This window comes from Microtus pennsylvanicus, chromosome 8, assembly GCF_037038515.1.
Source record: "Microtus pennsylvanicus isolate mMicPen1 chromosome 8, mMicPen1.hap1, whole genome shotgun sequence".
Taxonomy (NCBI): Eukaryota; Metazoa; Chordata; class Mammalia; order Rodentia; family Cricetidae; genus Microtus; species Microtus pennsylvanicus.
In genome coordinates this window covers 75,955,911-76,100,089 of record NC_134586.1, presented here as the reverse complement: position 1 = coordinate 76,100,089, position 144,179 = coordinate 75,955,911, and the positions used below count along the sequence as shown (strand labels likewise).

At 39.4% G+C, this 144,179-nt stretch overlaps 2 protein-coding genes and 1 pseudogene across 3 annotated transcripts; all 3 read left to right on the top strand.

Annotated features, from left to right (window-relative positions):
- The first annotated feature begins 7,481 nt into the window (after positions 1-7,481).
- On the top strand, positions 7,482-20,488 carry LOC142856437 (uncharacterized). Of its 2 annotated transcripts, none has more exons than XM_075983895.1 (4): positions 7,482-7,583; positions 15,824-15,950; positions 16,143-16,203; positions 17,324-20,488. In XM_075983895.1, exons 1-4 carry the CDS (start codon positions 7,581-7,583, stop codon positions 18,453-18,455), a joined length of 1,323 nt encoding a protein of 440 aa, XP_075840010.1. In that variant the 5' UTR covers positions 7,482-7,580; the 3' UTR covers positions 18,456-20,488. The 2 variants fall into 2 exon arrangements, with proteins under 2 accessions (XP_075840010.1, XP_075840008.1); XM_075983893.1 differs by having other exon boundaries at positions 7,490-7,583; positions 15,101-15,950.
- Positions 20,489-45,962: 25,474 nt separating this feature from the next.
- Positions 45,963-128,723, top strand: LOC142856433 (uncharacterized). The gene is given in 6 exon segments (XM_075983890.1): positions 45,963-46,035; positions 124,283-124,409; positions 124,607-124,667; positions 125,563-126,880; positions 126,882-126,923; positions 126,925-128,723. Coding segments are annotated over 6 exon segments (1,755 nt in total). The 5' UTR covers positions 45,963-46,032; the 3' UTR covers positions 127,129-128,723.
- On the top strand, positions 70,081-73,885 carry LOC142855716 (uncharacterized; annotated as a pseudogene).
- Positions 128,724-144,179: the final 15,456 nt, after the last annotated feature.

Below are 144,179 nucleotides of genomic sequence, written 5' to 3'. Positions count from 1 at the left end.
CCCATATATTTGTTTATGCTTTTTTCAACAGAGATACAATGCAAATGATCTTTTGTAGTTCCAGGCCAGTTAAAGATTAAAGCTGGTTTTATAGTTAGAGCCTGGCTCTCTCTTTCTCTAAATCCAAGCATGCTTATTAAAGTAAAACCCAGAATCTCTGACTCATGTCTGATGAGCCACCTAAAATGGGAGAGTAAAAAAATAAGTATTTAATCCTTTTGCATTATACTAACTCTTTTTCAGCTATCTTATGGTATAAGATTTATGATATATATACTTATACATATATATGTATATATAATAATCATTTTGTCATGATATTAATGATAATATAGAGTACTAATATTAAATACTATTTCATTTACCTCCTGTACATGATTTCAGATATGATTCTCTATCAGTTCTTCAGTGAACCATGAGCACATCTAACAGCGACTTCTGGAGTCTACAAACTGAACAGGCAGAAGGGTTTTCATAGGCTCCTTAGGCATAGAGCTTTCCCAGGGAGAAGTTTATCTTCTCAGGGATTGATTAGTTTTCCATTCTCAGGGATTGGTTAGTTTAGTTGGTCAAGGTCAGGGATGACTCTGATTTCAGGACAAAACTGTTTTTCTGTCACTGATCGTTTTTAGAGTTGTGGCTCTAATCTTAGCGCCACAGAATATTTCTTTCACCAGTTCTGCTTCTAGGGACAATGGATGTTTCTTTGGCCCTGGTGTGAGAGTCAGTGTGTTTCTTGGGTCTTGGGTTAAGGGATAAAATTTTTCTTTCCCTGGCTCAGGTCTCAGATCCAAGATGAATTTCTTTCACTGGATCTGGGTCAGGGTGCTTATGGGTTGATGTTTTTTGTTTGTTTGTTTGTTTGTTTTGCTTTGTTTTGGGTGGCTTTTTTAGCCTATAGTGGTCATGATCAAAAGTGAATTTGATAACTGAACATGCTTAGGACTACAAAAACTCCACATGAATATGTCCAGACTCCCTAAGTAAAATACCCATGTTTCTATTGTTTAGGAAAAGTGTTGTTTTGGAAATCTCTGTCATGCTTTCCTTTCCTGCTTTAGATAAGAAATTTTTATGGTTTCTTCTGTCTTGATACTTGTGATGGCTGTTTGTGATAGTCAAACTTGCTACCTCCATAATTATCTAAACCCAAAGAGTTATGTACACCTGTGAGGAATATTTCTTAAAGGTTTTGAAATTAAAAACCCATCTTTAATCTAGATCATTTTAGGTGATGAGATCCACCTTTAGCTTCTTGGTTGCAGTGCACACCTTTAACCCCAAGACTCAGGACGTAGGCAGAGGCGGTCAGGTTTCACAAGTTTAGGTTCAGCCTGCTCTACAGAACACATTCCAGGGCTACATAGAGCAACCCTGTCTTGGAAACAGGCAAAAGTAAATCAAACAAAGATTAAGATCCAGTTTTAATCTGGATTAAACCTTCTGGTTTTAGATGACATATATAAAAGATATTGAAGGAAGAAGCTCTCCATTTTGGCCTGCTTGTGTTATCTTTGGCTACGAAGTTCATTCCTTCCCTGCTTCTTTGAAATTTTGGTATATATGGAAGACCAGCTGAGATAACTTGCCTAATGGACTGAACAACTACTGGACTCTTTAAGTTTCCATTTGTAGGCAGCTATTGTTGGACTACTTAGACCACAGTTTGCAAATAATTCTAATAAATCCACTTTCTACATACATAGAGACTCATTTGACCAGTCATGTTCATGTAGACAACCAGTGAACAAAGCAGTTGGCTTTTTTGATTGTTTGTTTGTTTTTTTAACCTGATCACTGAGGAAGATTTTCTGGCTAACAGTAGTGCTCATAAACACATTCTTCCCAGCCTAATTATTCTCTAACTATTCAAGTTTCCATGAAGACTACACTTTTTACTAATGTTCATTTGCCAACTCTTTGCTCTGAATTTCAGGAATAAAACTCATAAAGAATGGAATCCTGTCTTCTGAGTGGAGAAAGACCTATAATCTTTTTTTAGAAACATCAAAAATGATAAACATGAATTCCTAAAATATACTTAAGGTCCTAAACAAAAATGTTAATGTAAAAGGGCCATGCCAATCTCTCCCAACACTTCTTGTAAAATCAGTGTCTAAATAGCTCATATCCTTTTCTATTCGGTGTTCTGCCTATCAACTAAGCATTCATACAGTAGGAAGCTTCTCAGGTTCTTTCCAAATGCTGAGCATTATAATGTGATTTCACATCTTTCCTCAAATTAAACTTTTCTCCACATATTCCACACGGATAGAAATGAACATCCATATGCTGCTCCAGTTGTTCATTATTTGGGAATATCTCAAAGCAGACCTGGTATTTAGTCTCACCAGCAGATAAATGGGAAATCATACGCCATAAATGGTCAGGTTTACAGAAGTTTCCTTGATCACATAATGGAACCTGGTAAAGATATCGGTGGAAATGAGAAGAAAGCACGAGATGCAAATGAACCCATGTGGGAGTTTATTCAGAGGGGTTGTACTCAACGGGACTGAGAAAACAGTGTGGAAGGAAAAAGAGAGTAAAAATGGTGTGTCCAGATTTTAAAGGCTTCCTAGCACATGCGCACGAGGGGAAAGACGTGGCTACATCAGAGGTTGATGACGGGCCGGGCTATGCCTTGCACCTAAGTACAGGAGCTTTTGCATCAGATGCTGATGACACAGATGGCGGGCAACCCACGCATGCGCACACAGGGGGTACGTGCGCTGGCTTTAGAACCCAGAAGCACAGCCTTACTGGTGGCTAAAAGAATTACACCTTGGGGCTGGAGAGATAGCTCAGTGGTTAAGAGCATTGCCTGCTCTTCCAAAGGTCCTGAGTTCAATTCCCGGCAACCACATGGTGGCTCACAACCATCTGTAATGGGGTCTGGTGCCCTCTTCTGACCTGCAGACATACACACAGACAGAATATTGTGTACATAATAAATAAATAAATATTTAAAAAAAAAAAAAGAATTACACCTGGCCATGCCTTTGTGCATGTCATTTTGTAGATACGACTGCCACTCTTTTAGAAACTTGCCATATATCTGACACACAAACTGCTTTTCCTTTGTATGAACAATATAGTGTTCTCTCAAATGACAGCACTGGAAATCCTTTTCTACACAGATTTCAAAAATAATTTCATCTGTGATCTCTTTCATTTTCTTCCATGGTGGCACTCTTAAACATATCCTGGTCTAGGCAGCTAGACATATGCTTAACTACTAAATTTTCAGTTTCAAAACACTGGCCACAATAGGGACACCAAAATAGACAAGCAGAATATTCAAATAACACTTTTTCTGGATACTGTTTATTTGGCAACGATTGTGCCTGATTTGTCTAGCATTTCAAACATGTCTCTTATCTCAGACTGCTCATCATGGTTCTCGTCCATGTCCATCTTCTCGTTGGCATTTCCTAGCTGATTTATTGTCAGTTCCTGAGGTTCTCCACATCTCTGAGCATGTTCCTGAAACTCTTTGTGAGAGACCCTCACACCTTATTTTCAAAGGGACGAGAATTTCCTAGCAAAAGGTTTTAAAATTAGAAACACAGACTAGCAGTACTCCCCCCGCCCCAACCTGGGAGATTCCAAGCACAAGGTATTTAGCCCAGCCAGCCAGCCACCTGGTGATAAACAGAGAGAAAGCCAACTTAGCAGGATGGGAGGGAGCAGAAAACCCTGCATCCATGCCAAAAGCCACTTCCAAAAGCTTTTTTTGTAGATTGCACCTTTTAAAAACTAACCCCACAAAGGCATTTTTAACTTCTCTCTCTCTACCTTGTTGTTTCAGGGTAGTGAAGAGGAAGTTGCTGCTCAATTAGTAATTGCCTGTACCTGCTTGTACTTGCAATAAAAGAGTTAAATCTTGCAATTTGTAGTCCTGTCCTCTGGGGGTGGGGGACATACTCAAGGCACAACAGTTTGCCCTTGACAAGTATTTGTCCACATTTACCACATGCACAGGTATTTTCGATGCGCTTGGCTAACTAATGAGATGACAGGTCCTCCTCAGTTATTGGGAGTCCACACAACTCACAACAGGTATTGTCAGCATCCTCTTGTCCAGAAATGCTTAGTGGTGGTGGTGTGTGTGGAGGGTCTCATACCTTCTAAACCACTTCTCTCATCCATACTTACAGGCTTTAGGGTTTTCCTACCACTGTTTTTAATGCCAACATCTGCCTCAATGTAGTATTGATAAAACACCTCTTCAGTTTTATCTTCTAACTCATTGTCTGTGGATTCATTGCCGTCTTTGTCAGCAACTTTAATGATGTTGAAGTCTTTCATCTCATCTGTAGGAATATCTTCCGGCTCCACCTTGATAACAATTCGGTTCACCTCGGTGGCTCTACTTTTGTCTTCACCACCCGCCATTCCAGACTCCACTGTGCCTTTTCTGCTTCGAGTGGTCGAAGCTGAATCACCAGGCGCCTGGCTGGCGTCTTCTCTGTATTTGTTTGTGCAGAAAATGTTTTGGAAGAATCCTTTCTGCTCACCTTCCTAGACCTGGCTGGAGGCAGGAAGGACCTTGGACTTCCCACAGGGCAGGGAACCCTGATTGTTCTTAGGACTGGAGAGGAAGAGGGAGGGGGAGGAGGAAGGGAAATGGGAGGAGAGGAGCAGGTGGCAATTTTTAATGAAAAAAATAAAATAAAGAATCCTTTCACCAATTTCTGCTTTGGTGTTACTATCTTTGCCATCTCTAATATCTACTATATGGTGATAAGCTCTCGTGGTGCTTTGATATGAATGTGTTAGTGCAGCCCAACCCATGCTCATCTAGTAACTTTTTTTTTTTTTTCGAGACAGGGTTTCTCCGTAGCTTTTGGTTCCTGTTCTGGGACTAGCTCTTGTAGAAAAGGCTGGCTTCGAACTCACAGAGATTCGCCTGCCTCTGCCATTCGAGTGCTGGGATTAAAGGTGTACACCATTACCGCCTGGCTATCTAGTAACTTTTCACAGATGAAGCTAATTCCACAACTATCACAGGTAAAACTCCGCCCAAAGTGTCATAACACACATTCTTTTGGAGTAGATAATTTGGACACAGAACTTTTTTTTTTTTACACACATCAAATATTGGCTCAGAAAATTAGCTAACTGTAAAGATTCTTAGTTGGGCTCTCTATTATGTGGTGTATTCACCATCGAACTGGGTTCTTCACACCACCTGCTCGCTGCAGTGCCATGGTGTCTTCATACAGCCTCACTCCAAAGATCATCTTGCTGTTCTGCTTGCTTGAAGCAAAAGACGAACACTTTGAACTAGAATAGTCTGCGTCCAGTATATCTTCTAAGCAGTCAGGCACGTTGTACAGCTGTAGGTAGTTCATTGCCACTTTGAACTGCACGAAACTGGAAGGAGCAATCATAATCTTTCCTGAATACAGAAACTGCAAAATGAGACCAAAACCCTCAGCGCTTATTTTCATGTTGCTGAGATTCAGCTGTGCATTATTATAATGATGGTTCATGAAGAACATTCTAAAATAGGAGCTAAAGACAGCTCAGACCGCTTTGTGAGCCTGGAAGTAAATGATGTCCGTAGAAAACCCCATTCTCTCTGGTTGCTGAGCTGCTGAAGGACATAGCTGCTGTGGATGGGCTTCGCCATCTTCTAGTAATCAGACCTGCTCCTGATGCATCCATGAGGCACCACTGGAGGCGAAAAGCACGTTCTTTTCCGGACTCGGTGGTGAAAGAAAAAAAAAAACACAAAAATCCGTATCCACAGAAAAGTTGCCAAACCCCGAGACCTACCATTTTTGACCGGAACGAAAAGCCCGTGTGCTAATGAGAGGGGGTGGGAAAGAGAAAAGCTGGAATCCGCGCAACCCAGGCGCCTCCGCCCTCAGGGAACACCTCCAAGTCTCCAGCCTCAGGCCCTGGGAGGCTGCCCTTCCACCGACCCCAGCAGCAGCTGGAAGTTAGCGAAGCACTCTCTAGGCCGGTCATTCAAGTGCAGCCTCCCGCCTCGACCTCCCCTCCCCCAGCCCAAAATAAAATAAAGGGAAAAATATTTGGGAAGTCGTCAGGAGAGGGAATTCGTCCCAGATCTGGGAATGACGCGTGCACTGGACTGACCGCCCGCATCTAGCAGGCGGCCGGCTCAGCAGCCCCAGCCACAAAATTCTCGCCGGGCACATTCCGCGCTCCGGCTTCCCGGCTTCCCGGCGACCCGGCCCTGGTCAAAGTTGCGCAACTCGCCGCCACGACTGGCAGCTGCTCAGCGGGCTCGGTGGGACAAACGGCTGCGGGGGTTTCCAGGAGTTTCGGGCGGCGGGGCCCCGGGGCGAGCGGGCGGGCAGCTGGAGGCGAGGGGTCGCGGGCTGCTGCACTGAGACACTCCGGCTGTGGCAGGGACGGCGCTGCAACAAATGACTTCCACAGCTGCACAACCGTGCCTGACGCAGGGCACTGAGCCTCCCCGCTTGCATGGCGACTCCAGGTCTGCCCACCTGTTCGCCTCAGCGACCACCAGCCTTCCCCTCTCTCTCCCCGCCCACCCACTCCGCCACTGGAGGCTAGGGCTCCCGCGGTCGCCTGTTGGTGACAAGTTTCTGTGTGGGGGTTGAGGAGGCTGGCACAGCCCTCAGCCGAGCTGAGGCCCAGGCGGCGGCTGCAGCAGCACTCTCGCCCCTCTCCCCTGAGTCGCCTAGGCCCTCCTCCTGTTTGCACAGCTGGACGCCACTGGGATCCTCCCGACTCCCCAGAGTTGGATGCTGCTCGCCCCTCGCCCAGATATCAGACCCCTGCCCCGCAGGGCTCCGCAGTTGGACCCGCCCCCGGGCTCCACCCTGTACGCTCTGGGGACGCTGACACCCTCATCTGGTCCCCTTGAGCTCTTTTGCTCCGGGTCGCCCGTTCCCGGCGCCTCCTAGCTCTGGCCTTTGGCCTGTGACCTGAGTTACTTCCCCCACTGTGCCCCGCCAGGCCCTGCTACTGCCTTGGCTCCCGCCGCGCGCAACACCTGCCCTGCGAGAGCTGGTTTCTACTTTTCTTTCCTGATTTCCTGAGGTACATGTGACAACCAGGAAGAAAAAGCACCTTTACTTCATTTTACCTCAGCATGAAACTACAGAACAAATATTCCTTTTTGTATCCTTAAATCTCTTCTGGAAAACACACTCGACAAGGAATTACGCTATTCACAAAGTTTAGAGGGCTGTGCAAGAAGGTTACCCACCTATCGTCCAGGAGGAAAGAAGGAGAAGTGCCTATAGGAAGATAGTAGGATCTGCTATTGGATCCAATGGCAAATGCTATTGAAATACATATCTCTGCTAATCTAGAAAAGGTCTTTGCCTGGTTTGTAAAGCAGTGTCAGATAACTTTAGGTTGAGTCATTAAGAACAAGCTAACCCAATGGGAGGTGCACTTGTCACTCAGGTATCATTAGCCAATCAGACCCTCCAGGTGACCTGCCAATCAGAAGTGGTGGAGGGCGCTTCCGGTTTCCGGGTTCCAGCTTGGCAGTGAAGTGGAAGTGGAGTTAGTTTTGTGTGCTGTTCAACTAAAACTGCGTGGAGCGCGTGGGAAAGCAAGGAAACCGCGGCATGGTGAGTGAGGGACTGTTGTCCCTGGACTGGGAGGAGCAGACGGTGAGGTGCGGGAACCAGTGAGGTGGTTCCTCTCCAGTTCTGCTTGAGAAACTGCAGCCAGATTCCCCATCCTTTCAAGTTCATTGCGGTGCCTGCAACTCCCTGAATAGGGCAGGCCCCTGAATAACTTGGCACTGTGGGCTGAATCTGCTCAGAGCAGATTCAGAATCTTCTCAAAGGGAAGGAATATTAATTCTAGAACTGTTGTTGGGAGCAGAGAGCTGTGTGGAGAAACCTCTTTCTAGGCAACATCAGAATGCTTTTAGTGCGTTCATGGAAAGCAGGTTGCCAAACTCATGGAGGTCTAGTTTCTCTAGTATCTTCTAGAAGTTCAGCACTGTGCATTTCACCTTTATGTGTGAGATCCATTAACTGTTAATTTTGTGGAGGTTGTAAAAGCATCCATATGTTGGGTAGCCTTCCACTTCCACGCCTTGATGTAGAAGAGTGGAATTGATAATATAAAGGATTTACAAATGCTTAGAAAATATTGTCTCAAAAAGTAGAATTTAACTTAGGGGAGACTACCTCTAAAACCCTCAAAATATATGTGTATGCTGATCAGATATGTTAATGATTAGGATGCTAGGATGCACATTTGTTCAACAGGATTTTTTAGACTTTTGGCTCCAAACCTTTACAATGAAGCCTTCCCTGGTTTACAACCAAGTAGTAGGTCCATCTGCATACCAAAGAACAGGCCTATAACAAGCTGCTCATGGGGGCATAACAGGGTCACAACCAACATTAAGGCCTGGTGGGCCATTGAAGTTTCTTTCTTTTTTTTTTTGCAGGGGGAGAGGGGGGAGCATAGTTCTGCCTGATGGGCAATATGACATGAGGTGACATCTATTTGAAAAACAAAACCCTGCTGTGTTAAGGACTGGCCTGATCAACTAAGGCTTTTTTTTTTTTTTATTTAGGCCCTAGAGCAGAGAGGAGGGATATTTTTGGGAGAGACAGTAACAGCCTGGAGCCTAGGCTTTGGGAGCTTTCCTAGGGTCTGATGTATTGACAGTTGAACATAGCTCCTTTGGTAATTGCTTGGGGTTAGGGCCTTTGTGGAAGAGTTGCCTTGGATCCTGAGAACCCCTCAGAGCTATGGTTGTCAATCCCAAGGCCCTTTTAGTTTTAGTAATGATCACATAAGACCCCATGTTTCCCTTGTGTAGAATTATTTGATTAGCCTCCCCTTGAATTTGTACTACTGTATGAGGGTTTCAGCTGACTTCATTGAAGTCTTTCATTTCCTTCCATTACCCCCCCCCCCAAGTTAGATACAAGATTCTATTCTTCTTAAGAAACTAACTTGGCATGGAACTTAGCATGTGCAAGAAATCCCCACCCTAGCTTTTATCTTTTCATTTTCTTTCCTTTTTTTTTTTGGTTTTTGGTTTTTCGAGACAGAGTTTCTCTGTAGCTTTGGAACATGTCCTGGAACTAGCTATTGTAGACCATGCTGGCTTCGAACTCCCAGAGATCTGCCTGCCTTGCCTCCAGATTGCTGGGATTAAAGGCTTGTGCTTCCACTGCTCGCTTCTCTACCTTCTACTTATCCTATCTTCCTCATCCCCTGTGACCTTCACCACGGGATCCTATCACCATTTCATGCCACTGGTGTACTTAAAGTGTTCTGGGAATATCTTTGCTGTCTAACCCTCCTGTCTGCCTGAGTGGCTAGACCTACAAATTGCTTATCTCTTTTGAAGTGTTCAAAGTCTACATGGAACATGAACCCAAAAGTCACGTAAGGATGACAGCACATGTGGAATGTAAAATCTGTCTAAGTTGGTTCCTCTATGAGTTTCAGGCAGAGATGGATGTGTACCATCATTAGAGAGATTTTTCTTTGTTAATCCCCTTTGTGTAATTTGGTTTCCATCCTGTTGGAGAACTGTGTTTGAGACAAGCTCTCTTAGGCTGACTTGGGTGGCCTTGATTCCAGTCTGTTGCACTCAAGAGAATGGCCTTGTTGTCCTCTATATTTCACCTTCAAAATTCTTAAATTGCATCACTGTACCATCTATCTCAGTTTTAAAATAATCTGTTTGAGTCATTTAGTCAGCTCTGCAGTGCAGTCACAGGAAAAGGATCCACAAATGGAACATTGCTGCTGTCTTCTGACCAAAATAGGAGGAAAAAATTATTCTGTACATTTCAGGGCAAATAGGGTAGGCAACCAGTTCCTGAAGTCACCATTATGATAAAGGACTTGATTGTGGTCAGGGAGTGTTTCTGTAATTTCCCAGCATGTTTTAATTCATATCATGTGAATGAACACAGATCAGTGTGGGTGTACAGTTTGGGAAGGTTATCTTAAGCCAATGAATACAGAAGGTGTAATTAAGCAGAGATCCTATGCAGATATTTTAGTCCTGCTTGACACAGTTATGTGAGCTCAGAGGTTTGAGGAACAGTCTATTGATTTTAACTCTATGTGTCAGCTTACAGATCTCAGCAGACAATATAGATGTATGGGCCAAATCAGTCTATCTCTTATTAATGACTTTCCCTCTACTAGGGAAAGTCCTACTGTTTTTCAAAGTCAGTATACCTATGCTTTTTAATCTTAAAAGTACAATTTTCTTATCATTTTAAAAATCACTTTTGGGTATCAAGTTTTAAATGTTTTCTTTAAGTGCATTACTGCCCTCATCTCTATTTTCTCCAATGTTTCTTGATCATTAATATCTTCAATCCTTTTCTTTAATTGATGATGATTATTCATTTCTATGTAAAGCAATGTCTTCTATAGCTTAGGTTTGCCTCATGTAATTAAGAATTGCTTTGAACACCTTACCTTGCCTTTTCTGCACAGTACTGGGAAAGACAGTTCTACACACTCCTTCCAGACTAGGCCTTCACTAGCCATTGAGCAGGCAAATTAGACCAATTCATAGGTGACCTTCAGTCTCTCTGTGTTTTGGAGGGGACTTATATATGAAGAGGGACATGTGCTCTAATTGAATCATTGAAATATTTGAAGCTGGTCCAGTAAGAGTGTAGAAATGGGGAGGAAGGAAGGAGGATGAGAGCTTTCCTACTTCACCAGTAGTTGAGATTAACAATGTGAGATTAGGTAGTCAATTTGAGATGCTTCATAAATGTCCTGATTTGCCATTTCTTATGGTTTACAGACAAAGGCAATCAAAAATCTGTTTAAAGGACTGACATGATCATGAAACCAATTGCTATAATTATAGTAGTTAAACCAAAGTAGAAGATCTGGGCAAAAAGTCTATTGCCTCAATCCATCTCCTGTTCTTTGTGTCTACTATGCTGTGGCTGAAACTAGTCAGCCAGCTTCCTTTTTGTGCTATCATGCCTTCTCCACCATTATATATTATAACACTAAATCATAAACGATTTAGAAGTAGTTGCTATTTAATGCTAATGTGCCACATCCACGGCTGTCTCACCTGTGTGACAAAATGCCTCTCAGGTGGTGGCCATCTCAAAATGAGGGGCTCGTGCTTCCTGGAGCTTGGCCCCCAGCGGTTCCCTGGCTGTCTGCTCAAGTTGTGGTGCCTGATTAGCCTCAATGACCTCGTTCACTTTGTTCCTGGCGATGGTTTCTTGCATTGGCTCTGCTATCTTTTCTTCTGTTCTACTTTTCTCTTGACAAAAACTTAATCTGTTCAAGGAACCAGGAAACATTCCCAATGGCTCCTTGAATACGGCGGAACTGATGAGTCAGTTCCCTCCCTTGATTCAGGCCATTAATATTATGATTAAGACTCTGACTCTGCTCTCTGGGGGAATTTATGGATACCCTAGAACAGAAAGAGCTCATGATAGGAGATTTGATAGAAGATGGGTGAATTATGAAGGAAAATGTATGGAATGGCATGATTTACCATTTATGGAGAGGCTAGCCAGAATGAGAAACCCCTGGTGCATTTTAGATAGGAAAGAAAGGCAGGCTATTCTTGATAACATGAAGCCAGCCATTCAATATTGGAGCAAACCCTGGGGTTTGCTAGAACTTCAAGCACTGTAGAAGGAGCTGCGGGCAGGCCTGCTTTTCATCCCACCCAGCTCGCACATGGTTAGCTTTAACACCCAAAATAATTACACAGAAACTGTATTCTTTTAACCACTGCCTGGCCCATTAGCTCTAGCCTCTTACTGGCTAACTCTCACACCTTGATTAATCCATTTCTAATAATCTGTGTAGCACCACGAAGTGGTGTCTTAATGGGAAAGATTCAGCATGTCTGACCTGGCGGCTGGCTCCATCGCGTCTGTCTCCCTTCCCTTCTTCCCAGCATTCTGTTCTGTCTACTCCACCTACCTAATTTTCTGTCCTATCAAATGGCCAAGGCAGTTTCTTTATTAACCAATGAAAGTAGAAGGCCCACTTACATCAAAGCACTATATTGAAGAGCTATGAAGGGAGTTGACAGCCTTGTCTTGTTCCTGATTTTAGTGGAATGTCTTTGAGTTTCTCTCCAATTAATTTGATGTTAGCTATCGGCTTGCTGTATATTGCTTTTATTATATTTAGGTATGAACCTTGTGTCCCTAATCTCTCCAAGACCTTTATCATAAAGGGGTGTTGAATTTTGTCAAATGCTTTTTCAGCATCTGTTGAAATGATCTTATTGTTTTCTCTGTCAGTTTATTTATATGATGGATTACATTGATAGGTTTTCATATGTTGAACCAGCCCTGCATCTCTGGGATGAAGTTTACTTGATCATAATGTATAATTTTTTGGATGTGTTCTTGGATTCAGTTTGTCAGTATTTTATTGAGAATTTTTGTGTCAATGTTCATGAGTGAGATTGGTCTGTAATTCTCTTTCTTGGTTGAGTCTTTGTGTGGTTTTGGTATCAGGGTAACTGAAGCTTCATAAAAGGAGTTTGGCAATGACTCTTCTGTTTCTGTTTTGTGAAACACATTAAGGAGTATAGGTATTAGCTCTTCTTGGAAGTTCTGGTAGAATTCTGCATTAAAACCATCTGGTCCTGAGCTTGTTTTGGTAGGGAGGTTTTTGTTGACGGCTTCTAATTCCTCTAGACTTACAGGTCTATTTAAATTGTTCAGCTGCTCTTGATTTAATTTTTGTATGTGGTACTTATCTAAAAAAAATGTCCATTTCATTCACATTTTCCAATTTTGTGGCATACAGACATTTGTAGTAAGATCTAATGATTCTATGAATTTCCTCTGTGTCTGTGGTTATGACCCCCTTTTCATTTTTGATCTTGTTAATTTGCGTGTTCTCTCTCTGGCAGTTGATTAGTTTGGATAGGGGCTTGTCAATCTTGTTGATTTTCTCCAAGAACCAACTTTTTGTTTCGTTGATTCTTTGGATTGTTTTCTGTGTTTCTACTTTGTTGATTTCAGCTCCCAGTTTAATTATTTCCAGTCTTCTACTGTTCCTGGGTGAGTCTGCTTCTTTTTTTTCTAGAGCTTTCAGGTGTGCTGTTAAGTCTCTAATGTGAGCTTTCTCCATTTTCCTTATGTGGGCACTTAGTGCTATGAACTTTCCTCTTAGCACTGATTTCGTAGTGTCCCATAGGTGTGGGAATGTTGTGTCTTTATTTTCGTTGAATTCAAGGAAGACTTAATTTCTTTCTTTATTTCTTCCTTGACCCAGGGTTGCCTCAGTAGTTGACTGTTTAGTTTCCTTGAGTGTGTATGCTTTCTGGGGGTAGAATTGTTGTTGAATTCTAACTTTATTCCATGGTGATCCGATAGTACACAGGTTGTTACTGCAGTTTCTTTGTATCTGTGGATGGTTGCTTTGTTACTGATTATATGATCAATTTTTGAGATGATTCTATGAGATGCTGAGAAGAAGCTATATTCTTTTCTGTTTGGGTGGACGTTCTATAGATGTCTGTTAAGTCTTTTGGGTTCATTACATCTGTTAGTTCTCTTATTTCTCTGTTAAGTTTCTGTCTGTTCTACCTGTTCATTTGTGAGAGAGGAGTGTGGAAATCTCCTACTATTAGAGTGTAGGGTTTGATGTATGCTTTGAGTTCTGGTAATGTTTCTTTTACATATGTGGGTGCTTTTATATTAGGGGCATAGATATTCAAGTTTGAGACTTCCTCTTAATGAATTGTTCCTGTTATGAGTATAAAGTGTCCTTCTCCAGCTCTTCTGATTGTTTCTAGTTTGAAATCAATTTTGTTAGATATTACTATAGCCACACCCGCTTGTTTCTTTGGTCCATTTGATTAGAAAACCTTTTCCCAACCCTTTACTCTGAATAGATGTCTGTCTTTGAGGTTGAGGTGTGTTTCTTGTAAACAGCAGAGTGTTGGATCCTGTTTTCGCATCCATTTTCTTAACCTGTGCCTTTTTATAGGTGAGTCGAATCCATTGATATTAAGTGATCATAATCACTAGTGGTTGTTAACTCCTGTTATTTTTTTTCTGGTTGTAGTGTTTGTGTGTTTCCCTTCTTTGAGTTGTGCTGCTGGAGGATTGTCAGATGCTTGTGTTATTAACAGTATTGTTGGCTTCCTTGGTTTGTGGTTTTCCTTCTAGTATTTTCTGTAAGGCTGGGTTTGTGGCTACATATTGTTTAAATCTGTTTTTGTCTTGGAATATCTTGTTTTCTCCATCGATGGTGAATGCAAGTTTTGCTGGGTGTAGTAGTCTGGGCTTACATCCATGGTCTCTTAGTGTCTGCAGCACATCTATCCAAGACCTGCTGTCTTTCATGGTTTCCATTAAGAAGTCAGGTGTAATTTTGATAGGTTTCCTTTATATGTTATTTGACCTCTTTCCCATGCAGCTCTTAATATTCTTTATTTATTCTGTATGTTTTGTGTTTTGATTATTATATGGCTAGGGGATTTTTTTGATCCAGTCTGTTTTGTGTTCTGTATGCTTCTTGTACCTTCATAGGAATATCCTTCTTTAGGTTGGGAAAGGTTTCTTCCATAATTTTGTTGAATATATTTTCTGGGCCTTTGAGCTGTAATTCTTCTCCTTCTTCTACCCATATTTTTCTTAGGTTTGGTCTTTTCATGGTGTCCCAGATTTCCTGGATGTTTTGTTAAGAATTTGTTGGATTTGCTGTTTTCTTTGTTTATTTCCTCTATAGTATCTTCAGCGTCTGAGATTCTTTCTTCTATCTCTTGTATTTTGTTGGTTATACTTGTCTCTGTAGTTCGTGTTCCTTTACCTGTATTTTCCATATTCAGCCTTCCCTTGTTTTGTGTTTTCTTCATTACCTCCATTTCATTTTTCAAGTCTTGATTTGTTTCCATTACCTGTTCGATTGATTTTTCTTGGTTTTCTGGGGGATCTTTGAGAAATTTATTCATTTCTTTTCCCATTTTGTTTGTGTTCTTCGTTTTTTTAAAGTAGTTTTTCACGTCCTGTGTAAGGTCTTCTATTATTTTCATAATGTTACGTTAAAAGTCAATTTCTTCTAATCCTTCTGGAATAGGGTGTTCAAGTTTTCTTGTTACGTGATCCCTGGATTCTGGTATTGTCATGTTGCCTTTCAGGTTGTTGGAGGAATTATTGCATGGCGCATGCCCATCTCTTCCTTCAAATGCAGCCAGGAGAGTTGGCAGCTCTGTCCAATTTTTGCTGTGACTGACTCTCTGGGTGGATCTCCTCAGTGCAGGAGCAGGAACTGTTCCAGGGATAAGGACCTCACAGACAATAGGGCAGGCTCAGGGGAGGCAGGGTCATGTGGAACAAAGAAGCCCCTGCAGCAAGAGCTGGAGGGGCCCTGTGCTCCGTTCCAGGATTGTCCACTCTGGGATGGCACACACTCACCAGTCTGGATGGATTTCCTCAGCACAAGAACAGAAACCCTTGGAATTCCAAGGAACCTGCAGACAAAAGGGTGAACTTGAGGGGGGGGCAGGGTCAAAGGCATAAGCCAATGCACACAGCTTGCCCATCTTATCTTTTTGTTTTTTGTAAGTTGGAATTAATTTTTCATACAGTTTCTCTCGTGTACTCTGTGTTGTTGATCTATTTATTTGTCTGTGTTTTATAATAAAATTTTTGCAAGGTGATACTCCATTCAAAGGGTATAGAAATGATAAAGGTGAACCTTTTATTCAGTTTCCTTTTAATGTTACTTAGTAATTCAATTTTGTCCTTGTTATGGAATTATTGTAGACGGTGCTAGAACCTTATAACTGTAGTGTCAGTGAATCATGTACAATATTGTCAGTATTGTGCTTTCTTTTGTATACATGTATGGGATATTTAAGAATGCAATTACCTATGATGATGTGCATGTTGACTTCACTTGGGAAGAATGGACTTTGCTGGAACCTTCCCAGAAGAATCTCTACAAAGATGTGATGCTAGAGACCTACAGGAACCTCCTTATTATTGGTAAGCCAAAATTTTCCCTCAGAATTTAAAATAAGGGGAAAACTATTATTTAATTATTGATGGTCTTCTCTAATTTAATTGATAAAGAAGAAGAATTGAGTGAATAAATCAAGCAGGGTTTGAGGTTCATTAAAGATAGTAACTAAAATTTTGTACAATTTTCAATAGTAATTTTTTGGAATTATATTTTAGGATACAGTTGGGAAGACCATACTATTGAACAACATTGTCATCTTTCTACATGGCATGAAAGGTAACTTACCTGTGAAAACTGATACAAATGTGCTTCTGAAGAAATTGTATTTTGTTCTGGAAGTTTTTATCAAAAGCAATAGTGTAAATAGGAACACTTTAAAGTATATCACTGATTATTTAATTCTCACAAGTCTATAAACTGTAATTTCAGGTAGGTGAATTACATGTGCATGGCATTCTTTAAGAAAGAAGTCAAGGAAATAATTTCTTAGCTGATATCACCATTTTAATGGCAGCAGTAAGAGAGCTATGCAGTCAAACTGTCAATGCATTTATTTAATTTCACTCATATTACAAAAGTTATAGATATTGCAGAGGTGATAAGTATATATTTAGGTCTTGCTAATATACAAATAATTCATAACTAATATACTTGTTGGGACTGTGCTAAATTTAGTGAGGGGGTAATTAGAATCAAGGATCAAGGGTCACTTACGGAGAAGCCTTAATCTCTGTGAATACAGAAAGTCATACTGTGTGAATTCAATATGGAAGTCTTTTATTATTCTTTTACTTAGTATATCATATGTCACTCCAAAATCAAGTCATCTGAGCATACATATATGTAATGACAAAACACAATTCTTTCTCAGAACAATTAGAAGATACATAGCAATTCCCATGTTTAGTATATTTGTTGAGTTTGATTTCAAGTATACAAGTAATTTTTTTTCCAGTTTTATCATTAATACATCAGCAAATGCACATTACAGAAAAGCTACATCAGTACTAAGACTTTGTAAATACTTTTGTTCATCCTAGGTCACATAGCAAATGTCATATCACTCACAGAATAGGAAACTTTATAAATGTAGTAAGCATGGTAAAACTCTGAGTTTTTCCAGTTCTCCTCATATATTTGCATAATCATGTATATAAAAAAAGGTTCTGTAAATATGAACCATGTAAAAAAGGATCTTATCATCAGAGATATCCTAAAAAATGCAAAACAACACCTAATGAAGGGGAACAACAGGAGTGTAAACACAGTAATAAAACCATAAGATCTAATTCTTGTTTACAATTGGACCAAATTGTAAAATTAATCCATACAGATATAAACATTCAATAGTATATTGAATGTAATAATGCTTTTACATGTTCTATTATACTTGCAGGAAGGAAACAAGTAACAGTGGAGAAAAACCGTCTTTATCTACTCAGTGTCTTAAAGCCCTTCCTTATGACAGTCATCTTCAAAGGCATGAAAGAACAAATTCTAGCGAGAAACACTATGAATGTAATCAGTGTGGTAAAGCCTTTGTACGTCTCAGTCACCTTCAAATGCATAAAAGAACACATACTGGAAAGAAACGATATGGATGTAATGAATGTGATAAAGCCTTTTCACGTATCAGTGATCTTCAAAGGCATATAATAAGGCATACTGAAGAGAAACGCTATGAATGTAATCTGTGTGGTAAAGCCTTTGCATATCACAGTCATCTTCAAAGGCATAAAAGATCCCATACTGGAGAGAAACCCTATGAATGTAATCAGTGTGGTAAAGCCTTTCCATTCCAATGTAATCTCCGAATACACGAAAGAATGCATACTGGAGAAAAACCCTATGAATGTAATCAGTGTGGTAAAGCCTTTATATATGACAGTGTTTTTAAAAGGCATAAAAGAACCCATACCGGAGAGAAACCCTATGAATGTAATCAGTGTGGTAAAGGCTTTGCATGTATCAGTGATCTTCAACAGCATAAAATAAGACATACTGGAGAGAAACCCTATGAATGTAATCAGTGTGGTAAAGCCTTTGTATGTATCGTTGATCTTCAAAGGCATATAAGAACACATACTGGAGAGAAACCTTATGAATGCAATCAGTGTGGAAAAGCCTTTGCATATCACAGTTATCTTCACATGCATAAAAGAACACATACTGGAGAAAAACCATATGAATGTAATCAGTGTGGTAAAGCCTTTGCATATCACAGTTATCTTCACATGCATAAAAGAACACATACTGGAGAGAAGCCTTATGAATGTAATCAGTGTGGTAAAGCCTTTGCATGGCACAGTGGGCTCAAAATACATGAAAGAACGCATACTGGAGAAAAACCATATGAATGTAATCAGTGTGGTAAAGCCTTTGCATGTCACCGTGCGATCAAAATACATCTAAGAACACATACTGGAGAAAAGCCATATGAATGTAATCAGTGTGGTAAAGCCTTTGCACGTCACAGTAATCTTTACGTTCATAAAAGAACACATACTGGAGAGAAACCCTATGAGTGAAATCAGTGTGGTAAAGCCTTTGCAAGTCAAGGTTATCTTCACATTCATAAAAGAACATATCCTGGAGAGAAACCCTATGAATGTAGTCAGTGTGGTAAAATTTTTGTTTGTCAAAATAGTCTCTGAACACATGAAAGAAACCATACTGGAGTGAAATCCTATGAATATAATCAATGTGGTAAAGCCTTTTTCCCATGACAGTACTCTTCAACAGCATAAAAGGACACATACTTTTATAAGTGTGGTAAAGGATGATATCACAGTCATCTTCAAGGCATTAAAGAACACATACTGGAGTAAAAACCCTACGAATGTATGTGTTAACTTTTGCTCATGTGGAGGCCTGAAAATGATAGCATGTTTCCAAGTTGAACAAAGGTCAGAGAGTTGGGACTTTCCTCTAGTTCCTTCATGATTATTGTGCTTTTACCTCAAACAAATGCTCCACCTAGATATAGTTCCAGGAGTTTTGCTCTCTCAAGATTATTGTCAACAGGTGTCTCTAATTGCCAGATCTTCTACTCTGGGAATAGAAAAGTAGATCAGTTCCTGCCTCAAACAAAAGTCTAAGGATTCAAATTAGTTCCAGTTCCCACTATGTAGATAACTTCGGATTCCATGGAGGGAGTGGTTTGCCTACAGAATGTTTTGGTCTAAGGTGTAAGTGTGACTTGTTTCGTTCTAGCAACAGAATTTTTAACTATGGATGTAGACTGCAAATGTCAATTGTATGTTCATTTCCTTGTATCATGTTAATGCAGTCTTTTGTCTTACTCCTAACTTTGGGGTCAAGGTTATTTTAAGCAGTTGGAAATTAAATGAAGGTGAATTTTCAGGACTCACTGGTATTCCCTCCCAATACTATTCTATGTGTTTCTCCATTTTATTCTTTTCATTTGAATCTTCATATTCTCTAATATATTTCTAGTACCCATGCCGTTACTCTGAAGAGAGGGTTTTGTTGTTATTGTTGTTGAGGATGGTCCCAGACAGCTCATCACAGTCTACTTCAAAAGATAAATGAAAATACACTGGAAAGAAAGTATATGAATTCATTCAGTATGGTAAAGCTTTTGCATGTAAAAAGTCTTCAGTGTCATGAGATAAAATCATACTACAGATAAACCCTGTAAATGTAGTCAGTGTGCCAAAGTTTTACACTTTATAAAGGAGTGAAACTTTTTGTATGTAATTAATCCGTTAAAGCATTTGCATATTACAATAGTCTTTGACTATCTGAAAAAGATACTGAGGTCTTCTTATTATAAATTACCTGTTAAAATTTTTATCCAGCACACATATAATCAGTTACAGAAGAGTATTAATTTTGTAGAAAAGGCCTGACAGTGTCAAAAAGGGTTCAAATATTATGATATCCTTTTTTATATTGTATGTACCCACATACTCACGGAACAAATGAACATATGAAGCCCTATGTGTAGAGTAAAAGGGCCAGACAAAGAAGCACACCCTGAAACTGAATCCAGAACCAGTGAAAAACACAAAATTTGACTGCCCCAAACCTGGGCCTAATGAGACACACCCACACACCTAAACCAGAGCCAAATAAACAGGCTTAGTCACTGTATCCAGAGCCAGTGAAAGAAACACCCTGACCCTGAAATCAAACCCAAAATGTGAATAGGGGCCATTGGAAAAAATACACAGTGACCCTAAAACCAGATCCAAAGTAACACTCTGCCCTTGACCAACTGATCACAAATCAACTAATCCCTGAGTTCAAAGCCAACCAATTCCAGAGCCCAAAATCCATTAAGTCTCAACTTTTAAAACTCAGGGATTGAAATCTGATGACTTCCCACCCTGAAAACCTTCTACCTGGAAAATCTCTGTTCGTATATAAGCCCTGTGCCCAATCAATTGGCAAGATCTCTTTTCTACCCTGGCAGAGGCAGCCAGTTTTCTAGATTAACCACCTTTAAATAAATCTTTTGAATGAGTATTGGGTTAAGACCTTTCACTTGAGCAATGATAAACTCCTTAGTTGTTTGGAGTAGAGAAGCAGTGGACAACTCTGCTGGTAACTCCCTTAAAGGAACAAAGCACTACCATTTTGTGGGAGACTGCTATATTTTTGCAGCAGTTTCCCCCTTAAGTGAAGAAGCCAGGTGGTAGTGGCACATGCATTTAATCCCAGCACTCAGGAAAGAGGCAGGCACATCTCTGTGAGTTAAAGGCCAGCCTGGTCTACAAAAGCTTGTTCCAGGACAGGCTCCAAAAATTACAGAGAAACACTGTCTCGAAAAACCAAAGGGAAAAAAAAAAAAACTAAAACCAAACAAACAAAACAAGTGAAGCCTAGAAATAACAATTGGTTTGGGACTGAGATGAAATAGACAACTTTGCTAGGAAACTCTCTAGTGGAACAGAACAGAGAAGCACTGGACAATTCTGCTGGGAACCTCCCGAAGGGGAGTGGATCAGAGCAGCAATGAATATCTCTGCTGGGAAACTCTCTTGGCAGATTGAAACCAGGCCCAGCTGTAAAGGCTCTCTTTTGGTGAGAAGAGGAATTACTGCACCCTGTGGAGGGAGCGTTCCCCACTGGAACAGATTCAGATATAGCCTGACACTGAGGATACTTTCCCCGCACATCTGTAGGGGATACATTCTCTAAACAGCTATAGGCATAGCCTGACTTCTGGTAGTACAGGAGGTATCTTTTTCTTCAGCATCCTATGTAACCAGGATGCCTTTCCTCAAGAACTTCATTTATAGCTGGAATTCCATCATTCAGGGTGTCTTTCTCTTCAAAGCTGCATGTACCCAGGATTTCTTCATTTCCCAGGTGTAGGTATAGCCTTCGTTCCAACATTCAGTGTACTTTTCTCTTTAGAGCTGTAGCTATCCTTCCTTCTATAGCTTCATGCATAGCCTGACAGTCAGCACACCTTTCTACTCAAAGCTGTATGTATCCAGCATACTTTCCCTTCACAGCTGTAGGTATGTCTTGACTTCTGATAGTAAGGATACCATTTTCTTCAGAAACCTAGGTATTCAGGATAACTTCCATCAATAGCTTTAGTTTCAGACTGACTTCGAACAGTCAGGGTACCTTTTGGTGTACAGGATGTCTTCCATCTATATCTTTAGGTATAACCTGATTTTTCAATAGTCAAAGTACCTTTCCTCTCACAGCTGTAGATGCCTTCTGTTCACTACTGTAGATATAACCTGACTCCCGACACTCAAGGGTTCATTCCCTCCAGAGCTGTAACACTTAAAGTATGAGTGTAAACAATCATGTAACCCTTTTAGATTTTTTTTTTTTAATTTTTTTATTGATAAAAGGAGGATAAAGAAAGGAAAAAAAAAACAAATTTCCACCTCCTCCCACCAGCCTCCCATTTCCCTCCCCCTCCTCCCACTCTTCTCCCCCTCCTCCCACTCTTCTCCCCCTCCTCCCACCCCTCTCCCCTTCCCCCCACTCCTCTCCCCCTCCCTTTCCAGTCCAAAGAGCTGTCAGGGTTCCCTGCCCTGTGGTACGTCCTAGGTCCTCCCCCCTCCATCCATATCTAGGAAGGTGAACATCCAGACTGGCTAGGCTCCCACCAAGCCAGCACATTGCATAGGATCAAAACCGCGTGCCATTGTCCTTGGCGTCTCATCAGCCCTCATTGTTCGCCATGTTCCGAGAGTCCAGTTTTATCCCATGCTTTTTCTGGTAACAGTCCAGCTGGCCTTGGTGAGCTCGCAGTAGATCATCTCCACTGTCTCAGTGGGTGGGTGCACTCCTCGTGGTCCCGACATCTTTGCTCATGTTCTCACTCCTTCTGCTCCTCATTGGGACCTTGGGAGCTCAGTCCAGTGCTCCAGTGTGGGTCTCTGTCTCTATCTCCATCCATCGCCAGATGCAAGTTCTAGGATGGTATGCAATATATTCGTCAGTATTGCTCTAGGGTAGGGTCATTTCAGGTTCCCTATCCTCAGCTGCCCAGGGAACTAACTGGGGACCTCAGCTTGGGCACCTGGGAGCCCCTCTAGGGTCAAGTCTCCTGCCCACCCTAAAGTGGGTCCCTTAACTAAGAATTGTGGTTCCGTGCTCCCCTATCCAACCTTCCTTTATCCCGATCCTCCTGTTTCCCCAAGTCCACCCTCCTTCCCTTCTACCTTTTCTCTCCCCATCTCCCCTAACCCCCATCCCACCCCACCCCCAAGATCCCACTTTTCCCCCCGGCAATTTTGTCTACTTCCCTTATCCAAGAGGATAACTATATGTTTTTCCTTGGGTTCACCTTCTTACTTAGCTTCTTTAGATTCGCCTATTGTAGACTCCGTGAACCCTATTTATGGCTAGAAACCAATTATGAGTGAGTACATCCCATGTTCGTCTTTTTGGGCCTGGGATACCTCACTCAGGATAGTGTTTTCTATTTCCATCCATTTGCATGCAAAATTCGAGAAGTCATTGTTTTTTACCGCAGCGTAGTACTCTAGTGTGTATATATTCCATACTTTCTTCATCCATTCTTCCATTGAAGGGCATCTAGGTTGTTTCCAGGTTCTGGCTATTACAAATAATACTGCTATGAACATAGTTGAACAAATGCTTTTGACATGTGATAGAGCATCTCTTGGGTAAATTCCCAAGAGTGGTATTGCTGGGTCCAGGGGTAGGTTGATCCCGAATTTCCGGAGAAACCGAAACACTGACTTCCACAGTGGTTGCACAAGATTGCATTCCCACCAGCAATGGATGAGGGTACCCCTTCCTCCACAGCCTCTCCAGCAAAGGCTATCCTTGGTGTTTTTGACTTTAGCCAATCTTACAGGTGTAAGATGATATCTCAAAGTTGTTTTGATTTGCATTTCCCTGATCGCTAAGGAGGTTGAGCATGACCTTAAGTGTCTTTTGGTCATTTGAACTTCTTCTGTTGAGAATTCTCTGTTCAGTTCAGCGCCCCATTTTTTAATTGGGTTAATTAGCATTTTAAAGTCTAGTTTCTTGAGTTCTCTATATATTTTGGAGATCAGACCTTTGTCTGTTGCGGGGTTGGTGAAGATCTTCTCCCAGTCAGTAGGTTGCCTTTGTGTCTTAGTGACAGTGTCCTTTGCTTTACAGAAGCTTCTCAGTTTTAGTAGGTCCCATTTATTCAATGTTGCCCTTAATGTCTGTGCTTCTGGGGTTATACCTAAGAAGCGATCGCCTGTGCCCATCTGTTGTAGGGTATTGCCCACTTTCTCTTCTATCAGGTTCAGTGTTTTCGGGCTGATATTGAGGTCTTTAATCCATTTGGACTTGAGTTTTGTGCACGGTGATAGATATGGGTCTATTTTCATTCTTCTACAGGTTGACATCCAGTTGTGCCAGCACCATTTGTTGAAGATGCTTTCTTTCTTCCAATGTAAACTTTTAGCTCCTTTATCGAAAATGAGGTGTTCATAGGTTTGTGGGATAAAGTCCGGGTCTTCTATACGATTCCATTGGTCGACTTCTCTGTTTTTATGCCAGTACCACCCTGTTTTCATTACTGTAGCTCTGTAATAGAGTTTGAAGTCAGGGATGGTAATGCCTCCAGAAGATCCTTTATTGTATAGGATTGTTTTGGCTATCCTGGGTTTTTTGTTTTTCCATATAAAGTTGATTATTGTCCTCTCCAGATCTGTGAAGAATTTTGATGGGATCTTGATGGGGATTGCATTGAATCTATAAATTGCCTTTGGTAGAATTGCCATTTTTACTATGTTGATCCTCCCAATCCAAGAGCAAGGGATGTCCATCCATTTTTTGGTATCCTCTTCAATTTCTTTCTTCAATGCCTTAAAGTTCTTGTCAAATAGATCTTTCACTTCCTTGGTTAGATTTACCCCAAGATATTTTATGCTGTTTGTGGCTATCGTGAATGGAGAAGCTTCTCTGATTTCCCTCTCTGCTTCCATATCCTTTGAGTATAGGAGGGCGACTGATTTTTTGGAGTTGATCTTGTATCCTGCCACATTACTAAAGCTGTTTATCAGCTGTAAAAGTTCTTTGGTGGAATTTTGGGGGTCGCTTATGTACACTATCATATCATCTGCGAATAACGAAAGTTTAACTTCTTCATTTCCAATTCGAATCCCCTTGATCCCATTATGCTGTCTTATTGCTATTGCTAGAACTTCCAGCACTATATTGAAGAGGTATGGTGAAAGTGGGCAGCCTTGTCGTGTTCCTGAGTTAAGCGGGATGGCTTTGAGTTTCTCTCCATTTAATTTGATGTTAGCTGTCGGCTTGCTGTATATAGCTTTTATTATATTTAGGTATGACCCTTGTATCCCTAATCTCTCCAAGACTTTTAACATAAATGGGTGTTGAATTTTGTCAAATGCTTTTTCAGCATCTAATGAAATGATCATATGGTTTTTTTCTTTCAGTTTATTTATATGATGGATTACATTGATAGATTTTCGTATGTTGAACCAGCCCTGCATCTCAGGAATGAAGCCTACTTGATCATAATGGATAATTTTTCGGATGTGTTCTTGGATTCGGTTTGCCAGTATTTTGTTGAGGATTTTTGCGTCGATATTCATGAGTGAGATCGGCCTGTAATTCTCTTTCCTGGTTGAGTCTTTGTGTGGTTTTGGTATCAGAGTAACTGTAGCTTCATAAAAGGAATTTGGTAATGACCCTTCTGTTTCTATATTGTGGAATACATTGAGGAGTATAGGTATTAGGTCTTCTTGGAAGTTCTGGTAGAATTCCGCATTGAAACCATCTGGCCCTGGGCTTTTTTTGGTAGGGAGGTTTTTGATAACAGCTTCTAGTTCTTCGCGACTGACAGGTCTGTTTAGCTTGTTCACCTGGTCCTGATTTAATTTTGGTAAATCGTATTTATCTAAGAAAGTGTCCATTTCTTTTACATTTTCCAGTTTAGTGGCATACAAGCTTTTGTAGTAAGATCTAATGACTCTCTGAATTTCCTCTGTGTTTGTGGTTATGTCCCCCTTTTCATTTCTGATCTTATTAATTTGCAAATTTTCTCTCTGCCGTTTGATTAGTTTGGATAGGGGTTTGTCAATCTTGTTGATTTTTTCCAGGAACCAGCTTCTTGATTCATTGATTCTTTGGATTGTTTTTTGTGTTTCTATTTTGTTGATTTCAGCCCTCAGTTTGATTATTTCCAGTCTTCTACTCCTCCTAGGTGAGTCTGCTTCTTTTTTTTTCTAGAGCTTTCAGGTGGGCTGTTAAGTCTCCAATATGTGCTTTCTCTGTTTTCTTTAAGTGGGCACTTAGTGCTATGAACTTTCCTCTCAGGACTGCTTTCATAGTGTCCCATAAGTTCGAGTATGTTGTTTCTTTATTTTCATTGAATTCAAGGAAGACTTTAATTTCTTTCTTTATTTCCTCCTTAATCCAGGTATGGTTCAGTAGTTGACTGTTCAGTTTCCATGAGTTTGTAGGCTTTCTGGGGGTAGCATTGTTGTTGAATTCTAACTTTAATCCATGGTGGTCTGATAAGACACAGGTGGTTAGTAATATTTTTTTGTAGCTGTGTAAGTTAGCTTTGTTACCAAGTATGTGGTCAATTTTCGAGAAGGATCCATGAGCTGCAGAGAAAAAGGTATATTCTTTCCTATTTGGGTGGAATATTCTATAGATGTCTGTTAAGTCCATTTGCTTCATTACCTCCATTAATTCTCTAATTTCTCTGTTAGGTTTCTGTCTGATTGACCTGTCCATTGGTGAAAGAGGAGTGTTGAAGTCTCCTACTATTAGTGTGTGCGGTTTGATGGCTGCCTTGAATTTTAGCAATGTTTCTTTTACATACGTGGGTGCTTTTATATTAGGGGCATAGATATTCAGGATTGAGATTTCTTCCTGATGAATTTTTCCTGTTATGAGTATAAAATGTCCCTCTCCATCTCTTTTGATTGATTTAAGTTTGAAGTCAACTTTGTTAGAAATTAGTATGGCCACACCTGCTTGTTTCTTAGGTCCATTTGCTTGATAAGCCTTTTCCCAGCCCTTTACTCTGAGTAGGTGCCTGTCTTTGTGGTTGAGGTGTGTTTCTTGTAGACAGCAGAATGTTGGGTCCTGTTTTCGTATCCAGTCTCTTAGCCTGTGCCTTTTTATAGGTGAGTTGAGTCCATTGACATTAAGTGATATTAATGACCAGTGGTTGTTAACTCCGGTCACTTTTTAAGTAGTAGGGTTTGTGTGTTTCCCTTCTTTGAGTTGCGCTGGTGAAGGGTCTCTAGATGTCTGAGTTATTGAGGTCTTTGTTGGACTCCTTGGTTAGTGATTTTCCTTCTATTATTTTCTGTAAGGCTGGATTTGTGGCTACGTATTGCTTAAATTTGTTTTTATCCTGGAAAATTTTGTTTTCTCCATTTATGGTGAACGAAAGCTTGGCTGGATATAGTAGTCTGGGCTTGCATCCATGGTCTCTTAGTTTTTGCAGTACATCTATCCAGGACCTTCTGGCTTTCATGGTTTCCATAGAGAAGTCAGGTGTAAGTCTGATAGGTTTACCTTTATAAGTAAGTTGGCCTTTTTCCTTTGCGGCTCTTAATATTCTTTCTTTATTCTGTATATTTTGTGTTTTGATTATTATATGACGAGGGGATGTTTTTTTTTGATCCAGCCTATTTGGGGTTCTGTATGCCTCTTGAACCTTCATAGGTACATCCTTCTTCAGGTTGGGAAAGTTTTCTTCTATAATTTTGTTAAGTATATTTTCTGGACCGTTGAGCTGCACTTCTTCTCCTTCTTCTACTCCAATTATTCTTAGGTTTGGTCTTTTTATTGTGTCCCATATTTCCTGAATGTTTTGTGATGAGAGTTTGTTGGACTTGCTGTTTTCTTTGATCAGTGCGTTTATTTTCTCTATGTTATCCTCAGACTCTGAGATTCTTTCTTCTATCTCTTGTATTCTGCTGGTTATGCTTGTTTCTGTAGTCTCTATTCGTTTACCTAGATTTTCCATGTCCAGCCGGCCCTCTGTTTGTGTTTTCTTCTTTGCCTCCATTTCATTTTTCAAATCATGAACTGTTTCCATTATCTGCTTGATTGTTTTTCCTTGCTTTCCTAGGGTATCATTCACTGATTTACTCAATTCCTCGAACTTTCTGTTATACTTCTCATCCATTTCTATAAGGGCATTTTTTATATGCTGTTTAAGGGTGTCAATCACTGTCATGAAGTCAGTTTTTTCTCCTTCTTCATGATTAAGGTGTTCATGTCCTCCTGTTGTGAGGTCGCTGGCTTCTGGTGGTTTCGTGTTGTTCTTCAGATTGTTGGGTGAATTCTTGCATTGGCGTCTCCCCATCTCTTCCTTCCAATATTCTCCTATGGATCTTCTTTTACAGGATCAGGTCTTCTTGCCAACTGATGTACCTTCCAAGTGATGTCACTCCCCCGTGCTGTTTCTCCTGGAGTCCAGTTCCGATCTCCTTGCTGCTTGGTTAGCTTCCAAACAAAGGCCCACCCTGCTTGCTGCAGGCAGGTTATGGAGACAAAGGAGCTACCACCTTCCCCTTTGCACTCACCTTCGGGTTCAGTCCCAGCGCCCAGGCAGGCTGAACAGGGAGGCACTCTGCTCCAAGAAGGGAGGGATGGAGGGAGACAGGGGGTAGGGGGATCTGGATGTAAGCTGGATGGGATAGGAAGAGAGAGGAGGTACCGGGCAGTGTAGCCCTGTAGGTTGATCAGGAAGTGTAGGTGGGCTGTTCCCGGGTGCCGCAGCACTCACTCACCACAATGATGTCTCACTAGGTGCCCTGATCGAAACTCCGTGCTGCTTGGTTCGCTCGCAGACAAAGGGCCCACCCTGCTTGCTGCAGGCGGGCTATGGGGACAAAGAAGCCCCCAAGCTCCCCTTTACCCTACGCTTGGGGTTAGGACCCAGCGCCCAAGCAGGCAGAGCAGGGAGGCTCTCTGCCACCAGGACAGGGAGGGGGAAGAGAAACAGAGGGTGGGGGGATCTGGATGTAAGCTGGATGGGATAGGAAGAGAGAGGAGGTACCGAGCAGTGTAGCCCTGTAGGTTGATCAGGAAGTGTAGGCGGGCTGTTCCCGGGTGCCACAGCACTCACTCACCACAATGATGTCTCACTAGGTGCCCTGATCGAAACTCCGTGCTGCTTGGTTCGCTCGCAGACAAAGGGCCCACCCTGCTTGCTGCAGGCGGGCTATGGGGACAAAGAAGCCCCCGAGCTCCCCTTTACCCTACGCTTGGGGTTAGGACCCAGCGTCCAAGCAGGCAGAGCAGGGAGGCTCTCTGCCACCAGGACAGGGAGGGGGAAGAGAAACAGAGGGTGGGGGGATCTGGATGTAAGCTGGATGGGATAGGAAGAGAGAGGAGGTACCGGGCAGTGTAGCCCTGTAGGTTGATCAGGAAGTGTAGGTGGGCTGTTCCCGGGTGCCGCAGCACTCACTCACCACAATGATGTCTCACTAGGTGCCCTGATGAAACTCCGTGCTGCTTGGTTCACTCGCAGACAAAGGGCCCACCCTGCTTGCTGCAGGCAGGCACAATGATGTCTCACTAGGTGCCCTGATCGAAACTCCGTGCTGCTTGGTTCGCTCGCAGACAAAGGGCCCACCCTGCTTGCTGCAGGCGGGCTATGGGGACAAAGAAGCCCCCCCCTTTTAGATTTTATACTTCTCTTCAATTCCATGAAATAACTAATTTAGGTATAAAAAAATGTATGGATTTGTTAGTTCCTTTTCTGTTTTTGTGATAATGTTTAGGCCCATTTATAAAAGAGTTTCATTTGGCCCTTGGTTTCAGAGGGATACAGGATCACCATGAAAGAGACATGGAAAAAGTTGTCAGACATGACTGCTAAAGCAGGAATCTAATATTCACATTGTTAGTCTGAAGCATTGAGCAGAGGGTATGAACTGAGAATGGTGTGTTGATATAAATTTTCAAATCTTATTCTTAGTGACATATTTTCTTCAGAGCAGCACCATTTCCTGAAACTTCACAAATGTTACTAGCAACTTAGAATTCATTACTCTGACTTCAAGTGTACATGCATGCTTGTTGCGGGAGCTCCTTCCGCTTTTTCAGCCAATAGCCGCTGAGATACCAGCCCATTGGAGCGTGGTCACTCTCCCTTTTAAAAAAAAAAAACTGCCACATCTCTCCGCTCTCTCTCTGACTTCCAGCTCTGCTTCCCGCGACTAGGCTCCTTTCCTGACTGCAGAGGGCTGTTGTCTGGGACGGTGACCTGCAAGTTTTTCCCCTTTAAATAAATGACCATTCTATTAATCATAATTCCAAACTGGTGTGGGATTGTTTGTGACTTACGCCTTCACATGCTTTCTGTTATACGAACCAATTCTTAGTGAAGCAATACTCTATAAGTAAGCTGTTAGGTGCCTCAATGCCTGTTCCACAGGAATGAATGTTTACAAGAGAAAAACTTTCATGAGTGAAAATCTATTGTTGAAAGAGTTGCTGTAATTGTAATTATGTGTTGTGTGTGTGTAACAGTTTCTGTAATTGTAAGCATGTGCTGTGTGTGTGTGTGTGTGTGTGTGTGTGTGTGTGTGTGTGTGTTACATGAATGTGCATGGTGGCTTCTGGGAACATTAGAACCTAGGATCTTTTGTAGCAGGAATTACAGATAGGTGTCAAAAATTGGATCTTGGTCCTGGAAATAAACATTTCTTTGTTTTTGTTTTGTGGTTTTTGTTTTTTGAGACAGGGTTTCTCTATAGCTTTGGAGCCTCTCCTGGAACTAGCTCTTTTAGACCAGGCTGGCTTTGAGCTCACAGAGATCTATCTTCTCTGCCTCCTGAGTGCTTCTGGTATTAAGGGTGTGTGTCACCACCACCTGGTGGAATGTACACTTCTTAACTTCTCCATTATTTTTCTAACTTTGTAAATATTTCAAAGTCTTTTTCTATCTACTTGACATCAGGAAATAGGGACAAAGTCATAAAAGAGACAAACCCTATTTAAATAGACCATTTGGTAAAGACTTTAGACATCACAGGTATCTTTATCTTTGAGAAAAAAAATGTTTCATTTATATTTCATCATAGACTTGGAGGAATTAAATTACCTTGTTCACTTAAGTCTAATGGTAGAGATATTGTGGTTTCTATTTTAAAACAGATACTGTAGTGTGCTACATGTGTGGCAAACCCGTTTAATTGTGGGCCCATATTTCGATATGGCACAAAAGCCATTAGCTCTGTCTGAGCTGCTCACTTAGCTCTACAGACAAACTATCTCTGCCTTAACAAAAGCCAGGATGTGCTGCTCCTAGCTTTCTTTTGTTAGAAATGTAGATCTCTTGAGGAGAGATGTTGACTGAAGCTGACAACTTAAGAGTTTAGATATTTGGTGCTTCCTTCCTTTTGTAATTTGGAGGATGTCTTATAGAGATGCTAATTCAGGGCCTACCTGACTGCCAGATGCAGCCTGGTTGCCTAGGCAACAGCCTTTGTGTGTGTTCCCGCTCAATTTGGTGTGGATATATAAGATGTTTGGAGAATAAAGGGGATTCTGGCTTTGTCCATGATGACGGTGTAAGCTGTGTCAGTTTTATTCCTCACGACTCCGTTCCATCCGGGTGAGGGAATCTGTGTTGGACCCACACGGGCTCCGACATTTAATGAAGTTTATTTTGTGGTCCTCTGTTCCTTCTGAGACATTTGTTTATTTTTATATCATGCTTATACTTAGTGATTCAAGTATCTCAGACAGTAGATTGATGTTCTATGGATATATACATATATATGTATGTATCCATGTGTATGCGTGTGTATAATGTGTGTGAGAGAGTGTTTATATATTTTTATACACACACACACACAAATTTGATGCTTTATTCTTTTCCCTCTCCCCATTAGTTAACCACTTGGTATTTCATTTTGAAGTACTGCCTTCTAAGGGAATTATCCAGAGATGCCAGGTTATGCCTGGTGTAGGAGTTCCTTCTGTTTGTGTGTTGCTTTCATTGGTTAATGGATAAAGAAACTGCCTTGGCCTAGTTGATAGGGTAGAACTTAGGTAGGTGGAGAAAACAGAACTGAATGCTAGGAGGAAGAGAGAAGCCATGGATCCTCTGCCTCAGACAGACACTGGTTAGAATCTTGCCGTTAAGCCACAGGCATGTGGTGATACACAGATTAATGGAAATGGGTTACATTGGATGCAAGTATCTTCACACCCGTTGTTCATTTGATGAGATCTATCCACAAATTTCTTCCCCAAATGTCTTTTCTCACCAATTTTCCAATCATGCTATTTCCAACTAACTGAACATCCTGTTAGTACATTGCTTACAGCCAATCAATCAGTGACTAGTTCCACAGTAGGCCATTTCTGCATCCAAACAAACTGTATGATGGTGTATACTGCCTGAAGTTCTGTGCACTGTAAAGATTTTCTTTCACCAGAGTCTTTCAGAATTTTCCCAGAAAGGGCTTCTTATGCTACAGCTGTCCACTTCTGAGTATTGGCTAAATAATGTACAGAACCAAGTACTAGTCTTCTTAAGTCGACCAATCATAAGGAACATCCTATGAGGCTATTAGTGCATGCTTGACAAGAGAAGGCAGTGTAACAGGAGGGAATACCAGACATTTGGACACTTCTACATTTAGCTTGTTTATGCCTTCAGGACCTGCTTGATCCTTATCTTTTATATATTGTATTAATATGGAGCAGCGGGCCACTTCCTGCCACCCAGCTCCCAGATAGTTTACACCCAAAATAATTAGATGGAAACTCTATTCATTTAAATACTGCCTGCCCCATTGGTTCTTAATGGCTAACTCTCACATCTTGATTCAATCCATTCCTAATAATCTATATGTTACCACGAGGTCATGGCTTACTGGGAAAGATTCAGCATGTCTGACCTGGCAGCTTCATGGCGGGCTGCTCTCTGCCTACCTTCTTTCTCCCAACATTCTGTTCTGTCTACTCCACCTATCTAAGCTGCTGCCCTATCAAAAGGCCAAGGAAGTCTCTTTATTTAACCAATGAAATCAACACATAGAAAGAAGAACTTCCTACACCAATATATCACTTCATTTGGATAGGAGATTGCTGCTGTGCATGTCCTAATTTATAACTTGGTGGGTCCAATAACACCCAGTTAATGATGGGCAGTTATGGTCACGTGGTGATGTGATGGCCCATTCATTGTCAAGTGCTCAGTTTCTCCAAGTGGATGGGATTAATGTTATATAGTTTCATGCTTGCCTGTATATATTTTTGAAAATGATTCTATGGGCATCAGTGGCAGACAACTGAAATTACTTTAAGAGTTACTGTATTATCCCTATTCTTCAATGCTCCTTTTCTTGTATAGTATTGTTTTCTTCTTTTCCAGTAAGTGTGTGTGTGTGTGCGCATGTGCATGCATGTGTGTAGACAACATAGCACATCATAGTGATCTTCCTGCTTCTTTTGTAGTGATATTTCATTTGTATTTTAGTAAATAAAGCTTGCTTGAAGATCTGAATGCAAAACATTTAGCCATACAGGGCATCCAGGTATGGCACACAACTTTAATCCCAGCAGCCACAGTAGTTAGCCATCAATGCTGGACAATGATTGTGTACATCTTTAATCCCAACACTAGAGAAGAATATAAGCAGAATAAAAAAGAACATGCTTTCTCTTTCAGTCTGAAGATTTCACAGAGGTAAATACTTCTAGTGGCTTGGCTGCTTTGTTTTTCTGATCTTTAGTTTGAGCCCCAGTATCTGGTTCTGGCTTTTTATTATTGGTGCTATAATTGGCACCCACTGTTTGAGGGCATGAATTCATGAAAAGACAATTGCCTCTGGCATTTTAGCCACCTGGCCAGGCCATGCAGGTAAGGAAATCTCCTAAGATCAAATTCTTGGAGAAGGAGATAATGCTATTATAGAAAAGCCAAATGTATATAATGATCAAACCCTGGATTTAAGTCATGCAGCAGCTTTGAATTCTTGGGACAGAATTGGAGAAATAGTAAGAAAAATTGAATCATAAATGACAGATTAATAGGGCCCAAAGAAGCCCTTAAGGATTTCTTACAAAAACTGACACAGTGATAAATAAAAGTGTAAGAAATTCAAAAGCCAGGCAAAGAAACAATTGAATCTCTGACTGTTGAAAAATGCCAGTTCCCTATGAAAAAAAATATAATTATGCCTTTAAAGGCAAGGTCAGCAGCTTTGGAGGAATGGAGTTGAGATACAATTAATATTGAATCTCATGACCATGATGTTGTATGAATAGGAGAATTGATATGCAGAGGTGTGAGAAAAAAAATATCAAATGTTATAACTGTGACAAACAAGGTTACCTTAAAAAGGGATTGGAGATGGCATTCCAAGAAACAATACGTTTTTCTAGGAATAACCCATTCAGAATGTCCCTCCTTTTTGGATAATGCAGAAGATGTGGTAAAGGCAGGCATTGGACTCAAGAATGTAGGTCAATGAGCAACCTTCAATGTAATTTGTCTTCAGGAAACTCTATGAGGGGCCTCTCACAAGCCCCTATGCCAAATGCGATTCAGTTTCAGTTGTGTCTGCCATTGTAAAGGAAAATCTTTCCCAGAGCAATTAAAGAACCTAATGATGATTGTAAGAAACCACCCTGCTCTGGATAATAGAACAGATATAGAAAAGAAAACACAAAGTTCAGGAGAAATCAGAAAGTAAGAATTTTGGCAAACTTTTATAAATAAATAAATAAAGATCAAAATTAAGATTACAAATGACCTCACCACTGAAGACCTGGTAGACATAGTTGCAGAGACAACAAAATTTTGAAAGATTTCTGTCATCAAATTAACCTCTTCAGGATGTAAATGTTCAGTTTTTAGGGATAGAAACTTTCATATAAAGCAGAATATGAAAGGGATTGAATGTATAAGATCAGAAAGACAGAGACAAGATTTAAAACCATTTGTGGCTACCATAGCAATAAATTGTCAAAACATAATTTGTTACAGCAATGGTGTACTCAGATTAACATTCCCCTAATTTTAGAAACAAATAATAAATTAACAACATAATTGTTTATGCAAAAATTATTACAAGATATTGTAAAAAACAGTCACCAACAATTCAGGAGGTACAAGAACAGGACACAACAGCTGCTTATATTTCAAAAGCACCAACAGCCGTACCTTTTAAAGAGTTGACAGAAAAACATCTCTGAGTTAAACAATCGCATTTGACATTAGAGAAAATGCAGGCATTAGAATAACTGGTACAGAAGCAACTAGATGTTCAACGTATTGAGGAATCAACCATTAGAATTCTATATTTGTTATAAAAAGAAATCTGGAAAATGAAGCATGTTAATGGATCCAAGACCTGTTAAAAACGTGATTCAGCCGTTTCCAGTATGTAATTATTTTGACTTCCCTGTTACCTAAAGAAAAGCCTCATATAATTATTGAATTAAAAAATTGTTTCTTCATTATAACTTAATAAGAAAAAGACAGAAAAATTTACCTTCATAGTGACAACTTATAGCAATTCTTAATGTGCTCAGAGGTATCATTTTAATATTATTGCATAAGGAATGTTCAATATTTTATAATTCAATCATTGAAAATGATTTTCTGAATCTATAGTTCACCATTTATTACAAGGATAAAATTTTACTATCTGATTCAAATGTAAATACTTTAGAAAGAATGTTTGAAGGAAGAAAATTTTGCCTTGATGGAGATTATAAATTACTCATAAAAAATTCAAAGAGGAGATTCTATTAATTATTTAGGATATAAAATGGGTTTATAAAAATTTAAACACAAAAAGTTTAAATTAGAACAGATCGATTGCAGATCCTTAATGCCTTCCAAAGATTGCTAAGAGACATTTCCCATATATGGCACACTACTGGAATAGGACTTGATTAGTTTAAACAGAACCTTAGATAGTGACATGGACTTAAATAGTGCCAGGGAATTCTATGCTGATACTAAGAGAAAATTAGCTATGATTGAAGAGAAATTGCAGAAGGCATATGTGTATCATGTGTATCTGTATCTATGGGTACCATGAAAACTGATAAAGATTTGATTTGAACAAGAGACATCTTTTAATTAGAAGAGATGATGGTTCATCAAACAGCATGCCTGTTTAATCTAAACAAACCTATAAAAATAACAAATGCTTTTCATTTGATCAGATATAAATTTGCAAAAGAGAATCTCACCCAAATTAGGGTTGGAGTAGGGTTTTATTTCAGTCTATTCAGGAGAATAAACCTACCAAGCTAAGGAATCTGAAAACCACTGTACAAATTACACAACCAAAGAAAAAGAACAAACAATCAAGAAAAGCTGTCTCAAGATAAAGAGTATATTTATTGCCTATTGGTCTTTCATATTGCCTAAGAGATAAAATTTCATAAAACTTCCCATATATTTGTTTATGCTTTTCTTAACAGACATACAATACAGATGATCTTTTGTAGTTCCACGACAGTTAAAGATTAAAGCTGGTTTTATAGTTAGAGCCTGGCTCTCTTTCTCTAAATCCAAGCATGCTTATTAAAGTAAAATTCAGAATTGCTGTCTCATGTCAGAAGATCCAGCTGATATGAGACAGTAGAAAAATAAGTATTTAAATACTATTTTTTGCTACTAATCTCATAATCCTTTGGCATTATATTAACTCTTATATAGTTATTTTATGGTATAAGATTTATGATATATATGCATATATAGATAGATTTATGTGTATATATATTCTAAACATTTTGTCATATTAATGATAATATAGAGTACTAATACTTAAATACTATTTCATCTACCCTCCTGTACAAGATTTCAGATTTAATTCTTTATTAGTTTTCTGCAGTGAACCATGAGCACACCTAACAGTGACTTCTGAAGTCTACAAAAGGAGGATTTAGCCACACAATGAGGATTCCTCCAGGACTATGATAGAACGGCTAAGATGAAAATAGCACATAAATATCTGCTTTGGGCTACAATATCCTCAGAATTCTGAGGTCACTAGAAGAGATAATCCAGCCTAACAGACAACTTGAATAGAACTTGATTAAAGCCCTGAAATTTCCCATTACCCAGAGACTGGACAACAAAATTGACACAACTATTTCTCATAAGATCTGACAATTAACCAAAATTTTTCTTATTAGGATCTCTAAAAGAATCATTCAGCCCCAGAGAGCAGAAAGTAAATTTAAGGTCACAATTACCACATTTCCAAGAGTTTTTGTTATCTCATTGGTTCATGGATATTCGTCATTGTTTAGGGTGATTACTCACAAGTTGCTATTGGTAATGGTCAGAAAAAAGCTAAACAAAGGAAATATGATTTAAGGTTCTTGATTTGGAAAGAGAAAAGGTGGATATAGATATGATAGGATTAAAAGAGTAGATTATTGGAAGTACTCTGAAAAGGAAAAAAGGAAGATAAAGATATAAGATTAAAAGGTAGATTGTAGAATCTACTTTCAAAAAGCTACTACTACTTTTGAATGTTTTGCATTAGATCATATTTTTGTATACTGTAAAAAATGTGTATATTGATACAAATTTGAAATGAATTTTGTTAGAACATACTGTACATACCTAATTAACTCATTAATTAACAATGTAATAAAAAATTTTATTTTTATTTATTTTTAATTTTTATTTCTTAAAAGTTATAATTGCCAACTGCTTATTATAATAAAAATGCAGGTTAGCAATTAGACAGCTATTACACTTGAACTTGTAGTCACATTAGGCATGTTTTCAAGGTCAGATACACTTTAAATAAACGTCATCTTGAAACACTTCAAATATCTGCTTAATGTGGCATTTAAGATGTTTTAATAGCAGTTTTTTTTCTTATGTAACAATGAGACATGTCTGCTCCTGACAGCACTAATCTACTGCAGAGAAGACAATGGGCATCAAAGAAAATCCACATGAAATTTACTTTCTTTGTGTCAAAAGTACCCTCACCTGACCACTGCTGACAGTATGTTGTCCTAATAGGACAAGTAAGACAGACACACAAAAATGACTTGCAATAATTGCTGAGACAAAGTGTGGCAAATCTTCAAAATATCCTGCCTCACAGAAAAGTCTCTCGAATATGCTAGACATGTAGGCCGAAGATGGATGCCCCACCATTACAGAGGAACATTGGGTGACTGTCTAGGTATCTAGCTGTTTCCCTCATTTCTCACAATATTTGGAATTTACTTGCTTGCACGTCCAGTTTTCTCAGTTAAGATTTCCTTCTTGGGTCTCTTTCGGAGTCAAAGGCATATACCTGCAAAACACCTGTTGTGCCCAGATTATGACCCCCCAGCGAGAGACCACCAGAGACGCCAAGACTGTAATAAGCAAGGTTTAATCAACATAATACAAACATGTTTGGAACTCTTCTCCATCCCCGTTACAGCGAGGTGTACAGAGGAGTTGTATCTCCTCTGTGGGGTAAGCTTTTAAAGGCATAACTACAAAGAGAATCTTTGAAGATGCTTTGCCATGGGTACAAGGACTTTTGCTCCCTCCCATTCTGTTAAGTCAGCTTTTTCCTTGTTTTTAGAGCAAGGACACTGTTCTTGAGTTAGGCCATCTTTATCAGCCTGTACCAGGTGGCAGGCTGGGCTGAGTTAAGTGACCTTGTGCTCAGAATCTGCTGGGTTGTTGAGGAGAAGGCCACTATTTTCCTGGGAAAACATTCTGCTAGGAAATTTCTTCTCGCCCCTTTGAAAATAAGGGGTGAGGGTCCGACATTACCCACTCCTCTTGGTCCTAAGAATCAGCTCAATCATGAGCTGGTTTTGCTAACATTGGCCAATTTGTCTCTTAAAATTATGTTTCTTTTGACTTAGCATTTTAACCAGGGATTATTGGACAATGTATTCTTTTAACTGCTTTCAGCAGACTTTGAAGTGTCCTTGTCAAGGGTTAACAAAGGTGAAATGCTATTCAAAAAGAGAAAATTTTAGGAACATTTGGTTTGTGGACTTGGTTGAAGAGCCAGGGCACATTTATATAGGCTAGACTGGTCCACATCAGGTTTTAGCAAGTCCATGGTCCACAGTCATTTGGAGCAGGTTGTAGACAGCAATTAATGTTAGTTTGTGTCGGCCAACCAAGGGGAAACCTTTTGAGACAAATTTAAACTAGGAACAGAAGTTAATACATTTGAAACTTTTAGGCCCATATTAAAATCCATATTATAGAAGTAGCAAATAACAGATATTTATAAAACAGTAAAAATAGACTTATACTTTTGAGTCCCAGCAAAAACACAGAAAATCCTGAACTTGTAACCCAAACAGTATGAAGTCATTGTTTTGTTTATTAGTACTAACTTAAATTATTTTTTTAAATCTTTAATATTTATGAACTTTTATATACTCAGACCTTTGTATATAATGAGCTAACTGGCTGGCTGTAGCTTTGTGTAAGTATGTGGATACCCTTTTTGCTCTTAAATTGATATTATAGCTGGTTTAGCCATTAATACAATCAGAAATCTTAGAAGGATAAATAAATCATACTTAAGTACACACAAGAAGAAAGTGACAGAGACCAGCCCATATACAGTTATACCCAGGTCTCCATAGCATTAGAGGCAGAAGTATCAGAACAGCAGGCTTTACCAGGCCCATAAGGTGATTGGTTCCTGTGGAAAAGGGACATGGAAAAGACTGACCTTATTTTGTCTAGACAAAAGTGGTGCAATCAATTCTCCAAGGTCCTACTGTTTGTGTAACGTCTGGGAAGCAGGTCGTAGCATGGGGCATCTTGCCCAGTGGTCAGCGTTGTCCTTATCCTGGTGGAGACATTGTGGTGTCCCATAGTCTTCTTTTGAGACCTTGGGTCAATGTTAGGATCTGGGAGTCTCTGTCTGATATTGGCTTTTTTAAACATTATTTTAAATGCCATTTTCTATAGATCTCTGAAGTATTTAAGGCTGTCCAGGTATCTCTGATTAGACAGACTTTATTATTAAAAATTACTTGTTTTAAACTTTAAAACATATATAGAGAACTAAATAAGGCTTATCCTGTATTTATATCATTACTTTGAGGATGACTGATTATTAACTTGTATTTTTAACAGTCCAGAACTATATACCATATTTTTGTCAGATTGAACCTTTAATGATTTTAACAAAGACAATGAGGCTAAAATCTAAATATTAACAATACGAAACATTTTATAAGCATATATGTTTTATAACCTACTTTATTATAGTTGACACTTGGTAACTATTACCTGGCATTGGTGGTTTTCTTTGTAACTGTTTTTTTTCCCTTTGGGAGTCTAATCCCAGCTATTCCCAGTGGTAACTGACATTCTTGTATATCAATAAACAACAGCATAAAACAGTTTTAACATTATCTATATCAAAAAGAGATCCAAATTTTTGTGAACCCAAATCTAATGAATAGAGCTCAGAGAAAAATTACAAATACAAAACTTATAATTACCAAAGACTAATTTTTTAACAAAATAAACATATATAATTTTTTTTTAAAAAAATAACCATGACCCTTTAACAAGACAAACAAATTTTTTAAACCCAGAATTAACCATTAAACCTTTAGGTACAAGAAATTACAGCAAACATCTTTTGGCCTTTTATAACTTTAAGCCTGGCTCTCTCTCTGTTTTTTTTATTGGTTTAGCCAGACATTTTTAGACATTTTTATTATTATTATTTTAGTCTTTTGCCTTTTTTGTTTTTTCGACAATATAAAAACCTTTATTAAAAACCTTTTTAGACAATATGTAAATTTTTATCAAAGTCTTTGTTGTGATTTTATTTAGCAGAACATTGCATAAAACAAAAGCAGAAATATGTATCTTGTTAAAGGTAACAAGTATTTGTAACCCATATATTTTTTTTCCTGTGGAAACAAAAGCATTTTTAAACATAATACATTTACTTTGAAGTCAACATTTTTTTAAAGTTACAGGTTGGTATAATTGAAAACTTCTTATAAGCAGTATCAGGACAGGAAATGGTTAAGACGGGAAACTGCTGGCCAGCAGAAGAGACCTTGAGTGTTATATCATACTGATGAACTTGGCTCAGAAAAGAAAAGAGGCACAGAGAGTGTCCTTGGCTGCCAATGCTTTTTTTTTTTTCTTTTTTCTTTTTGGTTTTTCGAGACAGGGTTTCTCTGTGGTTTTTGGAGCCTGTCCTGGAACTAGCTCTGTAGACCAGGCTTGTCTCGAACTCACAGAGATCCGCCTGCCTCTGCCTCCCGAGTGCTGGGATTAAAGGCGTGCGCCACCACCGCCCGGCTTTTTTTTGTTGTTGTTGTTGTTAACTTTTCTCTAACCATGATCTCAGATTTTCTGTTTTACATTTTCACAGTTTTTTAATTCCAAGTGGTCAATTACCTGCCACCCGCGTGCAGGTCCCTCTCTCCTGACTAAGGCAAAGACCCTCAAGATTCAGAGAGAGAACAAGGGAGGGGGGCTGCCTTGTTCAGGCCTCTCAGTCCTTAGCTCCACAGCCTGCTTTCAGAAGAGGCATTCCTCTACCCTCAGCCAGGTGCATGATGACTTTGCCCCTGCTCTATCCCAGGTGCTGCTAATCCCTGGCCTTGGAGCCATGCAGGCCCCAAAGATCCTCTGCTGCAATGCATTTTCCACAGTCTCAGGGCTAAGCTCTCAGCACCCAGGCAGCGTATTCTCTGCCATCAGACCTGGCTCAGGGCTAGGGATACAGACCCTAGATGGGCTGCTGTCAAGTCATCTGCATTTTACATATAAGTTTTATCTCATTTTTTTTTCAGTCCTCGTCAGTCCAGTCTTAAACATAAACAAAGAGACAACAGTTTTCCGGAACTTCAGGGGATCACAATGCACCTGATGTAGTGGTCTCAAAGACATTCCAAGTCACAGGCTTGTACTCCCTACCCTCTCTGTGCCCAGTTCCTTTTGGGCTCTCTCCAAGATTTTGCCTCTCTCCTCTCCATCCTAACGGCTGGGGGGGGGCGGGTCCTGAGGCTCCATAGGAGCCCTAGGACCCTGAGGATATTAGTTGAGGAGACAGAAAGAAAACAAAGCAACAATTAACATAACATAACACAGAAAGTCTTTGACAAATTCCTGGGACAAGACACACAGTGGCATTTTCTCCCTTGCTGGGAGAAACCCAAACAGTTGTTTCTGAGGTAGCTGCAAATGACACAGGGTTTGGAGAATGCTGTTCCTATCTATTGACCCAGGACTGGGAGAATTCCCATCCCTGTCTGGAAATGAGCTGGGAACAAAACTCCCTGTCCGGAAATGACCTGGAGCCGAAAGGCTCCTGTCTAGAAATGACCCAGGAATGGGAGATTTCCCATCCCTGTCTGGAAATGACCCGGGAGCAAAACTACCTGTCTGAAAATGAAAGACAAGGTGTCCCTTGCTTCTCCAGGGTCTCTGTACAAGTGTGTTCATTTCAGAGAACACCTGTCAATACCAAAATTGCAAATCGGTTGACCGGTACAAAACCAAAGCATCCATAGTCAGTCAGACAAGAAAAAAAGATAAACACAAAGAGACAAGAGACAAAAGATGCTAATTAAACCTCCAGACTTCCATCATCCTGGTGGAATCTCTGGGGTTCCCGGCCAATGCACCAAATGTTATGACCCTCCGAGAGAGACCACCAGAGGCGCCCAGACTGTAATAAGCAAGGTTTAATCAGCATAATACAAACATGTTTGGAACTCTTCTCCATCCCCGTTATAGCGAGGTGTACAAAGGAGTTGTATCTCCTCTGTGGGGTAAGCTTTTAAAGGCATAACTACAAAGAGAATCTTTGAAGATGCTTTGCCATGGGTACAAGGACTTTTGCTCTCTCCCATTCTGTTAAGTCAGCTTTTTCCTTGTTTTTAGAGCAAGGACACTGTTCTTGAGTTAGGCCATCTTTATCAGCCTGTACCAGGTGGCAGGCTGGGCTGAGTTAATTGACTTCGTGCTCAGAATCTGCTGGGTTGTTGAGGGGAAGGCCACTATCTTCCAGGGAAAACATTCTGCTAGGAAATTTCTTCTCGCCCCTTTGAAAATAAGGGGTGAGGGTCCCACAAACCATAGAACTAAAACACAATAAATAAATTAGAAAAAGGAAAGAAGGACTTTTCAACAGTGTGCCACAGTCCTGAGATAGCTGCCAGAGCTAGTTAACATGAACTCCTACTGGTCTTGCATGAAAACAGCTGTGGCCTTCTGCCAAGCCAGCCTGCTCAGTGGCAAAACCTGCTTTGTTTTGAATTTAATATAGATAGATCATCTTAAAGGTTCATATGGGAGCACAGTGCACAGTGGTATTAGGTGACAATTCCTAGACATTTTTGTATTTGTTTCCTCTTTTGTATCTATGAGAACTATAGGTTTGGTATAGTTATCTTTTCGATCAAGCATCAAGATTGACATGTTACATAGGCTCCAAAGCAGTCTACTTTTCAGTGTCGTTTTCTTGATTTTTATCTAATACCTTGTGGTACAAGATGAACTAGCCAAAGGCATTTCTTTTTTATCATTTTTTATAATTTATATATATTCCTGCATGACTCTGAGGTAAGACTGTCCCTAAATGTCCCTGACTTTGCATAGTGATTGTAAGTGTGAGACTAAGAGCTCTGGACCTCAAAGATATTCTGACTCACAGGGAATCCAGGCTATACCTAGAGCTGCAATAGGGCAGCTGTGGAGGGGAAGAGCCACAGTAGGACACCTCTGGAGGGGTAGAGCCACAGTAGGACACCTCTGGAGGGGTAGAGCCATAGTAGGTCACCTCTGGAGGGGTAGAGCCTCAATGGGACAGTTTGGCCCTGAAGAGGAAAGTGTCTTGACTTATTGGGAAGTCAGCCTACCTGTAGCAGGGAAGCAGTGGGGACTCCTGTTCTCCCTGCAGGATATAGTAGTAACCCTCCTCTCCTGGAGTGCCCCTACAGTTGAGCTCCTCTCTGTTTCTCTAAGGGAAAGCAATAGAGCTATCCCCTTCTTGGGCAATCCAAGAAGATACTTCTGCTAACACTGTGCTAAAGGGGAAGCCCTGCAGAAATGGAACAATTTCCTTTATCTCCAGAAAAAAGTTGTTACTTCTGCTCAGTCTTGCTAATCCTCCCTAAGGGAGAATCTTAGAAATGTTTTTCACCTTAGTTCCCAAAGGGATGTCCCAGCCAGGTTCTTGTATTATAGGCATGGAGTTTACCCAGGGAGTTTATCTTCTCAGGGATTGATTAGTTTTCCCGTCTCAGGGATTGCTGAGTTTAGTTGGTCAAGAATGACTCTGATTTCAGGACCAAACTGTTTTTCTGTCACTGGTCCTTTTTAGACTTTTGGCTCTAATCTTAGGGCCAAGGAATATTTCTTTCACTGACTCTGATTCTAGGGACAAATTATGTTTCTTTGGTCCTGGTGTGAGAGTCAGTGTGTGTTTCTTAAGTTTTGAGTTCAGGGATAAAATGTTTCTTTCCCTGGCTCAGGTCTCAGATCCAGGATGCATTTGTTTCACTGCTTCTGGGTTCAGGGTCAGTGTGCTCAGCGATTGATGTTTCCTTTATAGGCTTTTATAGCCTGTAGTGGTTATGTTCAGAAGTGGATTTCATAATTGAACATGCTTAGGAATACACAGAACTCCACATGAATATGTCCAAACTCCCTAAGTAAAATACTCATGGTTCTATTGTTTACAAATACATTGGTTTAGCTCTAATCTTAGGGCCATCTCCTAGTAATCAGAGCTGCTCCTGACGCATCCAGAGTTGTACAATGTCTTATCAAGCCCTCCCACCACGTGGACGGATGTTCAGGTGGAGAGGCAAGCCTGGGGTGGTGGCTGAGCTCAGTCACAGGATTGCACACTCCAGCTGCAAGGGCACCTGACTGCCACCCAACTTGCTAAACGTCTATGGTAGAACTTCTACTTCTAAAAGCCCACCACTGGAGGCGAATAGCACGTTCTTTTCCTGACTCGGGGGTGAAAGAAAAGAAAAACCTCATCCACATAAAAGTCCCCAAATCGCCAAGACCTACAGCTTTTGACAGGAACAAAAAGCCCATATGCTAATGGAGGGGGTGGAAAAAAGCAAATCAGGAATCTGCGGGAACCAGGCGCCTCCACCCACAGAGAGCACCCAAGTCTCCAGCCTCAGGTTCCAGGTCTCTCCCCTCCCACCGACCGCGCAGCAGCAGCTGGAAGTTAGCGAAGCACTCTCTGGGTCCGTCAAACAAGCGCGGCCTCCCGCTTCCCCTCCCCGACCCCAAAATAAAATAAAGGGGAAAAAAAAGTAATTTGGAAAGTCGTCTGGAGAGGGAATTCGTCCCAGATTCGGGGAGGCCGAATGCACAGGAATGACCGCCAGCACCGAATAGGCTGCCGGCTCAGCAGCCCCTGCCACGATCCTCGCCGCGCGCCCTTCGCTTTCCAGCTCCCCCGCGACCCGGCCCTGGCCAAAGTTGCGCGAATCGCCACAAGGACTGGCAGCTACCCAGCGGGCTCGGCGGGACGCACGGCTGCCGGGGTTTCCGGGAGTTTCTGGCGGCGGGGCCCGGGGCGAGCGGGCGGGCAGGCAAAGGCGACAGGTCGCGGGCTGATGCGCCAAGACGCGCGGGCTGTGACAGGGATGGCGCTGCTGCAAAGGACTTCCGCTGCTGCGCAGGCGTGCCTGAGGCAGGGCGCTGAGCCGCTCGGCTTACACGGCGACTTCCGGTCTGCCCACCGGTTCGCCTCAACGTCCGCCAGCCTTCCCCTCTCTCCCCGCCCACCCCCTCCGCCGAGGCAGCTAGGGGCTCCCGCGGTCGCCTTTGGTAACAAGTTTAGGGCTGGATGGTGCTAGCACTGTGCCCAGATATCAGACCCCTGCGCCGCTGGGCTCTGCAGATGGACCCGCCCCACGCTCCTCCCTGGGCGCTCTAAGGACGCTGACACCCTCATCTGGTCAGCTTGAAGCTCTGGGTCGCCAGTTCCAGGCTCGCTCCACCCCTCCTCACATCAGCCTTGGGCCTGCCTCCTGAGTCACTTACCCCGCCATGCCCAACCCGGACCACCTCTAACCTAGGCTCCCGCCGCCCTTACCACCTGCCCTGCGCCCTCACCAAGACCTGGTTCCTACTTTTCTTTCCTGATTTTCTGAGGTACATGTGACACCCAGGAAAAAAGTACCTTTAGTTCATTTTTACCTCAGCATTGAACCACAAAACAAATACTCCCTTTTGTGTCCTTAAATCTCTTCTGGGCATCCTTCCACTCCTGTGACAAGGAATTACTCTATCCACAAAGAATAGTGGGTTGTGAAACAGCCACGTGTGTCCAGGTGGAAGAAGGAGAAGGGCCTACAGGAAGATAGTAGGGTCTGGAACCAGATCCAAGGGCAAGTGCTATTGAAAAGCACAGATCCACTGATTTAGAAAAGGTCTTTGGTTTGGAAAGCAGGGTCAGCAAATACTGTGCTGTGTCTTTAAGAAGAGGCTCATCCTATGGGAGGTGCACTTGTCACTCAGGCATCACTACCCAATCAGGAACTCCAGGTAACTTGCCAGTCAGAAGTGGTGGAGGGCGCTTCCTGGTTCCAGCTTCCCAGTGAAGTGGAAGTGGAGTCTGTGTTGTATGCTAAAACTCCTCCAGGAAACTGCGTGGAGCGCTTGGGAAAGCAAGGAAACCCGACATGGTGAGTGAGGGGCTGCTGACCCTGGACTGGGAGGAACAGATGGTGAGGTGCGGGAATCAGTAAGGTGGTTCCTCTCCAGTTATGCATGGAATATGCAGATTCTGCATGCTTTCCAGCTCAACGTGGTGCCTGCAACTCCCTGAATAGGGCAGGTCTCTGAATAACTTGGCACTGTGGGCTGAATCTTCTCAGAGCATTGGGAGCAGGGAGCTGTGTGGAGAAACCTCTTTCTAGGCAACATCAGAATGCTTTTAGTGCGTTCATGGAAAGAAAGCAGGTTGCCAAACTCATGGAGGTCTAGTTTCTCTAGTATGTTCTAGATGTTCAGCACTGTGCATTTTACCTTCATGTGTGAGATCCGTTTACTGTTAATATCTTGGAGGTTGTAAAATCAACCATGTATGGGGCATCCCTCCACTTCCATGCCGTGATGTAAAAGAGTAGAATTGCTAATATTAAGGATTTATCAATACTTAGAAAATATTAAGTCTCAAAAAGTAGAATTTAAGGGAGGTAGGGCTGTCTCTGTATACTTGTCGGGCCTCATGAAGCAGGGTCTTGAATATTTCCCATTGTATTTTCCTGAGCCTAACTTGAGTTGGCCTGAGGCCTAGTGTAACTTTCTGAGTCTAGCTAGATTTTGAAGACCTGTCTCTGACTACCTGGACCAAGACCTGCGTCTACCCAGTTAGCACTAACATGGCAAAGTACTATTATTGGCCCTTGTTCCTTACTCTACCTTGGCGCATCCCAGGCTTCTCTACCCCCATCACAACTCTATATAAGTCCCTGTTTGATACCAATAAAGGAGTTTCTGCTTCTACAGACACCCTACTCAGTGGGTGTGTTTTTCCCTGGTGCCCCCTGGGGAGGGTGGCTGAGTTGTGACCCTCATCATCCCTTTCAGCCCCACAGAGAGTCTGGCAGGTCAGGATCTGCCCCTGCTCTTTTTGCCTGAGAACCAGGCAGATTGGTGCCCCTTGTAAGGAGGCTCTATCCTGTCAGGAGCTGTTGCTGCCAGAGAACAGGGCATATGCTGACCAGGCCTGTTAGAGATTAGGATACTAAATGCACATTTGTTAACAGGATTTTTCGGACATTTTGCTCCAAACCTTTACAAAGAAGTCTTCCCTGGTATACAACCTGGTACTAGGTCCATCTGCATATCAAAAAAGAAAAAAAAACCAGTCCTATAACTAGGGGAGTAACAGGGTCACAACCAATTTTAATGCTTGGTGTGCCATAGTAGTTTTGTTTTCTTTTAGAGAAAAGCATAGTTCGGCCTAATGGATAATATGACACCAGGTGACAGCTTTTTGAAAAATGAAACACTGTTGTGTGAAGTACTGGCCTGATCAACTAAGGCTTTTATTTTAGGCTCTCCAGCAGGGAGAAGGGACATTCTTGGGAGAGAGAATACCAGCCTAAGGCCTAGGCTTTGTAAGCTTCCCTAGAGTCTGATGTATTGACCATTGAACAGAACTACTTTGGTAATTGCCTGGGGTCAGGGCCTTTGTGGAAGTGTTGCTATAGATCCCGAGAACTCCTCAGAGCTATGAGTTAGGAATATTTCCTAAGAAAGATCTCTGAGGACGCAAAAATTCCCAATCAAGCCAAATCAAAACAAGCCGAATTAAGAAATATCCAGGTTTAATGGGAGATCTGTGCTTTCGGGTGGCCCCTAGGGGGAAACCGGGAAGCCGCAGGAACGCAACCCCTGGGAGGAAGAAAAGGGGACCACGTGTTCTTCTTTTGGGGGATCACTTAAGTACCCTGGGGAGGGGTCAGGACTGACCTGATGGGATTTGAAGTCCAGACCAGGCCTGGGAGCTGAGATAGATGCCAGGGACTGGGGCCTAGGCTCCCGCCTAACACTATGGTTGTCAATCCCAAGGCCTTTTTGGTTTTAGTAATGATAACATAGGACCCCGTGTTTCCCTTCTGTAGCATTGTTTGATTAGCTTCCCCTTGAATTTGTACTACGTATGCAGGTTGCTGCTGACTTCATTGAAGTTTTTCTTTTCCTTCCATTTCCCCCCAGAAGTTGGATACAAGATTCTGGTCTTAAGAAACTTACTTGGCATGGAACTTGGCATGTGCAAGAAATCCCCACCCTAGCTTTTCTCTCTCTCTCTTTTTTTTTTGTTTTGTTTTTTGGACAGGGTTTCTCTGTAGCTTCAAAACATGTCTTGGAACTAACTCTTTTAAACCATGCTGGCTTTCTAGAATGCTGGGTAAAGGCCTGTGCCACCACTGCTTGGCTGCTTGTCACTTTTCTACCTTCTACTTGTCCTATCTTCCTCAACCCCTGTGACCTTCACCACAGGACCCTGCCATGGTTTCATGCCACTGGTGTACTTACGAAAGTGTTCTGGGAATATCTTTGCTGTCTAACCTCCCATCTGCCTGGGTGACTAGACCTACAAATTCCCTATCTCTTTTGAATTGTTTAAGCTTCAGGCAGAGATGGATAGGGACCATCAATAAAGAGATTTTTCTTTGTTAATTAACTTTATGTGAAGTGATTTCTCACATAAAGGCATATTATTTCTAGAACTGTTGTTTTTCATCCTCTTGGAAAAACTGTGTTTGAGATAGGCTCTCTAAGGTTGACTTGGGTGGCCTTGATTCCAGTCTGTTGCACTCAAGAAATTGGCCTTGTTGTCCTCTATATTATACCTTCAATATTATTAAATTGCATGACTGTACCATCTATCTCAGTTTTAAAATAATCTGTTTGAGTCATTTAGTCAGCTCTCCAGTGCAGTCACAGGAAAAGGATCCACATATGGAACATTGCTTCTGTCTTCTGACCAAAATAGGAGGAAGAATTTATTCTGTACTTTGCAGGGGAAACAGGGTAGGCAACCAGCTCTTGGAATCAGCATTATGATAAAGGACTTAATTGTGGTCATGGGAGTGATTTTATAATTTCCCAGCATGTTTTAATTCATATCATGTGAATGAACACAGATCAGTGTCGGTGTACAGTTTAGAACGGTTATCTTGATCCAATGAATACAGAAGGTGTAATTAAGCAGAGATCCTATGCAGATATGTTCAGTCCTGCTTGACAAGTGGGCAAACTGTTGTGATCCTTCCTAAAAGGCTGTTATTTTTCTCGTTTAAGATGTGTACCTTAGCCGGGCGATGGTGGCGCCCGCCTTTAATCCCAGCACTCGGAGGCAGAGGCAGGCGGATCTCTGTGACTTCGAGACCAGCCTGGTCTACAGAGCGAGTTCCAGGACAGGCTCCAAAGCCACAGAGAAACCCTGTCTTAAAAAAACAAACAAACAAAAAAAAAGATGTGTACCTTAGAGAAAAGGTGCGAGAACTCTTTGATATGCTCTAATCCCTAGTCTGGACCACATGGCTATAAAGTCTATTTCAACATTCCAAAATTAATTTTGAGATTATATCTCCATTATCTTCACATTGTCTTCTTGCTTCCAAGCATACCATGATGCCTCATTGTTTTCTAATTCATTACTTCTTTTTCTTTAACAACAGTTGACTGTGACCTGTGTTTGTCTGCAGGATTTTCCATGTATGAGGCAATGGGTTCACTGAACTAGAGATTGAGTATGTAATGTGATGGTCACACAAAGAATCATGTGATTTGTTTGAGGAACAAGATGTTTTCAGAAGAGTAGAAGATAATGTTCTGTCTATTGCACTGGAAGGTCAGAGCTAGAAGGAATGTGTTGCCTGAGTCATTTGATCTTGTCTAACCCAGTAGGGGAGCTGCTTGCATTCAGAGGCACACCTGGGAGGCACTAACCAATGAGGAATTTTGGAGAGTCTGAGCAATCAGGATTACTGGTGATGCGTAATTTTTGGGTTCTTTCTGGGATTCCTCTCTGCTTTTGCTGGAGTGAGTTGTAAGGAAGACAACAAGCTGTGCCTTGCTGAGTTTGGCATGTTCAGAGCAGGTCTGCTGTGCTGTCATTTCTGCTGGGAATTGGATGGACCAAGAGCCAGGCCGATTATGTGTGGCCATGTGGTGACTTGGACAATGGCCCTTGTCCTGTGAGCCTCCCTGTGTATGGATTTCCTGGGAAGTGGGAGACTCTGCAGCCCTGGAATGGGAGGATATGATGCTTGTAGTCCAGTGTGCACACATGAGCACTGCTTTTTGTGTGCAGAGGGGAGACAGATTGGAAAACTGAAGGTCTTCTTTCTAGAAGTTCTGAATATGGCTATTCACTCTCAGGTTAAATGTTACAAGTAGTTTAGAAACTGTTAGAAAGATGGTGATGGGATCATCTTTCAGCAATACATGACTAGAATACTGTTAACTTTCTCTTTCCACCAGCCACAGTGGTGTGATTCAGTGGAGTTTAGTTCCAGAGGACAAAAGGAGTTTCTGATCTGCAGACATATCTCAGGTGTGCATGGTGTAGGTGCATGATAGTTCAGAATTCAAATCAAAACTGCATTTTTCTTATACCACAAGGAGGTATACATGGCTGCAGAACCTTAGCAAGGAATCACCTTCATTTGCAGAGAGATCTCTAGAGCATGGGGTTTCAGTCTTTGGAGGAAATTTTAGTAGCTAGAGGGACAAAAACAATTTAAAGGTCACTTTGGGCTGATTTTATGAAAGTTGTGATGTCTGTATTTATTTAATTTCTGTGCTAATAGGATTATAGATAGATTGGTAACATTAGCCATAATCACACTTTTTCTTGCTAAATTTCCTTTGATCTTCTGATTAAAAGTTGACAATATTTTCATATCTTTGTTTTGGCCTTTTTTCTACACCCCCCCTTTATTCTTTCATAAATATTGTGTATATTTTTAATTGTTGTATCTTTAGTATAAAGATAAGTAAGTGTTGAAGTCATATTATATCAACCCCTGTTCTACTTTCTCATAATTCCATTGTGCATTCTGAGTGTTTCCACTGTGAATGTAGCTTTGTAATCAGCTTACCTCTTATAAAGTGATGGGCATTGTCATTTCATTGAATTCATTTTATGGTGCAAATTTATCACACAAAACACCTTAATCTTACTGCATCATGTTTCCAAGGATCATTTATTCACTTCTTTACTTATTTAGCCTCTTGTTCCTGTTGTTAATTTGTAAAAGACTTTTGGTTTATTGTACAGAAGGTGTTATTGGTCTTGGTATGTGACCCAGCACAATTTCTTTTTGACGATGACCTGAGTTTCATTATCTACACTCAAATTGGGATGCTTTTTAACTTTTTACTATTCCAGATTCAGGGGATCTGAAATCTTTTTTGATATGACATATATGTGTATGTATATATATAAGATATATATCAGATATATATATATATATATATGTACACACACACACACATATAGTAAATGTCCATGGCTCCTGGAGCAGAGTGTGTCTTCTAGTTCCTGAAACACTGATGCATCCTCTCAGGTAGTGAAGCATTAAGGCTTATTTGTGTTTCTGTGTATGATTGCTTAGTAGTCAAGGAATCATAGAAGTTTCATAGGACAATTGATGTTAGACATGCATTTTGTGTACCCTGTATATCTTGCAAACTTCATCGTGTCTTGACAACTAAAGAGTATTTATCCTGGAAATTGCCATTACCTTATGTTTCTGATAAAGCTAAAAACATCTGATAGCTCTCCATAAAACTGTCATAGCATCCTCTTTCTGTGGTGACTGCAGCCCAAGCCTGAGTTCATTCTTCAGGGCCCTATCAGTTGATTGGTAAGTAAGCACAGGTGCTTAGAAGACTTCATGAAAAATTTAGTTAACCGTCATTTGTGTGATATATGGTCCCACATCCTTCTTATTTTCTCGATGTCCCAAGTAAGTGAGTAAGGCAGTATTATCTGATATCTTAGACCAAATATTTCTTCTGTTGCATGGTTATTACTGATGGTACAGTCACATCAACAGTAAAAAGGAAACAAGGAGAAAGAAATGAAAAGTGTAGTTGGATATTTCTCTCCCACCCACCAATTTCTCAATAACAACTCAGAGGCTTTTATTAATTATAAATATTTGGCCAGTGGCTCAGATTATTACTTGCTAGCTCTGCCCCATGGTTCCTGGTTGGTTACCTTACATCTTGCTTCTCTGGTAGCTCTTAGTGTCTCTATTATTCTGACATCTTTCTTTCTGTATATCTGTTAGTTTTTCTACCTAGCTATATTTTGCCTTGCCTTATACCAAAATATAGTAGGGGTACAGGTTGCATCTAGCCGCCTGGCTAGCTTAACCCCCTGAAATAACCACATAGAGATTGTATTAATTAAATTACTGCCTGGCCCATTGTATCTAGCTTCTTCTTGGCCAATTCTCATACCTTGATTTAATACATTTCCATTAATATGTATCACCACTTGACTGTGGCTTACCAGCATGAATCTAACCAGCGTCCGTCTCGGACAGGAGAATCATGGCGTCTGCCACACTATCCTTCTTCCCAGCATCCTGTTTGGTCTACTCCACCTATCTAAATTTTGCCCTATCAAAAGGCTAAGGCAGTTTCTTTATTCAACCAATGAAAGCAATACAAATACAGAAAGACCTCCTATACCACCAAAAGAGCTTTAATCATTAACCATACAAACCAACACATATTCACAGAATACAGAATACCCCACATCAGAAAGTTTTCATTTTGTTGAGAAAAACAGCAATAGGTAGTTTCAGATGACAGTACAATGCCAAAAAGGATTCAGGGATAATCAAGGATTTTAGCTCCATTGAAGGGAAGACCCTGGTTCTACATTTGAAGCCTTGGAAGGTGCTCTATCCAGCTAAGTCCTAATTTTATGGAAGAGTACACAAAGTAATTACTTGACAGCAGCAACATCATACAGAAACAGCACCAAATTTGGTCTAGGCTTGGTAGCGTCTATTATATTTTGGCAAGATAATGTATGTTGTACTGATTCTGGACACAGGAAAGCTGTAAAATGTAAAGGTCATGGATTCTTCTTCTGTGGTCAGTACATCACTGTCATACCCATCTATGTTTGGCAGGATCATAGCCCCAGTGAAGAGATTGTGAGAGTTCATTGCAAGAAGCAGTAGAGATGACGCTGGGTTGCATTTGAGACCACAGGATATTGAGATACCCAAGCAATGAGACATCTGCCATGGAGAGTTGCATATGGGGAGTAGAACTTGGAAAAGAGTACAATACATGAGAAGTTGCAGGATATTGTGAGATATGTTAATCAAACTTTGATTATAAAGCTTTCTTGTGGTAAGAAAACAGAAATAGCTATTAGCTGACCAAAAAATGTCATAGTGGTCCAATACTGTGAAAAGAAAAGAAACATATAGTGGCAAGGTGGGGCTGTTAGAGGATATTGACCTTTTGTGGATGGAGAATGGAAGAGATATGAGTCACCAGTGACTAATCCACTGCATCTCTAATCATTCAGGTTCTTACCACTGATATCTAAATCCCTGTATTTTCTTGATAAAGATTCATTAGTTAACATTTCATCTGGCACTCTAAAACACATGCTTAATAAACATCAAGGGGTAATTAAGATCCCCAGAGATTGATTACACTGCAGCTTATTAACTTGAAATATTTCAAATGCTAATGAAAAGGAAATGACAGCTGCAAGGAAAGTAAAAGTTATACTCTTTCATTTTGATTTAGACAAAAGGGGAAATCTTGTGAAATATTGTTTGAAGTATAATTGTGTTACATTCAATTATACTGCGAAATATTTGTTTAGTGATGCAAGAATGTATTATATTTTTATGTTGCATTTATTTAACTCTGTGAAGCTTTGTTACTTTGCCTGCCTAAAACACCTAATTGGTCTAATAAAGATCTGAATGGTCAGTAGATAAGCAGGAGAGGGATATGTGAGGATTTCCAGCAGAGATAATAAATAGAAGATAAAAGAGATAAGAATTGAGGAGGGAAAAAGAGGATAGGAGGACATTACAGACCAGCCACACAGCTGCAAGGCCAGCCTTGATGTAAAAAGTAAAGAAAAGTATTTGTAATAGAGAAAGATGAAAGACCAGAGGTGAAATTTAGATGAGATAATTTAAGAAAAGCTGTAGAGAAAGAAACCAAGCTCAGCCTGGGTATTCATAGGTAAGAATAAGTCTCTGTTTTAGTTGGGAGCTGGGTGGTGAGACTCAAAAGATAAAAGAAGAAAAAAACCAACTTCAGAATGGAGCATCCTTTGGGTATATGCCACAGAATAGTATAGCAGCTCCCTGGGGGTATATCTATTCCCAGTTTTCTGAGGAACTGCCATTTTGATTTCCACAGTAGCTGTAAAAGTTTGTAAAAGTTATATACCATACAAGAACCAGAGTGATGTAATTAAAGTTTTGCTCATCTCATGCCAATCTAAAATTTAAGTTTTTCAGTGACTTGAAATTCTTAGGACTGCTCATATCCAAATACCCAAGTTCGAAGGCTTATAATTTCCTGCTACTCCAGATCCAGGGAATTTGACATCCTCTTCCCCTGTATGTCACCTCTGTACATACAGAGAATGGAAGGCATTCTCTCTCACACAAAAAAGATATACAAACTGTGTGGATGGAATTGTTTTCAAAAGTTCTTGTGACTCATAAAGCAATAAAAGCAAAACACATTGCTTTAAGTGTATAATATAAATCATGAACTGTTTTCTTAACAGTCTGCTATCTTGCATTAGGTGTGGAAAAGTTTTTATTTCCTCTCTCTGCTGCACACTTATCGACAGTCATCTGTCACAGGAAACAAAATGATGCCTAAGTGATCTTAACAAATAGTTTATTATAAGTGAATGACATTCTTTTAGTAATCAAAACTGTTTTGTACAAATTTAAAGAATCAGAAATCTTCCAGTGAGTCTCTCCAGTTTTGGTGGAAAAGCTCTCCTTGTCCAATCCATTTTCTGTTATTGGCAAAAGTCACAGCTGCAGTGCACAGAATGAGTCCCGACTATTGCTTTCTTCTGGTTACATTTTGATTAAAATCTTGTTCTTGTATAAATGACCGTATGTTTGTAGGTCTGTCTTTGTGTATTGTTTTACCAGTGGTTTTATCTATGTTGCTGATTTTATTAATTATCATTTAAGTTTATTGTTGTTTCTCTAGAAAATGCTGTATCTTCACCATTTTCTATTCAGAAAGTTTACTATTATAATGTTACGAGTTCTTTGAGCATTTGTTGTCTTGGGAAGTTTCTTTGGAAAGACAGTTGTTTTCTCTTCTTGATCTAGGAGGCTCACTTCTTCTCATTACTTGGTATACCTGTATTTTGCTGTTGTTGCCATCTTCATTTTTTTTTTTGTTGTTGTTGTTGCTTAAATAATTGATATCGTTAACATGCTGGCTTTTTTTTTTTAGAAAAAAAACTTCTCATATTTTATTGTCTGTCTTAATTAGCTGTTAACATGATGTAGCCTAGAGTAATTTGAGGGAGCATCACTTGAGGCTTTGCCCAGATCAGAACTGCTAGTTCCTATTTTGTAAAAAAATGTGTTGATTTGGGATCCTCTTCCACTGATGTTCGAATATCCTAAGCAAGTGGGCCTGAGATGAACAAGAGAGCTAGCTGAGTCTGAGACCGTAATTAAGCAAGAGAGAAAGCCAGACAACAATATAATGTTCTCTTGTGGTTTTTGCCTTAAATTTCTAGCTTGAGTTTTTACCCTAAGCTGCCAGTTGTGGGATGTGATCTGGTAATATCGATCAAATATGCGTTTGGATAGAGAATTTGATCACACCAAGAAACAAGCAAGTTAGGTCAAAATGTAGCTCACCATAGTCCATTAGTTCACTTAGTCCATTCATTGGGCTGTGTTATCCTATATCCAGTTAGTTAGGAAAGTTTTGACTATGAAGTTTTTTGAAACTAATTTATTGGTCTTAGAGCTAAGATTCTTCTTTAATTCCTATTTTTCTTACATTTTGACATTTCATAGTGTTTCAGATTTCCTGGCTGTTACGTTTTAGGAAATTTTTAGATTTAATATTTTCCTTGATTAATAAATCCATTTCTTCTGTTATACCTTGAAAGCCTGAAATTCTCTGTTCCATGTCTGATATTATTATGGTGAAGCTTGCCACTCTAGATTTTCATTTCCAGAATTCCTTCAGTTTTCATTTTTAAAATTTTTTCTGTTTTCTAAATTTGGCTCTTATGCACATTCATTCATTTCCATCAACTGCTTGGTTTTTGTTTTTTTTTTTATTTTGCTTTAAGGAAATTAATAATTTTTGAAAATATTTTATTATTTTTACCCTGCTTTCTTTAAGGGATTCATTCACTTCCTTTTTAAGGACATCTGTTCTTCATAATCTGGTAGTAACATATTGATCTGGTTGATCCTGATTTTGTGTTCTTATACTGGAGTCTAGCTATCTGGGTTTGAGGTGGTTGGGTTGTGGTTCTAAGTGCTGATTTCTCTGTTTGTCTCTGTTAAATGGGTGTTTTGTTCCTTAGTTTCTCTTGCTTTCTGATTTCTCTGTTCTCTGTGGCCTATAGCTGATCATGGGTTCTCAACCAAAATTGTTGGTTGGAAATTTTGTAGAAGGTGTGCCATTTGTTTCAGGTGGGAGCAACTGTCAAAGTTTGAGGATATAAAAAAGGAAGAGGGGAAGGAGCTTGGAGATAGTATTGAGGGGACACTGGGAGAGTGGGAGAGGCCAGTGGATAGGTTGCCTAAATAGACTTCTGGTTTTTTAGTTGAGTGAATGGTCTCTACCCAATTTGGAGGCTATGACACAAAGATGAGCCAGGAAGTAGGATTGGGGATAGTGTTGGGGCGGGGGTGGGTATTGAATGAATGGAGGAGTTACACAGGCAAGCAGTCTACAATGATTTTTCATGGCTGTCATGTCCTCTCACCCAGCAGGGAGTCAGGTTACCTACCTGTTCTTGCTGATGTGGGCTTCACTTGAACACAGGAAAGTCTTTCAATTCAGGGGTGGAGACATGGCTTTTGGGATAGCAACTATAGGGTTGGTGGAGGATTTTGTGTCTGTGAGAACACAGGGAATGTGAAAGGTTCATGGGCTGGTAGACTGCCTCCCTGTTCTTGGGGCTTCTGTAACGTGCATATGAGCAGGGGATGTTTGCCTGGGTTGGGAGCTGGAACACAATCATATTCCTCTCTTTCTGTATGAGAATATATACTATGCCATGATTTGTTGGAAGTCACTAATTTGTTTCTTGATTTTACAAGGTGTGAGAGTCAAGAGATTGCCTTGAGTGTCAGAAGGGACATTGGACATTTGCACTCTTTGCTTTGATATAGATTATGAGAATCATTGAACTTAGACTATATGCATCTTCCTTTGTACATTTTTTGTATTTATTCTTCTCTCATACGGTACATCCTGACTGCAGTGTCTCCTTCTTGCACTGCTTCCTGTCTCCTCACACCAGATCTCCATTCCCCTAGATCCACTGCTACAGTTTTCCTTCAGAAAAAGTACATCTTCCAGGGATATCAACCAAACACATCATACCAAGGAGTAATAAGACCAGGCACAAACTCCTCTATCAAGGCTGTACAACGCAATACAATAGGAGGGAAAAGGTACCTAGAGGAGGCAATAGAGTCACAGACAATAGGACTCCTACTATTAGGACAACCACAAATCCATAAACTATAAAACCATAGCAGCATGTGTGCAGAAGACCTGGCACGTTGACTTGAAGGCTCCATGATTGCCACTTACATTTTTCTGAGCCCTTACAAGTCTTGCTTACTTGATTCAGTGGGCACTGTTTTTCCTCAACCCCTCTGGATCCTACAATCCTAACCCCTCTTTCTATAGAATTTCTATAGCTCAAGCTAATGTTTGGGTAGGGATCTCTGCAGGTTTTTCCATGAGCTGCTGAAAGAAGACTCTCTGATAAATATTGGGCTAAGTGCCAATCTATGATTATCGCTGAAAATAGGTTCAACCATTCATTGATTTCTTTTTTTCTTCTTTAGTTGTATTTGGTTCTACCATAGTTTTCTGAGTCATTCAAAATCTGGTTCCTGGCCATTCAGGCAGCGTCAAGACATTCACTTATTCTCACAATTTGGGCTTCAAGTTAGATCAGTTATTGTTTAGCCACTATAGCAGTTCTGAGCCACTATTTCCCCTGTATATTTTGCAGTCAGGATATATGTGTATCAAATGTTTTATGGCTAGCTTGGCATCTCAGTCCTACTGGGAGCTTTATATAGTTACAGAAGATGGCTGGTTTAGCCTCTGTAATCTTAATCACTACCAGCCCTAACGAGGGTTATAGGTTCTATGATGTTTTCACTGCACTAATTTCATATCCCCTGCTGAAAGATCTCCTATTCCCATCATCTCTCTTTTTCATCTCTTCCTCCATACCTTTATCACTCACCTGACTTTTACTGTTCCCATCCCCACTGGCTTCCAGTGCACCCATAAAATCTATTGTAGTTTCTCTTCCCAGGGAGTTCCCTTCATTTCCCCTAGATCTGTTCTTGTTGCTTAGCCACTGTGTATCTATACCTTGTTCTTGCATTAACTGTAATTACCATGATTGTACTTTACTTAATTGCTAATTTATACTGTATATAATGTTTGTCTCTGTGCTTTTGGGTTTTTCCACTTATGTTAATAAATAACACTCAAGGAATAAGACAATGACAAACCTTATAATCCAATTATAATTGTGTACACCTCTAAATAAAATTCTCAGTAAACGTTTCTAATGTGGATGAGAGACTAGAAGAAATTTTCACCATCCTTAGCCATCATGGAAATACATATTAAAACTACTATGAGATTTCATCTTAATCTTTCAGAATAGTTAAGTACATAACAACAAGGAAAACTAATGCTGGCAAGGACATGGAACAAGGGGATTCATTGCTTTTGCAAGTACACAGTTGTACAGCCATTGTGGAAAGCAATATTCAATCTTCAGAAAATTGAGAACCAGTCTATCTCCAGACTAACTTATACCACTCTTGTATGTAATACCAAAAGATTCTTCCAGAAGAATCTCAAGTATGTTCATAGTGACTTTATACATAATAGCCAGAAAATGTATCTCTGAGAGATAATGTTGATTGACGATTTATGTGGGATGATTCCTCCATTGAGGGTGGCATTATCCCTAAGAAAGTGGGCCTGAACTAGAAATGGAAGCTATCTCCACATGAGACAATGACTAGGCAAGAGATTGAGCCAGGAAACAAACATTGCCCATGACTTTTGCCTCTAATTGTTAGCTTGATTTGCTATTTTAAGTTTCCCAAAACGATGGAATGTGATCTGACACAATCAGCCTGAGCTTCTTCTGGTTATCAGATTTAATCACAGCAGCAAAAACTCAAGTTATACCAAAAAAATGAAACAACAAAAGGGATTTGTTTTTCTTATGCAGAACCTGAAATGTTTTCTTTTGTAAGAATGTCAAATATATCATGACTTTAGGTTGCAAAAACCATAGAAAGTTGTACATAGAACTTAATTGGCTGCTCTTGTAGGACCAGGAAGATGGGAATGTTAAGAGTAATAGCAGAAAAGGGAGATTGAGATCATATGATTTCAGTCTAAATAGGCACCTGGTGTAGGAGGATCTTCTTTCTATGTGTTGCTTTCATTGGTTGAATAAATAAAACTGCCTTGGCCTTTTGATAGGGCAGTCTTTAGATGGGCATAGTAGACAGAACAGAATTCTGAGAGGAAGAAGGCAGTGTAGTAGATGCCATGGCTCTCCTCTCTGAGATGGACAATGATTAGACTCATGCCAGTAAGCCATAGAAAGAACCCACCGAGAGAGGCCTGCTGAACTTGCCTAAACGTGAGATGATTCTTCGGGGTTCCTGATTCATGAAAGAGTCTGTGAGGCATTCTTCAGGATACAAAAGAAAGTGACTGAACTGTCTTTGAATTTTCCTGCTTCATGGAAATGTCTACTGGATACTATGGGCCTGTGGGCTGAAGATGGATGCCCCAAAGGTACAAGAGAACTTTGGGTGACTGTCCAGGCCGCAATATGTCTCTGTCATTTTAGAGTTTTAGAAGTTGCTTACTTCTTGTTTACTTAAGTGATATTATATCCTTCTGGAGTCTTTGATGGAGTTGAAGAATCAATAGATAGTTATAGTTTTCCTTAGTTATGATAAAAGATAAAATAGATCTAAATATTGTAACTGATTCTTGCTTAATAACTGTTTTGTTATATGTAATGTTACTATGTTAAAGTTAAAGCCTTTCTTTGTTTAAACAGAAAAATGGGAAAGGGTATTCTTTCTATCTGTTTCTTTCATTGGTTTAATAAAGAAAACTGCCTTGGCCTTTTGATAGAGCAGCCCTTAGATGGGCATAGTAGACAGAACAGAATTCTGGGAGGAAGAAGGCAATGTGGCAGATGCTATGGCTCTCCTCCTCGAGATGGATGCTGGTTAGACTCATGCCGGTAAGCCACAGTCAAGTGACAATACACATTAATAGAAATGGGTTAATTAATTTCGAGAGTTAGGCAATATGAGGCTAGAAATAATGGGCCAGGCAGTGTTTAAATGAATATAATTTGTCTGTTGTTATTTTGGGATATAAGCTAGCCAGGCGGCTGGAAGCCAGGTGGCGGGAAGTGGCCCACCGCTCCTTTTATAACAGGCATCATAGAAAATTATACTTGAGATCATTTGCATGATATATTGAGCCCACAATCTTTCTTATTTTGCCTATGACCTGGAAATTTAGTACAGCAGAATTAAAAATAATAGGCTAATTCCTTAAATGGAATACTGAATCTGTTGAATGGCTATTATTGATGCCTCATTCAGGTCATCAGTGAAAAGAAAGGAACAACTGGGGCAAAAATAAATGAAAATGAAAAGATAGTTTCATATCACAATAAATTGCTGAAACAGGTGGTTATTTTCAAGGAGTTTATCACCATTATAGAAAAGACTCTTGCTATGGAATGGCAACTTTGCAAGGTGCCTTAAAGGTAAGACTCCATCTATCTAAACCTTCAGTTTATGAAAGGAGTAAGCAAAGTGTTTCCTATTCCCAGGAAGCAGCTTCATGCAAACCTGCTTTACCTGTGATCCAAGCATGTTAGTTTTTATGCCAATTACCAAGTCAAACTTATGAATTTCTATGAGTTTGATGCCAGCCTGGTCTACAAGAGCTAGTTTCCAGGAAATGCTCCAAAGTTACTGATGAACCTTGCCTTGAAAATCAAAACAAAACAACAAAATAGATGTTGAACTTTCCAGTATCTCCCATCATGTATTGGTCATGCAAACAAGAAAGAATAAAAATTTAATGTAATGAGTTCTTAGTCTGTAATTTCAGTTCAGCATTGTTGCAGGCATCTTTGTTTGGAATAATCAGAAACCCATTGAGGAGACTGGGAGTTCATTCCATGAAACTGTGAGGATGAAGCCTGGTTGTTGTAATTTTTTCTCTCTCTTTATGTTTGTGGCAGCATGTCATGGAGCTTCCAAATAAATGACACAGGAGAAGTTTTATTCCTTCTTATAAGTTCCTAGTCTTATTGGAGCTTGCTTCTAGCCAGTTTTTCTTAAATTATCCTATTGACATTTTGTTTTGGGGCCTTTATCTTTCTCTACTTTGAATACCTTTCTTTATGTCTTGCTCTGTACCCTGTTGTGTAGATAGGTAGCTGTACCCTGGTGTCTTATTCTTTTCTTCACCTTGTTCCTTTTGTCCTCCCATATTTTTCCTTTCATTTGTTTTCTTTGCCTTCTAGATTCTTTTATCCTTCCTGCCAAACTACTTACTGTTCTGTTTTTTATTAGATCAATCGGGTATTTTAGACAGGCAAAGTATTACAGCTTTGCAGTATTAAACAAATACAACATAAAGGAATGCAACACATCTTTGCATCATTGAAACATATGTTCCACATCAGAAAAAAAATAAAACAAATCTTAAAATAATATGTCACAACCTTTTCCCTTTTTGTCTAAATCAAAATGAAATATTTTCACGTTAACTTACTAAAACTGTACAATAAAAGCAGTTACCAAGTAAGAATTACTTTTACAATGTTCAGTCCATTTGTATTTATCAATTTCAGAAAAAACACTCCATGAGCCATCTCATTTTAATGATTGCAAAGTTTGATACTTAGATTACTTGCTATCATAACTATGGTAAACTGAAACTCTAATTATTTAGTCTTTAACTCCATCCTAGACCTGAGATGGACTTAATATTCCCTAACAGAGACACTGAGCTACCTGAACATTCAACCAAAGTTCTTTTCCAACATTAAACCATCCATTTTCAAAATAAAGGAAGACTTTTCTCTGAAGTGGGGAATTTGAAGGACTTTCCTTGTAGTGGCCAAGCTCATCAACTACTTTCCTCTGAGTCCTGCAGAATGTCTGGCCGTCTCTTCTGTGAAGCAGAAGTCCCAGAGCATCGTTCTGCCTTGTTTTCAAAATGTTCAGCAATCACTTTCCTGTTGGTCCTGCATATAAAATCTGCACAGCATACCGTTGAGCAGCCCAAAGTAGTAGCAGGTTTTTTTTTTCACCCAGTGATTAGGCTTGCCAGAATGAAAGCAACTCCAGTGGAGTTTCTTAAATACCCATCATTTTTAAGCAAGAAAATAACATATTCTGTACATCTTTTAAGTGTTTGGAAACCTTTTGTCTATCTACATATATCTTGGTAGGACTCTGGAAATATTCCTAACATTATATTTCATTGTTATAAGTATTTAACTGTATAAGGAACTGTGGGCTGGCCTGCTATTTGTCCTGCTCGGCTCCTGCACAGCTAGCTTTATACCCGAAATAACAACACACAAATTGTATTCATTTAAACACTGCCTGGCCCGTTAGTTCTAGCCTCTTCTTGGCTAACTCTCATATCTTGATTAACCCATTTCTATTAATGTATGTAGCACCACAAGGTGGTGGCTTACCGGGAAAGATTCAGCATGTCTGACCTGGCGGCTGGAGCCATGGCGTCTGGCCCAGAGAAGAGAGGCATGGCATCTGGCTAACTTCCCTTCTTCCCACCATTCTGTTCTGTTTACTCCACTCACCTGTGTTCTCACCTATCATGCCAATCAGTTTCTTTATTAATTAACCAATGAAAGCAACAGATAGAAAAATGACCTTCCCACATCATTTAACTACTAATCTGAGTTTCCAGATTATCCTAAATAGTTTATAATAATAGCTTTCAAAAACTAGAACTTTATCTTATACTTTAAAATGTGTTTTATAGATACCATACCTTAAATAATAATAAAAATATCTATGCACTATAACAAAAATAACTTAAATACTTAGCAAAATACAAGTATCTATAGCTTACCAAATATCCAAAAGCCTACCATATTTCATCTGTTGGAAATGTGGGTGTCATGTTCTCTGGATTACTTCTTGCTAAATAGGGGTGAAGACATCTTTAGGGTTCCCTGAGAAAATTTGAGATAATGTTCAAGTAGTTGGGAGAGCATTTATAATCTTTATTGATAGTCATCACTTGTCAATATTCAGGAGGTCTTCCCTGATTAACCCTGATCAATGTCATTCCTTAAAAAATCCACAGAATTTAGTCTGCTGTGGAAACAAAGGCAAAACCTTTTCTCAAAAATATTTTTATATCCATTTATATACATTTGACTCATATTTTAAAATTAAAATAATGTGACAACAAAAGACCAAATAATCTAACAAAAATCAGGTACACTCCTAAACAGAAAACTCTGAACAGACGAATCTCAAAGGGCTGCGAAACACATAAGCAAGTGCTCAGCATGCTTAACTATCAGAAAAATGCAAATCAAAACAGCTCTGAGATTCGATCTTACACCTGTCAGAATGGTGAAGAACAAAAACTCTGATGAAAGCTTATGCTGGAAAGCATTTGGGATGAGGACAACACTCCTCCATTGGTGGTCTTGTAAACTTGTACAATTGCTCTGGAAATCAGTATGGTGGTTTCTCAGATAATTAGGAAACAATTTACCCCAAGACCCAGCAATATCGCTGTTGAGTATATACCCAAATGACATTCAAGTATATGACAAGAACAGGTGCTCAACTCTGTTCATAGCAGCATTATTTGTAATAGCCAGAACATGAAAAGAACCTATGGTGTGGGAAGAGCTTTTGTATATGTGCTACTTTTATTGGTTAATGAATACAGAAGTTGTTTTGGCCAATAGCTTAACAGAATAGAGCTAGACGGGGAAAACTAAACTAAATGCTGTGAGAAAAAAGTGGAGTCAGAAAGACACCATGGAGCCACCAGAGGAGGAAGATGTAAGCCACCACCTGAAAGCATGCTGATAGACCATGAGCCTTATGGTAAAATATAAAATAATAAAAATTGGTTAATTTAAGAGATAAGAGTGAGCTAAAAAATACACTTAAGATATTGGTCAAACAGTATTTCAAATAATATTGTTTCTGAGTGTTTATTTTGGTGCTGAGCATCTGGGAACCAACTAAATTTTTCCACCAACAAACCTAGATGCCCCTTAACTGAAGAATAGATGAAGAAAATGTGGTACTTTTATGCAATGGAGTACTACACAAAGGTAAATTGTAATGGCATCTTGAAATCTGCAGGCAAATGAATGGATCTAGAAAAAACATATTGAGTGTGGTAACCCAGACCAAGAAAGACAAATATAATATGTACTCACTCAAAAGTGGCTCTTAGTCATAAAGCAAAGAAAATCCAGCCTAGAATCTACAACCCCAGATAAACTAGACAACAGAAGTCCCTAAGAAAGACATACATGAATCTACATTGGATGGTGGAAAAGGCAAGATCTGAGTAAATCAGGAGTGTGAGGGTCACAGGAGAGAGTAGAAGGAGTGAGGAGTAGAAAGGAGGGGAGTGGAGAAAAATGTAAAGCTCAATAAAAGCAATAGTAACAAAATGATAACCCAATGTTCAATTTTGCAGTGCTTTTTATAATCCCATGTCTTCCACCAGCTATCTGGTGCCCATCAGCCATCAAAAAGGTCAGAGTCAACACAATACAATACAGGATCTTGACTCCTTGTGTATTTCCCATCGTTACACGACTTTTTAAATTTCTATTAGTGTTATTATCTTTTTAAAGATGTTACTATTTTTTAAATCTATTTCTATAAATGTCTGTACCTATTGTCTTTGCTTTTTATAGCCTATGCAAATTGTAAAATACACTGGAAATATTTTATAGGTTTTTATTCAATCTGTACCTGTTTAACTGAATATCATTTTGCCTTTTTTTAAAAAGATTTATTTATTTATTATGTATACAACATTCTGCCTCGATGTATGACCGAACGCCAGAGGAGGGCACCAGATCTCAGTACTGATGGTTGTGAGCCACCATGTAGTTTTGAACTCAGGACCTCTGGAAGAGCAGCCAATGCTCTAAACCTCTGAGCCATTTCTCCAGCCCCCTCATTTTGCCTTTTTGAAAACATAAGCCTTTAAACTACTATGCAGCAGTGAGCCCCGCTGGTAACTTTGGCTGCAGTCTCTTCCTGCTTCTCTGTTCATGAAAGCCAACCACTAAGCTTGCAGCCATGTAGAAAGTGTGCTTCAGGAACTACATTCTGCCTTTATATTTCTGGAAATCTAATTCTTGTGCTGCTTGCAGACTTTTTATGGTTAAAATTTTCATGTGCCCGCTGCTCAAGGGCTTCTTTTGTAAGGCAGAAATTTTTACCGTGAATTTTGAGCTCCACATTGCACCAAATTGTACGCAGTTGATTTGCTCTTTGGGGACACTAACACCCACTTCCAAATAAATCACAGAGTTTTATTATTACTTATTAATCTCTGGCCTTAACTTGGCTTGTTTCTAGACATTTTTCTTAACATGAATTATTCCATCAATCTTTTGCTTCTATTTTTTTTATGTTTTTCTATTTTAAATACCTTTCTTTACTTCTTACTGTCTAGCTTGTTGTGTAGCTGGGTGGCTGGCCGCTGGTGTCCTATCTTTTTCTTGTTCCTCTCTCCTTTCTTCCTCCCAGATTTCTCCTCACTTTTATTCTCTCTACCTTCTAGACTTTCATATCTTTCCTAATAAGCTACAGGCCGCTCAACTTTTTGTTAGCAAAATCAAGTGCTTAAGACAAGCAAAGCATCAGAGCTTCACAGAGTTAAAAAATACAACATAAAAGAATACAACAGATCTTTGCATCATTGAAAGAAATTTTCCAGAACTTATGAAAATAAAACACATTTTAAAATAATATTTTGCGCCGGGCGGTGGTGGCGCACGCCTTTAATCCTTTAATCCCAGCACTTGGGAGGCAGAGGCAGGCGGATCTCTGTGAGTTCGAGACCAGCCTGGTCTACAAGAGCTAGTTCCAGGACAGGCTCCAAAACCACAGAGAAACCCTGTCTCAAAAAAAAGCAAAAAAAAAAAAAAACTGAAATAATATTTTGCCATATCCTGGGTTGCATTTTGAGACCACAAGATGTTGAGATACCTAAACAATAAGGCATCTTCCATGGAGAGCAAGCTGTCTCTAGCGAGTGGAGGTAATCAAAGAGAGTGATGTATGAAAAGTTACAGGGATAAGATTATCTCAGTCCTTTGAAACAGAAGTTGCATGCATCTGAGATAGAGCATCAGGATTGGATGTTTGTGCTGCTGTGCTTCAGTTTTCCCTTGGTCCAATCTTCCCTCAGTATGTCTCCATTTTCCTCTTTTGGAATGTGAATGTTATTTGATATTATATGTTACAAAGATGTAACACATTTTCTGATTTTACAAGATGTCACTGTCAAGAGATTGCCTTCAGTGTCACAAGACTTTGGACAATTAAATATTTTAGGGGCTTTTGCAGAGTATGGGGATCATTGAAGTGACTAAAGCATATTCTTCATGAATGACCATGAGCCTTTAATGACCTAGGTCATATTGTAATTGATTAAAATGAACACCTCCCCAATTAGGAAGAAGCATTTGAATATGTGTCATTCCTTGGTAACTTTCTGCTGATTTCTTGTGAAATCATTAGTAGAAGAAGACTTTCTGGATGGAATTACTCATTGGGGATGTGATTTGAGTCTCTATTCTTGGTGTACTGTTTTATATTTGATACTAACCGGTAAGCTTCTTTCTTGTGCTGTCATGCCTTCACCACCATTATAGTGGTATTACATAGGTTTCAGTCTAACTATTCAGTGACAAGGCAGTTTAGTAGCCTGCTGTTTGAATCTTCTTGCTTGTAAGTTTTTTAAAAATATTTTTTATTAATTTTTATTGAGCTTTACATATTCTTTCTTTTTTCTTTATTAAAAATTTCCATCTCCTCCCCTCCTCCCATTTCCTTCCCACTCCCCCCTCTCCCTCCCCCCCCTCTCCAGTCCTAAGAGTAGTCTGGGTGTGCTGCGCTGTGGGAAGTCCAAGGTCCTGCCCCCTTCATCCAGGTCTAGGAAGGTGAGCATCCAAACAGACTAGGCTCCCACAAGGCCAGTCCATGCAGTAGAATCAAAACCCAGTGCCATTGTCCTTGGCTTCTCAGTCACCCCTCATTCTCAGCCACATTCAGAGAGTCCGGTTTGATCACATGCTCCATCAGTCCCAGTCCATCTGGACTTGGTGAGCTCCCATTAGATTAGCCCCACTGTCTCAGTGGGTGGGAGCACCCCTCGGGGTCCTGACTTCCTTGCTCATGTTCTCCCTCCTTCTTCTCCTAATTTGGACCTTGGGAGCTCAGTCCAGTGCTCCAATGTGGGTCTCTGTCTCTATCTCCTTGCATCGCCAGATGAAGGTTCTGTGGTGATATACAAGATATTCATCAGTGTGGCAATAGGATAAAGCCAGTTCAGGTGCCCTCTCCTCCGCTGCCCAAGGAACAAGCTGTGGACATCTCCTTGGACACCTGGGAACCCCTCTAGAGTCAAGTCTCTTGCCAAGCCTAAAATGTCTCCCTTAATTAAGATATCTACTTCCCTGTTCCCATATCCAGCCTTCCTCCATCTCAACCATCCCATTCTCCCAAGCTCTCCCCCATCCTCCCCTTCTCCCTTCTCTCTCCCCATCTTCTTTTACTCCTACCCCACCCCCACCCTCGTGCTCCGAACTTTTGCCTGGCAATCTTGTCTACTTCCAATATCCAGGAGTATAACTATATGTTTTTCTTTGGGTTCACCTTCTTATTTAGCTTCTCTAGAATCACAAATTATAGGCTCGATGTCCTTTATTTATGGCTAGAATCCACTTATGAGTGAGTACATACCATATTCATCTTTTTGGGTCTGGGTTATCTCACTCAGTAAAGTGTTTTCCGTTTCCATCCATTTGCATGCAACATTCAAGATATCATTGTGTTTTGTTTTTTTTTTTTTTTTTTTTTTTGCTGCTGAGTAAAACTCTAAAGTGTATATGTGCCACACTTTCCTTAACGTAGGTTGTTTCCAGGTTCTGGCTATTACAAATAGTGCTGCTATGAACATAGTTGAACAAATGCTTTTGTAGTATGATTGGACATCTCTTGGGTATATTCCCAAGAGTGGAATTGCTGGGTCCTGAGGTAGGTTGACTCCCAGTTTCCTGAGGAACCACCACACTGATTTCCAAAGTAGTTGCACAAGTTTGCATTCCCACCAGAAATGGATAAGTGTTCCCCTTACTCTACATCCTCTCCAGCATAGGCTATCATTGGTGTTTTTGATTTTAGCTATTCTGACAAGTATAAGATGGTATCTCAGAGTTGTTTTGATTTGCATTTCCCTGATTGCTAAAAAGGTTGAGCATGACCTTAAGTGTCTTTTGGCCATTTGAACTTCTTCTGTTGAGAATTCTCTGTTCAGTTTAGTACCCATTTTTTAATTGGGTTAATTAGAGTTTTAATGTCTAGTTTCTTGAGTTCTTTATATATTTTGGAGATCAGACCTTTGTCTGATGCGGGGTTGGTGAAGATCTTTTCCCAATCAGTAGGTTGCCTTTTTGTCTTAATGACAGTGTCCTTTGCATTACAGAAGCTTCTCAGTTTCAGGAGGTTTCATTTATTCAATGTTGCTCTTATTGTCTGTGCTACTGTGGTTATACATAGGAAGTACTCTCCTGTGCCCATGTGTTGCAGTCTACTTCCCACTTTCTCTTCTATCAGGTTCAGTGTGGTCAGATTAATACTAATATTAACACACAAACCTATGAACACCTATTTTCGACAAAGGAGCTAAAATTATAAAATGGAAATTTCTTTATTGTATATGTGGATTTTCCTGTATGCATATATATATATATATATATATATATATATATATATATATATATGCACCATGTGGGTACCTAGTTCTCACAGAGGTCAAAACATGATCCCAGAAACCCAGAGCTTGTTCTCATATATAGTTGTAATTCCCTTTTCAGTACAGACAATTGAACCCACCTATATGCAAGCCAGCGAGTTCTCCTTTTGAGCCCTCTTTCATGCCCTGTGTTGATTACTTAGTATCAACATTTATATATAACTTTTTAACTTAAATACACAGTTCCTTCAGTTAAGCCTTTTATATGTTACAGTTAAATTAGCATACTTCAGGTTTCTGGAAGATGAATACAGAGCGGGAGTTAATGCATAACGCTTTATAGGAATTTCACCAAACACCTATGTATTTTTCTGTGAATTTTTATATGTTTGTTTTATGTTTTGTTTTTTGCTCACTGACCTGGACATGATTAATAAACTTGTACAACATTTAAATCAGAGGCCTCTGCCTTCTGAGTGGAATTAAAGGCATGAGTCTTTACCTTTATTGTTCTTCATTTTTGTATTCAGTAATTAATTGTTCATTCAGTTTTTCCTGTGTGTCCTCTGTACTTCTGATCTGTTTACTTGTCTCTATGTTTGTTTATAGAAATTTCTCTTGTAGGTGATATTCCATTCAAGGGGTTTAGAAATGATAGAGGTGAACATCATCCTATTTAGTTTCCTTCAAAAGTTACTTGGTGACTGAATTAAAATGTCTATAGTATGGAATAATTGGGGATCAGCCGCAGAATTATATGAGTGTACTGTCAAAGAATTATACATTTACAATGTTGTCATTGTCATGCTTTCTATTGTACATGTATATTGGAAAATTTAGGATGCAGTGACCTATGATGATGTGCATATTGATTTTACTTGGGAAGAGTGGACTTTGCTGAATCCTTCCCAGAAGAATCTCTACAAAGATGTTATGCTGGAAACCTACAGGAACCTCACTATTATAGGTAAGACTGAATTTCCTCTTATGTTTCAAAATAAGGAAACAGCAATTCATTGGTTATTGATGTTCTTATCTAATTTTGATTACGAAAGGAGAACCATTGATTGAATAAATCAGGCATGATTCCAAGATTCAGGGAAGAGAGTAACTAAAATTTTACATCATTTTCAATATTACATATATTTTCTGATGTTGTATTTTAGGATACACTTGGGAAGACCATAATATTGAAAATCATTCTCAATGGTCTAGAAGATATGAAAGGTAACTTTCATGGGCAAGCTGATACAAATGTTCCTCTGAAGAAATTGTAGTGTGTATTGGAAGTTTTAAACAAAAACAATGTAATAAATAATGACACTTTATGTGCATCAATGATTATTACATTGTCACAAAACCATGTACCTCAATGTCAGCTGTGTGAATTGCATTTGAACACCATGCTTTTAAGAAAGAAGGTGTGGAAACTGTGTCTTAACAGTTATCACCATTTGAGTTATAGCATTATGAGAACTATGCTATAGAATTGTCAATCAATTTTTTTCATACCACTCATATTACAAAAATTATGAACATTGAAGTGGTGATAAGTATGTCTCCAAGAGTTTCTAATATGCAAATAGTACATATTGAAGCTTATGTGTCTCATATACTTGCAAATAGTGCATATTGAAGCTTATGTGTCTCATATACTTGATGTGATTGTACTAAGTTTATTGAGGATGCAATTAGAGTCAAGAATGAAAGGGCAGTTGTGGCCAAACCTTAATCCCTATACCAAAAGTCTATGATTACAGAGGGTCAACCTCTGGTAATTCAATTGGAGTCTTTTTATTTATTTTTCCTTTACTAAGTATATCATATGTCACTCTCGATACAAGGCTTATGAGCATAGGGATATGGATAGACATAACATACTTCTCTATCAGAATAATTAGAAGATATGTAGCAGTCCCCATGTTAACTATACTTGTTGAATATCATTCAAGTATTTAAGTAATCTGTTTTCTTGTTTCAATATTAATACATCAAAAAATGCACATTGCAGAAAATCCCCATGAGTACTAGAAATAAGTAATATTTCTGTTTGTCCTAGCGCACTTAGCAAATGTAGTATCTCTCACAGTATAGGAAAATGTATGAATGCAATAAGGATATTAAAGATCTGAGCTTTTCAAATTCTCTTCAAATATGTAAAAATTTTTGTATAGAAAAATGATTTTGTAAATGTGACTCCTGTAATAAAGGATCCTACCATCAAAGGTACCTACGATGTTTCCAAACATCCTTAGTAAATCGATACAGTATGAGTATAAACACAGTGATAAAACCCTAAGATCTAATTCCTTTTAAAAATTGGAACAAATTAAAAAATTATTTGTTATAGTTATAAGATTCAACAGTGTATTGAATTTAGTAAGACTTTTAAATGTGCCATTATCCTTGCAGGCATGAAGGAAGTCAAACTGGAGGGAAAACTGCCATATACCTTCAAAGTATTAAAGCCATTGCATGTGACAGTGATCTTCAAAGGCATAACAGAACTAATCCTAGTGAGAAAACATATGAGAGTAAGCAATGTGTAAAGGCCATTGCATGTCCCAAAAGACATCAAAATCATAAAAGAACATATATTGGAGAGAAACCCTTTAAATGTTATCACTGTGATAAAGCCTTTGCATATCATAGTCATCTTCAAAGACATAAAAGAACACATACTGGAGAGAAACCCTATGAATGTAATCAGTGTGGTAAAGCCTTTGCACATCACAGTTATCTTAACATGCATAAAAAAACACATACTGGAGAGAAACCCTATGAATGCAATCAGTGTGGTAAAGCCTTTGCATATCGCAATGATTTTCAAAGGCATATAAGAATACATACTGGAGAGAAACCCTATGAATGTAATCAGTGTGGTAAAGCCTTTGCATATCACAATCGTCTTCAACGGCATAAAAGAACACATACTGGAGAGAAACCATATGAATGTACTCAGTGTGGTAAAGCCTTTGCATATCACAGTGATCTTCAAAGGCATAAAAGAACACATTCTGGTGAGAAACCCTTTGAATGCACTCAGTGCGGTAAAGCCTTTGCACGTCACAGTCATCTGGAAATACATGAAAGAACACATACTGGGGAAAAACCCTATGAATGTAATCAGTGTGGTAAAGGCTTTGCAAGTCAAAGTAATCTTCACAATCATAAAAGAACACATACTGGAGAGAAACCATATAAATGTAATTAGTGTGATAAAGCCTTTAAATATCGCAGTGTTCTTCAAAGGAATAAAACTGACTGCTCTTTGGACTGGAGAATTAGGGGGAGGGGAGTGGGGGTGGGGAGTGGGTGGAGGGGGAGGGAAAAGGTAGGCGGGGAGGAGGCGGAAATTTTTAATTAAAAAAAGGCACAAAAGAACACATACTGGAAAGAAACCCTTTGAATGTAATCAATGTGATAAAGCCTTTACACGTCACAGTCACCTTCAAATACATAAAAGAACACATACTGGAGAGAAACCCTATGAATGCAATCAGTGTGGTAAAGCCTTTGCATATCACATTGCTCTTCAAAGGCATAAAAGAACACATACTGGAGAGAAACCCTTTGGATGTAATCACTGTAAATCACATTCATCATCAAAAACATAAAAGAATGCATAATGAAGAGAAAACCTATGAATGCAATTAATGTCCTAAAGCCTTTGGATATCACAGTGGTCTTTAGCAGCATAAAGGAACACATACTGGAGAGAAACCCTATGAATGTAATCATGTGGTAAATCCTTTACATGCCAAATTAATCTTGTAATGCATAAAAGAATACATACTGGAGAGAAACCCTATAAATGTAATCAATGTGATAAAGCCTTTGGATATCGCAATGTTCTTCAAAGGCATAAAATAACACATGCTGGAGAGAAATTCTATGAATGTAATCAGATCGGAAAGCCTTTGAATGGCATGGTCATCCTCTGATGCATAAAAGAGCACATACTTGAGAGAAACCCTGTGAATGTACTCAGTGTTGTAAAGTCTTTTAACATCACAACCATCTCCTTATACATATGAGAACCCAGACTGGAGAGAAAATCTGACTAATCAATGTGGCAATGCTTTGCATGTAGTAGTTATTTTCAAACGTATGTAATCAATAATGTAAAGCCTTTGCATGTCACAGTCATCTTGAAATGCATCAAAGAACACATACCTTAAAGAAACTTATGAATGTAATCAGTGTGGCAAATTCTTTGTATATCTCAATGGTCTTTGAAGGTATAAAAGAACATATGCTGGAGAGAAATTCTATGAATTCATTTAGTGTGTTTCAAAATTTAATGTCACAGTAGTTTTCAAATATATTAAAGAATCTGTATTGGTGACAAAACCTATGAATGTACTCATTGTGGTCAAATTTTTACATGTCAAAAAGTCTACAAAAGAACAAATGAATATATACTGGAGAACAGATACTCAGGATTAGTATGCATTCACATACTGAGAACTTATTAATTTTCTATTCATACTCTGTCTTGATGTAATTTATTATCAGATCACAATACAAACTGGAGAACACATACTCTGGATTAATATCTATTCATTTCACTCGCTGAGAATTTAATAGTCCAGTCATACCCTGTTGTGATGTAATTCTTTATCAAATCACAGCAGACATGAAGGCTCCCTCTCAACTGCCTGTGAAGGCCCAAAATTAGAGCCTGTTTTTATCCTGACAGATATTCAGGATATCTACATGTACTTTTCCTCCTTTTTTTGGTAATATGATGTTACTTGCAGAGTGGTTGCCTTTGGAATTCTTGGTCTAGAGTGGCCTTAGTTCCCAAACGACATAATGCTAATGACTTGATGCCTCAAAGTATTAAAACAATTGACTGTTCAAGTTGTTTTTTGAATCATGTTAAAGAAGTCTTTCCTTATATTCTTGCTTTTGTTTTCCAGTGTAGTAATATATGGATAATTAAGCATGGGCAATTTCAAGAGTCAGAGGAATGCTCTCCCTGTATTTTTTATGGTTGCTGTTTCATTATTTTTTTCTTCATATTCTTTACTAATATATCTAAATCCCCTTGCCCATTCCCTGGTAAGAGTTGTTTTTTGTTGATATATGGTGCCCAATATGGGGCGGTCACCGGCATATGGTGCTAGAATATGGGGCTAACTGGGGAACCCCAAAATGAACAGAACTGTGGCTAGGTGTACAAGGGAGTGTGTGAGGGAACCCATAAGAATACTTTGTACCAGATCCACTGCCACTGCTCTTTGTAGGGACTTTATCTACCAAGTTGTGCATGGGAGGTTTCTCTTGCTTCTGCTGATACCAAGCTAATAAACAATCACTTTCCTCACTCATCTGTCAAGTTTGGGTAATGTTTTCTCCCAAAAATGCAAAGTGGAAAGATGGAGTCTGAGTTGTCTTTACATCACATGTGTCAGGCAACTGGCATTAAAAATGGAAAACAAATACTCACAAATGATTAACATTCCCAAACTACTCATTATTTTACAAGCTCAATAGTGCTGACCAGAGCTAGCAAATACTCACACATTGTATAATGGCTTTAACTATTTTCTTCTATCAATTATTATTTTACTTGTTATACCAATATATAGTTAATCTATTTTGAGTTAATTTTTATATCAAGTGGGATATCGAAATTAGTTGCCTTATTGTTGATTGGATATCTAGTTTTGATAGCAGCATTTATAGATGAGTCTGTATTTTCTCTGATATTTTTGACAACTTTGTATAAAAGGATTGAGCTGTAACTTTTTGTAAAATTTCTATGTCCTCTGTTGGGGGAGGTTGTTTGTTTGTTTCCTGGCTGCCCAGACTCATTTCCTAGCCATCTCACCTTTAGGCAAGTTCAATTATCATTTGCCCAGGCCTGCAGCTCAGTCAGCACAGACCTGGGGGCAGGGGAGAGAGAATGGGAAGGACAAGAGACACATGAGAAATAGACAAGATAGAATTTGGATCAAGGGAATTAACAAGGTAAATATAGGGTAGGAAATGGGAAAGTCCTTTGTGTGTATATGTGTAACTAGGCAACTTACTAGGCAACCTAACCATGGTCTAATGGTCAGGTGGAAAGTCTCTAACTGCAACATGCAGAAAAGTCTGAATGTTCAGAACACAGTAATAATTGAGCAATAACTCCTTGCAAAATTAGTATTTGACAAATCAGTACAGCAGGAGAAGCCAAGCACAACAGGATGGGCAAAACTAATTCAGGGAGCAGTAAGTCTCCCTGATATTTAAAAGCTGAAACTCAACTTTGGAGCTGTTCCTGTCTTTGGTCAGGAAAGCTCCTGTAGTCCCATCCTTACTTATCATAGGAAGACAGAATAGCTTTTGGTTTTGTTCCTGTCTTAGGTGACATGTTTAACATAGCTATACAGATGGGTATTCTGTTGCCCATCTCTGGCTATAGAGCCCTGCATACCAAGTTTAAAGTCAATTGTCTGGGTACCTCAAGTACATGAGCTTACCCGCTAAAGATTCTCATATTTTTCAATGTCACCCATGTCCAGTTTATGATCATGGACCTCTATAGTTTGCATTTTAGTTGCCTCATTCACCTATTGTTTCATAAATGCAATTAACTTAAAAGATCCTAGTGAAAGGAAAATAATAAGCCAAGCAAGGCTGCTAATGGGACGGAGGCAGGGGGCAAGTTACTAATGCCTCCATGACATTCACAAGGAAGGCAAAATAAAGCTTGTATTAGGTCTTGGGTATTTGCCGGGGGCCCAACTCCTTTTTCAGCCGAAGCCATCAGAGGCAGCAATATTTCTTGTAGTATGGTCCATCTCTTCATTTTCTTTTTCTGAAATTTAAAATTATTTGTTCCCAGGGAAACACTTCATTCCTAAATTTTGTTAGATCATTATTTTCATTATTTTGTATTTTATCAGTTTGTTTAACTAGGCATTCAGAAAGCCATTTAGCAGATTTTATGTTTTTGGAATAAATGCATACTGACCCCCGTCCCCAGATAAGGGCCCTGTCTGACTCATGCCAGGAATTGTCTATGGGATCTTCCATAGTACCATGGCAAATTGCTTTTGAGTTTCTGTGTGTCAAAAGGAGTTGGCAGCTTATCGTCCATCAGCGTCCAATTTGAAAAAAAATGAGGATAAATAGGGCATGAGATAGGATGTCTCTGGGTGACACACTTGTTGGGTACCATTCTCCCTTCTTTATTTTATCAGTGTTAATTTGAGAGTGAGGTGTGCTCTTTCAACTATGCCTTGTCCCTGGAGGTTATAAGGAATCCCCATAAAATGGGAGATATTAGGGTTGTTTACAAAACCTAGAAAAGGCAGCACTAGTATATGCAGGATCATAATCTGTTTTTATTTGTTGAGTAGAGTTGACATAACAAGGAGTTGTGTACGAGTGGCCATGTCAGCACATTGAATACCCTCAACAAGGGGTTTGGGGAAACATGAATGGGAAATTCTTTTTCTGTTTCAAATCTGTAATTCCTTAAAAAAGCTTTCCATCCTGAGAAGTATCTTTTATTTGTCCCCCAGTTTCTAGTAGTGGCACAAAGTGAGCAAGGTAAATGCTATTTATGTAAATGTTTATGGTCTGATTTGAAAAAGCTGAGAAGACTGCAATAACAGCTTGTAATTCTATAATTTGTGCCAAAGAACCTGCAACCTGGAACCGGGTGGTTTGATTATTCCAAACATAGGCAGCAATTCCAATGGAAGAGTCATCAGTAAAAACCAAGAAGGCATTTGATATAGGGTCTAGGAATGTGACTTTAGGAAAAATAAATTTGTGTCTATTGGTAAAATCTATGAATTTATCAGGAAAATAATGTTTTTCTAAAATGCTGCTGTAAGAGGCTAAAGCTAAGGGCCAGAATATCCATTGTTTGCATAAGCCAATCAGTCTGTTCTTTAGTATACAGCTGTTTAATGACATCAGGTTCTTTCAAAGAAATGTTTTCCCTGTTTTCTTCCTATAACAATGAGGTCAGATACAGCTTGATAATAGGGACCAAGGACACACTTAGAAGTAGCAGGCAAGTGACCCCACATTAGTGGTGCAGTTTGCCAAAAAAAACTGCAGTTGGGGAAAGGACAGTCTTGCATGTAATATATATTAATGGTTGATTATAATCAATGAAGTTAATTGATTGAGACTGAATGGCTTGTTCTATAATTCTTACGGCTTTTCTCTCTTCTGGCATGAGCTCACAAGGTGAGACAGGACAAGCATTCCCATGTAAAATATAGAGAGGTTTTAAATCATATTTGCAAAGTTTAAGATACAGCATAAGCAAATTGATATCACCAAGGAGTTTTTGAAAATCATTTAAGGTCTTAAGTTTATGTAGAATGTGCGGCAGGTTGCCTCCCACCACTTGGCTAGCTTTAACCAAAATAATTACACAGAAACTGTATTCTTTAAACACTGCTTGGCCCATTAGTTTCAGCCTCTTATTGGCTGATTCTCATATCTTGATTAACCCATTTTTAATAATCTGTGTAGCACCACGAGGTGGTGGCTTGCCAGGAAACATCTTAAGCTGTGTCTGTTTTGGAGAGGAGAGTCATGGCGACTGCCTGACTCGGTTTCTTTCTCCCAGCATTTTGTTCAGTCTACTCTGCCTACCTAATTTTTTGTCCTATTAAAAAGCCAAGGCAGTTTCTTTATAAATTATCCAATGAAACAACAGATAGATAGAAGACCCACCTACATCAAGTTTATCTAATCTTAATTTAAGTTTTTGAAAGGAAATTTTAGACCCTCTCATCTGAAAACCTAAATAAATATATGGATCTTTAAGTTGTACTTTATCAGTTGCTATTTCTAATCCTCTGTTTTGTAAAGCTGGTTTAAGCTCATCATAGCATTTTAGAACTTCTGTACAGCTATTCATATGTCATCCATGTAATGAATTATATACATTTGAAGCCAACACTCTTGTACAGATTGCATGGCTGAAGCTACAAAAGACTGACTGACACAGAATGGGACAATTTGCCATGACTTGGGGAGAATACACCATTGATATCACTGTATGAGTGCTTGAAAATTAAGAGAAGGCAGACTGAAGGCAAAATGTTTTTGATCCTCAAGGTGTAATGGAATAGTGAAAAAATAATCCTTTAAATCTACAATCATTTTAAAATACCCTAATGGTATAGTGACAAGTGAGGGAAGGCCTGGTTGCAAGGCCCACATTAATACCATAGTTTTATTGACTGCTCTAAGATCTTGTACAAGGCACCATTTTCCTGACTTCTTTTCAATAACAAACACTGGTGTGTTCCAGGGGGAGTTGCTAGGAATAATATAGCTAGCTTGTAGCTGCTCCTGTACCAGATATTGAGTAGCAGGTAGTATTTTTTTAAGAGAGGGGCCATTGATTGACCCATACTGGATCATTAGTCTTATATGTGATTTTGTCAGTATGGGTAATAGGAGCATCAATGGCCCCTATGAAAATGTCCTAGCCCCACTCTGGGAGTTCTGAGCATGGCCTCAAGAAGTTGCAGCATTATAGAACTGTTTTATTCAAGTCCCTTGCCTTGGAGATATCCATTTTAAAACATTTTCATGGTGACAATCTCATTAGGACTGCACATAATGATCCCTAATTGCGAAAGTAAACCACAGCCCCAAAGGTTGATAGGCAGTCCTGAAACTACATAAGATTGAATGTTGCCTTGGCTGCCTTTTTAAGATTTTTGAACTCTTGAAGATGTTGGCTCTGACCTATACCCTTTAAATGAGTTATGGTAGCATCTAGACACTATGTATCAGGTCAATTTTCCTTTTTGATGATTGTGACATCAACACCTGTGTCTATCAATCCTGAAAACTTCTTTTGATCTAACCATAAACTCATATGAGGGTTTTGTGGAAATATTACTTCTGACCAATAGACATATGAAGACCAGAAACCTTTATTGTTTCTAGAATTACTCAACTTTATTTGAAGTGGGTAGTAAGGGAAGAAGTAGTAACTGAGCAAATCTCTGTCTGGAAGGGACTGTAACAATATTTTTGGGGGGATGACATCATAACTTTAATTTCTCCCAGATAATCATTATCAATAACTCCTGGGAATACTTGAAGGACCTTGATGGTAGAGATGGTATGACCTATAAAACCAACAGTATCTTTTGGTAAGGACGTGAACTCCCATCGCAGGCGTTAATATTGTATGAGTGGTGGAACTAAGCTTTAGTCCTGTGCTCCCTGTTGTGGCTCTGAAGAGGTTTGGAATGGATTGTTGTTTGCTGAAACAAAACTGATTGTCCCAAAGGCTTGTTTGGGTTTGGGAGTCCTGGGGTTGTATCCTGTTCCCGTTTCCCTGGTTCAGAGGTTGACCCTGGACATCCCTCTTGTACTTACATTTACTATCCCAATGTTTTCCTCTTTCACATCAGGTTCACAAACCTGGAATAGATGTTCTTGTGGAACCAATTTTATTATTTTTGCAATCCCTGGCAAAATGTACAAATTCTCCACAATTAAAACACTTACTTTTATTTTGTTGTGACAATAATTGGTTTACAGTAAATCCCTGCATCACAACAGCCATTGCAAACCTTGCTGACAGGCAGCTCCTATGTCTGAGCAAAGGCTTATATATCCTGTCAGGCCCATTTTCTTTTGTATGGATGGATAACCAACTGACATGCTGTATTAGCATTTTCAAAGGCCAATTGTTTAACAAAATGTGTGCCTGCATCAGCATTGCCAAATATTCTCCCTGCTGCAGCGATTAGCCTATGGAAAACTCAGCAAAAGGCTCATCTTAACCTTGCTTAATGCTGGTCAGGGTAGAGCTCATATATCCTTTAACTGGCAGTTTTTTCCATGCTCATGTTGCTGTGGTTTGAAGCTGGGAAAAAGTCCTGCAGGAAAATGACTTTGAGCATCAGTAGTAGCATAATTACCTTTGCCAATTAACATATCCAAGGTCCATCCATTTCCAGCCGGTGTATTATATCTGGCAATTTCTTTCCTTGCCTCAACAAACTCAGACCTCCAAAGGAGATAGTGTAATGGATTATTAAAAATACTGCCAGATCACCTACAGCGACAGGCAGCAGAAATGCCGCAGCTCCCCAAGGGGTGGTAGAGGGCCACTGTGGTGGCAGCAGCGGGCCATGAGAGCAGCCAGTGCCATGCAGGGAGGGCTGCAGGTCCCTGAGCTGTGGCTGGTCCAGGGCAGGTAGACAAACTGCAGTGGGAAACACGGACATGGATAGGCATGCCATGAAGAGTGAGGTTGGATATTTATTCATTGAGTTATGGAGGGGAAGGTAGAATGGAAGAAGATGAGAGAGAATGAGAGGATAGAAAAGAGAGATGGAAGCTGCCTCTCTAGGAGGGAGACAAAAAAGAGAACTCAGGCTGGAAGCTGAAAATCAGCCTGCCACAGAAGAAGGGAGTGGGTGTGGTTTGTCTTTTTAAAAAGAACAATCATTACATCTTTTTTTTTTTATAATAAGAAGGTGAGAGGTTAGGTACCATAGGTTAAAGGAATTGGATTGGCAGACTCTCCAAACTTCTTCCTGCTTATTTGTGGGTGTTGTCTTTGGGAAGAACCTGAGAAGGCTGGATGCTGGCCATATCCTAGCATAGCTGGTTCTTTGCTCCTGTCCAGTGTTTGCGGTATGGAAATATCTGGTGTTCCTTATACCTGTTTAAGGTATTGGCAGAACAGAGGACAAAGTTAAATTAAGGAAAACAAATTTAAGACCAGGGAACTGAGGGGGATGTATCTGACCTGTTTCTGCTGGATTCTTCAGGTAAGCCCCCTGGAACTCACAAGAATTCCTTGGCTTTGTGAAAACAGAAGTTTTAGACATGTACATTGTATAAACAGTAGCATATTTATTTCAGAATACTAGTAATCTCCACTGAGGGTTGCTCTTTCTGGAGTTTGCCAGTCTCCAGGCATAAGCCACAAACTCAACAATTGCTGTGGTGTAAGGAGCTATAGCTCCATGTTGTAAAACAGCTAATTTTAATTCCTTAATCAGTTTAAAATCAAAATTTACACATTGTTCCCTGAGCGTCCACCGTTTCTGTTTCGAGGAAAGCTTCTAGATCATCCATTTCTATTGATTTATTTCAGGAGAGAGGGTGGGTGTAGCCCCTCACATGGGTGTCTGATGGTTAAGCCAACTGTCCCATGGACTTCAGTATTGGTTTTTCCTGTTTTTAATCCCTTCTATTGGTTAATTAAATCCTGATGTTCCTGTTCCAATTTTATCTATTCTCTTAAGAATTTTATTTTATCAGAAAGTTCATTTTGGGGGTTCACTACTGAACAAGCCAACAGAGGTGCTGTTGGGACTGAGCAATATGCCAGAGAGTGATGGGCAAGTGATGACCCATCTGAATTATGAAATCTGGTTGCTTCATTCTCTAAATCATATGAGTCCACCTCACTCAGATCATTTTGTTTGTGAAGGAATTTTTTTTTTCGAGACAGGGTTTCTCTGTGGCTTTGGAGCCTGTCCTGGAACTAGCTCTGTAGACCAGGCTGGTCTTGAACTCACAGAGATCCGCCTACCTCTGCCTCCCGAGTGCTGGGATTAAAGGCGTGCGCCTTTCTTTTAAAGCTGGATATAGTTACTTAACCTTATATCTAACTCTTGGAGTTTTTTGTGCTTTTGACTTAGATGTGGGGAGAGGATCTTTGTTTGATTCCTTAATTTCCTGCATGAAAGGCTTAACTTTAGGAGCCTCTAAGTTTGAATTCTTTTTGTCAGATATTTCAACATCATTATCAAAGAAATAAGGTTCTCACCTTCTTTTGCCTTATCCTTTTGATATCTTATGTGTCATTCTTTTGATAAAGTTCCTTTTTGTCTATCTTGTCTAACTTGTGTTTTAATAATATTTTTTCTCCTGTCTCAGAAGCATTTGCAACTACAGAATCTTGATACCTCTGAGACAAAAGTTCGTCAATTAAATTCCAAAAAGAAAAGAAAATTACAGGAAGTTTTTTCTGGTTCAAATGCTTGATAATGTTCTTTGGGAGCCTCTCTGACTCTCTTCATTTTTCTTCATCTGTTGTCTCATCAGTCAAAAACTAGGGACAAACATTTTTAATATAGTCAAAGAATTCACATGACTGTTTAATTTTAACCTTTTCCCATTGTATCTTTAAAACATGTCTTAATTCAGTAATAAACATTTCATGCTAAGTAATTGCCTGTCCCATAATCGCTGTTCTACTTGCCAAGCTTAAGAAGACGCAGCAGGCTCCTGTGCTTCTCTTCCTCTTAACTGTACCTCACTTTATGCCTGCGTCTCTGAACAGCATTATTCACTAAATTCCCCACACTCAAGTCCCATAGAAGGTGCCACTTTGCCCGGCCTGTGGGTATGTCAACGGAGATCCTGGGAAGTGAGCTAGAATGGAAAAGGACCAGAGACACAGGAAATGGAAACAAAACAGGATTCTGATCAAATGTCATTTATTCAAGGGAATAATCAATGTAAATATTAGGTAGGGAAAATGAGAAAGTTCATCATGTGTATATGGGTAACAAGACAACTTACTAGGACACCTAACCATGGTCTAATGGTGAGGTAGAAGTGTTATTTGTGGATGTTTTAAGTACTATGACTTAAATAGAGTAATATACAAATGTATGTTTTTTATTTTATTTTTTAATTATTATTTTATTTTATTACTTAAAAAATACCAATCCAAATTCCCACTTCCTGCCCTCCTCCCAATCCCTACAAACACCCTCCCCACCACCATCTTCCATCTTAATAGAGGGCAAGGTACCCTTCCCTGTGGAAAGTCCAAAGCCCTCCCTAATATATCCAGGTTGAGCAAGGTATACATCCAAAGAGAATAGGATTCCAAAAAGACAGTACATAGAGTAGAGACAAATCCCGGTACAATTGTCATTGGCCCCTCAGTCTGCCCCAACTGTCAAACACATTCAGAGGCTGTAGTTTGATCCCATGCTTGTTCACTCCCAGTCCAGTTGGAGTTGGAGAGCTCCCATTAGCTCAGGCAAATTGTATCAGTGGGTGAACCCCACATGGTCTTATCTTCCTTGCTCATACTCTCCCTCATTCTACTCTTCAACTGGACCTTGGAAGCTCAGTCCAGTGCTCCCATGTGGGTCTCTGCCTCTGTTTCCATCTGTTGTTGGACGAAGATTTTCTGGTGATATTTAAGATAATCATCCGTTTAACTACAGCACAAGGCCAGTGAGGCACCCTCTCCTCTATTGCTTAGAATCTTAGCTGGGGTCATTCTTGTAAAACCTGAGAATTTTTCTAGAGCCAGGTTTCTTGCTAACCCCAAAATGGTGCTCTCATTCAAGATATCTCTTTTCTTGCTCTCATATCTGTCTTTCCTCCATCTCAACTATTCCGTTCCCTCAAGTTCTCTCCAACCCTCTCCTTGCCCCCTCCTCTTCTCCCTTTCCTTCTACCTCCCACCCCAATGCTCCCAATTTTGTCAGGCGAGCCTGTCGGTTTCCAATTTTTAGGTCGGTCTATATATGTTTTTCTTTAAGTTCACCTTATTACTTAGCATCTCTAGAATCATGAAGTCTAGACTCAATATCCTTTGTTTATGGCTAGAGTCTGCTTATGAGTGAGTACATACCATAATCATTTTGGGGGGTCTGGCTTACCTCACTCAGATAGTGTTTTCTAATTCCATCCATTTGCATGCAAAATTCAAGATGTCAGTGCTTTTTTATCACTGAGTATTACTCTAATATGTATATATTCCACATTTTCTTTATCCATTCTTCCATTGAGGGGCATCTAGGTTGTTTCCAGGTTCTGGCTATTACAAATAATGCTGCTATGAACATAGTTGAACAAATGATTTTGTAGTATGATTGAATATCTTTTGGGTATAATCCCAAGAGTGGTATTGCTGGATCCTGAGGTAGGTTGACTCCCATTTTTTTGAGAAACTGCTACACTGATTTCCAAAGTGGTTAAACAAGTTTGCCTTCCCATCAGCAATGAATGAGTATTCCCCTTAATCCACATCTTCTCACTCTTGTTTTTTATTTTAGCCATTCTTACAGGTGTAAGGAAGTATCTCAAATTTGTTTTGATTTGAATTTTCCTGATAGCTAAGGATGTTGAACATGTCCTTACATATCTTTTCACCATTTGAAATACTTCTGTTGAGAAGTCTCTGTTTAGTTCAGTACACCATTTTTTAATTGGGTTATTTAGAATTTAATGTCTAATTTCTTGTGGTATAGATCTTCTCCCATTCAGTAGGCTGCCATTTTGTTTTATTGACTATGTCCTTTGCTTTACAGAAGTTTCTCAGTTTCAGGAGGTCCCATTTATTCATTGTTGCTCTTATTGTCTGTGCCACCGGTTTTATACTTATGAGGTGGTCTCATGTGTCCATGCATTGAAGGCTACTTCCCACTTTGTCTTCTATAAGGTTTAGTGGGGTGAGATTTATATCGACATCTTTAATACATTTGGACTTCAATTTTGTGAATGGTGATAGATAAGGATCTATTTTCATTCTTCTACAGGTTGACTACCAGATATGACAGCATGATTTGTTGATGATGCTTTCTGTTTTCCATTGTATAATTTTAGTTTTTGGTCAAAAATCAGGCATTCAAAAGTGTTTAGATTCAATCCAGGTCTTCAATTTGATTCCATTGGTCAACATCTCTGTTTTTATGCCAATATCAAGCTTTTTGCATTACTGTAGCTCTGTGATAGGTCTTGATATCAGGGATGGTAATGACTCCGGAAGTTCCTTTATTGTATAGGGTTATTTTGGCTATCCTGAGTTTTTGTTTTTCAATATAAAGTTGATTAATGTTCTCAAGATCTGTGAAGAATTCTGTTGGAATTTTCATGGGGATTGCATTGAATCTATAGATTGCTTTTGGTAGAATTGCCATTTTTGCTATGTTGATCCTTCCTATCCAAGAGCATGGGAGATTTTTCCATTTTCTGATATCTTCTTCATTTTCTTTTTTTAAAGACTTAAAGTTCTTGTCAAACAGGACTTTCAATTCTTTGCTTAGTGTTACTCCAAGACACTTTATATTTGTACCTATTGTGAAAGGTGATGTTTCTCTAATTTCCCTCTCAGCTTCTTTATCCTTTGTGTATAGGAGGGCTACTGATTTTTTGAGTTGATCTTCTATGCTGCAACATCACTGGAGGTATTTATCAGCTGTAGGAATTCTCTAATAGAGTTTTTTGGGGTCACTTATGTACATTATCATGTCATCTGCAATTTAAAAAGTTTGACATCTTCCTTTCCAATTTGGATCCCCTTGATCTCCTTATGTTGCTTTAAGGTTATTAATTGAAAATCAAACACTATGTTGAAGAGATATGGAAAGAGTAGACAGTCTTGTTTCTGATTTTAGCGGAATTGCTTTGTTTCTCCATTTAATTTGATGTTAGCAGTCAGCTTGCTGTATATTGCTTTTATTATATTTGCATATGATCCTTGTGACACTAAGCTCTCCAATACCTTTATCATGATGGGGTGTTGAATTTTGTCAAATGCTTTTTCAGCATCTAATGAAATGATCATATGGTTTTTTTCATGTTATTTATATGATGAGTTACATTGATAGATTTTTGTATGTTGAACCATTCCTGCATCTCTGGGATGAAGCCTGCTTGATTATGGGTGTGTGTGATTTTTCTTATGTCTTCTTGAATTGTGTTTGCGAGTATTTTATTGAATACTTCTGCACTGATGTTCATGAGGCAGATTGGTCTGTACTTCTCTTTCTTGTTTGCATCGCTTTGTTTTGGATATCAGGGTAAATGTAACCTCATAAGAGGAGTTTGGCAATGGGCAATATCTCTTCTGTTTCTATTGTGTAGAACAATTTGAGGAGTATTGGTATTGGCTCCTCTTTGAGGTTCTGGTAGAATTCTGTACTGAAACCATCTGATCCTGGGCTTTTTCTTGTTGTGAAGCTTTTGATGACTACTACTATTTCCATAGGTTTTATACGTCTATTAAATCATTTATCTGTTTTTCATTTAATTTTGATGTGAGGAACTTTTCCAGAAAATTGTCTATTTCTTTACAATTGTCCAATATTGTGGTGTACAGGTTCTTGAAGTATGACATGATGATTCACTGGGTTTCCTATTTGTATGTTATGTCCCCCATTTTCATATCCAATTTTGTTAATTTACATATTCTCTCTGCCTTTTGGTTTTTGTCAATAAGGGTTTGTTTGTCATGTTGATTTTCAGAAAGAACCACTCTTTTTTTTCATTCATTCTCTGGATTGCTTTTTTTGTTTCTGTTGTATTGATTTCAGCCCTCAATTTGATTATTTCTTGGTGTCTTCTACTGTAGTGGGAGCTGCGGGCTGCGTTCCTGCCAACCAGCTCCCAGCTGCCTGGCTAGCTTATGCCCCAAAATAATTACACGGAAACTGTATTCTTTCTTTAAATTTTTTTTAAATTTATTTATCTATTAAAGATTTCTGTCTCTTCCCCTCCACCGCCTCCCATTTCCCTCCCCCTCCCCCAATCAAGTCCCCCTCCCTCATCAGCCCAAAGAGCAATCAGGGTTGCCTGCCCTGTGGGAAGTCCAAGGAACCCCCACTTCCATCCAGGTCTAGTAAGGTGAGCATTCAAACTGCCTAGGCTCCCACAAAGCCAGTACGTGCAGTAGGATCAAAAACCCATTGCCATTGTTCTTGAGTTCTCAGTAGTCCTCATTGTCCGCAATGTTCAGCGAGTCCGGTTTTATCCCAGGCTTTTTCAGAACCAGGCCAGCTGGCCTTGGTGAGTTCCCTATAGAATATCCCTCACAGTCCTGAGTTCCTTGCTCGTGCTCTCTCTCTTTCTGCTCCTGATTTGGACCTTGCAATTTCTGTCCGGTGCTCCAATGTGGGTCCAAAGAGCAGTCAGGGTTCCCTGCCCTGTGGTAAGTCCTAGGTCCTGCCCCCTCCATCTATATCTAGGAAGGTGAACATCCAAACTGGGTAGGCTCCCACAAAGCCAGCACATTACGTAGGATCAAGACCCCTTGCCATTGTCTTTGGTGTCTCATCAGCTCTCATTGTTCGCCATGTTCAGAGAGTCCAGTTTTATCCCATGCTTTTTCAGTCACAGTCCAGCTGGCCTTGGTGAGCTCCCAATACATCAGCTCTGCTGTCTCAGTGGGTTAATTAGCATTTTAAAGTCTAGTTTCTTGAGTTCTTTATATATTTTGGAGATCAGACCTTTGTCTGTTGCAGGGTTGGTGAAAATCTTCTCCCAGTCAGTGGGTTGCCTTTGTGTCTTAGCGACAGTGTCCTTTGCTTTACAGAAGCTTCTCAGTCTCAGGAGGTCCCATTTATTCAATGAAGCCCTTAATGTCTGTGCTGCTGCGGTTATATGTAGGAAGCAATCTCCTGTGCCCATATGTTGTAGGGTATTTCCCACTTTCTCTTCTATCAGGTTCAGTGTGTTCTGACTGATAGTGAGGTCTTTATTCCATTTGGACTTGAGTTTTGTGCATGGTGATAGAAATGGGTCTATTTTCATTCTTCTACAGGTTGACATCCAGTTTTGTCAGCACAATTTGTTGAAGATGCTCTCTTTTTTCCATTGTATACTTTTAGCTTCTTTATCGAAAATCAGGTGTTCATGGGTTTGTGGGTTAATGTCAGGGTCTTCTATTCGATTCTATTGGTCGACTTCTCTGTTTTTATGCCAATACCAGGCTGTTTTAAAATCTGTAGCTCTGTAGTAGAGTTTGAAGTCAGGGATGGTAATGCCTCCAGACGATCCTTTATTGTATAAGATTGTTTTGGCTATTCTTGGTTTTTTGTTTTTCCATATAAAGTTGATTATTGTCTTCTCCAGATCTGTTAAGAATTTTGATGAGATATTGATGGGGATTGCATTGAATCTATAGATTGCTTTTGGTAGAATTGCCATTTTTTCTATGTTGATCCTCCCAATCCAAGAGCAAGGGAGATCCTTCCTTTTTCTGGTGTCCTCTTCAGTTTCTTTCTTCAAAGACTTAAAGTTCTTTTCAAATAGATCTTTCACTTCCTTGGTCCGAGTTACCCCACGATATCTTATGCTATTTGTGGCTATCGTGAAAGGTGATGCTTCTCTGATTTCCCTCTCTGCTTCCTTATCCTTAGTGTATAGGAAGGCCACTGATTTTTTGGAGTTGATCTTGTATCCTGACACATTACTAAAGGTGTTTTTTAGCTGTAGGAGTTCTTTGGTAGAGTTATTGTGGTTGCTTATGTATACTATCATATCATCTGCAAATAACGAGAGCTTAACTTCTTCTTTTCCAATGCGAATCTCCTTGATCCCCTTATGTTGTCTTATTGCTATTGCTAGAACTTCAAGCACTATATTGAAGAGGTATGGAGAGAGTGGACATCCTTCTCGTGTTCCTGATTTTAGTGGGGTGGTTTTGAGCTTTTCTCCATTTAATTTGATGTTAGCTGTCAGCATGCTGTAAATAGCTTTTATTATATTTAGGTTTGACCCTTGTATCCCTAATCTCTCCAAGACCTTTATTATAAAGGGGTGTTGAATTTTGTCGAATGCTTTTTCAGCATCTAATGAAAGATTATATGGTTTTTTTCTTTTAGTTTATATTTATATGATGGATTACATTGATAGATTTTCGTATGTTGAACCAGCCCTGCATCCCTGGGATGAAGCCTACTTGATCATAATGGATAATTTTTCTAATGTGTTATTGGATTCAGTTTGCCAGTATTTTATTGAGAATTTTTACGTTGATAATCATGTGTGAGATAGGCCTGTAATTCTCTTTCTTTTTTGGGTCTTTTTGTGGTTTTGGTATCAGGGTGACGTAGCTTCATAAAAGGAATATGGTAATGACTCTTCTGTTTCTATATCGTGAAATACATTAAGGAGTATAGGTATTAGCTCTTCTTGGAAGTTCTGGTAGAATTCTGCATTGAAACCATCTTGTCCTGGGCTGTTTTTGGAGGGGAGATTTTTGATAACAGTTTCTAGTTCTTCGCGACTAACAGGTATATTTAGATTGTTCAACTGTTCTTGGTTTAGCTTTGGTATATGGTACTTATCTAAAAATTGTCCATTTCTTTTGCATTTTCCAGTTTTGTGGCATACAGGCTTTTGTAGTAAGATCTAATGATTCTCTGAATTTCCTCTGTGTCTGTGGTTATGTCCCCCTTTTCATTTCTGATCTTATTTATTTGCATGTTCTCTCTCTGTCGTTTAATTAGTTTGGATAGGGGTTTGTCGATCTTGTTGATTTCCTTCAAGAACCAACTTTTTTGTTTCATTGATTCTTTGTACTGTTTTCTGCGTTTCTATTTTTTTTATTTCTGCCCTCAGTTTGATTATTTCCAGTCTTCTACTCCTCCTGGGCACATCTGCTTCTTTTTTTTCTAAAGCTTTCAGGTGTGATGTTAATTCCCCAATGTATGCTGTCTCTGTTTTCTTTAAGTGGGCACTTAGTGCTATGAACTTTCCTCTTAGCACTGCTTTCATAGTGTCCCATAGGTTTGAGTATGTTGCCTCTTTATTTTCATTAAATTCAAGGAAGACTTTAATTTCTTTCTTGATTTCTTCCTTAGAAGAACCCAGGTGTGGTTCAGTAGTTGACTGTTCAGTTTCCATGAGTTTCTCAGCTTTCTGGGGGTAGCATTGTTGTTGCCTTCGAACTTTAATCCGTGGTGATCTGATAAGACACAGGTAACCAGCCTGGTCTACAGAGCTAGTTCCAGGACAGGCTCCAAAACCACAGAGAAACCCTGTCTCGAAAAACCAAAAAAAAAAAAAAAAAAAAAAGACACAGGTAGACACTGATATTTTTTTTGTATCTGTGGAGGTTTCCTTTGTTTCCAAGTATGTGGTCAATTTTTGAGAAGGTTCCATGAGCTGCAAAGAAGAAGGTATATTCTTTCCTATTTGGGTGGAGTGATCTATAGATGTCTGTTAAGTCCATTTGCTTCATTACCTCCAATAGTTCTCTTAATTCTCTATTAGGTTTCTGTCTGATTGACCTGTCCATTGCTGAGAGAGGTGTGTATGGTTTGATGTCTGCCTTGAGTTTTAGTAATATTTCTTTTACATAAGTGGGTGCTTTTATATTAGGGGCGTAGATATTCAGGATTGAGACGTCATCCTGATGAATTGTTCCTGTTATGAGTAAAAAGTGTCCATCTCGATCTCTTCTGATTGATTTTAGTTTGAAGTCAGTTTTGTTAGAAATTAATATGGCCACACCTGCTTCTTTCTTAGGACCATTAGCTTGAAAGACCTTTTCCCCACCCTTTACTCTGAGTAGATGCCTGTCCTTCTGGTTGAGATGTGTTTCTTGCAAACAGCAGAATGTTGGATCCTGTTTTCATATCCAATCTCTTAGCCTGTGCCTTTTTATAGGTTAATCGATACCATTAATATTAAGTGATATTAATGACCAGTGGTTGGTTACTCCAGTTATTCTCACTGTTTTTGGTAGTAGAGTTTGTGTGTCTCCCTTCTTTCAGTTGTGCTGGTGAAGAGTCCTCATGTATTGTAGGCAGTGTTGGCAATGTTAGATTCCTTGGGTTGTGATTTTTCTTCTATTACTTTCTGTAGGGCTGGATTTGTGGCTACGTATTGTTTAAATTTGTTCTTATCCTGGAATGTCTTGTTTTCTCCATTGATAGTGAACAATAGCTTGGCTGGGTATAGTAGTTTGGGTTTGCATCCATGGTCTCTTAGCTTCTGCAGTACTTCTTCTATCTAGGACCTTCTGGCTTTCATGGTTTCCATAGAGAAATCAGGTGTAAGTCCGATCGGTTTACCTTTATAAGTTACTTGGCCTTTTTCCTTTGCAGCTCTTAATATTCTTTCTTTAACCTGTATATTTTGTATTTTGATTATTATATGTCGAGGGGATGTTTTTCTTTGATCCAGTCTGTTTGGTGTTCTGTATGCTTCTTTAATATTCAAAGGAATATCTTTCTTTATGTTGGGAAAGTTTTCTTCCATAATTTTGTTAAAAATATTTTCTGAGCCTTTGAGCTGTGACTCTTCTCCTTCTTCTATTCCTATTATTCTTAGGTTTGGTCTTTTTATTGGGTCCCATATTTCCTGAATGTTTTGTGATGAGAATTTGTTGGCTTTGCTGTTTTCTTTGATCAGTGCATTTATTTTCTCTATGGTGTTCTCAGAATCTGAGATTCTTTCTTCTATTTCCTGTATTCCATCGATTATACTTGTTTCTGTAGGCTCTGCTCATTGACCTAGATTTTCCATGTCCAGCTGGTCCTCAGATTGTGTTTTCTTCCTTGCTTCCGTTTCAGTTTTCAATTCTTGAACTGTTTCCATTACCTGTTTGATCGTTTTTTTCTTCGTTTCCCAAAGTATCATGCACGTATTTACTCATTTCTTCAAACTTTTGGTTATACTTCTCATCCATTTCTATAAGGGCATTTTTCACATGTTGTTTAAGGGACTCTATTGCTTTCATAAAGTCAATTTTTTCCACTTCTGTGTTAGGGTGTTGAAGTCCTTCTGTTGTAAGATCATTTTGTTCTGGTGTTTTCATGTTGTTTTTCAGATTATTGGTTGAATTCTTGCCTTGGCGCTTGCCCATCTCCTCCTATCGATGCTATATAATGGGTCTTTTAAAACTGGATCAGGTTTCCCTGCTGGCCAGGGGCTCCTCTTACAAAATGCCCTTGCTCAGTTTCCTGGCTCCTGCCGTGGGCCAAGATCCCTCTCACCCCTCAGATGGGTCTTCAGGAACAGGACCCCACTCCTCCTTTGCCAGGGACCTCGCCAAGCAAAGCCCTACCTCTTTGATTTAATTGTAGTGGGGCGTTCTGTTCTCGGTGTTGCGCGCACCTCCCTGCCACCTGTGGCCTGCGTCGCCTGCTGCCGCGCCGGTCCCCGCTGGCTGCAGAGGCCATCCGCTGTCCACCTGCGCCGTCCGCCTGCTGATACTATATTCTTTTAAACACTGCCTGGCCCACTAGCTCTAGCCTCTAACTGGCTAATTCTCATATTTTGATTAACCCATCTCTAATAATCTATGTGTCTTACCAGTAAAGATTCAGCATGTCTGACCTGGCGGCTGGCTTCATCCCGTCTGCCCTGGGGAGCAGCGGCATGGTGTCTGAGCTCGCTACCTCTTCCTCCCAGCATTCTGTTCTATTTACTCCACCTACCTATGTTCTAACCTATCAGGCCAAGCAGTTTCTTTATTAATTAACCAATGACTTTCCTCTATCATACTACACCAGGGTGAATTTTTAGTTCTAGAGTTTCCAGGTGTGATGTTAAGTCTTTAGTGTACGATTTCTCAAAGTTATTTATGTAGGCATTTAGTTCTATGAACTTTCCTCTTAGCACTCCTTTCAAAGTGTCTTATAAGTATGGGTATGTTGCATATCCAATTTCATTGAATTCTAAAATGTATTCAATTTCTTTATTTCTTCTTTGGTTCAGGGTTGATTTATTTGAGCATTGTTCAATTTTCTTGAGTTTGTTGACTTTCTGTAATCATTGTTTTTGTTGGATTCTAACTTTATGCCATGCTAATTCGATAAAATACAGGGGATTTTTCCAATTTTTTGTACTTGTAGAGGTTTTATTTGATACTTATTATATGGTCAGTTTTTGAGAAGGTTCCGTGAGGTGTTTAAAAGAAGGTATATTTTGCCGGGCGATGGTGGCGCACGCCTTTAATCCCATCACTCCGGAGGCAGAGGCAGGCGGATCTCTGTGAGTTCGAGACCAGCCTGGTCTACAGAGCTAGTTCTAGGACAGGCTCCAAAGCCACAGAGAAACCCAGTCTCGAAAAAACCAAAAATAACAAAGAAGAAGGTATATTCTTATATTCCTTTGCGTTTGGGTAGAATGTTCCGTAATGTCTGTAAAATCCACTTGAGTCATAACTTCTGTTACTTCCTTAATTTCTTTGTTAAGTTTCTGCCTGGAAGTCCTGTACAGTAGGGAGATTTGGGTACTAAAGTGTGTGATTTGAGCTTTAGTAATGTTTATTTTACAAGTGTGGGTGCACATATATTTAGGGCATAGATGTTGAGAAGTGAGACTTCATCTTGATGGATTGTTCCTATGAATATATGAAATGTCCTTTTACATCTTTTGAATAGATTTTGTTTGAAGTCTATTTTTCTTAGAAATTAGGATAGCTATACTCACATTTCTCTTAGGTCAATTTGGTTGGAAAATCTTTTCCCAACCCTTTACTTTGGGGTAATATTGGTTTTTGAAGTTAAAGGTGTGTTTCTCATATGCAGCAGAAGGATGGATCCTATTTCTATATCCATTCTGTAAGCCTGTGTCTTTTAATAAGTGAATTGATATTGTACATATTAAGATATCTTAATGACCAGTGATTGCTAGTAACTGATATATATTTTTTTTTAATTTTGTGGTTGGTGGTGGTAGTATAAGTATGTATCCCTTCTTTGGAATTTGTTATTGTGTAGTTATCCATTGCCTGTGTTATTGTTGGTTCAGTTAGGTTGGAGTTTTCCTATTAGTACTTTCAGTAGGGCTGTATTAATGGATAGGTATTGTTTAAATCTGATGTGATCAGGGAATGTTTGTTTTCTCCATCTATTCTGATTGAAAGATTTACTGGGTATTGTAGTCTGGACTGGCATCTACAGTCTCTTAATGTTAGCAGAATGCCTATCCAGGACCTTATTGCTTTCTGAATCTTCATTGAGAAGTATGTTTACTGTTTTGATTAGTATGTAGTGAGGGGCCTTTCTCTTTCTTCTTTTCTTTTTTTTTCTTTTCTTGTTTTTTTTTTTTTTTTTTTTTTTTTTGGTCCACTCTGTTTGGGGTTCTGTAAACTTCTTGTACCTTCATAGGCATATCCTACTTATGTTGGGAAAGGTTTACTCCTAAGATTTTGGTGAATATATTTTCTGTACCTTTAAGCTTGACATTTGGTCTTTTTGTGGTGACCAAGATTTGCTGGATATTTTCTTGTAAGTGTTTACTATCTTTAACCTTTTCTTTGATCAGTAAATCTACTTCTTCTATCATATCTTCAACACCTGCGATTCTCTCTTCGATCTCTTGTATTTTGTGCGTTATGAATGCTTATGTATTTCCTGATCATTTACCCAGGTTTTCCCTTTCCCAAATTCCCTCAGTTTGTGTTTTCTTTATTGTCTCTCTTTTAGTTTTTAAGACTTGAACTGGTTGAAACCTGTGTGAAACATTTGCTGTTGTCGGTTTTGTTGTTTTCTGTTCACCTGTTCAAAATTTTGTTGTTTTGGATTTCTTCTCATTTTTTGCTTGTAATTTTATCCATTTATTTAAGGGATTTTTTTTACTTAAAATTTATGGGTTTCTATCATCTTCATATAGTTATATTTAAGGTCGCTTATCTCTGATTTATCTCACTAGGATATTCAGTTCTTGCTGGTGTAGAGCCATTCATTTGTGGTGGTGACATATTGCTCTTTATTTTGTTGAATGTGTTCTTACACTGGTGTCTACCCATCTCCTTCTTCAGTGGGTAAAGTTGGAATCTGTGACTTAGGTTGTCACTCTTGTTCCAGGTTCAGTCTTGTCTCTGCCTCTGATAGATGCAGGTCAAATTTAAAAGCTCCTCTGTGCATAGGCAGGGCCAAGGGTCTGGTGGTTGCAGATGCCATGGGGGTTGTTGGGTATGAGTGGATGCTGCTTCTAGCTATCCTGGGCTCCTATGCATGGGAATAGAGTACTACATGTATCTCTTTGGGTCTATGGTCTAGAGAGTAGTGTCCTCCAGCTTGTGAGGAATATATTCATGTCCTCAGGTGGGGGCAGAGCTGAGGCTCAGTTGGTTGCAGATGCCATGGGGGATTTGGGGACTATAGGGAGGCTGCTCCCATGTCCCTGGGGCTCTAGTGCATGGAGGAGTGTCTTAGAGAATAATTTTATCCTGGAGAACATGTTGTAGAAAATTCCATAAAAATTGACAATTATAAAAATGAGATATTAGCATACTATTATTATAATTCTATATTGACTGCTATTTCCTGAATAGCATAAACTTCCCAAGGAACAGGAATCTTTTTGGGGCCAAAGATGTGCAAAAACAACACACAGTTCTCAGGCCCATGCAGTTTTAATTTTTTTATGTTAAGGTTCCTTATAGATGGTCCTGCAAAGAAAGTGCAAGTGTTCAGGTGTGTGAGAAGGGCAGATGACTGTACAGGTCAACTATAGACATACTTGTCGGGTCAAATGGTTAGAAATCTGGCATTTATTATAAAAACACATTGGTGAAACTGTAGTGTTTATAGTGCAATGGCAGTGCTCTGAGAAGATAAAGTTTCATAAAAATAAACTGTATATAATGTATACATTTCAAAGAAAGCTTGGATTTCTATCCAGTCTACTGATGTTTTAAAACTATTTGAATGCCCTTACCTTGAACTTGATTCATTTACAAGATTAAAACTGAAGCTTGACAGAAAAACTAAAATTTAAGCTGTTTCTCTTGTTTTAACCATTCTTTGTATTTCTTTGTGTAGGGTTGAAGTCTTGTTGCTATTCCCTTGTCCACATTAGGATGCCTATTGTTGTCCCTATTCAGCTCTTGTTTAGGCAGTCATGGTCTTGAGACATTAGAGGTGTAGCTTACTTTATTAAGACATACAATGTCATAGCAAACCCCTTGACCCTCTTGGTTAATTTTAGCACTTAGAAAGATAACCAAGAAGGATAGATTGAGTTCTAGGTCATCTTGGGGTCAAGACTGAAGAATAGGTTGGGCATACTGATGCATATTTAATGCCAGATTTTGGCAGGCAGAAGCAGGCATATCTTGATGAGTTTGAGGCCAGCCAGTTGTATAAATTAAGGTCCCATCAAGAAGGGTTTCTTGTAGCCTTCAAGACTATTTTATAAGCTGCTTCAGTGTTGTATACTTAATGCTACAGATTAGCACACTTTAGAAAATTTTTCTATTTAAGGACTTTGTAGGAAGTTGGGGAAAACTCTCACATACTCTCTTAGTAGTGACTTTATTTTCTCATGTGTGTTTACATTGTGCTCTTCTTTTCTCATAGTTCCATCCTCTCATGTCTTTTCTTCAGTTTATATACCTCAACCAATTATTTCTGACATTGTAAGAATTTTAATAATTCAAAAACACCTGCAACCCTATTTTGGGACTGCTGAGTCAAATTATCTTCTATTGTCTTGACTAGTCATAATTGATCTTCACAGCTTGAGATCAAGATTGGAGGTAAGGAATTAATCCATGCTAGCTAGCAATAATTTGGCTGGTTTTGTATTTACACACTTATCCAGGCAGTTCAGCTGTTGTGTCCTTGTGATAGCAAGGTATTGGATCTAATCTAAAACTCTTTTGAAACTTTGTTTTGCTTAATAATATACAAGAAACAAGTGACTGCAATTCTCAGCATAAATATTAATGGAATTTGAGCCAGTCTTGACTCAACTGTTTTCCTAAACCATCAATCTAAGCTGTGATTAAAACAGCTTCTTAACGGAACTCTATGGGACCTGACTGTGCTAAAAATTAGATAGCACCTTCCTGACTGTCCCTCCAAAAATTTGTCCAGTAGAACAAAACGTATTTATGAGATAAACAATTAGAGTACAGGTAACAGCTATTCCACATAGCTGTTTTCTCACATGTCAAAATATAAATGGAAACAAACAATACTCAGAGTCTATGGCTTCACAGCCATGCTTAATGACATTACTCCATCAGTGATTTTCAGATGCACTTTCACATGAAAAAACAGTCTAATGGAAAAAGTTAGGATGGCGTTGGCATCTTTGCTAGAATGAAATGGATATTTTCAAATATAGGGATTAAAAAACTGAGGCATATACTCTGAACAAAATGCTCCATTAGATCTTGGACTGCATACAAATAAGATAATCTGAAATAACAGGATCAACCAGAGGGAAATAAAGCCTGGTACTGAAAGCCTCGCCAACTACCCAGGATTAGTGAAATCATGGATCTTGAATGAGAATCTATAATCATTTTACAAATCACCATAATCCCTAACTACATTGTGAATAATTGACCTTATACACAAAAGTAAGTGTAGTCTTCACTCCTAATCTCTTTGCAATGTATGACGATGATTACAAAATATGACAACCAGTTTCAGTGTAGTTATGTTGTCCAGTCACAATGAATGCATCTATAAAACAACTACTGTACTGAACGCAAAAGAATCACTAAGGAAGAAGTGGTGGAAAATTTATAGGGACCAAGGACCACAGAGTGTGTAGTGAGATTGTGTTTCCTAGGAATATCGGAAGCTGTACTCACAATGCCTCACCAGCATGACTACCTAAACATAAACTGAACAAGAATGACTATGAACTTCTGCTGAAACACATAGACAAATGTGGAGTTAGTGCTCTCTTTTTATCCTGAGCATCAGTTTGAGATTGTCATACTTGCCAGCAAGTACCTACCTGCTAAGCCATCTCACTGGGCCTCATATGGATATTTCAGGTGTCAAGTCCAAAAGTCTGTGATAGTAACAAATGCTCACAGAGGCTAATTGAGCTGCAAGACTAGAGATTGGTGTGATGGATTTAATTAAATCATTTATTTCCTTTATAACTGTTTAGTTTCAAATTCTTGATCTAATTTTTTCTGTAGAACCTAAGAATGCTCAAGAGACTCTGCTTTCTTGTGTTCCAGCTAGAGAACAAAGAGGATCGACCTTTCTAAAATCCTTAACAGGATGAGATACAAAGTTACATATGACATTATTGCTCTTAAGTTCTTTTAAGAGACATTTCTTCTAAAAAATGGTACATGAATAGCAGTTACTGCCTTTAAAAATTCACAGAAATTTCCAATTAGGTTCAGCTTGTATATGAACTCTTTAGACATAATTAAAGACTTGAAAGTTTGGCTTTATTCTTATCTAGTTTTATTTTGTATATTTTTATTGTGTTTTGAATTTATTAGATTTAAAAAAAATACCAATCCAAGTTCCTACTCCCTCCTCGTCTCCACACACCCTCCCACTCTACCCCATCTAATCCACAGAGATTGTAAGACACATTGCCTTGTGGAAGTACAAGGTCCAAGGCTGAGCAAGTTACACATCCAAAGAGAATAGGATCCCAAAATGCCAGTACATGCAATAGGGATAAATCCTTGTGCCACTACCAGTGGCCCCTCAGTCTTCCCCAGTCATGCAACTGTCAAGCACATTCAGAGGAAATAGTTTGGTCCTATGCTTGTTCCTTCCCAGTCAGGCTGCAATTGGTGAGCTCCCATTAGCTCGGGCAAACTGTTTCAGTGAGTGACCCCATCATGGTCTAGACCTCCATGCTCATATTCTCATTCCTTCCACTCTTCAACTGGACTTTGGGAGGTCAATCCAGTGCTCCTCCTTCTCAAGTATTAAAGGCGGACCAAATTTTTAAACAATCATATATTTTCCTACTTTCTGAAAGCAAGAAATCAAAGAATATCATCCTCCTCTATATTAATAACTGAAGCAAGACCTGTACCCTCCCATATAGCTCTACTCACAATCAAATTTGGTTAATAAAATACCTAATGCAGGTAGAAAAATGACATACCTGTAGTTACATTTGCGGAGGAGGCCAAGGGAGGACAGATTAAACCCATTGTTGTAATAGGAGTGGTGGGCTGCTTCCCGCCACCCAGCTCCCAGCCGCCTGGCTAGCTTATGCCCCAAAATAACGACACACAATTTGTATTCATTTAAACACTCCTTGTCCCACTAGCTCAAGCCTCTTACAGACTAACCCATATTTAGTAATCTGTGTAGCACCAGTCTTACCAGGAAAGATTCAGCATGTCTGACCTGGCAGCTTGCTTCATCGCGTCTGCCTCAGCAAGCAGAGCTATTGAGTCTGAGCTCACTTCCTCTTCCTCCCAGCATTCTGTTCTGTTTACTCCACCCACTTAAAGACTGGCCTATCAAATGGGCCAAGGCAGTTTCTTTATTAGCCAATGACCTTCATCATCTCCCCTTTTTCTGTTTAAACAAAAAGAGGAAGGCTTTAAGTTTAACATAGCAAAATTACATATAACAAAACAGTTATAAAGCAAGAATTACAGTTACAATATTTACATCTACTTTATCTTTTATCATAACAAAGGCAAACAACTATAACTATCTATCTATTCTTCAACTCCATCAAAGACTCCAGAAGGATATAGTATTACCTAAGTAAATAAGAAGTAAGCAACTTAAAAAACTCTAGAAATCACAGAGACATCTTGCTGCCTGGACAGTCACCCAAAGTTCCTCTGTACTGTTGGGGCATCCATCTTCGGCCTACAGGCCCATAGTTTCCAGAAGACTTTTTCCAGGAAGCAGGACATTTCAAAAGCAGTTCAGTCACTATCTGCTATGTCCTGCAGAATGTCTCTCAGACTCTTTCATGAATCAGGAATCCCGAAAGATCATCTCACCTTTAGGCAAGTTCAGCAGTCCTCTTTCTGCAAGTTCTTTGTGTCCAGTTTATGCAACAGTCCAGGCAAGAGCAGTTTCTTGCCCAAATGGCTATGAAACTCCATAAGGTTCCTCTTCAATGCCCATCTTCTTCTTGAAGTAGATTGGTGCTGCCAAGAGCAGAGTGTCTCATTGTCATGAAAAGCCCTAAGTTATTAAAACATTTAAAATGGCATTTCTGTAGTCTTTGAAAGATATGAAGAATGCCTATCTAAAATATATCTATGTACATCTAGAAAATCTTAACTAACATGACTACAAACTTGACCATTATGATTATCTATTAACAATCTATATATATTACATTTTTAAATGAACTACACAATCACAATACCTTAAGATCAGAAATACATACATATATATACATATAACAAAATTGACCTTAAATTTATATCAATAAAGTCAAATCCATACCTATGCAAATTATTCATATCTCTGTCATATCCCCCTTTAAATGTAAAAGAACATTTATAAACAATATTTGGGAATATGGACGCAGTTATTTCTCTCCAAACTGCTTCCTGCTGAATGGGGGCATTTTAATTTAGGCCTTTTATGGTATAACCTGTGTGCCAGGTTCATCTTAGTCAGCAGTTGAATGAAGTAATTTTTTGAAAGTGTTCCCAGCAACCTTCCAGGAGGGCGTGGTCTATCATACCATATTGGGATAGAAACGATCCACAGGGTTTCATCCTCTGTGAAAACAAAAGAAGAAACTCCTTTCCAAAGTATCATATCCTTAGATCCAAATTCTGAAGTCAAAGTATTTTCAAAATATCTATGTTGGATTAGTTCAGCAGCATTCATAAACAAGTATCTTTTAGAAGCTGATGTTTCTTCCTCAGCATTCAAACAATTCAAAGAGAGCATAATAACATAAAGTATCAAGATTCTCTGTGTATTTTCCATCTTTGTGCGGCTTTATTTTAACCTGTATTTCATTTATTTTTACTTTTATGTTTTGAGACGCCTTCTCTGTATATCTTTGTCCTAGAATAACTCTGTAGACCAGGCTGTCCTTGAACTCCGAAATCCGTCTGTCTCTGCCTCCCAGGCATTGGGATTAAAGGTGTATCCTGCCACACCTTGAAGTCACAGAGGTCAATCTCCCTCTGCCTCCCAAGTGTTGGGATTAAAGGTGTGTGTTACCAGACCCAACTACTCTCTTTCTTCCTTTTTTTGTTGTTTTTTTACTTTAAGAACTTTATCTTTGCCGGGTGGTGGTGGCACATGCCTTTAATCCCAGCAATTGGGAGGCAGAGGCAGGCGGATCTTTGTGAGTTCAAGACCAGCCTGGTCTATAAGAGCTAGATCCAGGACAGGCTCCAAAACCACAGAGAAACCCTGTCTTGAAAAACCAAAAAAAAAAAAAAAAAAAAAAAAGAACTTTTAGCCTGCATATATTTTTAACACACTGTAAATAATTTAAAGGTTTGTATGTTATTCAGTTTTCTATGTGTGAGTGTGTACGTGTGTGTGTCTGTGTGCGTGTATATACTATTTAGCACAGGTTTAGTACTCCCAATGACCTTTCTGCCTCTACAGATATATCATATGTATTTTAATGAATAAATCTTTCCTGAAGATCAGAATATAAAACAGCCATGGCAGTGGTGGCACAAAACTTTAATTCCAGCAGCCACCCTAGTTAGCAAGAGGCCAGGTGGTGATGGTATATGCCACCTATTGACACAAAAAAGTGGAAATATAGTGATACTTCATTTGTATTTTATTTACTATAGCTTGCCTGGAGATCAGAACACAAAACAGCCACACTATTCAGCCATACAGATCCGGCAGTTGTAGCACTCTCCTTTAATCACAGCAGCCACACGTATTAGTCATAGAACCTGGGTGGTGGTGGTGCACACCTGTATCCTAGTGTTAGAGAGGAACTCACTCTCTTTCAGTCTGAATATTTCACAGAGGTAAAACTCTCTAGTAGTTTGGCTGTTTTGTTTTTTATGATCATCAGGTCGAACCCCAATATCTGTGTCTGGGTGCTGATTATCTATGCTACACTGTGTACTACATAGCTGGTACTAAAAGAATGCACTAGCACCCAGAGCTTGAAATCAAGTTTTATCATTCAAGTCTCCTCTTCTTATGATTACCAGGGAGGACCAGAGAGCTTGGATGAATCCTGTTTACCAGAGTTACAGATTGTAATGCGAGTCTATATAAACTTGGAGTGGAAGATGGATGCTCTGAAAGAATCTTCAGAGCACATAACTCCTAAGGCCTAAAGTATTTGCCACCCAAAGTTATATATACTTGATTTTCATTCATGTACAAGCCAACCTAATCAAGGTCAGACATCTGATGCTGGTTAAAGAGTAGAATTCTTCTCCCTTTGAGATAATTAACCTCAGGCAGGGATAAACTCCCCAACTCTTTATCCAATTCAGCCTGCTCAGTCCATTATCCGTATATTTACGTATTCAACAAAATGGATACAGCAAGTTATATTTGTGTATTTCAGTATATGTATTCACCCATACTTAACATGGAAGAAGTTGGAAAAGGAGAAATAGATGGACTGAAGAGATAAAAGGGGAACATCATGTAATATTTTTAATTAACAATTTATAGAAATACATTTCAAATAAAAGAGGGATAGATAGATGGCTCAGCAATTAAAAAGTCTGGGTATTATTACAGTGGACGCAGCTTCCACTCATAGGACCCATAGGGTAGCTAAATTTGCTGTAACTCCAGTCCCAGAGGTTTCTTAGCTTCTTCTGGCCTCTGTAGGTACTGTGTACAGACATGTACAGGCAAAACACCAATAACTAAAAAAATTTTGTAAAGTTAGAAAAAAGAAATAATTAAATTCTTTACATTGATTTCACAATCCTGAGACAGACAGCAGCCAGGTAAAATGAACTCATTTCAGACTTGCATGAAAGCAGCTGTGACCTTCTGCCAATCCAGTCTGCCCAGAGGCAAAAACAGCTTTATCTTTAATCTGAGGTTAATACAGATCATCATAGTGGTTCATCTAGGAACAGAGTATACAGTGTTGTTAGGTGACATTTTCTTGATGTGTTCTGTATTTATGTTCTCTATCTTGTGATCCATGAGAACTGTGACATTCATACAATCATATTTTAAATCAAGTATCTGCATTGACAGGTGGCATAGGCTCCAAAGCAACCTACTTTTCACAGTGTCATTTACTTGATTTTCAGCTGAGATATTGTAGTACAACTTAACATGCCAAAAGCATTTCTTTCCATGATTTTATAATTTATATATGTTCCTGCATGACTCTGAATGCAGAATGTCCCTAAATGTCTCTGCTTATACATTGTGATTGTAAGCAAGTGTGTGTGTTAGAGCTCTGAAACCGCAAAGATATCCTGACTTATAGGATAGCCAGGCTATATCTAGAACTGCAATAAGACAGGTCTGGAGGTGGAGAACAGCAGTATGACAGCTGAGGAGGTGTAAAGCCATAATAGAAAGGCACTGGAAATTGGAGCTGCAACAGGACATCTCAGCCCTGGAGGAAAATGTGTCCTTACTTGTTAGGAATTCAGGCTATCTGAAGTTGGGCTGTAGTGGGGGATGGTCTCTGGCAGGATATAGCAATACCCCTCCTCTCCTGGAGAGCTGCTATGACTGAGCTCTGCTCTGTTTCCCTAAGGAAACATCCTAGAAGAGCTATCTACTTCTTCTACCCTTTCTTCTACCAAGATGTTGCTTCTTCTGCTAATGATTTGCTAAAGGGGAAGCCACTGCAGAAATATAGCAGTCTCCTCTACTCCTGGGAAAAGTTGTTACATTTTCTGCTAAGCCCTGCTTATCCCCCTCTATGTGAACATACTAGCAAGATTATTCTGTTCTTCTCTTCTGCTCAGCCTTGCTCAGTCCCCCTAAGGGAATGCCTCAGCAAAGTTTTTCAGTTTAGTACCTTAAGGGACCTCCCAGCCAGGTTGTTCTATTCTGTGCCTGTGAATGAAGATCTTCACTCAAGATTCCTTTGAGAAAGAAATTATTTTTGGAAGAAGTCCAGGAGAGTGGCTGCCTCTACCAGGGTGTGGAAGGAATGCTTAAAACTGAACAGGTAGAGAGGCTTATATAGGCTGTTTAATGGCAGAATTTTCCTACTGAGAAATTTTTCTGCTCAGCGATGGGGTAGTTTTTCCTGTTCAGGAATTGGTTAATTTTTGTTGTTCAGGGTGAGGGATGGCTCTGATTTCAAAGCCAAACTATGTTTCTGTCACTGGGATATTTTAGCTTTTTTTAAAAATCTAAACCTAGGTCCAAGGAATATTTCTTTCACTGGCTCTCATTCTGAGGACAAATTGTGTTTATTTGACTCTGGTTTTAATTTTTTTTTTGGGGGGGGGGTTTCAAGACAGGGTTTCTTTGTAGCTTTGGTGCCTGTCCTGGAACTGGAACTAGCTCTTGTAGACCAGGCTGGCCTCAAACTCCCAGAGATCCGCCTGCCTCTGCCTCCCGAGTGCTGGGATTAAAGGTGTGCGCCACCTCCGCCCAGTAATTGACTCTGATTTTCAGAATCAGAGTTAAGTACTTGGTTAAGGGTAAAGTGTTTCTTTCCCTGGTTCAGGCATCAAATCCAGGGTGTGTTTCTTTCACTGGCTCTGGATTCAGGGTCAGGGTGTTCAGGGATTGGTTGGTTTCTTTGGCTGTCCCCTTTACCCTATAGTGATCATTTCCAGAAGTGGATTTGAAAAATGTGAATGCTTAGGAATAGGCAGACCTCTGTGTGAATGTGTCCATACTCCGCATTGCATGCTTCCTGTGCTTAAAAAAACAAACAAACAAAACAAAACATTGTTTTGGAAATAACTGCCATGCTCTACTTGTTTCCTGCAGGTAGGAAATCTTTCTTATTTCCTCTGTCTTGGCTGTTGTGATGGCTATTCTTTATAGTCAAACTGACTACCTCGAGAATTAAGTAAAACCCAAAGAGTTGTGTAAACCTGTGAGGGATTTTTCTTAAATGTTTTGAAATTGAAGACCCATGTTTAATCTGTATCCACCTTTAGCTTCTTGATTCAAGTGCACACCATTTACCCAAGCAGTCAAGAGGCAGAGGCAGTCAGATTTTCTTAGTTTGAGGCCAGCTCAATGTAATGATTTGTGCTGTCTTTTTAAAAGACAAGCCATACCCACTCCCTTCCCCTGAGGAAAGCTGATTTTCAGCTTCCAGCCTGAGTCTCCTCCTTTTCCATCTCCCATCTCCTTGGCAAATCTCTCTCTCTCTCTCTCTCTCTCTCTCTCTCTCTCTCTCTCTCTCTCTGTGTGTGTGTGTGTGTGTGTGTGTGTGTGTGTGTGTGTCTGTCTCTCTATCTCTCTCGTCTTCTAGCTGTTAGGATTTTTTCCTAACATGAGCTCTCTGCTAATGCAAAAATCCCAATCAAGCCAAATCACAAGAAGCCAAATTAAAAAAAAAATCCAGGCTTAATGGGATTCCTGTGCTCTCCGGTGGCCCTGAGGGGGAACTGGAGGCCACTAATGTGACCACCAGGGGGAATGAAAAGAGACCATGAGGAGACTTTCCAGGGAAGCAGTTTAAATAGACTGAGGGCATGTTCAAGATTTTGGCAGGCTTGTCTTGAGACTTGACCCTCCTACAGGGAGGGGTCAAGACTTGGTGGGCACAGGGACAGGGCCTCCAAAGACGGAGGCCAGAGATGGGGCTTACACTGCCCTTCTCCTTTTCTCCCCTTTAATCTCCATAACCCACTAAATAAATATTCAACCTCACTCAGCATGGCATATCGATACCATAACTATCTGTCTGTCTCTTGTACAATGCTCGGCTTCCTGCCCTTGACCAGCCACCTTTTCAGACCTGCTGCGTGATCTCTTGGAGTGCCCATAAGTCTATATCTCCTCATAGGCTTCTGCAGCCGCTCAGGGAACTGTGCCTTCCCTGCCGGGAACTTGTTACTCTCAGAACCCACTGCAGCTGCCTGCCCACATCACTCTCTGCCTGCCACTGGGGACCTGTAGCATTTTTGCCGCTGCAACCACCAGCGATCTGCAGCATTTTTATTTAATCCATTACACCTATTATGAGTTCCAGGGCTACACAGATAAACCGTGTTTCAAAAAAATGGGAAAAAGGTGCTGGAGATATGGTTCAGCGGTTAAGAGCACTGATTGTTCTTCCAGAGGACCCGGGTTCAATTCCCAGCACCCACATGGCAGCTCACAACTGTCTGAAAATGCAGTTCCACAAGATCTGACACCTTCACACCAATGCACATAAAATAAAGTTAAATAAATCATTAAAAGTTTTTTAAAAAACGGGGAAAAAAGAATAAGATCCACCTGCAATCTGAACTGCATCTTCTGGTAGCAGCCGGCATATATTAAAGATATTGAAGAAGGAAGATCTCTCTCTTTGCCTGCTTGCATTATCTCTGGCTACAAGATCATTCCCTTACTATTATTAGAGCCCATTTCTTTGGAATTTTGCCATATACTGAAGACCAGCTGAGAAATCCAGCATCATAGACTAAGCAACTACTCAACTCTTCGAATTTCCATTGGTAGGTAGCCATTGTTGGACTACCTTGACCACAGCTTGTAAGATATTCTAATAAATTCACATTCTACATACATGGAGAGATCATTATTTCTGTCCTCTTCATGTGGAGAACCTTGAAATTCAGTTGATTTTTTGTTTGTTTGCTTATTTTTTTGAATAAGATTTTCTGTCTAACAATAGTGATCATAAACACATTCTTCCCATCTCCATTATTTGCTAAGTATTCAGGTTTCTGTGAAGATTACTGTTTTTATTAATATTCATTTGCCAAGTGTTTGCTCTGAATTTCAGGAATAAAACTCCTAGCATTGGAACCATCATTCAGCCTTCTGATTGGAGAAAGACCTATGATCTTGTTTGAGATCTGGTTCCTGCTTTTCTTTCCTGGTTGTCTGAAGTCCCTGTGGAAACCCAGAAAAGAGTAACTTCAGTTTGTCTTAACTCAGCATGAAAACACAGAACAAACATCCCCTTTTGTGTCCTTAAATCTTTCTTTTAATGTTGATATTCTGGGCATCCTTCTACCTCTGTGACAGGAAATCATTCCACCCAAAACGTAGAGTGGGCTGTGCAATATTGTTAGCCACGCAGTGTCCAGGAGGCAAAAGGAGAAGTGCCTACGGGAAGACGGTAGGACCTGCTACAGGATCCAAAGTAAAGTGCTATTGAAATGCACTCCTCTGCTGACCTAGAAAAGGTCTTGGTCCGGCTTGGAAGGCGGGGCCACGAACAATTGTGCTGTGTCTTTAAGCACAGTCTAAACCTATGGGAGGTGCTCTTGTCAATCAGGCCTTGCTAGCCAATCAGGGACTCTGGTGACTCGCCAGTCATAAGTGACGTAGAGACTTTGCCAGCGCCATTTTCAGGCTTGGCTTTGAAGACGAGCTGTTGCCAGTGTTTGTGCTGTGCTGCAGATACTGCTACTGGGATTGGAGTGGAGAGCTTGGGCAAGCCCAGAAACCACGACATGGTGAGTGAGCAGTTGCAGTCCCCAGATGGGGAAGAGCAGATGGGGAGGTTCAGCAGGCAGTGTGGTGGGTCCTCCCCAGATGTGGGTGGGAACCCGCATCCTGATTCCCTATCCTGTGAGGTCCCATGCAGTCATTGCATTTCCCTAAATAGGACAGGCCTCTGAAAAACTTTGCTCCGTGGCCTGAAACTACTCAGAACCTTGAGAGCAGGGAGCTCTGAGGAGAAACATCTTTTTAGGCAACATCAACCTGATTTTGGCGCAGGCTGCCAAATTCGAAGAGGCTTCATTTCTCCAGTATCTTCTAGATGTTCAGCTCTGTGCATTTTTCCTTTATATGAAAGATCCATTTACTATTAATTTTGTGGAGCTTTTAAAGGGCATCTCATGTGTTTGGTAGCACTCTGCTTCTATGCCGTGATGTAGAAGAGCTGAATTGGTAATATAAAGGATTACTAATGCGTAAGAAATAGTAAGTTTCACAAAGTAGAATTTAGCTGAGGGATGATTGCCTTTTATTTTATTTTAGTTTTTTGGTTTTTCGAGACAGGGTTTCTTTGTAGCTTTGGAGCCTTTCCTGGCTCTCGCTCTGTAGACCAGGCTGGCCTTGAACTCACAGAGATCCACCTGCCCCTGCCTCCCCTGGTGCTGGGATTAAAGGCGGGATGATTGCCTTTTAAACACCCAAAAGATTTGTGTATGGTAATCAGGCCTGTTAGAGATTAGGATACTAGAATACACATTGTTTTTAATGAAAATATTTAGAAGATTTTAAAAAAATTTTAGATCTTTAGACTGTGGAGAGTAAAACGGATGCTTAGGGCCCAGTTAGGTCTTAAATTGGGCTGCTAAGCCACCTAGGAAACTACTAAAACAATTACACACCGCAGCCCAACCAACTAAATAAGAATGTTTTCAGGCCGGGCGGTGGTGGCGCAAGTCTTTAATCCCAGCACTTGGGAGGCAGAGGCAGGTGGGTCTCTGTTTTCGAGACCAGCCTGGTCTACAAGAGCTACTTCCAGGACAGGCTCCAAAACCACAGAGAAACCCTGTCTCGGGGGAAAAAAAAAAAAGAACGTTTTCAGGAGTGGGAGCAAAGTCTCAGTTTTTCAAAAGTGAATCCTGTGTGATCTGAACAGCAAACAAAGTTGAGACCTCTCTGGAGTCTTTTTCAGAAACCCTACCTCCAGGAAACCACTGTAGAGATTCATTTGGACATAGGAAAATGCGGTTCCCTTCAAAAGAACAATAAATGACAGAAAGTTTTTGGTTTCACAAAGCACAGGAGGAATACTGGGATAGTCTCCACAATCAGATGCTAGCCTATGGCTTTCACCAAGTAGAATTAAGCTGAGGGGCGATTGCCTTTAAAACACCCAAAAGATTGCTGTATGGTAATCAGGCCTGTTATAAATTAGGATGCTAGAATACACTTTTGTTTACCAGAATTTAGCAGACTTTTAACTTCAAACCGTTAACAGAAACCTCCCCTAGATTACAACCGGGCATGAGCCTCATCTGCATATCAAGGAACAGGCCTCTAACAAGCTACTCAAGGAGGCATTACAGGATCACTGCCAACCTTAAGACCTGGTGTGCCGTAAAGTTCCAGCCTTCTTCTTGAAAAAGCATAGTTCTGCCAGATGGCACCAGGTGACATCTATTTAAAAATTAAACACTGTTCGGCCTGGTCAACCAAGGCTTTTATAGGAATACAGTTCTGCAACTCCTTCCAGACTGGGTCCTGACAAGTCAATGAGAAGAAAAATTAGACCAGTTCCTGCTCTTAATGACCAGTCACAGTGGTGTGATTCACTGAAGTTTTATTCCAGGGAACAAAAAGTATCAGATCTGCAGAGATTTTTCAGGTGTGCGTGGTGCTGGACAGGTAGATAGGTCAGAATCCAAATCTTGTGCCTTAATCCATGTGGCAGGATCAGATTTTAAATTATTCTTCTAGGTTGTTTTGGAACTGGGCATCAGTGGGGCTGCATTAACTTCTTCCACAAGGTGTGATACAGGGCTGCAGAGTCAGAGCAAGAGATCTATCACCTCCATTTGCAGAGAACTCTAGAACGTGGGCTTCTATCTTTTTAAGAAATATTAGTAGCTGGAGGGACAAAAACAATAGTTTAAGGGTCAGTTTGAGTTAATTTTGTATAAGTCATGAAGTTTGTGTTTTTTTACTTTCTACATGTTACACCCAGGGCCTAAACCCTCCAAACCACCAAGAGACCACATCTGATGTAAAAGCAAAGAATCATTTTAATTACAAGTTAATTCCGGTCCTCTGTCCTTGCAACACATCTGGTGAAGTAAGAGGGAGCCCAAAGCTACAGTGGGGCAGAGCATATATTGGGGTTAGAGGAAGGGGTTCATCTGGGTGTCTGCTAGTTGCATAGTAACAGTCTCAGGATTGACACACCTCCAGGTACCGAGAATTTGTCCTGAGAATTGGTCAGCTGCATTTCCTGAAAGTTGCTATACCTGGAGGTCATGGGGGCATGGGATATCAGTTGCAACATTCCACCATTATCAGTAAAGCACACCCAATGCCCACCAGCTAACTTCTGATTGGTTCTTTACCACAATTCATAGTAGCTGTATAAGTTTGCAAAATGTATTTCCCATAGGGAAACCAGAGGTATGTAGTTGAAGTTTTGCTCAGCTCTTGCCAGTCTAAGTTTTAAGTGTTTTTCAGTGACTTGAAATTCTTAGGCTTTATTATATTGCATTATTTAAGTTGGAAAACTCATAATCACCTGCAACTCCATTTCCAGAGGATGCCACACTTGTTTTCTTGTAGGTCAAACTTATAAATGTGGGAATATATTTACTTTAGAAAGTTCTTGTGACTCATAAAGCAATTAGAGCATAACAAGTTGTTTTAGGTGTATGTACTATTTTTTTTTAAAGTTATTTTTTATTTGATTGGAAAAGTTCTCATTTCCTTACTCTGCAGACATACAGGTAATCATCATATCATCTGTCTTAGGAAGCACAGTGTTGTCTATGTGATCTGAACAGGTATAATGTTCTTTATTATAAGGCAATGTAATCAAAACTATTTTCTATAGAGTTAAAGCATCAGAAAGCTTTAAGCAAATCTCCTCAGTTTTCATGGAACATGTCTACTCATCCAACCCTTTTTCTATTATTGTCAAAGCACAGAACTGGAGTCCACAGGATGAGTGCTGGCGTGATTTCTTGTGGTTTAATTTTGTTTAGAAACTTGTTGCTCTTGTTTAAGGTACCATGCTATAAATTTGTAGGTCTGTCTTTGTGTCTTGTTTTGCCAGTGGTGCCTTATATGTTGTTGATTTCATTACTTTTATGTAAGTGTATGTTGTTTCTCTGGAAAATGATGTATCTTCACCATTTTTATTCAGAAAATTTTCTCTATTATGTTATTAGATCCATGACATTTTTGTTGGTTTGAAAACTTTGTGTGGAAAGACAGGTTTTGTTTTTCTCTTCTTGATCATAGAGGCTTGCTTTTTCCCATTTTTTTTTACATACATGTTTTTCTGTTGCTTCTATCTTAATGGTTGGGTTTTTGCTGCTTTAGTGATAAATATGGTTAATAAATTGATTTTTCTACTTTTAACATCTTCTCATATATTATTGTCTTCATCATAATTAGCTTCAACTGTAAACATGATTTAGCCTAGCATCACCTGAGGAAACATCGGTTGAGGCTTTGCCCAGATCAGAACTGGTCATTACTATTTGTTGAAAAATTGTGTTGAGGAATGATTAGTGTGGGTTGACTCATCCACTGATGTTTCAATCTCCTAACTAAGTGACTAAGTGGGCCTGAGATGGATAAGAGATCTAGCCATGCATGTGGTAGCAAAAGAGAAAGCCAGTATACAATGTTACCCTGTGGTTTGACCACAGCTCGAGATTTTGCCCTAAGTTCCCACAATTGTGGGATATGTTCTGGTAATATCTGCCAAATAAACTTGTTCATTACCTGAGATGCTTTTTGTTGGAGAATTTTATCATAGCTAGAAATAAGCAAGCCAGATCAAAATGTGGTAAGCCAAATGTGATTTTGTAGCTGGTTGAATGTGAAAGTTGTCTTTTGGAGGCATGTGGAAGGGTTTAGGTCTTTAGATAGCAAAAGCCAAAGAAAGCTGCACATTGGGCATAATTAGCTTTTCTTGTAGTACTAGGAATATTTGATTGTTGAAAGTAATGCAGACAGTGGAGCTTGAGGTCACAGGATTTCAGTGAAAAACATAATCCTTGAAAATTTTGCTGGGGTCATTTGTATAATATTTTGTCCCCAAATCATTTCTACTTTTTTCATTCCCTGGGAAATTGAGTAAGGCAAAATTAAAAAGTAATTGGCTGATGTCATGGACAAAGTATTGATTCTGTTGGGTGTTTATTACTAATGACTCATTCATGTCGACAGAGGAAAAGAAACAAGTGGTACAAAAAGAAGTGAAAAGCCAGTTTCATGGAGAAAAAGAGACTAGGTAGTTTCAAATGTGGTGAAGCATAGGCAGGAAATAAGCAACTTCATACAGAATCTGCTGTAACTCTGGTCCAAGTGTGGTGGTATCCATCAAAACTTAGAAGCCAAATTTGGGGAGATAACCCATGTTGTACCCATTACAACCCATGACTAGATTGTCTAAGACCATTGAGAATGAAGCCCACCTGTCTGAGACATAGCCACCAGATTTGTTTGCCCTGCTGAGTTTTATTCTTGCCTTGGTCTAATATTCCCTCTCTCTATGCATGTTCCCTTCTTTTTAAAAAAATTATTCTTCTCATACAATATGTTCGGAATGGAGGTTGCCCTCTCTCAAATCCTCTCCATCTCCTCACCAGATTCACTCCTCCACCATTTTCCTCCAGAAAAGAGGAGATATCCCAGGATACCAGTAAAGCCTTCATGACAAGTTACAATAAGACTTAGCACATTCCTTCTTATCAGGAATGGATGAGGCAATGTGGTAGAAGGAAAAGTGTTCCAAGAGCAGGCAAAAGACACAGGGAGAACTCCTAGGCCCACTCTTAGGAGTCATACAAGAGCACCAATCCATGCAATGATAACATATAAGCAACCAGATATGGTGCAGACTCTTGCAGGTTCCATGATGCTTTTTTCAGGCTCTGTGAGCCCCTGTGAGCCCTACTCAGTTGATTATGTGGGCTGTGTTCTCCTGTTTGGTAAGGTTTTGAATATTAAGATTTTTAAAAATCTTTTCTGGGCCTTTCCGTTCAGATTCATCTCCTTCAATATTTCTATTATTCTTAGTTTTTTTTCCCTATTCATAGTGGTTCAGATATACTGGATGTTTGTTTCAGGAAATTTTTGGATTTATCATTTTATCAATATATCTTTTTCTTCTATCATACCTTCAAAGTCTGAAATTCTCTGTTCCTTGTCTTGTATTCTATTGGTAAAACTTTCCTTTGTAAGTCCTGTTCAATTTCCTAATTTTTATTTTGAGAATTCCTGTAGTTTGCATTTTTAAAATTGCTTCTATTTCTATCTTCAGATCTTAAACAGATTTATTCATTTCCATCAACTGTTTATTTTTATGTTTGATTAATTCTTTTTTTTTACTTTAAAACTTTACTTTTTATTTTATGGAATTATTAATTTTCTCCACTTTTTTAAAGGAACTCATTCACATCTTAAAGGACTTTTGTTATCTTTATAAAGGTGGCCTCAACTCAATGGTGCTTCAACTGTGTTGCAATATTTAGGGCTTTGTAGTTTGATAGATGGAATTTGTGAGTGACCTATTGATATTGCTGTTTTTTATTTTATTCATATGCTACTGTACATGGATTTGAGTTTGAAGTGATGTTTGTCTACATGCCAATTTCTCAGTTTGTTGTTTTGAATAGGTGTTTTGTTCCTTTGTTTTTCTTTCCCTTCTAGTTTTCTACTCTGTGTGGTCCATGGTTAACAGGAGTTCTCACACAAAATTGGAGGCTAGAAATTTGGTAGTAGGTGTGGTCTTCATTCCAGTAGGTAGTATCTGTCCATATTTAAAGCTAAAAATAAGAAAGAGGGGAGGGAGCTTGGAGATAGTGTTGAGGTGACAGTGAGAGTGATGGATGAGTTCTGTGAGTAGGTGGCCTACATGGGCTTCTGGCAGGTGATGTGTCCTTTCTTTGAGCAATGGGTTTTACCCAATTTTTAGGTTAGAAAACATATGAGGAGGGATGTGGGACTGAGGATAGAATTGGAGGGTTATTGAAAGAATGGTGGAGGTTGACATGCAAATAGCCTGTGTACATTTCTGATGGCTGCCATTATCTCTTGTACAGTAAGGAGTCTTTGCCAAAGTTTGCCTACCTGCTCTTTTGGCTTATATTTTGCACTTGAGCAGAGATATCCATCAGATTTTGGGTGTGGCCATGGTTTTGGTGGTAACAACTATAGGGTTGGTGGGGGGGATTGTGTCTGAGAATGTAGGGAGTATAGAAATTCCATGGACTGGAGGTGTGCCTCCCTTTTCTTCTAATGTGACATTCACTTGAGCAGGGGATGTCATCTGGATTTGGGAACTGGAACACAGCAATATTCTTTTTTTTCTGAATGGGAATATACCCTGTGCCATTATAAGTTGAAAATACTTAATTTGTTTCTTAATTTTATAAGATGTGGCAATCAAGCAGTTGTTTTGAGTCTCAGAAGATACTTTCGACATATGAGTTGATTGGGCTGTTATAGAATATGAGGATCATTGAACTCAGAAAAAATGCACTTTAACTTTTTCATTTTTCTTTGTATTTATTCTTTTCTCATACAACACATCCTGACTAAAGCCTCTCCTTTCTCTACTCCTTCTAGTCTTCCCCCCTTTACCAAATTCTATTCCCCTAGATCCACTGCTACATTACATGATTATCTATATGCTTTTGGGTTTCCTCACTCGGGAAAATAAAGAACTCAAAAAACTAGACAACAACAGACCAAATAATCAAATTACAGTGGGTTATACTTCTGAACAGAATTCTCAGTAGAGGAATGTATGGCAGCAGAGAAACATTTGAAGAAATATTCAACATCCTTAGCCATGAGGGAAATGCATATCAAAACTACTTTGTGGTTTCATCTTATACCTGTCAGAATGTTAAGGATTCGTAACACAAGTAAAAGCTAGTGCTGGCAAGGATATGGAGCTAGGGGACTCATTGCTGTTGCAAGCACACAGTTCTACAGCCTCTGTGAAAAATCAATGTTATTCTCCGAAAATTGGCAGTCAGCCTGCCTCAAGACTCATCCATCACTTTTGGATATAGACCCAAATGATTCTTCTACAAGTATGTTCATACTGGCTTTATTCAGAATAGCCAGAAAGTGCTATGTCTATGAGAGATTGTGTTGATTGATGGTTAATTGTGGAAGGCTCCTCCATATGACAATGTCACTAAGAAAGATAACCAGGACTAGAAAAGGGATATGAGCATTAGACTGTGAATAGGCAAGAGAGAAAGCCAGCAAACAATATTTTTTGAATTAATTTATTATATTATTACTTAAAAAATTGCCAGTCCAAATTCTTACTCTCTCCCCTCCTCCAACTCTCCTCCCTTTCCCTCCACAGATTCTCTCACCCCTGCCCCCAATCCTAAGAGAGGGTCATGCACCCTATACTGTTGAAAGTCCAAGGCCCTCCCTACTACATCTAGGTTGGGCAAGGTTTGCATCCAAAGGGAATAGGATCCCAAGAAGCGGGTACATGCAGTAGAAACAAGTCCCAGTGTCACTATCAGTGGCCCCTCAGTCTGCCCCAACTGTCGACCCCCTTCAAAGGGGCTTGGTGTTCCCATGCTCATGCACTCCCAGTCTAGTTGGAGTTGGTGAGCTATCATTTGCTCAAGCAAACTGTCTCAGTGGATGAACCCCTCATGGTCTTACTTCTTGCTCATACTCTCATGCCTTCCACTCTTCAACTGGATCTTGGGAGCTCAGTCCGGTGTTCCTATGTGAGTCATTGTCTCTGTACTCATCTGTTGTTAGACAAAGGTTCTATGGTAATATTTCAGATAATCATGAGTCTGACTACAGGGTAAGGCCAATTCAGATACCCTCTGCTCTTTTACTTAGGGTCTTAGCTGGAGTCATCCTGGTGGGGTCTTGGGTGTTTTCCTAGAGCCGGAATTCTTGCTAACTCCATCATGGCTTCCTCAATCAAGTTATCTCTTTCCTTGCTCGCATATCTGTCCTTCTTCCTCTTGGCTATCCCATTCCTTCAAGTTCTCCTCAACCCTTCCTTCTCTTTTTTCAAACCCCGTGCCTCCTGCTCTCAAACTTTTGTCTGATTCAAATTTCCAGGTGGGTCTATATATGTTTATATTTGGGTTCACCTTATTACTTAGATTCTTTAAGATCATAAACTATAGTCTCAATGCCCTTTGCTTAAGGCTAGAATCCACTAATGAATGAATACATACCATATCCATTATTTTGGGTCTGGGTTACCTCACTCAGGATAGTGTTTTCTAATTCCATCCATTTGCATGCAAAATTCATGATGTCATTGTTTTTTACAGCTGACTAGTAATCTAATGTGTAGATGTGCCACACTTTGTTTATCCATTCTTCAGTGAGGGGCATCTAGGTTGTTTCCAGGTTCTGGCTGTTACAAATAATGCTGCTATGAACATAGTTGAACAAATGCTTTTGTAGTATGATTGAGCATCTTTTGCATATATTCCTGAGAGTGGTATTGCTGGGTCCTGAGGTAGGTTGATTCCCAGTTTTCTGAGAAATGCCACACTGATTTCCAAATTGGTTGCAAAGTTTGCATTCCCACCAGCAATGGATGAGTGTTCCCCTTGATCAGCATCCTCTTCAGCATAGTGTTTTTGTTCTTAGCCATTCTGATAGGAGTAAGATGGTATCTCAGAGTTCTTTTGATTTCATTTCCCTAATAGCTAAGAAAGTTGAACATGTCCTTAAGAATCTTATGGCCATTTGAAATTCTTCTCCTGAGAATTTTCGGTTTAGTTCAGTACACCACTTTTTAATTGGGCTATTTAGAATTTTAATGTTTAATTTCTTGAGTTCTTTATATATTTTGGAGACCAGTCCTTTGTCTGATATGGGGTTGGTGAAGATTTCTTTCCCATTCAGTAGGCAGCCTTTTTGTCTTATTGATTGTGTCCTTTGCTTTACAAAGAATCCAGGAGGATATAATATTACCTAAGTAAACAGGGAGTGCATCATAAACAACTTCAAAAGTCTAGAATTGTCAGAAACATCTCACTGTCTGGACAGTCACCCAAAGTTCTTCTGTAGTTTTGGGGCATCCATATTCAGCCTCCAGGCCCATAGCTTCCATCATAATTTTCAATGGAGCAGGAAATTTAAAGACAGTTCTACCTATATTGGCACTTTATCAGTCACTTTCTTCTGAGTCCTAGATGATGTGGGAGTGTCATATATCAATCTGTTGATTTCATTAGCTAAGCAATAAAGAAACTGCTAGGCCCATTGGATAGGCCCACCCTTAGGTGGGTGGAGTAAACAGAACAGAATGCCGGGAGGAAGAGGAAGTGGGGTCAGACCCGACAGCTCTCCTCTGGGGAGCAGATGCCTTCAGCAGAGACGCCATGCTACCTGCTCCAGGGAAGACGCACGCTATGAAGCTCCGACCCAGGATGGACTTAGGCTAGAATCTTCCCGGTAAGCGCACCTAGGGGCGCTACACAGATGATTAGAAACGGGCTAAGTTAATATGTGAGAATTAGCCTAGAAGAGGCTAGATAGAAATGGGCCAAAGCAGTGTTTAAAAGAATACAGTGTCCGTGTAATTATTTCGGGTAAAGCTAGCCGAGCAGGCGGCGGGGGCCCCGCCGCCCCCCTATTACTACACCTAGAGAATGTTTTGCAGACTGTTTTATGAAGCAGGAACCATAAAGGGCAGTCTCAGCCTTAGGCAAGTTTAGCAGTCATTTCTCTGTGGGTACTGCAAGTCCAGGCAAGCAGTTCAGGAAAAGAAGTTTCTTGCCCAAATGGCTAGCAAACTCCATAAAGAGCCTCTTTGACACCCATCTTCTTCTTGAAGTCATTGGTCCTGTACCAACCAAGATGTTATTTTACACTGTCATAAAAAGTATTAAACTCTTAAAACATACATTTTAAATGCCATATTCTAAAGGTCTTTGAAAGGTTTGAGGATTATGTATCTCACTAAAATATATCTGTATATCTAGAAAACCTAACTAACATGACTACAAGCTTGACTATTATAGATGATTCTCTATTAACATATATTTCTTAATTATACATTAAATTTTTTAATCTGAACAAACACAATATCTTAATCAAGTGTAGATATGTATATATAATAAATATGAACCTTGAGCCGGGCAGTGGTGGCGCACGCCTTTAATCCCAGCACTCGGGAGACAGAGGCAGGCGGATCTCTGTGAGTTCGAGGCCAGCCTGGTCTACAAGAGCTAGTGCCAGGACACTCTGTCTAAAGCTACAGAGAAACTCTGTCTCGAAAAAAAATAAAATAAAAAAAATAAATATGAACCTTAAATTTGTATCAACAAACCAAGATCCATACTAATGCAAATATCTATAGAATATCCCTCTCTAAATGTAAACAATCATTTATAAGAAACATTTGGGAATATGGGTCTAGTTCTCTCCAAACTGCTTCCTGCTTTTCATTGAGTGAAGTAATTTTTCTGGGTGTCCACAGTGACCTTTTGCGGGATCTTGGTCCTTCAAACCATACTAGCCTGGAATGAAGGCACAGGTTCTCATCCTTTGTGGAAACAAAAGAAGAATCTCTTTTCCAAGGCAACAACTCCTTAGACCTAAATTTGGAAGTCAATATTCTTTTATGTTGGTTTACTTTAGCAGCCCATACAATGAAATGTCTCTCATTATGTAACTCTTTAATAGTCAAAAAATTCAAAAATCATAATAATGCATAATTCAGACTCTGTGTATATTCCATCTTTGCATGGCTTATTTTTATTACTCTATTAACTTTTTCTACAAGTTTAATATTTATTTTATTATATTTCATCCTTTAATCTATGATTGTCTTACTTTTATCTTACATTTACTGTATTTTTACTCTTTTTCTCTCTCGCAAGCATACATACATTTTTTAAACTTACTGTGTCTCTTTTAGAGGTCTTTTTTTTTGTCTAAATCTGTCCTGTTGTGTATCTGTAATTCTTTTCTGTCCAGAAGCACTTCATAAAATGCCAAACCGAGGTCTGACTAGTACTAAGGCTGCTTTACCTTTTGGCTCCACCCAGTCCAGCATGATGGAACAGAGGTCTGTTTATTGTGAACCATTCTCACAGCCCCATTTTCAGGCACACAGCAGGTCTATGTTGCCATTAAACAAGTTGTAGTACTCTGCTCACAAACTGCATTTAAATGTTTCATAACTAGCACTTGTCAGAGCTTTATTGGAAGCATGTGTCAGAAAGCCAGCCTTTCAAAACCCCAGGTTTTTTTCCTGCTACCACTGAATCAGAATAACCTCTCTAAAGGTTAAGCCATGCTTTACTCTGTTTTTTTGTTTGTTTGTATTTTGAAAGGGCTAGAATTACCTCTCAAACTCTCTCAGGTTTTAAGTGGATTTTAGTTGGCCACATATGTGCCAATTTTTAGCATGAGACCACCTGTTTGTTTCCAGCTGTAAATATCAGTCAGAAAGTATATTATTTGCAATGTTGTTTGGTGGTATGGGAAAATTGTCTGTATTCTGTCAATCATGTTTTAAATAAATGCTGATTGGCCAGTAGCCAGGCAGGACATATAGGTGGGACAACCAGACAGGAAATAGAGGCAGGGCAATGAGAACAGGAGTATTCTGGGAAGAAGGAATACTCTTCCCAGATCACAGAAGAAGCAAGATGTGACCTACCCTGCCAAAAATGATACCAAGCCATGTGGCTAACATTGATAAGAATAATAGATTAATATATGTTACAAGAGCTAATAAAAAGATTGAGCTAATGGTCCAATCAGTTTTATAACTTATGTAGACCTTCTGTGTGATTTTTTTTGGCACCAAATGCCTGTGGGACTTGGTGGGAGGACAGACACCCCAACAAGCAGGCCCTCATGCTAGAGTTTGGCCAATAGCTTTAGCATATTTTTTGGCTAACTCTTATATCCTATACTATTATCTCCATTAATCTGTATATCACCATGTAGCTTTGGCTTACCAGGTAAAATTCTATCCCCAGCGTCTGTCTCTGGCAGGCCTACATGGAGTCTTATGACTCCACCTTCTTTCTCCCAGTATTCAGTTTAGTTTTCCCTGCTTAGCTCTGTTCTTTCCTGCTATAGCCCTATAAAGCAGTTTCTTTATTAACCAGTGGTAATTGCAGAATACAGAGGGGAATCCCACATCAAGTAATCTTTCCATTTGTAGGTAATATATTCAGAGAAAGTAATGCATTATCTATCCTATCTTAGTGAATTCAAAGTTTTACTCCTAACGTATTTTCTATCCTAAGGAAAACTGCAACTATAACTAAGTAGTCTTCAAATTCATCAAAGACTCAGAAAGATGTGATATTATCTCAAATCAGAGACATTTGGCTTGCTGGACAATCATCCACAGTTCCTCTGAAATGTTGGGGCAACCAGCTTCATTCAATAGGCCCAGAATATCTGGTAAATTTTTCAGTGAAGCATGAAATTCAAAGGAATATCCTGCCTTGTACTCACAAAGTTCATCAGTTGCTTTCTTACATGTCTTGGAGAAAATATGGCATATCCTTCTATAAAGCCAGAATTATCCTGTCTTGTTTTGGCAAAGTTAGACAGTCTATTTCTGTGTGTCCTGCATTTCCTGTCTGTATAGCACATTATGAGCAGTCAAAGGCAAGAGCAGTTTCTTGCCTAGTAGCTAGTCTTGTCACAATGAAAGCAAACTCCAGTGGAGTTTTTCAATGTCTGGCATCTCTGAAGTAATAAAATGATATATTTCATAGATCTTTGAAGTGCTTGAAAACCATCTGTCTATTCAGTGTACGTATATATGAACTTGAAAACATACTTAACGTTCAAAATTGATTATTATAACTGACTCTATACTAACCTGTGGTTTTTTTTCAATTATTTTGTGACACGGTGTCTGTATGTAGTTCTGGAGCTGCTCCTGCCACTCATTCTGTAGACCCGGTCTTGAACTCCCAGAGATGTACGTGCTTATGCCTTTGAAGTGCTGGGTTTAGAGATGTGCATGACCTCCTTTCAGCTAACCTGTGTATTTTTTTTATTATCCTAAATAGTTTATTATAATAATCTTAAAAAACTAGAATTTTATCTTAAATTTTTAAATGAATGGTATGGGGACAATATCTTAAACCAAAGTAGAAACGTAAGTACACTGTGACAAAGTAACTTTAAATTTCTATCAATCTGCTATATTCCTACAAATGATAACAAACATCCATAGTCCACCATATAACCAAAAGCCTCCATAAAAATCTCTTGGAATTGGAGGTGGAAGATGCTCTTGATTCTTTCCTGCCAAATGTAGGAAAAGACACCTTTAGAGGTCCCGGAGAAAAATTTGAGATAATGGAAAAGTCTTGGGAAAACCAGCTATAATATTTGTTGTTAGATTTCACAGGTCAAGTTTTTGGAGGTCGTCCCTAATCAAACCTGATCAATATTATTCCTGAAGAATTCCACAATCTTTTGCCTCCTACAGAAACCAAATCATTTTTAATTTCCATTTTACATATACATTTGACTTATTTTTGAAATTAAGATAGCCTAAAGTATCTAGATTGATCCAGGTTGGCAGCCCTGTTTACACTTCCAAGTTTTTCATAAACTGTCTCTTGCTTGTCATACATCAAAAAATTGAAAATCAGCATAATAGTATACAAGATCCAGAATTCCTGTTTATTTCCCATATTATCTGCCTCCCTGTTTTATATTACTTTTACTATCTCTTTAAAGACATTATTATTTTTTGAACTATTTCTTTCTATACCTCTTATATAAATTTTCTTGTCTTCTTTAAGCCTATGTATATTGTAAAACACACTGGAAACTTTTCATAGGTTTCTCAGTCTGTATAGCACCTTATGAGCAGTCAAAGGCAAGAGCAGTTTCTTGCCTAGTAGCTAGTCTTGTCACAATGAAAGCAAACTCCAATGGAGTTTTTCAATGTCTGGCATCTCTGAAGTAATAAAATGATATATTTCATAGATCTTTGAAGTGCTTGAAAACCATCTCTCTATTCAATGTACGTATATATGAACTTGAAAACATACTTAATGTTCAAAATTGATTATTATAACTGAGCCTTTTATCTGCTATGTGGCATGGACCTCTGCCATGAGTTTTGCTGCTGGCTGCTCCCACTACTCTGGGCATGAAAGCCAAGGTCACAGTATGGTTGGAGATGTGCTTTGGGAAGTACTTTCTACCGCTGTAGCTTTAGGAAGCCAGTGGTCATGCTTCTGCAGACCTTTTATTTACTTAGATTTTTTTTTTTATGTACCTGCTGCTTAAGCATTTGCTTTAAGGCAGAAACTCTTAAGAGGAGACATGAAATATGAGTCCCATGTTGTATAACAAATTTTATTTAGGGTTTTTTTTTGCTGTTTTTGGGGGCCAACAACTCGGCTCCCCAATAAATAACACTGATTTTTTTATTATTACTTAGAAATATCTGGCCACAATTTGACTCCCCGTTAAATAACAAAGATTTTATTATTATTATTTAGACATATCTGGCCTTAGTTTAACTTGGTTTCTTGGCAGTTTTTCTTAAATTGTCATATTAATCTTTTGCCTCTGGAGTTCTATCTTCTATTCTGTATACCTTTCTTTATTACTTACTCCCTGACTTTCTGTGTAGCTGGCTGTCTGGCTTGGTATATTCTTATTTCCTTGCTTTTCCTTTGATTTCTCTTCCTACATTTTTCTTTCTGCCTGGCATCCCCTCCTATTCTTTACTGTCTATCTATTTGTCATTCAGCTCTTTTTTGACCAACCAAGTGATTTAGGCATCAAGGTATCATGTTTTCACAAAGTTGAACAAACACAGCATAAAAATGCAAAATATCCTTGCAGCATTAATACAAATGTTCCACAGCATAAACAAATATAACACATCCTAAAAGAATATTCCACAACATGTTGAATTGCATTTTGATAATACAAAATGGTGAGATACGTAAGCTATGAGACATATTCCATGGAAAGATAGCTGCATATAGGGAATAGAAGTAACCAAAGATAAAGATGTAGGAGAAGTTGCAGGTTAGGGCCATCTAAGTCTTATAAAACTAAAGCCCCACAAATCTGAGACAGAGCTACAGGACATGATGTATGACCTGCTGTGCTTCAGTCTTTCTTGGTCCAATCTTCCCTTACTATGTGTCCATTTTTCTTTGGGATGTGAATGGTATCCTGTTCCATTGTTTGTTGGAAAGATGTCATTGTCAAAAGATTATCTGCAGTGTCAGAGGAAACTTTGGACCTTTAAATACTATAGGTGCTGGTGTGGACTATGAGGATCATTGAAGTGACAGAAGCGTTTTCGTCACTGATGACCATGAGCCTATAATGGTCTGGGTCAGAATGTAGTTGATTGAGTGAAAAACAGATAGGAAGTTGTATTTGGTCAAGTGTGTCTCCTTGGAGATTTTCTTTTGATTCGTTGTGAAACCATTAGTAGGGGGAACCTTTCTGGATAAAATTCATTATTGGGGATGTGATATGAGTCACTATTGCTTCAATACATCCCCTGTTCTTTGTGTCTACTATGCTGTGATTGAAACTAATCATCCAAGTTCCTTCTTGTGCTATCTTGCCTTCTCCACCATTATAGACTGAAACACTAAATCATGAAAGGTTTAGTAGAAGTAATTGCTATTCAGTGCTAATGCAGTTTGGTAGCTTGCTTTTTAAAATTATTTTCTTTGTATATTTTTGAAGTAAAGGTTTGTCTATGTAGACCTAGCTGTACTAAAAGTATTCCTGTACACCAGGTTGGCCTCAAACTCAGATATCACTTGACTCTGGCTCCCAAGTTCTGGGATTGAAGGTGGACCAACATTCCTGGCTTTTTTGTTTTGATATTATTGGATAATTTTGTCACCCATATCTTGAATTTTTAAAGTTTGGCAGAGGGATTCAGTATATTTCCAAGCAGGGCATTTATTCATGGCATTAATACTGTCTGAGTCATTGGATTGCAGGTACATCACCTTTTTCCAGCTCTTGTGTTAATTTTGAAACTTTTATTGAATATGAGTAACTGTATGCATGAATATGTGCCATGTGGTTACATGGATCTTACAGTGATAAAAAGCTGGTCGCAGAAACCCTGAATTTAAAATAATGGGTAGTTATGATCCCCCATTTAAGCTCTAGCAAATGAGCCCACCTATAAACAAGACCAGAGAGGACTCTTTAATATTAGGGCATCTCTCCTGCCCTGTGTTGATTATTTGTGATCAACATTTGTATTTTTAATGTTTTAGTCTGTTCCTTTGTAAACTTTTAAACTTGCGCTGCCTTTTAGTAAAATTTTATTCATGTTACAGTTCTAATTGGGACACATCGGGTTTCTGGAAGATGAATACAGAACTGGAATGAATGCATAACTCTTTGTAGAAACTTCAATGAAAACCCCATGTTCTTTCTATTGTTTCTGATTGTTTGACTGATTTTTTCCATGGGAAATGGTCTTAATATGTACTTCTGACTATCCTGGAAGAGATTGCATACACTAGGCTTACATTCAACTCAGAGGCACATATATACACTCCTGTGCTTTCTGATTAAAGGCATGAGCAAATGCACCCAGCTTGCCCATCTTATTTTTTGTTTTTTTTAAGTAGGAATTAATTGTTCACAAAATTTCTCTCTTGTACTCTGTTGTTGATCTGTTTATTTGTCTATGTTTTATAATAAACATTTCTCTTACAAGGTGACACCCCATTCAAAGAATAGAAAAATGACAGAGGTGAACCTCTTAATCAGTTTCCCTTTAAAGTGACTTGGTGATTAAATTTTGTCTATGCTATGGACTATCTGATGCAATTACCAGAAACTTTTGACTGTAGTGTCAAAGAAGTATATATGTAATATAGTCAGTGTCATGCTTTCTTTTATATACATGTATGGGATATTTAAGAATGAAGTTACCTATGGTGATGTGCATGTTGACTTCACTTGGGAAGAATGGGCATTGCTGGAACCTTCCCAGAAGAATCTCTACAAAGATGTGATGCTAGAGACTTACAGGAACCTCACTATTATAGGTAAGCTGGACTTTTCCATCACAATTTAAAATAAGGGGACAACCATTCATTAATTATTGATGCTGTCCTGTAATTTGATTGAGAAAGAAGAATGGAGTGAATAAATCAAGCAGTGTTTGAGGTTCATTAAAGGTAGTAATTGAAATTTTGCACAATTTTTAATAATAAAACATGCATTTTCTGGTATTATATTTTAGGATACAATTGGGAAGACCATACTATTGAACAACATTGGCAACATTCTACAGGGTATGAAAGGTAACTTTCATGAGAAAGTTGATACAAATGTGCATCTGAAGAAATTTTATTTTGTCTTGGAAGTTTTTATCAAAAGCAATAGTGTAAATAAGAACAGCTTAAAGTGTATCACTGATTATTAAATTCTCACAAAACTATAAAGTGCAATTTCAGGTAGGTGAATTGCATACACAAGGCATTCTTTATGAAAGAAGTCAAGGAAACGATGCCTCAGCTGATAATCTCTATACCACATGTCTATGAATACAGAAAGTCATACTGTGTGAATTCAATATTGAAGTCTTTTATTTATTCTTCTTCTTTTACTTAGTATATGATATGTCACTATACAGTCAAGTCATCTGAGCATACGTATGTGGAAAGGCAAAACATACTTCTCTCTCTGAACAATTAGAAGAATCATAGCAGTCTCCATGTGAATTATACTTGTTGAGTTTGATTCAAGTATACAAGTAATTGGTTTTCCAGTTTCATCATTAATGCATCAGCAAATACACATTGCAGAAAAGCTACATCAGTACTAAGACTTTGTAAATACTTTTGTTTATCCTAGGTCACTTAGCAAATGTCATATCACTCACAGAATAGGAAACTTCATGAATGCAATAAGCATGGTAAAACTCTGAGTTTTTCCAGTTCTCCTCATATATTTGCATTATCATGTATATAAAAAAGTTTCTGTAAATATGAACCATGTAAAAAAGTATCTTACAATCAGAAGTATCCTCAAAGATGCAAAACAACTCTTAATAAAGGGGAACAACCTGAGTGTATTCACAGTAATAAAACCATAAGATCTAAATCTTCTTTATGATTAGACCAAATTTTAAAATTGTAAACATTTAACAGTGTATTGAATATAATAATGCTTATACATGTTCCATTATACTTACAGGCAGAAAAAAAGTCAAACTGGAGAGAAACCTTCTTTATCTACTCAGTGTCTTAAAGCGCTTGGATATGACAGTCATCTTCAAAGGCATGAAAGAACAAATCCTAAAGTGAAACCGTATAAATGTAATCAGTATGATAAAGACTTTGTACATCACAGTCGTCTTCAAATGCCTAATAGAACACATACTGGAGAGAAAGCATATGGATGTAATGAATGTGATAAAGCCTTTACATGTATCAGTCATCTTAAAAGGCATATAATAAGACAAACTGGAGAAAAACCTTACGAATGTAATCAATGTGGTAAAGCTTTTGTATGTCATAGTCATCTTCAAAGGCATATAAGAACCCATACTGGAGAGAAACCCTATGAATGTAATGAGTGTGGTAAAGCCTTTTTATGTATCAGTGAACTTCAAAGACATATAATGAGACACACTGGAGAGAAACCCTATGAATGTAATCAGTGTAGTAAAGCCTTTGTATGTATCAGTGATCTTCAAAGACATATAAGAACACATGCTGGAGAGAAACCCTATGAATGTAATCAGTGTGGGAAAGCCTTTGCAAGACAGGGTTATCTTCATATTCATAAAAGAACACATACTGGAGAGAAACCCTATGAATGTAATCAATGTGGGAAAGCTTTGGTAAGTCAAAAAACTCTCCGAACACATGAAAGAATGCATACTGGAGAAAGACCTTACGAATGTAATCAATGTGGTAAAGCTTTTGTATGTCACAGTCATCTTCAAAGGCATAAAATAACCCATACTGGAGAGAAACCCTATGAATGTAATCAGTGTGGTAAAGGCTTTGCATGTATCAGTGATCTTCAAAGGCATATAAGAATACATACTGGAGAGAAACCCTATGAATGTAATCAGTGTGGGAAAGCCTTTATAAGTCAAAAAACTCTCCGAACACATGAAAGAATGCATACTGGAGAAAGACCTTATGAATGTAATCAATGTGGTAAAGCTTTTGTATGTCACAGTCATCTTCAAAGGCATAAAAGAACCCACACTGGAGAGAAACCCTATGAATGTCATGAGTGTGGTAAAGCCTTCGCATGTATCAGTGATCTTCAAAGGCATATAAGAACACATACTGGAGAGAAACCCTATAAATGTCATGAGTGTGGTAAAACCTTTACAAGGCAGGGTTATCTTTACATTCATATAAGAATACATACTGGAGAGAAACCCTATGAATGTAATCAGTGTGGGAAAGCCTTTGCATCTCACAGTTATATTCAAAAGCATAAAAGATCCCATACTGGAGAGAAACCCTATGAATGTAATCAGTATCATAAAGCCATTTGCCCATCACAGCACTCTTCCAAAGCATAAAAGGACACATAACTCGAGAGAAGGACTATGCTTGTAATCATTATGGTAAAGGATTTGGTCATCATAAGACTGTTCAACAGCATAAAAGGACACACACTGGAGAGAAATCCTATGAATTTTATCAGTGTGGTAAAGGTTTGGCATATCACAGTCAACTTCAAGGCATAAAAGAACACATACTGGAGTTAAAACTTCTGCTCATTGTGGAGGCCTAAAATTGTGAGCAATACCACTCTTGGGAATATACCCAAGAGATGCCCAATCATACCACAAAAGTATATGCTCAACTATGTTCATAGCAGCATTGTTTGTAATAGCCAGAATCTGGAAACAACCTAGATGCCCTTCAATGGAAGAATGGATAAAGAAAGTATGGAATATATATACATATTAGAGTACTACTCAGCAGTAAAAAACAATGACTTCCTGAATTTTGCATGCAAATAGACAGAAATAGAAAACACTATCCTGAGTGAGGTAAGCCAGATCCAAAAAGAGGAACATGGGATGTACTCACTCATATTTGGTTTCTAGCCATAAATAAAGGACATTGAGCCTGTAATTCGTGATCCTAGAGAAGCTAAATAAGAAGGTCATCCCAAAGAAAAACATAGGCATCCTCCTTAATATTAACCTTCATCAAGCAATGAAAGGAGACATAGACAGAGACCCACATTGGAGCACCAGACTGAAATCTCAACGTCCAAATCAGGGGCAGAAGGAGAGAGAGCACGAGCAAGGAACTCAGGACCGCGAGGGGTGCACCCACACACTGAGACAATGGGGATGTTCTGTTGGGAACTCACCAAGGCCAGCTGGCCTGGGTCTGAAAAAGCCTGGGATAAAACCGGACTTGCTGAACATAGCGGACAATGAGAACTACTGAGAACTCAAGAACAATGGCAATGGGGTTTTGATCCTACTGCACATACTCGCTTTGTGGGAGCCTAGGCAGTTTGGATGCTCACCTTACTAGACCTGAATGGAGGTGGGTGATCCTTGGACTTCCCACAGGGCAGGGAACCCTGATTGCTCTTCGGGCTGACGAGGGGAAGGGGAGGGAAATGAGAGGCAGTGGCGGTGAGGAGGCAGAAACCTTTAATAAATAAATAAAAACTGTGAGCCTGTTAACAATTGATTAAAGGTCAGAGAATTGGGACTTTCCTTTAGCTCCTTCAAGGTTATTGTGATTTTAGCTCAAACAAATGCCCCACCAACATATAGGTCCAAGAGTTCCACTCTCTCAAGAATATTTTCAACAGGTGTTTCTAATTGTCAGAACTTGTACTCCAGGAATAGAGAAGTAGATCTCTTCCTACCTCAAACAAATTCTAAGGATTCAACTAAGTTCCAGTTTTGTTTATGAAGGAACTTGGGATTCTACTGAGGGAGTGGTTTGCCTACAGAATGTTTTGGTCTAAGGTGTAAGCATGACTTGTTTTGTTCTATCAACATAATTTTTAACTGTGCATGTAGCTCATAAATTTCAGTTAATACTAGTTCATTTCCTTGTACTATGTTAATGAAGTCTTTTGTCTTACTCCTACATTTTGGGGTCAAGGATATTTTAAGCAGTTGGAAATTAAATGCAGGTGAATTTTCAGTACTCACTGGAATTCCCTTCCAATACTACCTTATGTGTTTCTCCATTTTATTCTTTTCATTTGTGTCTTCATATTCTTATTATCTACTATAGTTCTATTACTGACACCTTTACCCTTAAGAGAGGTTTGTTTTTTTTTTTTTTTTTTCCTCGAGGCTGGTCCCAGACAGCTAATCACAGTCACCTTTAAGAGATAAATGAAAATACACTGGAAAGAAAGTATATAAATGCAATCATTATGGTATAGCCTTTGCATGTATATCTTTAATATCATGAGGTAAAATCATACTACAGATAAACCCTGTAAATGTAGTCAGTGTGCTAAAGTTTTGCACTTTATAAAGGAGTGAAACTTTTTGTGTGCAGTTAATCTGTTTTTATATTCATTTTCATATTACAATAGTCTTTGCCTACCTGAAAAAGATTCTGAGGTCTTATTATAAAATACCTGTTTAAATCTTTATCCAACACAAATATAATCAGTTACAGAAGAGTATTAATTCTGTAGAAAAGTTTGACAGTGTCAAAAAAGTTTTCAAATATTATGATATCCATTTTTATATTCTAAGTACTCACATACTCATGGAACAAATGAATATATGAACACCTATGTGTAGGGTAAAAGGGCCAGACCGAAAAACAAACAAACACACACACACACACACACACACACACCCTAAACCTGAAAGCAGAGCCAGTGAAAGACATAAATTTTCACCACCCTAAACTTGGAGCCAATGAGACACACCCTGACTCTTAAACCAGAGCCACATAAACACTTTCAGCCCCTGTATCCAGAGCTAGTGAAAGAAACACCCTGACCCTAAAATCAGACCCAAAATGTGGAAAGGGGCCATTAAAATAAGAAACACACTTTGTCTCTGAAACTAGATCCAAATAAACACTCTACCCTTGTTCAACTGATCACAAAATTAACTAATCCCTGAGCTCAAAACCAACCAATTCCAGAGCCCCAAATCCAGTAAGTGTCTGCAACTTTTAACACTCAGGGAAAATCTTCTACCTGGAAAATCTCTGCCCATTTATAAGCCCTGTTTCTAATCAATCGGCAGCTTCTCTTTTCTACCCTGGCAGAGGTAGCCAGTCTTCTGAATTAATCCCTTTTAAATAAATCTTTTGAATGAGTTTTGGATTAAGACCTTTCCCCTGAGCAATGATAAACTCCCTAGTTGTTTGGAGTAGAGAAGCAGTGGACAACTCTGCTGGTAAACTCCCTTAAAGGAATGAAGCAGTACCATTTTGTGGGAGACTGCTATTTTTTTGCAGCAGTCCCCCCCCTTGCTTAAGATAAGAAGTGGCCAGATGGTAGTGGCACATTCCTTTAATCCCAGCACTCAGGAGGCAGAGGCAGGCAGGTCTCTGTGAGTTAAAGGCCAGCCTGTTCTACAAATGTTTGTTCAAGGACAGGCTCCAAAAACTACAGAGAAACCCTGTCTCAAAAAACCAAAGGGGAGGGGAAGAACTAAAACCAAACAAAACAAGTGAAGCAAAGAAATAATTTGGTTTGGGACTGAGATGAAATAGACAACTTTGCTAGGAAACTCTGGTGGAACAAAACAGAGAAGCAATGGACAATTCTGCTGGGAACCTCCCTTAGGGGAGTTCAGCAGAGCAGCAATGAATATCTCTGCTGGGAAACTCTCTTAGCCGACTGAAGTCAGGCCTAGCTGTAAAGGCTCTCTTCATGAGAAGAGAGATTGCTGCATCCTGCGGAGAGAACAAATTCAGATATAGCATGACACTCAGAATACTTTTTCCTATATATCTGTAGGTCTCCAGGATACGTTCTCATCACAGTGGTAGGCATAGCGTGACTTCTGATAGTACAGTAGGTACCTTTTTCTTCAGGGCCCTATGTAACCAGGATATCTTCCCTCCACAACTTCATTTATAGCTGAAATTCCATCATTCAGGGTGTCTTTCTCTTCACAGATGAATATACCCAGAATTTCTTCACTTCACAGGTGTAGGGATAGCCTGAATGCCAACATTCAGTGTACAGCCCAGGATACCTTCCTTCCATAGCTTCAGGTGTAGCCTGACTTCCTGACAGTCAGCATACTTTTCTACTCAAAGCTGTAGGTATCCAGCATACTTTCCCTTTACAGCTGTAGGTATGGCATGCCTACTGATAGTAAGGATACCATTTTCTTCACAAACTTAGGTATTAAGGATAACTTCCCTCCATAGCTTCAGTTATAGCCTGACTTCCCAAAAATCAGGATACCTTTCTACTCACAGCTGTAGGTATCCTGGATATCTTCTCTTCACAGATTTAGATATAGACTGACTTCGAAAGTCAAGGGACCTTTCCGGATCCAGGATGCCATCCCTCTACATCTTCAGGTATAACCTGATTTTTCAACAGTCAGAGTAACTGTCTTCTCACAGCTTTAAATACCTTCCATTCACAACTGTAGATATAACCTGACTCTACATTATTCCCTCCAGAGCTGTAACACTTGAAGTATTAATTTAAACAATCAGATAACCCTTTTGGACTTTGGCTTTCATACATCTCTTCAATTAAATGAAATAACTAATTGAGGTATAAAATTGTGTGGATTTGTTAGTTTCTTTTCTGTTTTTGTGATAAAATGTCTAGGTCAATTTATAAAAGTTTCATTTGGCCCTTGGTTTCAGAGGGATACAAAAGAGGCATGGAAAAAGGAGTCAGACATATCTGCTAAAGCAGGAAGCTAATAATTCACATTGTTAGTCTGCAGCATTGATATATATTTTTTTTCATTGAATCCTTTGATAACCATATACAGGGTCTTTCTATCAAGTGATAGCAGGCAGAGGAAGCACTGGGATATCTTAATCATCAGCATTATAATGACATTTGGGACCTGAAGAGATGGCACAGTAGTATTGATTCTCTTGGGTACCCAAGTTTGATTTCTATCACACAACTTTGGTCAGAATTTTGTGTATTTCTAGGTTGCAGAGATCTGTTGAATTCTTCTGGCCTCTTAGGAAACAAGATATGGAAATGGTGAAAAGACAGATATATATGTGATTCCCTAGTTTAAAAGGGTTCTGTAATGGTAGAAGTTTAAATGCTGCGAGGCAGAAACACTGCAGGTTCCCCCAGCAGCGTTTGTGGGCCATGTGGCAGCAGGCAGCAAACAGCTAGTCCCCGAGAGCAGCCAGTCCCAGGCAGGTATGGTGCAGTTCCATGAGTAGCTGTAAGAGGCCACAAGGGGATGCACACGTCATGATACCAGGCCACAGGTCTCCGGAGGCAGCTGGTCCTGGGCAGGAAGCTAAGCTGCAAGTGAGAAAGAGATGGATAGGCATGCCGTGCAAAGTGAGGTTGGATATTTGTGGGTTATGGAAGGTAAGTTGGAGAAGGAAAAGAGGAGAGAGAGAGAGAGAGAGAGAGAGAGAGAGAGAGAGAGAGAGAGAGAGGAGGGAGGGAGAGAAGGAGGGAGGGAGAGAGAGAGGGAGGGAGAGAGAAACTGACACTGGGGAAGGCAAGAAGTGGGGAGAATCAGAAACTGCCTCTTAGAAGGGGAGAGGGAAAAGGAAGAGACTCGGGTTGCAGGAAGGAAGATCTGCCTGCCTCAGCAGACAGGGGAGGGAGTGGACATGGGCAGATCATTACAGCTTCCCTTCATGTGCCTGTTATGTTAAAAAGAATGAAATTTAAGTGTACAAATTTTGTCAGTGAATATACCAAGTGAATGTCGAATACCAGTGGTGACCACAAGATGGTATCTGATACCCTGTGACTGAAGGTATAGACAGTCCTGAGCTGTCTCGTGGGTGCTGAGCCTTCTGTCTAGCCCCATGAACATGCAGTTGATAGTAATAATGTATGAATGGCTGATGTGAGTTCATCATTTTTGTTCTGTTTTTCAAAAATAAGGTTTCTCTATAGCTTTGGAGCCTGTTCTGGAACCCACTCTCTAGATCAGACTGGCCTCAAACTAAAAAAGAGATTGGCCTCTCTGCCTCTCAAGTGCTGAGAATAAAGCCATGCACTTCCCCCTTCCACACACACACACACACACACACACACACACACACACACACACACACACACAATTTATCGTTACCTCAAACCTGATAATCTAGAAGAAATATAAGACTGATAGCATCAGAAACTAACCTAGACTTGGTTCTTAAAGAATATTGCAGGCCCAAACCTCTACAATATGAGGGAAATGTACAAACAATAATCAGCACAGAAAGTCACAATAAATGCCTTTAAAAGATGGTTGAATATTTATTGAAAACTACAAGAGTGAATTTGTCTCCAGTGGTGTAAAAAGGCAGCAATTGGAGCTCACAAGATCACATGTCAGGTCTAGCCCTCCTTGAGTTTATACCTCCTATAAGGAGAGAAAAGGAACTTGTAGGCATGAAGTCTGACTTGTCTAAATGGGATCATATTATGTTTCCCTAACTTGTGTAACACCCTGAGTTAGGAGCCATGATTGGTGGTGACTCTAGAGGACAGCCAGGTTGTGTAGGCATCCTGAGACATGAACTGAAGTCTCTAAGGCCAAGGCAATCGGGCATTTACAAAGAGCTATGGGGTTTGTAAGAATAGCTAGAGATGGAGCAGTTTTGGGTGTGAAAGCCCAAGGCTCAAATGCAGGGGTGCAGTACTTGTGATCAGCCTGAGGACAAATTGGCAAAACCTGTACTCTGTATATATTCAGCTATGTGGGTCATCCCTCTTAGGTCTTCCATCCTTTACTTTTTGGTCAACTCATATAGCTGTCAATGATAGTACCCTGCACTCTTCATTTTGCAGTCTCCACTTGGACCTTAAAGCTTCTAAGTTTTCAGACCATCAATCCCTGGTACCAGCCTGCCTGGAAGGAATAAGGATATTCTAAGAGACATTTTTATCTCTCCCTTTGGCTAACTAACAACTAGAGAAGCAGTAACGACCATGAAATTCTAATTTCACTGGGAAATTCATTGTAACAGACGACTAACTACTTCAGATGAGATTGTCTGTACTAAGGGAATGTTTTTTCCTTCATCTGACCAACTTGCAGAAGAGACTGGAGCTGAGGTTGGAGGAGGGTTTTAGAGATGGCAAAACTTTCATTAAAGGGCTTAGTTATATTGCTTAGCTGTGCATATCTCTTGCCATATGTATAAACTTGTTTGGACCCCAAGGATGGATGAATTGCCTTTTATCTTTATCACTGTTCTGAATTAATCACACTGAAAAAAATGCCATATTTACAATTTTTAGTAATAAGTTGATTTGTTTTCTATTGTTTTCTTCTTATTTTAAAGAATAGTCTCAGTATGAATATCTGTATGGCCTAGAAATCAGTATATTTACTAGTCTCTTCTAGGACATCATAAAGATTTGCACAGCTTGTCTCCAGGGTACCTGAATTATTGGTGGGCACGTCACAGAAAACTAACTTGGTTTGTTTTTGTTTTTGTTTATTCAAGAGAAGGTTTATTCGTGTAGCCTTGGCTGTCCTGGATCTGTCTCTGTAAACTAGGTCGACCTTGAGTTTACAGAAATCCACCTTCCTCTACCCCCCACATATTAGGATTAAAGCATGTACCAACACCATCTAGTGTAACTTGATTCTTTTAATATGGATAATAAGAGTGAATGAGTGGCCTGCCTGGTTAGGGTACACAGGGCACAGGCTCTGGTATGAAGTCCAGTATCAGAAGAAGGTTTCCATCAAATGCAGGCCTTCTGTCTTATAGTCTACTGTCTTAAAACTATGAGAAATGTTTTCCTTTATCTTTGAGTCTATTATAATTCATCAAGGCTGGGCCCTACCTGGTCAGTGAGAAAGGGAAAATAGGTCAGTAAATAAATGTTTTTCACCTTCTCTGGATTTCTTTTGCAAAATTACAAGTGAAGAGGAACCTGTGTAAGAATTGAGCTTACTGGCCAACTTTAAACAGGTGTAGTCCCAGCACAGAAAGTGATGGACAAGAAGGAGCATGAAAGTTTTGCTACTTTGACTGTAGCTCACATTAGAAATAAGTAGTGAGGTGCTGTAGGAATTCCTACCACCAGTAGCTTTTAAGTTACCCACCCACTTGGACATGGCCTCTTTTACTGTTTGTGCCAATGCAAAGTGCATGTCCAGCCACTTTTCCCACTGTGAGATTTGGTTGCTGTTCTTCGTTCCAGCAGAGGATTGTGATTTGTGAGTCTACCCCTTAATAAATAACCCTCTATTATTCTCAGTTCTCAGCTAGTGTGAATTTCTTTTAAGCGTCCTTCTTCATCTGGAGCCCCATGTAGATTCAGATTCCACACCTACCACTTGGATGGTCTAAAGGCCTAACTGGTCCTGAACTAATTAATTTTAGATGATTATTAAATGTGACTGAACATGTTTTTTTATCCACAGAACAAAGTGTCATGAATCTGGATAAAGAACTGAACTTATAATAAAACCAATTGCAATAGTTACACTAGTTTGACCAGTACAGAACTGAATAATATAATGTGGCCCAATCAAAAATAGTTATTTTAGAGGTTAAGATGAACATCCTGAGGGAATTTGTGTGTGACTAGTACTTGGTGTGCTCTTTACAAATTCCTAGCCTCTGAAGCCCATGGCCCTATAACATGTTTCAACTCTTAAAAATATTTTTGGGGTATTATAATTATATCATTTCCCTCATGTCTTTATTGATTCTAAGCCCATCCATACACACTATTGTTTTCTAATTTGTGATCTCTTTTTTTCTTTAACAAAAGTTACTATTTGAATGTGACCTATGTTTGGTTTTACCATATCTGATCTACGAAGGAAAGGCTTGATTGCACTTGTCATTGTTTCATGGATTATACACATAAGGGACTCCATATCTTGAAAGAAGAACTAGAAGTGCTCTGAGAGACTGGAATAGTTTCTGCTAAATAAAATTTCCCAGATTAGAAAACTGTCTGCCCCTAGGGTGGAAAGGCAGAACTGTGAAAGTCTATAGTGCCTTAGTCATTTGATCTCTGCTCATATCATAGTGCAGCTGCTACTGTTTGGGGGCCAGTTAGGTAATGCTAGATACTGAGGGACCCTGGGCAAATCTAGCAATCAGGAACACCAGTGGGTTTTTTCTACAGTTCTCCATTATGATATGATAAGTCATGCTACAGTGAGTAGGGGCACATTGCCTTCCATGCAAGAGGAGCAGGTTTGCTGAGCTGTTAAATGTGCTTGAGTTGAATGGCCCATGAGACAGACTGGTTCTGTTGGCCAATGTGTTGACCAGGAAAGTGGTCCTTCTCTCCTAAGCATTCCTGAATACACTCACTAGAGACAGGGAGGCTCTTCAGGCCCAACAATATGATATGTGATCTTTTTAACATCACTGTCTTGTGTATACACAAAGGCATTCTTTTAATGTACAATGGGAAGATAGAATAAAAAAGTGAAGGGCAGGTTTAAAGAAATTCTTAAGGTTGCATTCCACATTCAGATAAGATTTACAAATAATTTATAAAACTGTTTGAAAGGAGGTATTGGGAGTTATTTTTCAGAAATATTTGATTTGAATGCTTTTATCTTTCCTCTACCATCAGGCACAATGGTAAGCAAAAGGAATTTCTGTACCTGCAGAAGTTTCTTGGGTGTTCCTGGTGTAGGGCAGGTGGATAGGACAGATTCCACATCTTGTGCTATAATTCATATGTCTGGAAACAATTATTCTTCAACATTATTTTGTATGTTGGCATCAGTCAAATTGGATTTCCCAGAAACCACAAGGGGGGATGATGGGATGCATAGCCTCAGTCAATCTTTTTGATCACTTTCATTTCCAGAGAGAGTTCTAGAACAGGGGACCATGCTGCTTTGAAGCAAGATCAATAGAACCTGGAGGGACATACATACAGCAGTCCAGGTGTCATTTTGAGTTATTTTTATTTTGTTTTGATTTTTCAAGACAGGGTTTCTCCATAATTTTTTTTTGGTTCCTGTCCTGGAACTATCTCTTGTAGACCAGGCTGGCCTCGAACTCACAGAGATCCGCCTGCCTCTGCCTCCCGAGTGCTGGGATTAAAGGCGTGCACCACCACCGCCCGGCTTGAGTTATTTTTAGAGGATTTATAAAGTCTGTCTTTATTTAGTTTCTATACATGTACAATCATAGGTAACATTGGTTGATTTTTGACAAAGAAACTAAAATTATACAATGGAAAAAAGAAAGCATCTTTAAAAAAAGGTGATTGTATAACTGTTGTCAACATGTAGGAGAAGGAAAATGATCCATATGTATTCACATGCACAAAACTCAAGTCCAAAAGATTAAAGATCTCAATATGACTCCAACCACACTGAACCTGATAGAAGACAATGTGGGAAGTAGCCTTCAATGCATGGATATATTCCTAAATATAACCCCAGTAGCATAGATCATGAGAGAAACAATAAATAAATAAGACCTCTTGAAACTGAAAAGCTTCTATAAAGCAAGGGACACAGTCACTAAGACTAAAACGCAACATACTGAATGGGAAAATATCTTTTCTAACCCCACATTAGACAAAGGAGTGATCTCCATAATACATAAAAAACTCATGAAATTCTACATCAAAATTCTAAATAACCCAGTTAAAAAATGGGCAGAGAACTAAACAGAGAATTCTCAACAGATAAATCTCAAATGGCCAAAAAACACTTAAGGAAATGTTCAACATACTAAGCCACTATGGGAAGTGCAAATCTTGCAGTCTGCAGTCATGTTGTTTGTCTGAGCCTTGGTAGAAGTAAGAACTCTCTAGTTGCTTGGCTGCGTAGCTTTTCTGTTCTTGAGCTTGAGCCCCAATATTTGTCTTGGTTTTTATTACAAGGCACTGAAGACATTCCATATGGAGCTTGTTTTCTTCTTGGCAAAACTCACCCATTGGGCAAAGAACTGCCTTGGTTCAACTGTTGACAGTAAGCATACTACTATCCAATCTGAACAAGCAGGACTCAAGGAAAAACAGCTGCTGAACTTTTCCAAGACAGGGTAGGACTGTCTTTTGAATTTTTCTTCTTCTGAAATTGGTCTATCAGATATTCTAGACCTATAGCCAAAGTTGGCTGCCCCAACATTGCAGACAGATTTTGTGTAACTGTCCAGGTAGCCAGCTACTTCTGTCAGTTCTTGCATTTTTTGGAGGCCACTTACTTGCATTTCCTGCTTACTCAGGTAATGTTGTTTTCCTTCTCAGGTCTTTGATGGGGTTAAAGATTAGATAATTGCAGTTATAACCCTCTAATATCTTAGCTAGGGCATATTAGATTATTATATTAGCCTTATCTTGTTCCTGATTTTAGTAAAATCACTTACAAGATGTAAGACTTTCTAGGATAGAGCAGCTATTGGAATGATTTCTGTAATTTGCCAGTAACCTATGGCCTGAACATTTAGCATGTTTCTTGCATGATGCTGTTTCTGTTGGTTGTAGTTTCATTTTTGTTTATAATTGTACTTTCTTCTTCTTCACATTACTTGATAGTTGCTCTTATTGTAAATAGTTTTATGTTAGGATTAAAGCCTTCTTATTTAGGAAAAAGGGGGTGAGGAATTATGGCAAGGTTTTGATCCATTTAGCCAATGTCTTTTGGGGCAGCAAGCCCTGTGTTGTGGTCTTGTCTGCCTTCAAAACAGCTTTAAATCTAAGGGTTGTGCACTCTCTCTTACTCTTATGGTCTCTTGGTTTCTCAGAGTGGAGCATGTGTTAGAGAGGTGTTTTTTAGTTGGTACTCTACACCCCTGGACAGAACAGCTGGATGAAGACAATTGGATCAGCAGCAGCATCTGATTGGTTTTGTATCAGTGAATGTTTTTTCATATCCTATACCTAAAAAATTGAGACCCTTAAAAAAAAGAAATGCAAACAAAAACAACTTTGAGATAGTATCTTATGCCTATCAGAATGGGTAGGATCAAAACCACCAAAGATAGCTTATGCTGGAGAGGATGTAGAATAAGGGAAATACTCATCCATTGCTAGTGGGAATGCAAACTTGTACAACCATTTCGGAAATCCGTATGGTGGTTTCTCAGATAATTGGGGATCAGCCTACTTCAGGATCCAGCAATACCACTCGTGGGCATATACCCAAAAGATGCTCAGTCATACTACAAAGACATTTGTTTAACAATGCTCATAGCAGCATTATTTGTAATAGCCAGAATCTTTAGAAAACCTAGATGCCACTCAACTGAAAAATGGTTAAAGAAAATGTGGCACATTTACATATTAGAGTACTACTCAGTGGTTAAAAATAGTGATGGGGCGTGAATCTGGGACCTACAATGGAGTAGGGAAAAACCAGATATCTCTGTGGGATCAGGCATGAGTCTGGGATCTCATAGAGAGTAGGCCTGAGCCAGGACTTCTGTGGTCCAGGCATTGGTCTGGGACATCAAAGGGAATAGGCAGGAACCAGAAAAATCTGCAGGTCCAAGCGTGAGTCTGGGATCTCTGAGGGAATAAGCCTGAGCCAGGTCCTCTGTGGGTCTGGGCACACCCAAGCCTTGAATTCAGAGGGAGTAGACCAGAGCCAGAGTCCTTTAAAGGACCAACCCCAAGCCAGGGACATGTGCAGGAATGGATCCAGACCAGGGATATTTACAGAAACAGGTCTGAGCCAACAACATACTTAAAGCAGGCTTGAGAAAACAAACTCCAAGGGAGTTTAGCAAAGCCCAGGAGCACTGAGTGACCTCCAGGAACAGGCATGACCAAAAGGGTAACTAGAACTGTGGCACTGACTACACTACAAGAAACAACCCTCTGGGCCTTGGATTCGCTAGCACCTAGTACATTAATCAACAGAATCACTGACAACCCCAACCAAACCTATTAGAGGAAAACATGAGTAGAAAAGGCAAGATCACATGTGACACCACAAAGAGCAACACGAAAAAAGTAAAACCTAAAGATCATACAACAGTAAGATTTGAACAACCAAATATAGATGAAGCAGAAGAAAATGACCTAAATTTTTAACAATGTAATAAAAATTTTTATTTATTGAAAGTTATAATTGCCACCTGATTATTATAATAAAAATTTGCAGGTTAGTAATTAGACAGCTATTACATTTGAACTTATAGTCACATTAGGCATGCTTTCAAGGTCAAACAGATACACTTTAAATAGATATGTCATCTTCAAACACTTTAAATATCTGCAGATTATGACATTTAATATGTTTTAATAACATAGGTTCTTTCCTCATGTAACAATGAGACATGGCTGCTTCTGGAAGCACTAATCTACTGCTTAGAAGACAATGGACATCAAGGAAACTCCACATGAAATTTATTTTCTTTGTGTTAAAAGTGCTGTCACATCCACTGATGACAGTTTGCTGTCCTAATTGGACAAGTAAGACACACAAAAAAAGTGTTTTGCAATAATTGTTAAGACAAGGTGGGACCAACCTTCAAAATATTGTGCTTCACATAAAAGTCTCTTGAATATGCTAGGCATGTAGGCCGAAGATGAATGCCCCACCATTACAGAGAAACATTGGATGACTGTCCATGTAGGCAGCGGTTTTTCTCATTTCTCAAAATTTTTGGAATTTATTTGCTTGCACTTCCAGTTTTCCAAGTTAATGTTTCCTTCTTGGGTCTCTTTCAAAGTCAAAGACTAGATAGTTATTTTTACAGTTTTCCAGAAATAGAAAGCAATTTATAATAGAAACAAAATTTGTTACAAGATTTCAGATTCACTAAGATAGGATAAATAAGAAATATCTTCTCTGATATTGTCAAATGCAAAAGAATGAAGCATTGTTGATATATTTATTGCCTGTATATATTGTGTATAGTTGTCATTATTGTATAATGGTTTTTTTCTGATTTACTTATGGCCTCCTTTTATATTTTAGACAAAAAGGGGGATGTAATGACAGCTCATTTGTATTTTAATAAATAAATCTTACCTGAAGATAAGAATGCAAAGAAGTCATACTAGTCAGCTATATAGGCCATGTAGTTGTAGCTTAGAACTTTAATCCCAGAAACCATACTAGTTAGACATAGAGTCCAGACAATGGTGATGCACACTATTAACCCCAACACTAGAGAGGAAGATAAGGTAGGATGAGAGAGGAATTTGCTCTCTTCCAGTTTAAAGGTACGGGTAGTAATGAGGGTCTATATTTATTGAGAATGGAAGTCAGATTCTCTAATACAAACTTCAGTGCTCTTTATTGCTAAGGTGTTCTCAACTGTAAGTTTTCTATTCTTGATTCTGTTTCCTGTCGAAGCACCCTACTCAGGGTCAGACATCTGATGTTGACTGGAAAGTGGAATTCTCTTCCATTTGAGAGAATTAGCCTCAGGCAGGGATGAGCTTGTCAAGTGTTTATCCAGTACAATATGGTCAACCCATTATCCATATATATATATATATATATATATATATATATATATATATATATATACACACACACACACAATTAACAGAAATGAGCACACCATGTTGTATTAACGTATGTCAGCATAATTATTTACCAATACTAAACAAGGAAGAAGTTGGAAAGGATTTGGGAAGGAATGGAATAAAAGATACAAAAGAAATGTGAAGTAATATCTTTTAATTAACAATTTATAGAAATAAGTTTTAAATAAAATTGAGGTAGGACTCAAAAAATGAAGAACGCTGAGTGCTTTACAGAGGATCCAGTTTCTATTCTCAGAATGCATGTAATAGCTAACCATTTGTTGGTGATTCTAGTGACAGCAATCCCGTCTTCTTCTGTATGGCGCAGACACAAGCAAAACACCATAGAACTAAAAAACAATTAATAAATTAGAAAAAGGAAAGAATGAATTCTTAACAGTGTGCCACAGTCCTGAGATAGCTGCCAGAGCTAGTTAACATGAACTCCTTCTGGTCTTGCATGAAAGCAGCTGTGGCCTTCTGCCAAGCCAGCCTGCTCAGTGGCAAAACCTGCTTTGTTTTGAATTTAATATAGATAGATCATCTTAAAGGTTCATATGGGAGCACAGTGCACAGTGGTATTAGGTGACAATTCCTAGACATTTTTGTACTTGTTTCCTCTTTTGTATCTATGGGAACCATAGCATTGGTATAGTTATCTTTTTGATCAAGCATCAATATTGGCATCTTTCATAGGCCCCAAAGCAGTCTACTTTTCAGTGTCATTTTCTTGATTTTTATCTAATACCTTGTGGTACAAGATGGAAATGCCGAGGCACTTCTTTTTATAAGTCTTGTAATTTTTATATATTCCTGAATGACTGTGAGGTAAAATTGTCCCTAAATGTCCCTGAACTTACATTGTGATTATAACTGTGAGTCTAAAAGCTCTGGACCTCAAAGATATCCTGACTTATAGGGAATCCAGGCTATACCTAGAGCTGCAATAGGGCAGCCGATGAGGGGTAGAGCAACAACAGGACACCTCTGGAGGGGTAGAGCAACAACAGGACACCTCTGGAGGGGCAGAGCAACAACAGGATACCTCTGGAGGGGTAGAGCCACATGGGACAGCTCGGCCCTGAAGAGGAAAGAGACTTAGAGGGAAGCCAGGCTACCTGTAGTTGGGAAGCAGTAGGGATTCCTGCTCTCCCTGCAGCATAAAGCAATTCCCCTCATCTCCTGGAGTGCCCCTATAGCTGACTTCTTCTCAGGTCCCCTAAGGGAAAGTAATAGGAGAGCTATCCCCTTCTTGGGCAACCCAAGATGGTACTTCTTCTGTTAACACTGTGCTAAAGGGGAAGTCTTGAAGAAATGGAGTAATCTCCTCAGGCTCCAGGGAGATTTATTTGAGAATGTGGAGGCCAGGAGAGTGGTAGCCTCTGCTGGTGAGGTAAATGACAGCCTGCAACTGAACAGGCAGAAAGGCTTATATAAACTTCTTAGGCATGGAGTTTACCCAGGGAGATGTTTATCTGCTCAGGGATTGGTTAGTTTAGTTGGTCAGGTCAGGGATGACTTTTGACTCTAATCTTAGGGTCAAGGAATATTTCATTTACTGGCTTTGATTCTAGGGACAAAGTATGTTTCTTTGGTCCTGGTGTTGAAAGGCCCCCAGTGTGGGGAGACTCTCACTCAAGTCTCGGATAACACGACCCCCCCCCCCCAGTAACTCACCAGAGACTGTCCTTGCTGCAAGGTTTAATAGATGAGATGAGATGGGAACCAGTGCACTGGGGCTGAGACTCATAACCCAAGCAGGGGAAGAGTTCGACTCCGAGTGACCAGGAGAAGGGGTTTTTAAGGGAAGAAACCAAAGCCCAAGGATCCAAACCGGGCAGGGAGGGTGTCACAGAAAATTCCGAAAATACCAGCGGTGAGCACAAGGGGGCAACTCCCTACCTCTCAAGATCACTCTCAAGGTCATAATCAGCTAGTTCCTGAAACACAGTATTCCAAAAAAAACCACTGATGAACACAAGGGGGAAACTCTCTGTTTCTCAAGATTATTCTCAAGATTACAATCTAACTTTATCTTCAGCTAGTTCCTGAAACACAGTCACTGAACCGGCTAATCCTAGATTTCTGATTTTCTCCCTGCTTAGATTTTTGGCTCTATTTTTTCCTGCTAGGGGGGTCTGGATTTATCCAGGTCTTTCAGTGTTTTCTTAGGTTTTGGGTTCAGGGATAAAATGTTTCTTTCCCTGGCTCAGGTCTCAGATCCAGGATGCATTTGTTTCACTGCTTCTGGGTTCAGGGTCAGTGTGCTCAGCGCTTGATGTTTCCTTTATAGGCTTTTATTGCCTATAGTGGCTATGTTCAGAAGTTGATTTCATAATTGAACATGCTTAGGAATACACAGAACTCCACACGAGTATGTGCAAACTCCTCAAGTAAAATACCCATGGTTCTATTGTTTAGGAAAAACATTGGTTTGGCTCTAATTTTGGGCCATCTCCTAGTAATCGGACCTGCTCCTGATGCATCCAGAGTTGGAAAAGGTCTTGTCAAGCCCTCACATCACGTGGACGGGACTTTCAGGTGAAGAGGCAGCCTGGAGTGGTGGCTGAGCTCAGACCCAGGCACACACACTCCAGCCGCAAGGACTCCTGATTGCCACCCAACTTGCTAACCGCCTCTCCCAGAACTTCTACTTCTAAATGCCCACCACTGGAGGCGAAAAGCACGTTTTTTTTTTTTCTGGACTAGGGGGTGAAAGCAAAAAAAAAAAAAAAAAAAAAACCCTCATCCACATAAGAGTCCCAAGACTTTCGACAAGAACAAAAAGGCCCGATGCTAAAGAGAAGGGGTGGAAAAGTGGAAAGCCGGAATCCGCCGGAACCAGGTGCCTCCACCCTCAGAGAGCACCCAAGTCTCCAGCCTCAGATTCCGGGTCGCTCCCCTCCCACAGACCGCGCAGCAGCAGCTGGAAGTTAGCGAAGCTGTCTCTGGGCCCGTCAATCAAGCGCGGCCTCCCGCCTCCACCTCACATCCCCTCCCTCAAAAAGAATAAAATAAAGGGAAAAATAAGTAATTTGGAAAGTCGTCTGGACAGGGAATTCGTCCCAGATCCGGGGAGGCCGCAGGCACGGGACTGACTGCCTGCACCGAATAGGCCGCCGGCTCAGCAGCCCCCGCCAAGAGATCCTCGCCGCGCGCCCTCCGCGCTCAGGCATCCCCGCGACCCGGCCCTGGTCAAAGTTGCGCAAATCGCCCGGAGGACGGGCAGCTGCTCCCCG

What these genes read in the sequence shown, in the direction of transcription:
- LOC142856437 (XM_075983893.1), top strand. Translation starts at nt 15,767, where the DNA reads ATGTACAATATTGTCAGTATTGTGCTTTCTTTTGTATACATGTATGGG. An exon ending in CAGGAACCTCCTTATTATTG is followed by an intron (nt 15,951 to 16,142) that starts GTAAGCCAAAAT and finishes ATTATATTTTAG; the next exon opens with GATACAGTTGGGAAGACCAT. An exon ending in CTTTCTACATGGCATGAAAG is followed by an intron (nt 16,204 to 17,323) that starts GTAACTTACCTG and finishes TTATACTTGCAG; the next exon opens with GAAGGAAACAAGTAACAGTG.